The sequence below is a fragment of the Schistocerca cancellata genome, chromosome 1 (genome assembly GCF_023864275.1).
Source record: "Schistocerca cancellata isolate TAMUIC-IGC-003103 chromosome 1, iqSchCanc2.1, whole genome shotgun sequence".
Classification (NCBI taxonomy): Eukaryota; Metazoa; Arthropoda; class Insecta; order Orthoptera; family Acrididae; genus Schistocerca; species Schistocerca cancellata.
The window spans coordinates 175,261,417-175,405,595 of record NC_064626.1 but is presented as its reverse complement, the minus strand read 5'-3'; the positions used below and the strand labels follow the sequence as shown (position 1 = coordinate 175,405,595).

Genomic DNA, 144,179 nt, shown 5'->3' with positions numbered 1-144,179 from the left:
TATAGTTCTCCTCTAGAGCCTTTAAAATGACGTAAGGACGAAACGCTTAATGCAGTATAAAATTAACAAAGAGAGTGCTCAAGATTAAATCAGTTTTTGAATCGTATTTCAATATTTTATATTAAATAAAAGTGCATTTGCGTTGACCTAATCAGCCTATGATACGTTTCGTGCTAAACATTGCATTCAAAATCGTAAACACTAAGTCAAAAAAACCTCAAGGAACGGAACAGTTTTCCATTAAGGTCAGGAAGATAAAATAAAAAATAACGCAACATAATATTATATTTTCGTCAAGAGCAGAATAAACAGTTCTTTTCTGTATCAAAAATATTGTTGATTTCGCTGATTGCTCTTATATTCTTTACCTTTACAGCTAACACATACAGCGCTGCAACTTTTATAATAACTCTAATCATAAGTATGGATGTAAGTCAGGCCTCCTTTGGGGATGGATAATAATTTGGCCTGTGCAGAATAATGATGTGTGCACATCGACCTAGCGGTTATCGATCCCGTCTGGCGTTAAGTCTCCCTATATAGCGCGCGCCTGAGTCGAGGCACGAAAAGAAAGAGTGAACACGGAGTCGCGACTCGTGCCTGCACTGTGTTTGGAAGCACGCTGAGCGGCAGCATAAGCTGGCAACGCGTAGAACTGAGGCTGTTGGTACTGGTGTTGGTGATTCTAACGTTAATTGGTTGACAGGACTCTGAGTGGACAGCCTTGTTTCTGCTCACGACAGCGTTAGAACCATGGATACGTTTTTTTTTTTTGGGTGAGTAAAATTTCAGCCCATGAACTGTAATAAAAACGTGATTTACGAGTAATGTATTGCTGCCTCTTGTTACCTCATTCGAAATTCTGGTCAGCGACTTCAGTCTGTGCTGTGGGTGTTGCTAACTGCCAGTCCTGAACGATTTCCTTAGTAGGGAAGTGCCCGTGTTTTGATGGTTTATCAAGTGTGGTTAAATTTTTGTATTTTATTTACTGGACCAATTGGTTGCTTTAAGTTTTCCAGGCAATAGTTTAAATTGTCATTATTGTCTGGCCCGTATTCCCTGAAGCACGTATGAACATGTTTTTGAGGCTTGTTGAATTATGTGTTTCAGAAGCTCGTCTTGTTACTTTGTGTCCTCTCCCGCGTGTAAAACGACCTGCCTGAGGAGACGCGCGAGCTGGGCCTGTTGATTGTTGGAGAGTAAAAGGGCTCGTACCAAGAGTGGCAGTTCATGTGTAAGGAAGGGAAAGTTGTGTAATCCTGCTTTGAGTATACGCCTCCAATTATAATCATTATCTCTTGATGCATTTGTAGCTGCGTGAGTGGTGGTTTAATTTTAAAACCACGAGTTTGTTTAATGATCCTGTATTGAACTATTGCAGATGTTAACTCTAAAGTCATCTACTTGTCAGCGTGAATTTGTTTTAGAGATTTCTATATTTAATTAGAGTAATGTTTTTATGAGAAACTCTGTCTTAAAATTTTATGCTCTGTGTTATCCTTTTTTTTTAATCGTGAGCTCATTGGTAGATGCCAGCTTAGAGTAAGACCAAAGGTTATATTCTGGCCTAGTTATTTTTCTAGTTGAAGTACCAGGCTTATTGGATTCTGATTGCTTTGGTAGTGGTTGTTTAAATATTACTGCTTGGTAAAATATATTTCAGTCTTTTGATATTTTAATAGCTTACTTAAAAGCGTAATGCTAAATGAGAAGATGCTTTTTTTTAATGCTAAATGAGAAGGTGCTTTTTTTAATAAGTACCAAGGAATGAAACTTGCTCGGAGAGTTATATTGTAATAAAGTCAATCATTGTTGGATGTGAGGTCCGCCACGGCCAACACAAAGAGCTGCAAATCAAGCCGCGCGGGATTAGCCCAGCGGTCGTGGGCGCTGCAGTCATGGACTGTGTGGATGGCCCCGGCGGAGGCTCGAGTCCTCCCTCGGGCATGGGTGTGTATGTTCGTCCTTAGGATAATTTAGGTTAAGTAGTGTGTAAGCTTATGGACTGATGACCTTAGCAGTTAAGTCCCATAAGATTTCACACACATTTTTTTGCAAATCAAAATGATGAAAGTCAATCAGGTTTGAGAATTGTAGCCTAGTCCTTTCATTAACTGAACCTTTCCTGTGCTAGCGTATTGTTGGCCTACAAATAAGAAGAGCGGGAAATAGCTAGGTTAGGACTGTGGTACATGAAGAACACATGAAGAACACTCCACCGTACCGTGGTTTGCAAAGTACAGATATTGTTGTTGATGTGATCATCAGTCCGGAGAATGGTTTGATGCAACTCTCCATGCTACTCTATCCTGTGCAAGCTTCTTCATCTCCGAGTAACTACTGCAACATACATCCTTATGAATCTGTTTAGTGTATTCATCTCTTGGTCTCCCTCTACGATTTTTACCCTCCACGCTGCCCTCCGATACTAAACTAGTGATCCCTTGATGCCTCAGAAGTGTCCTACCAACCGATCCCTTCTTCTACTCAAGGTGTGCCACAAATTCTTCTTCTCCCCATTTCTATTCAGTACTCATCAATTATGTGATCTACCCATCTAATCTTCAACATTCTTCTTTAGCACCACATTTCGAAAGGTTCTATGCTCTTCTTGTCTAAATTATTTATCGTCCATGTTTCCCTTCCATGCATGGCTACACTCCATACAAATACTTTCAGAAAAGACTTCATGAAACTTAAATCTATACTCGATGTTAACAAATTTCTCTTCTTCAGAAACGCTTTTCTTGACATTGCCAGTCTACATTTTATATCCTCTCTACTTCGACCACTATCAGTTATTTTGCTTCCCAAACAGCAAAACCCATCTATTACTTTAAGTGTCTCATTTCCTAATCCAATTTCCTCAGCGTCACCTGATTTAATTTGACTGCAATCCATTATCCTCGTTTTGCTGTTGTTGATGTTCACCTTATGTACTTCTTTCAAGATAGTGTCCATTCCGTTCAACTGCTCTTCCAGATCCTTTGCTGTCTCTGACAGAATTACAATGTCGTCGGCAAACTTCAAACCCTGTCTCACTCCCTTCCTAACCACTGCCTCCCTTTCATGCCTCTCGACTCATAACTACCATCTGGTTCCTGTAGAAATTGTAAATAACCTTTCGCTTCCTGTATTTGACCCCTGCCACCTTCAAAGTGTGAAAGAGTGTATTCCACTCAACATTGTCAAAAGTCTACAAATGCTAGAAACGTAGGTTTACCTTTCCTTAATCTATCTTCTAAGATAAGTCGTAGGGTCAGTATTGTCTCACGTGTCCCAAAATTTCTATGGAATCCAAACTGACCTTCCCAGAGGTCGGCTTCTACCAGTCTTTCCATTCGTCTGTAAAGAATTCGTGTTAGTATTTTGCAGCCGTGACATATTAAATTGATAGTTCGGTAATTTTCACACCTGTTAACACTTGCTTTCTTTGGGATTGGCATTAATATATTATTCTTAAAGTCTGAGGGTATTTCGCCTGTCTTATACAACTTGCTCACCAGATGGTAGAGTTTTATCAGGGCTGGCTCTCCCAAGGTTATCAGTAGTTCTAATGGAATGTTGTCTACTCCCGGGGCCTTGTTTTGATTTAGGTCTTTCAGTGCTCTGTCAAATTCTTCACGCAGTATCGTATCTCACATTTCATCTTCACCTACGTCCTCTTCCATTTCAATAATATTGCCCTCAAGTACATCGCTCTAGTATAGACCTCCTATATTCTCCTTCCACCTTTCTGCCTTCCCTTCTTCGCTTAGAACTGTTTTCCCATATGAGCTTTTGATATTCATATAAGTGGTTGTCTTTTCTCTAAACGTCTCTTTAATGTAGATGTAGATGAAATAAATTTAATGTGCAACGGGGACGCTGGGACCAAGCATTTTGAGACAAGTACTGTAACGTAGTTCTAACAGAACTTTGAAGTACAGCTGAGGACATTTCAGTCTTCTGATTTACATATGTTGAAAATCTGAAGAACATTTTATAATCTTGCACCACAAGCAACCACGCTGCAAATAAGAGACATTGAGAAGCTACTTCCAGCAGCCTGGGGAGAAATACCGGCATCCGAAATTTCGAACCAGAAAGAATGAATTAATAAATGCTTTCAAAGAGTACTGACCCCGCAAAACCTGATATCTGTTTACAATAGAGCTTAGTATGTAACAGCATACGCTACCTCTTTTTCAATCTTTCTACACCTATTTTTATAATTAAAAGTCAAACTTCCGTGATATTGTACTTTATTTTTCTCCAGTGAAGAAAATGGTTTGCGTACCATCACAAGTTTCATTAGGTAATCTCCTTTATTTATTGATAGTGACTAGTTTTGGACTTGCGTCGATTCTAAAACCATCCGTCTTTGTAAGCGACTGAACATCATCAATAATTAAAGGAGACTTCCAAATGCAACTTAAGACGGTACTCCAACGATTTATTCCATTATGAAATTTATGACAATCTTACTCGATTTCCTATTTGTTGCAAAAATTTGTATCTATGCTATGATATTTTTGCAGAAACGTAAACTAGATCTTCTGAAGGAGACATATATGTCAAAACATGCATGCACATATTATTGTGGGCTTCAGTTTGAACACTGGTTTAATGCAGCTCTCCATGCTAGTCTATCCTGTGCAAGCTTCTTCATCCCTGCACAATTACTGCGAACTACGTCCGTTAGAACTTCCTTACTGCAGTCAAGCCTTCGTCTCCGCCTACAGCTTTTACCCACACTCTTCCTTCCATTACTAAACTGACAATTTCTTGATGCCTCAGGATGTGTCCTCTCAGCAGATCCCTTCTAAAAGTCAAGTTGTACCATACATTGCGGTACTCTTTGCAAATTAATTAATTTTTTTCCTAACGCGATTCAGGACCTCCTCATTTGTTATTTTATCTAACCATCTTATCTTCAGTATTGATTAGCTTGTGTTCTCCTCTCGTCTGAAACGCTTATCGTTCACGTTTTACTTCTATACGAGGCTACACTCCAGCCAGATATCTTCACAAAGGAGTTTCCTAATACTTAAATTGATATTAGATGTCAAAAAAATTCCTCATTTTCAGAAATTCTTTCTTTGCTGTTCCATTTTATATTCTCTCTACGTCGGCCGTTTTCAATTATTTTGCTGCCAAAATACTAAAACTCATATGCTGCTATTAGTACATCATATCTTAACCTAAATTCCTCAGCATCACCTGCATTAAATCGACATTTCATTTCGGTTGTTTTATTTTTACTAATGTTCGTTTTATAATCTCGTTTAAAGACACTATCCATTCCATTCAACTGCTCTTACAGGTCCTTCGACGTCTCTGACAGAAATGCAATGTCACTGGAAAAGAATGAAGTTTTTATTTCTTCTCCCTGAACTTTAATTATCTTGGCAAATTCTTCCTCGGTTTCCTCTACAGTTTCCTCAAAACGTGCAGGTTGAATAACATGCAGGACAGGCTACAACCCTTTCCCATTCCCTTCTCAACCACTTCTTCCCATTTATATCTTTCGATTCATAACTGCAGCCTGTTATCTATAAAAGTTCTAAATAACCATTCGCTCTCTGCAACCTTCAAAACTTAAAGAATATATACTAGTCAACAGTGTCAAAAGCTTTCTCTAAATCTACAAATGCTATAAACGCAAGTTTGTTTTTCTTTAATCTATTTTGTAAGGAAAGTCGAAGGATCAGTATCCCCTTGTGTGTTCCAACATTTCTTTGGAACCCAAACTGATCTTGCCCGAGGTCGGCTTCTACCAGTTTTCCCATTCTTTTGTAAATAATACGCATCACATTTTACAAGAATGACTTTTTAAACTGATAGATCAGAGTATTCACACTGGTCAGCACCTACGTTCTTTAGAAATGGAAATATTACATTCTCAATGAGGGTACTTCACATGTCTCATACCTTGCGCACCAGGTGGAATAATTTTGTCATGGCTGGCTCTCCCAATCATCTCAATAATTCTGAAGGAAAGTCGTCTACTACAGGGACCTTGTTTCCACTTCGGCCTTCCAGTGGCCTGCTAAATTCTTCTCACAGTATCACATCTCCGAAAATCTTTACCTACTTCCTCTGTCTATCGTATTGACCTCAAGTTTGTCTCCATTGCACAGACCCTCTATATATCGCTTCCACCTCTATACAGGGTGAAAAGTATTTAAAACGACAAATTCTCGGAGGTTGTAAGGGACATCAAAACTAATATTTTCCCTAATGTCATTTTTTCCTATGAGGATTATTTAAACCGGTGGAGACCGTATTACGCTCTTCAGTTGTTAGAGGCCGTATTATGATCTTCAGTTGTAGGCAACTGCTGTCCACCAGTGTAGTAGTGCATTGTCTCTGTTTACTAATGGAGCGACACACCTGGAGTGAGTACACTCATATGGTTGGTGCGTACTACGTAGCGCACCACAACGGACGAGCTGCACAGCGGGTTTATCAACAGCAATATCCTAATCGCCGTATCCCGCATCGTACGACCTTTGCTGCTGTGTACCAACGTCTGCGTGAGACCGGGTCACTTAGCAGATTACCTGGACAGGGACGCCGTCGCACGGTAAGAACGCTGCAATTTGAGGAAGCTGTCTTGCAGCATGTGGAGCGGAATCCTTCAATCAGCACTCGTGAAATTGCATGTAACATGGGGACGAATCAGACGAATGTAAGAACAGTCCTTCGAGAGCATTGTTACGTCCATTTCACTTACAGCGTGTCCACAACCTGGAACCAGTTGATTATCCACTCAGAGCACAGTTTTCGCAGTGGTACCTGGAACAGTGTGAAATGCATCCTACATTTCCATTCTCTGCGTTGTTTACCGATGAAGCAACGTTCGGGCGTGATGGAGTCATCAACATGCACAATTCGCATGTTTGGAGTGAGGATAACCAACATGCCACAGTTACCAGCGCTCATCAAGTGCGGTTCTTCGTTATTGTGTGGGTCGGTGTTGTTGGGGACTGTTTAATTGGGCCGTATCTGCTACCTAGGCAATTAAATGGCTGGCACTATTACAATTTTCTAGCCAGAGCGTTGCCAGAATTGCTGGAAGACGTCCCGCTCCCTACAAGGCAACGCATGTGGTTCCAACATGACGGAGCGCCGGCACATTTCAGTCTTCGTGTGCGTCGATTCCTGGACCGATAGTTCCCAGAAACGTGGATTGGCAGAGATGGTCCTGTACCATGGCCTGCTCGATCCCCAGATATGTCCCCTCTGGACTTTTTTGTGTGGGGAGAGATGCGCAACCTTCTTTACGCAACTCCTGTTGCATCAGAAGAGGATCTGGTTGCCTGGATAGTAGCAGCAGCAGGAACAATTCAGGATACTCCTGGGGTTTTTGCCCGTGTCAGACAGAACATGATCCGACGGTGTAACCTTTGTTTACGTGTCAATGGAGGCATTTTTGAAAATCTACTGTAATTGAAATTGAGTTGTATTGAGGTGTTGTCTCTTGGTCATAAGAAAATGTAAAAGTGTGTGTTGGTTTAGTTAATTTGCCGCAAGAGAAATCTTCCTCTACCGGTTTAAATACTCCTCATAGGAAAAAAAGACATTAGGGAAAAATATTTGGTTTGACGTCCCCTGTAGGTTGTAACCTCCCAGAGTTTGTCGGTTTAAATACTTTTCACCCTGTATATTCCTTAATACTGGCTTGTAATCTAAGCTCTAGATATTCACGCAGCCGCTTCTCTTTTCTCTGAATGTGTCCTTAATTTTGCTATAGGCTGCGTTTATCTTGAACGTATTTCTACAGCCTTGCATGTTTCCTCTAATTCCGGCTTATTCATTTATCGTTTTCTGTCGGCCTCATTTTTTAAACATCTGTATTCCTTTCGCCTGCTGTATTGGATACAGTTTTACACTTTTCTCCTTTCGTCAATTAAATTCAATATCCCCTGTGCTCATACAGAAATTTCTACTAGGCTTTGACTTTCTATTTTTGTGATCCCTGCAGCCTTCACTATTTCATCTCTCAAATCTACCCATCTGTCTTCTTCTGTAATCCCTTATCGTGTCTCTGTCAATCGTTCCCTAGTGCTTCCTTTGAATTCGTCTACTTCCTCTAACTCTTTCATTGTATCCATATCTCATCTTCTTAATTTCCCACAGCTGCAGTTCATAATGAATAAATTATAGTCAGAGTCCACAATTGCCCGTGGAAACGACTTACATTTTAAAATCTGGTTTCGAAGTCTGTGTCTTACCATTACATAACCAATCTGAAATCTTCCAATCTCCTCAGGTCTCTTCCGCGTATACCACCTCCTCCCATGATTCTTAAGACAAGTATTAGCTGACTAAATTACGCTCTGAACAAAATTCTACCCGGCAGTACCCTCTTTCATTCCATGCCCCCAGTCCACGTTCTCGCATACTTTTCCTTCTCTTCGTTTTCCTAGTATCAGATTCCAGTCATAAACCACAATTCCATTTCTATCTCCCTTAACTATCTCAATTATTTCCTTTATCGTATCAAATTCCTTTTCAGACTCTTCTCAGACTCTTCATCATCTGTGGAGCTAGATGGCATATAATGATGTACTACTGTGGTTCGTTTAGTATTTTATCCATCCTCGGCAACTGTCGTTGTATGTAACGAAATAACAAACAACCAGTTGCATTACAGAAAGTTAATTTCCTTGCGATAGATATAACCTTCTGAAGAACAGGTAAGGAAATTAAATTTCTTTTATGCAATTGGTTGCTTATCATTTCGTTACATACTGTGGTTCGTGTTGGTTTTGTGTCTATCTTGGCAACAGTACTGCGTTCATTATGCTATTCATCGCAGCTTACCCGTGCTTCTATTTTCTTATTCATTATCATACCTACTCCTGGATTACTGTTATTTTATTTTGTTTTATTAATCCTGTACTGACCTGATCAGAAGCCCTGTTCTTCGCTAATTCCTGCAGTGTCTAACTTCAACCAATCTGTTTCCGTTTTCAAATTCTGTAGCCCACCTACCCCATTAAGTGATCTAACATTCCTCACTCTGACCAGTAGAATGCCAGCTTTGTTTTCCCTGATGACGACGTCCACCAGATTAGTCCGCCTGTAGATCCGACTAGGGAACTAGGGAATATTTCATTCAAGAGGATGCCATCATCATTAAACCATACAGCAAAGCTGTATGACCTCGGAAGGAATAACTATCAGCCGTTCGCAGTAGCAGCGCAGCTGGGACATGTTGGTTAATATTACAGAGCCAGAACAGTCCATTATCCAGACTGTTGCCCCTGCAACTACTGACGAGGCCACTGCTCCTCTTCAAGAACCTCGTGTTAGTCTGGCCATTTCACGGATAGCCCTCAGTTATGGTTGCACCTACGATATGGCTGTTGAGGCACGGTATCAACCCAACCTCGGCAAGATCCGTAGTTCGCGAGGGGATGTGTTTTGCAGGAGAATTTTTAAAGCAAAAAGTCTGATGTTTCGTGGCTTCCCTAAATCACCCGAGGTCCTTAGTTTCCGATAATTTGTGTTACGATATTCTTGCCGCTGACGTCCTCTTCTAGGGATTCGATACGGTCCAACACAAAGGTCAAATTTTCGATACCATTGCACTCACGAAGCACCATCGGCAATTTCTGCATAAATATTTTCATCAGTTTCTTGTCTGATAAGGGATCGTTCAAATATTCTTTCATATCATAGTGCTTCATAACGTAATCTTTAATAGTTTCAGTTTTGCACGTATTTGGAGATAGTGTTAGCAAAGATCATTCAACATTCCTCTGTTTGTTCTCTGACTACTACTTGCATAGGAACATGTCTTCGAACTGAGGATAACTTTCGTTTTAGTCGATCATTTTGCTGCTCCAAGTATGCGTTTCTACCTCCATATATCCTGTATCTTCTCCTTGTCGTCCCAGCTAGTTGTGAATACAACTCGGTACTGTTTGATGAACGCTATTGCATGGGTATCAACGGGAGATGTGAAAGATAGCAAATGTCTGACACCCAAGTAATTATCGTTTACAGCATTTACAGATGTAATGATGAATTCTTGCTTCCTTCGACTACGACCTCTCGGACGATTTTTCGAAACTTTTCTTCGTTCAAGTCTCGCTGTGAATTTCACTGTTTTTGACTTGCAGACCTTCCTGTTGCTTGATTTAGCAGAGCTTTATATTGTTGTTACACGCCTCCAATAACCTCAAATACGTTTTCCGTGGTAGCTTGACACTTATTTACGGTAGATGCGATGACGCTAGTTAATTTTATCATTTAAACCAGTCAAGATTTACCGATTTTACTGCTTTTCCAACCTGATATTCTCTATTTTCCTTCCGATCGTTTTCTGAAATTTTTAGCGCACATGCTCGACTGTTTTCGTTATCGAATCAGTTAACTCTGTTCTATGTTTGGCTATCGTTTAGCGCGTTTCCTGCATACTTTCTTTCTGCTCACGGTTGTTTCTTTCAGTTAATTCTTTCTGTTGGCGACTATTTCTGTCTGTGCTAGACTGTCAGTAATAAGTTATTACTATCCATCTGCATGACAACGTCGTTTTCTATGTCTCTGACATATTCCCTCATCGTAACGTCATTACTTTAATGCTACTACTATCACTGCCTACCAGCGATTCTTACCCATTATCAGAGAACCAACTTGAAACATTTACATTTATTGTGTCCTTATAACTTTTTACCAATTGACTTTCTCCGCGATCGGGCATCAGTAATACTGAATGCCACTAGTTTAGGTAGAAATAAGTTCTCATTTAGCATCTGTTTCGTTCAATATGTTCGAAGCTCGTCGTCTCGCGGTAGCGTTCTCACTTCCCGAGAAAGAGGTCCCGGGTCGATTCCCGGCAGGGTCAGAGATTTTCACCTGCCCCGAGATGAGTGGGTGTTGTTGTGTCGTCTTCATCATCATCATCATCATCATCATCATTCGTCCCCATTACGGTCGGAGGCAAACCACCTCCATTAGGACCTTACCTAGTACGACGGTGCGGTCCTCCCGCATCGTTCCCCTGCGCGCTGTCAAGAAGCATGGTACTTCATTTCCATTTTCGCTCAGTATTTTTTTTATTTATCTACTGATTAATTTAACCGGGCAAGATTAGGACTATCAGGCCCTCTCTTACACGTAACCAGGCGTTCTACATGTTTTGCAGTGTATATATTACAGTAATCATGTTATACTAAATTTAGAAAATAAACATCACAATAGTGCAGATGAGAAACATACATACCATTTATATTTGTAAGTGATAAGAACAATAATAATTAGAGGTTACGGTAAGTTGGGTTCTTAATTGTGGACGTTAGCAACAATAGGCATGAAGAAAGAGATGGAAGAGGGAGTGAAAGAGGAGGGTGATAATAAACAGTTAGTGAATATAAGAGAAGAGAAGGTACCGCAGCTCTTAAAGAAAACAAAAGAGAAAAAGTATAACTGGGAGAAGATAGCAGCATTGGTTTTGTTATTTGACAGAGGGGAAGTAGGCCATATACGTTAATTTTTGGGAAACGCTCTGAGGGCGACAGAAGTTTGTACTTCAACTTTTCTTAAAAGTAGCACAACACTGAATCGTGCGAACAGTGTAAGGCAGCTTGTTCCAGAGGCGGACAGCAGCGACAGTGTAGGACTTCGCAAAAGTTTTTCTTTCATCATTGGGCACAGCTAACATACTTGATAAGTAAGACCTTGTATTTATATTATGATGGCACGACAGGTGTTTAATCTCTGAAGCTCTGAGTAGTAGGTGAAGTAAACATAGCGTGTGCTGAACTGATGGCAAATGTGGTACTGGCTACATTATTTCAGGTAACACCTAAAACTTGACGCTATTATTCGACAAAGACAATTATCAGCAACCAGAAAGCAGAAATGAAGTGTGCAGATTGCAGGCCTGGAAAGATGTCAGATCTGAGTGAATACTTAAAGAAGGGGTAGACGAAGTAACAAACCGAATTAACAATTGCGTGGAAATGAAAGTCCGGAAGCACGCTGCCGTGCACAAAAAGCTGGATGACACGTGGCATGACGTCAGCGTGATAGTAGCACCAAACTTGTCTGGCCCCGCAACACGAGGCTGGTGGAGGAACGGGAAACGACAGGGCGTGCCAATCAGCGAGCAGTTATGGTGCACCGTCCTGTTGTTCATCAATACAATATGACCCGAAGACAACATTTCGATGACTTCGCACGGGGAAGAATCATCGGGGAGCTGGAACAAGGACAAAATGTGACGACTGTGACCCCGGAGTTTGGTATTGCTCACGGCATTGTTTCGCGTGCATGACGAGTGTACCACATCACAGGCACTGCCGCCCAACGGTGAGGAGGTGGTCAACCACAGTCAACGAGAAGGTGATGGACGCAGGGAGAAGGGGCCCACGTCAAATAGCACGCGCAGTAGCAAACACATTTAACAGGACTCCGAGGCATAAAATCTTACGCTTCACAGTAACGCACAATACGTTGTTGTTACAACCTCCCGACCTCAGGGGTTGTAATATGTCAGAACGACCGAAAGGTATGGTTTGGCAGAGAGGGATGACTCACACCGAAGCGTGCAGAGATACACAGGCAAGTGTGTCATCGACTTTATTACATCGAAGGTACGCAGCAGGCCTTCTGCTGAACTCGGTGAAGGCGCCGAACAGCGTGCGTGGGTCAGCGCCAACGCAAGTGCCAGAATCTGCAACCTCGGTGTCCGGTTGTCCAGCCTTGCGGACGTAGCGATGCTACTCGCGCCACAGCTAAGCGGCCGCCGCGTGCGTCACCTGCGCCCAATAGCCCGGAACACGGCCCACTGCTCCCTCATATACGACTCATGGACTCCGTGTAGTGCGCCGAAGGGAAGCAGCCGACCGCCGTCGTTGCAGTGAACCATAACAAAATGGCTCTAATCACTATGGAACTTAACATCTGAGGTCATCAGCCCCCTAGACTTAGGACTACTTAAACCTAACTACCCTAAGGACATCACACACATCCATGCCCGGGGCAGGATTCGAACCTGCGACCGTAGCAGCCGCGTGGTTCCGTACTGAAGCGCCTAGAACCGCTCGGCCACAGCGGCCGGCGTGAACCTTAACAGCTCCGGCCGTCCGACCAGTGCCCGCAGACTGCTCTGCACCCCGGAGGTAGTGAGTTCGCGCCCTGGCGCCGCCCCTGCGGACGGCAACTAGCAGTCCGCCGGACGATGCCACCCGAGAGTGGAGGCTAGCATCCCTCTCGGTCCTCGCGCCGCTGTAGCTCCAAGGTGCGTCACGCCTCACCGCAGTATGGCGCGTCCATGTAGCGGAGGCTGGAGGTAGCTTCAGCGGCCCGGTTGGCTGCAGAGATCCATCACCAAAAGGTCGTCGTGGTTGGCCTGCAACTTACAGTAGGCATTCTCTCTGGTTCTAGACGCGGACAAAATGGCGACACGACATCTTGATTTGAGCCTCCGGGCTCGCTTATTTATACATCTTTTCCCTACGCCTCTGACGTAGCTCCTCTGAAGGAGACAAGTGGAGTGCTCTTTAGTAATTACTAAGTCAGCTTTCCTCGGCCCGATTCGGCCCCACACACAGGTCACTGCAACGTATGAATTCTTCACAGCTCATCGGTGCCCCGTGCTGCCCTGATTACTTCACATTTGTATGCAGTGCCCGCCGTGCCGTGCCTTGTAGCCTGCGAGCGGTTTCGTAACCTGCCTCGCAGAATCGTTTGCAAAATATCAATATTGCCTGCTCGTGCTACCCGATGTGCCAGTCTGTCCCTTACTACTACCTTCCAGCCATAGCTGCGTGTGACTTACAGGAATTCTTCGAATCCACGCCTGTACTTATTCGTGGCTTAACTTTGTGTTCAGTTGATACATGCTCACCGGAAGCAACGTTTGCGATGGTGCCCAGAGCAATGGGACTGGGCCAAAGAGAAATGGGATCACGTGCTCTGCTCGGATGAGAGAAAATTCAGTGTGCGTAGTGATTCTGGACGTGAAACGCACCCAGGTACATTATCAAACAATCATTTTGGTGGTCCAGGTGTAATGGCGTGGGGGATCATAATGTTGAATGGGCGTACTGATCTCCAAATCTTTAAACACGCTACACTTACCCATAAATTTTATTATGTTAGTGTGCTATGTACGTCTTTTCAGGGATGCATTCTGCCCTGGAGTCACTTCTATGGAAGACAATGTGCGCAGGTGGAACAGTTCTTGGAACGAGAGGTCATTGCAAGAACGGACTGGCATACTTGTTCCACCGATTTAAATCCCATAGAATCGTGTGAGAAGGGTCGGGAAGGCGTACTGCAGCAAGTCCGCATGCACCAACGGCCATGCATTGGTTGTCATCGGCTGTGGTGGAGGAATAGTACGCCTTACCACAAGAACTCGTTACCTACCTAGTGGTCGGAGTGAGAGCACCCTGCAAGAGATGCATTGCCGTCCTTCGTGATCACGCACCCTATTAAGAACCATGTCCAGCCTTTTGTCATATCCGGGGAACCATCATAAATCTCAATGACTACAGTGTTATTATTGTCTTTGAAGAAAAGTATCATTCATGTTCGTCTCATTGTGTTTTTCTTTCAGTTACCTTCTCTACTGTAATGTTGTAGCTCTTTCTATGAATGGTCCAAGTTTCATCGAGCTACGTTACTTAGCAGTGATACATCATGCAGAAGTTACTTTCGTCCCTTAAGTTTTGAGTGGCAGTGTATTATACTGCTCAATGACCAAATCAAGTGTCCTTGTGGCTGGCCACATCCGAACTTGTCCGATTCTCCCGACCGTCAGGAGTCATGGAGTCACTGGAGTCATGTTGAGACGTTACACTGTTGTTTATGGCTATTCCAGAAGTCACGTGCGAGGGATTAATTAACTATTCCTCCGGGGTCCAGACGTAAATTATCAAATGATGCTCACTGGCAGTTATTTGTCAGCTGCAGTGAACATAAGGAAAACATAGTCCCTACATGACATTAAACTTCAATGAAATAATTATTAATTCATGTCACAGCGTTTGACATTTAACTGTAGCTCTATAAAAGCGACAAACGATCATGTAATACACAACGCGCGAGCGCACATTGCGGCTACGGCCTACCACGCCAGCGCGCTGTCGTAGACAAACCGTGGGTGACAGTTACATTATTACAGCGAGACCTAACTTGTGGCGTCGTTCATTTAAAATCGTGCAACCACAAAAGCGTATTACAGCAATGCGGAGATAAGGGAACCTCACAACATGTATGTAAGAAATACTTCACGGTAAATGACAGCCAAAACAGTTGCAGGATAAAGATTTATTAAAATTCTTGACCACGCGTCGGTTTATCTAAATATATCTTCATCAGAAGTAAAATACACTAAAATCACACGACGCCTTTGGCACAATTGCTTTATAAATATCCATTGCCTGCCAATGGTTCAAAAAAAAAATGTTCAAATGTGTGTGAAATCTTATGGGACTTAACTGCTAAGGTCATCAGTCCCTAAGCTTACACACTACTTAACCTAAATTATCCTAAGGACAAACACACACACACACACACACACACACACACACACACACACACACACATACACACACACGCCCGAGGGAGCACTCGAACCTTCGCCGGGACCAGCCGCACAGTCCATGACCCTGCCAATCTCCTACCAAGCAGACGAGGCTCTGGCGACAGAGTATTGGCGCTATAACCATAACATCGAGTACAGAGGAAATGCTGTAACATGCTCGCTTTCGTGAGTTACGAGCTGTGGCTGGTAAAACTTAGAGATGGCGGCCTCATCACCAGTCTTACCTATCTGTATTCATGGTCTCAATAAACGTACTTGCAGTATCCAGTCTAGCGTTGGAAACAGGACTGATTACCGACATATGACATGGGAAAGAAATAGGAACAAGAGAAAATGGTTTAATGGAGCTTATAAAGTTACCGCCTGGAACGTTAGAGGAACTGCTCTTAATGAAGTCGATTTAGCTAATCATTTGAAGGAAAAAGAAATAGATTTTGCAGCGATTACAAAAACAATGAAGAAAACATCTGGAACGAAATATGTAGACAATCATAAAGCGACTTAAAGCAGGAACAAAGAGCAAGTAAAATTGTTGCTGTCTACATTCATAGAAAATGAGAAGATGAAATACTGGACTATGATTATGTAAATGAACGCATTGTACTAGTAGGAATTAAAGATCCGAGAGTAATCCTAAGATTATGAGCAACTTACGTCCCGGAGGAAATGAAAAAATGACGAGTCCAAGGCCTTTTACGAACAGTTACAACTGATCTTAAACAGACACAATAAAAATCAAATTTTACTTATGGGAGATATCAATCCTAGAATTGGAAATCTACCAGTTCCAAAAATAATAGGTACATTTGGAAAAACGTATGTAACGAAAACGGAAACACCCTCAGAGATTTTGTTACCTTTAACCGTTTAAAAACTACAGATATTTTCTTTAGGAAGAAGGTCATACACAAATTTACCTGGTCAGCAAGAGGATACAGATCTATTATAGATTATATAATAATAAATGAAGGATTTCCTGGACAGTTTAGAGATACCACAGTTTATCGAGGAATGGACATTGGAGCACATCACTTCTTATTGTTGACAATAATTGATATGTATGTAAAATAGAGAAGACCGAAGAAAACAATTAAGGATCGAAAGGAAGAACAAGTTCTTAAAGTTCACCTTTTAGAAGACACCAGCATAAGAGATTTCTACCAAAATCAGAAGACAAAAACATCAGCGAATTTAGAAACGGTAGAAGACTTGTAAGAAGAAAGGAACAACGTAAAGACAGCCGTATCGAAAATAGCTAATGAGGTTCTGGGATAGAAAAGGAAATACAGGAAACGTAGAGGAGTGAGGATTTGGACGCCAGAGATGGAAAAAGGTATTAAAGAAAAACACTCAACTTTCAACACCTACATAAATAATCCCACTAATGAAAAGTACAATGAATATAAAGGGAAGAAAAATAGTGTGAAATGCAGAGCTCGCAAAGCGCAAGCAGAATCATGGGAACCCTTTATTAGGAATATAGAGCATAATTTACAATGTCAGACAAACTATCGCTTATAAAGTGATGAAATCACTCATCAGACAAGACAATTATCTTATACGTGTTAATAATACTGGAGAAAACGAGTGGATAGCTCATTATAAAAAATTGTGGTATGATTATACTTTAATTCAGACATTATCTGAACTAAATGACACAAAGGCCTGGACGATACTGACACGAGAGAAATAACGGAAGATCTAAAAGCTACAAAAAGGTACGAAAGCCACTGCTTTAGATGGTATTAATACGCAACAGTGGTAATAGAAGATTTCTTCATGCATTTAATCAACCTTGGAGAAGTAAGAAGGTACCAAAAGACTGGCTGAGAATCAAAATAATAGCTAACTTTAAAAAGGACGATAAAAATAAATGTAGTAGCTATCGAGATAGAAGCCTCCTGGATTCAGTCAACAATTTATGTGCCAAAATTCTGAATCCAAGACTTAAAAATATCACGGAAAAGTTAATATCTGAAGAACAATCAGGTTTTAGAAAAGGACGATCAACAACTGACAACGTTTTTACACTGCAACAAGTTACAGAGAAAACGAGTTCAGTAGGGAAATTAATCTCACTCTTGCAGATCTTTAGAAAGAATTCGATAAATTCGGTAGATGTGGATAGATAAATGCTACGGAATATCATGGCTGAACGAGGTTATCCATGTCACCTCGTAACTGCTATTAAGAGTCTATACACAAACACTGGAATTGTTACAGATGCGGGAAATATAACCACAAAGCCAATGAACACAAACTAAGGGATACGACAAGGATGCTGTGTTTCTCCAACACTCTTCAGTATATACATACTCGAAGTTATCAGCAAATGGAAAATGTTGATCATAAATGGAGTTTTTTAGATCTTAACACTAGGCTAAATGAAATTTATATGCAGATGACTTAACTCTCATTACAGAGAATGAAGGTGACGTTCAAATGGGAGTCTATAAGATGCAGTAGATAGCCTCAAACTACAATCTAACATCGGCCGTAGATAAAACGAAGGTGATAGCATTTCAGGGCAGACAACAAGTAAGATCTAAAAAAAGTGGTGAATAATAAAATTTTGGAGCAAGTAAAACATGTTAAATATCTAGCGCGCGACATCAATTCCGGAATAATAAATTTACCCAGCTGAAGTTTTATAAAACAATACCGCTATCAACCCCTACTTACGGAATTGAAGCGTGGGCAGCAATAAGACACCAAGAGAATAGAATACAGGCACAAAAACAGAGATTTCTAAGAGGAGTGGAAGGATGAACGAGATAAGATCGAAAAAGAATTGAAGATATAAGGGAAGATTTAGGAATGTATAATGTAAACGAGAAAATAATGGAAAACAGGAGAAATTGGAAGGAACATGTAGACCATATGGGTGAAGAAAGGTTTCCGATAAAGACTCTAAATTGTAAATGCTCTGTAAGAAGAAATGTAGATAGAGCAACCAAGATATAGGTACCGTAATAAGCAATGTGACTAATACATGAAGTGAAGAAGAAGAAGAACGTTAGAGTGGAAAAAATATTACAGAAGTGGTTCGAACACGTGCAAAAGTGCATAAATTTTAAGGATTTTAAAAATCATACGGTTTCTAACAAACTTCTTCTTTCATTATTTTGTAAAAGGTTAAAAGGCCACCCTCATTGCATACTTAACATCAAATTAGAGTTGCCTGCATATGGAGGAGCCCAGTTTAAAACTATATCTTAAAGAACTGCATTTTCAACCATCAGCTGTATAAATTCGGCCGGTCAGACTACCAGCAGTGGAACAAAAGATATATACAATAATTAGAAAGCAATTCATCTTTCTCTCAGATGTGTCGGAAATCCCCAACGTTACACTGATTTTACACATGCTCATCTACCAATGTAATCCCATAATATATAATAAATTGGTCTTATACGGCTAAATGTAAAGGAAATATCAGGCAGTCTTCATGATACTTACGACTCGTGGGACCATGTAACTGAGGCGCGACTTGGGTACCAGCCCGATTGCACTCATTCGGATGTGGGAAACCGCATAAAAGCTACATCTAGGTTGGCCGGCATACCGGCCCTCGGCGTTAATCCGCCGGGCGGCTTCGATCCAAGGCCGGCGCGTCACCCCGAATCCCGGAAGCAGCGTACTAATGCGTGCGGCTATCGGGTAGCTTATTAATAAGCACGATTCTGGGATTGTGACATGGACAGATACCCTGCGAAAAGACGCCTTCGGCGTTGGGAAAGACATCAAGCGTGTTCCCCATAGCATAATACTGATTCCATGCGCCTCCATCGGCAGGGCATGTTTCGAGTAGCCGTTTGGCTGGATGATGGCCGTCCGGACACGACCTCCCTAAAGTCTATCGTGCTGCAGCCACCTTGACCTCCGACAGATTCTTATAGTCCCTGCCAGCACATCAAACGCCCAGATGGGAGAGCAGAAATGAAATGAAATGAAATGATCGTGTGGCCGGCAGGTCCCGTCTGAGGAAGTTCGGCCGCCGGTTGCAAGTCTTATTTCAGATGACGCCACAATGGGCGACTTGCCAGTCGATGATGATGAGATGCTGATGACAATACAACACCCAGACCAAGCGCGGAGAAAATGTCTAACCCGGCAGAGAATAGAACCCTGGCCAGCTGCATGGTAGGCAAGCACGTTACGACTCAGCTAAGCAGGCGGCCAGGAGAGGATAATGCCATCGTGCCAACAGGGAGAATTACTCCCCAGCACTCCATAGCGGTCGTTGCACAGCCGCACCATTTCTTCACTGTACATATTGAAATTTATCTTAATAAATAAAATTATATCTGAAGTACTGTGTTTCTGATTGTAATCTCTGAGCTGTAATAATAAATGAACAGTCTGAATGTGAAAGCAAAGCTGCACTGTAATAGTAATTAATTGTCGTAGATGTGGTGATCAGTTTACCCTAATCAGCCAATTGCTGTTGAGCGGGAGGGCCGGGCCACATAAGCAACATTCACAGTTTATAACAACACTTTTCTTTGGCAAAATAAAATTTTATCTTTAAAATTTTTGTGTTAAGGTAAGTTAGTAAAAATTCCTTACAAGCACCGGCAACCGCCCTATTCAAACAACAACATTAATCTTTAAACAAGCTTTAAGTGACTCGCAGGTTAATTAAATTCTGTACACAGTAAAGCTCCCAAAAGGAGACTACAATAATGAGATAAAGTTTAACCAATAATGGATATCACAAAATTTTTTTAACACAAAGTAAAATATAAACAGATACGCCCCTTCGTGACATCCTCAAAACAGGTGATGTCACATAGGCACGGGCTACTTCAAGTAACAGAAGGGGGGCACACTGGACCCAGACCAGAAGAAGCTACACCCAGAACCCACAGCAGGCGGGCGAGCTGGACAGGGTGCCGCACACAGTACACTATAACACACAAATCTTTTATGAAATCCTTTACAGATCCAAATCAGGGCCGCACGACTCGATTCGGGCAATGCGGCCGAGTCCAGTTCCCACACTACAAGCCAGGTTCGGTCTTGCAAACATGTCAAACACACCACAACCTCTGCGTCGCGTCCCGGCCTGCTCAACCACGCTCGCCTCCGATTCTCACGCGCCGCGCGGCTCTCCGGCTGACCCTCTCTAGCGCTACACGCCCGTCGCGGCCAAAAGCCACGTCAAGCGGCCGAGCCCAAAGATCACACCATGCCGACCCGATCGATCAATCGATACGAGCCGGCACGGCTCAACCTCCCCCACTAAAACCCAAAAATTAGGTACTCACGGCTAGGCAGCATTTTTAACTTGGTATACATGGACCCTTGACACTTTACCCGAAACGAGATCTCAGACCAAGGGGCTGACTGGATTCAAAACTTGGATGACCTCACATGGTCCCAGAAATCGAAGGGTTAACTTACTAGAGATGGCTGCGTCGCCGCGACCCCGGCCGCGAAAATTCATCACAAAAACGCGGTCGCCAACCTTGACTCGGAATTCGCGACGACCTTTATTATAACGCTGGACCTGTCTCCGGTGTTCGAGTTGGATATTCCTCCTAGCCCTATGCCAATTCCGTCGAATGACTTCCGGTGTAACCTTGTCCGGCAAAAGGTCATTGACAGACCATAAATTGGAAAGTGGGGAATTAAGGGGGTAATCCAACATCAAGGAGGCAGGTGTCGCCTTTAGAACTTCATGGTGGGTGGAACTGAATGCTAAATTTAGCCACGGAATGGACTCTTCCCACCTACGCTGAGAATCCGCGTGGTAAATTATCAAGGTCGCTTTCAAATTACGATTCACTCTTTCTGCAAAGGAGGGCTGAGGGTAATACGGTATGATGGTGAGATGTAGAATAGCGTTATTAAAGCAGAAACGCTTAAATTGCCCCGATAGGAAAGCGGTCGCATTATCACTAACCAGCGACGGAGGACGACCAAAGGTAGCGAAATGTCTGATGGTTAAGGTCGTAGTGACGCCACTACTCGGGATTAACCATGAGAACCTAGTAAAGGCGTCCACTACTGCCAGCACATAACGGTTCCCCTGCTTTGTGCGTGCCAGTGGGCCAATGCAGTCAATAAAAATTTTATCCATAGGATTATTCTCCCGGCTAGAATGCAGTAACCCCTGTTTAGAATTACAACCGGGCTTGGCACGCTTACATTCCTCGCACTCCCCCACAAGTCTGCGCACTTCCTCGCGCATCGTCGGCCATGTGAGATGCTGTTTAATCTTCATGCCCAAATTCCCCCCCACCAGGGAACCATGGAAATATTTTAAAATGGCGGGGACCAATTCCTCGGACAAACAGATTTCAAAAGACTTACCACCTCTGGCCTGATTACACACCACGCCTTTACTTAACTGATACCCGGGCACCTGCCCGCCCGAAACAAGCCTTTGCTTCACCGCCTGAATTCGCGGGTCCTGACTTTGCTTGTCCTTCAGATTCCCAAAGAGCTCAGGTACCTCAGTCAACACGACGGAAACCCTTTCGAATTCCGGAAACCCTGGACATGGTTCCCGCTCAACCTGCTGTTTCTGAAACATCCGACTGAGGGCATCAGCGACTTGATTGTCCACTCCGCAATATGCTTCACCGAAAAGCGAAGGGCAGAAATTCTCACCGCCCACATATCGATACGTCCCGTCTTCCTGGGGCTAGCGAGCACCCAACTCTAGGCCTGATTGTCGGTCTCGAGTTGAAAATGTCGGTGCTCCAACTAAAATTTAAAACTTTCGAAAGCGAACATTACCGCAAGAGCCTCCCATTCGTAAACAGAGTATTTAAGTTCTGCAGGGGCAAGACTCTTGAAGCATAGGCCACTGGACGACGTTCGCCATTATGTTCTTGTAAAAGTATGGCCGATACCCCTGAATAAAGGCTTGTTCAAAATCAGAAATAGCCAATACAGGTGGATTACTTAACGCTCTCTTAATGGCGTCAAAGGAGGCCTGCTGTGTTTCACCCCACTGAAAACTCTCCCCTTTCTTCCTCAACTGATTCAAGGGGGCTGCCAACTGGGCGAAATTGGGCACATATTTTCTAAAAAAAATGGCCATTACAATAAAACGGGCTACTCCCTTTTTATTCTTCGGAGGAGGAAAATTTTAGAGATCACAGGTCCTTTCCTGTTCAATCTTAACCCCGTTTTTGGAAACTAAATGTCCCAAAAACGAGATTTCACTTTGGGCCAAGGTTATCTTTGACGGCTTCACCGTCAAACCGGCCTCGCGCAAAAGGAACGAGGACCATCTCGATGTGTCTAAGATGTTCGGAAAAGGTAGCACTATAGATAACCACACCGTCTAAGTAATTATACACTGATTTAAACTTAAGATCCCCTAGAACGGAATCTAAAAGACGCGATAACACGGCGGCGCCGGTGGATAAACCGAAAGGAACGCGTTTAAATTCATATAAATTCCAATCAGTACAGAACGCAGTAACGGGCCTCGAGTCCTCGGCAAGGGGTATCTGGTGGTAGGCCTGATTCAAGTCCAACACGGTGAAATAGAGCGCATTAACAAACCAGGTGAAACAGTTATGCAAGTCGGGGAGTGGTACAGATTGTAAGATGACCTTCTGATTGAGTATTCTGTAATCTACCACTGGACGATAACTGCCTGTCTGACCCTACGGTACTAGGAACATGGGAGAGGCATACGCTGAGGTAGAAGGTTGAATAACACCAACTCGAAGCATACCGTCAATTAGTTCCCGCAAAATTTTCATTTTGGGAGGTGACAGGCGATACGGAGGCTGGCGCACCGGGATGTCAGCCGCCAATCTGATTTTATATTGGATTGTCCTCGTCACCCCGAGTCTGTCTGCCAAAACGTCAGGAAAACGACCTAATACCTCTGACTATGCTTTAACTTCGTCCTCCCCAAATGACTAAGATGAAACTGAGAACTATGCTCCACAACACTATTAACGCCCTGAAGGATCCGGCAAGTACACAATCTGGTGTCTTTACCCGGACAAAATTTAAAAGATAAACTCCTATCGACAAAATTGAGAAGCAAACCGGTTCGCTCCATAAAATTTCAGCCCAAGAGGATATTAACAGACAAGCCTTTCACTACTAAAAATTTTACTGGCCATGGAAATCCCTGGATCGCCACACTCCCCGCAAGGAACCGACCAGAGGTAACACCTGCCCATTGGCAGTACCACATCTCTCCCCAGCCTCTTGCAAGGGGGCGAATTTACAAACAGCTTGCCTATTGACATACTAGTCGCAATCCATGACACACACACTACTCCCCGAATCTGTCAAGGCACAAACAGGTTCATGGTTGACGCAGGCGCAAACGAATGGTAAAAAGGGGTTAGTCACCGCCCTAATACGATTACACTGCTTGGAACGAGAGGGGGCCGTAAGACGCCCACGCTTCTGGCATCAGCTCTTCGGACGCTCCCTGCGTTGCAGGGGACACTGACCCACGAAATGGTTAACGTCACCACAACGAAAACAACCCCTCCCCTTGGGGCGAACCAGTCGCTTAACCTCCACTGGAAGAGTTCTCTCAGTACGCTCACGCATGGCACCTTTACAATCCCACTTCTCATCAGCAAAAAGTACCCTCTCAATAGTAAACACGGGCTCGTCCAATTCGGAAAAGGTAGTGGGTCTCCGCGCAAACATTAATCTTGACCTATCTTCAGGTTTAACGCCTTCTAAAATATTGTCAATAACTTCGCATTCAGTTAACGATAATCCCAAGGCAGCAACTGCCATGCCGACCTCCTCAATATACCTCTGGTCCTGAACGCGAAAAAAATATTTATTCATTAGATAGCCTTTAACTCGCGGTCTTATCTTGTCCCGGATGATTTTTTTCCCTTAAATCACGTAATACTCCTTGGTCTGCAAGCACCTCGCTCACTCGGTGGCTCAACCAACCTCTGGTAAGAGGATACATTAACCGAAGGATCACCTGATGCGAGACGCCCAACACGTCCGCATGTTTTCAAAATTTACCAACAACCACTTCGACGACCTGTTCTAATCCATCGATAGACAATACTCAAATACTATGAAACAAATAAGAAATCGGATTTGGTAACCTTGCAAAGGCTCCAGACATACCTTGAGAGTGTGCTACGCTCGCCCTAGCACAGCCCAATTCATCGAGATTATTCAACACCTGACTACCTTGTTCGGGCATTGCCTCCACTTCATTCCACCCCAACCTACTCAGCATAGTCTCTAACTGCATAACTTGAGTAATCAATTGATCTCTATGGATTACTTGTTCAGGAGAAGCCCTGAGCCGACGTAAATCACCCGACCTATCCATCCAATGATTAATTTGTGCCTGCAGACGGAAAACCTGGGCTCGGATGGGATTACTGTTTTCCAGCAATTCGATATTCCCACATACAACCGAGAGGGCCAGCGTGCAATTAGATAAGGTTAAACCTACCTCGCCGATTGTTTCCGCGATGAGGTGCAATAGGCAATGTAACACAGCGCGAAGGTGCGTGGCCAGGTAGGCAACGCTTCCGTCTCTGGACTCTCCACGAATTCGGAGTTCGTACATAAGATTTTCCTTCCTTAACCAATTCAAACCCAGGCACCCTCTTGGCTCCATATCATCAGTGCTATTACCCTGAAACATCAAGCTACTATTAACTTCAGATCTAGAAGAAATCAAATAAAACTTAGAATATTCAACTGTGAATGGTGCTACATAACTGGCCACCGCTTGAAACAGAACCACGCTCTGCTACCATTTTGTGGTGGTCAGTTCACCGTAATCAGCCAATTGCTGATGAGCGGGAGGGCCGGACCACATAAGCAAAATTCACAGTTTATAATAACACTTTTCTTTGGCAAAATAAAATTTTATCTTTAAAATTTTTGTGATAAGGTAAGTTAGCAAAAAGTCCTTACATGCACTGGCAATCGCCCTATTCAAACAACAACATTAATCTTTAAACAAGCATTAAGTAACTCGCAAGTTAATTAAATTCTGTACACAGTAAAGCTCCCAAAAGGAGACTAATGAGATGAACTTTAACCAATAATGGATATCACAAAATTTTTTGTGAAAATGGGAGTCTTTCATACTGTGAAAGGTTTCAGTCTGACTGCAAGATTTTGAACAGTATTAACTGTCTGAATAATGAACTTTGACATGAAACCTAGAGTAATTGGTTTTGCAAAATTGATCACAAAAACTGTATCTTAATAACATAAGTTGGCCCTCATTGAATAAATAAAAAAAAATCAAAATATTTTCTCCTTACCTCTATTCTGCACAAATCTGGATAACGCTTTGCAGTATTGCTCTGTCTTGCGTGCAGCTATGCTAAAACTGCCAATTACTGTATCTGCACACAGACAGTAGACAGGTGCAATGAGTTCTCTGTTAATTGCAAATCAAACTGTTTTCCGAACACACTTGGTTGCATGACCCATTAAAAATTGTAAGAGAAGCTGTGGTGTGCGTACTGTAAGACCTTCGGCACACACACCATCAGATTATTTGACTTGTCGCTCTAGCGAAGTAGGCGAGTGTCAGCAATATGTCTTGTGGTCTTATCGTGGCGTGTTTATCTTCTGCCATTAGGTCAGACGATAGAAAAGCCACTTGCACACTTAGAGTAGCAGATTGACGGTGACCAATTTTAAACAGAACTTGATTAATTTTCACACACATTTATTAAAATAATAAAAAATATAGACATTACGTAACTTGATTCTGGATGCTGTTTACAATTGACAATCTGAAGTTCCTTTGGTCTTTGTACGTCAATCTTATTCTCACATATCTCTGATACTTGACTAAGTGTCTATACATTTCTCTTCATGGCTATGTACAGGAATATGATAGTCTTACTAGGCACAGACTGAAACTTGACTACAGACTAATGCAGACTGACTAATCGGAGGTCTGTACACGCGTTATAATACCTCGCGCGTTCATGTATCACTGCGCGAGTGTGATCTGCGAGGAGAAAAGGTTCTATGTTAGCAGCAATCTCAATCTTATTGGCTGCGTTACATATTAATACGCGGATCGGCGGAAGCAGAATTTGGTCCATCTCTAAGACAGCGCCATCTCGTAGTGCGGAGACGGACGAGCGCTGCGCCTGCGCTGTTGTGCTTAGCGGGGCGCGCTCTAGTGGGAAAGTGGTGTACGCGCTGACTACGCAGAACTATGTACACAACAGAAGGGTTGGTAATAAAATGAAATATGCACATAAATGACATCACTAAGTTTTTTGTATACTGTGAAAAAGTGTTCAGGGCAAATTTTATATTTAATGAACTTCTTAACATCCAAACAATACACTTTCCTATCTCTCAAATCTAGCAACTTTCGGTACAATAACTAAGTCAGTCCGATGACGCAGCAATAGTGACAAAAGTAACATCATTATAACATTACCTGACATTCCATTAGACTTCCTCCTTCACAAAAAATTCATTGATAAATTGAGACTTTAAAATTCAAATATATTGCCATTCCTTCTTCAGTCTAACACAGGTTAACAATCTCAGCTTCCTCACTCTAACATTACTTAATATTATCTGCATTACTCTAACACAGCTAAACTTTGTCTGCTCTCGCTACCAACGCCTCGTGGGATAGCCGCGTGATCTGAGGCTCCGTGTCACGGTGCCCCCCCCCCCCCCCCCCGCCCCGTCGGAGGTTCGAGTCCTCCCTCAGGCATGGGTGTGTGTGTTGTCCTTAGCGTAAGTTAGTTTAAGTTAGATTAAGAAGTGTGTAAGCTTAGGGACTGATGACCTGAGCAGTTTGGTTCCATAAGATCTTCCATTGCACCCTCGCGCAGCTCAGAGATACTAGCTTAACTTCTGTGATACAGCTTACATCACTGCTCGGTCACAAGCCATTCAGATACCAAAATTATATATGACACCTATCAATGTACATGCACAAATTTCATAAGATCATACCAGATTTTTGGGTGGATTAAACATACTGATACCGAACTTCAGCACTGAGTCGGCTATGAATCAAGATGCAAATATGTTGTATTGCGTGACATCACACAAGCTCAAGTAGATGTAGAAGAGAACACTCGAAATATTTATTTTGCTTCTATATTATTTTTTTGGAATCTAAATTGCAGTGACACTCTTATCTGTACTGTATGTCAAGGCATAGGATAAATACAGTGTAACCCAAATTGAGGGGTAAGATGGAAGGTAATAACTGGGTTGTGAGTTGACGATACCAGCAAACGTGAATACGAAATCTTAATCATCACAAACTGATCTGTAGTGTAGCCTGAGGTCTAGATGAGGGTTCAAGGTGTCAGTTTGGTTATGAACTGGTGAAACCAACGAATGTGATGTCTGTAAGATATCAGTAATTCTTATTATGGTGTGTGTTTTACGTGCATTGGATTTTGGTGAGTGGTTTAGGTCCATTCTTTTGAAGATGACACGAGTCAGAGCGGACGAGTAGTATCAGCAAGTTCAGTATTTTTACCCATTTTTATGTTAGTATTATTTGGATAGGAGAAACCGCGAACAACATTAGGAAGCCCGATGACAGACACTAAATTCCTAAGTAGTGTTGAAAGATGTACTGCATGACACTGCACCAGAAACAACACAAATTAACACGAACTGCAGACTTTTGCAGTGAATGACAACACTTAGAACTACTGACAACGATTGTATCAAAACATGTTACAAACAGAAGACGGCAGCCGCGCCAGCCGCCTCCCGTGTACCAATTAGAGTTTAAGAAGCGTGGAGCATTGAAATTAACGAAGAAATGTGGCGCAAATGAGAGTCTAAATGTTTATTACGATGATGATGAAAATGATGATGACAGCGATGACGAATACTATAAGATCTGGCAGCACTCTTAACGACTCTTTTCTTCTTTCCTTGAGAAAACTGTAAAGTAGTTGCTTTTATTCGATGCAACGCACTAAATCCACGCATTTGACGAAAAGTTGAAAGTTACTGACGGATTTTAATGCTGTAGCCGGACCAACAGTGAAATACGAACATCTGGCATTTGATGACAATTATTTTACCATTACTTATCTATTCACGCTCGTTTCGCAGCCTGACACACCTACACTGTGCTAGTGCTTCGCATGACTGTTCAAACGCTATAAGGGTTCTCTAGTATGCCTTATGGCGCTGATGACCTCGCCGTTGAACTCCCGTAATCTTCAAACACAGACACTCCGGTCTGCCTTGCTGGACTAGTGACCGTGACAGATAGGGTATTGCACAGGATCGCTTATTGCGAGGGTAGTTCCGAAAGTAATGCCTCCTTTTTTTTATGGTGACTTTGAATGTCCGCGCCGGATGTCGTTGGTGTAGTGCTAATGCTTGACCCTTCCTCTTTTTTTGCAGCTGGTTCCGTTGTTCTGTGGTAGCTGGCGCCAACAGAAGAATGTTCCAAAACTGAGTCTGATATGGACGCGCGTATAAAACAGCGACGTGTGATTGAACTCCTCACTGCTGAAGAAATTGTGCCGATTGAAATCCATCGACGCTTGCTAAAGTTGTATGTAATAGACGTGATCAATGTGAGGCGATGGGTACGCCATTTTCAAAGTGGTGAAAAGGGTGTGATGACAAGCCACGGCCCGGTCCACCCTACACAGATGTCATCCCTCGCAATGAAGAGCGTCTTGATCAACATCCATGCTGATCCGCGGATAGCGACCAGAGAATTGTGTGCAAAGCTGAATGCCGGGTGCAGTATCTTGGAAACGATGTTGGAACAGCTTGGTTATCGCAAAGTCTGTGCGAGATAGGTCCCTTACAGAAGAACAAAAAAACTCATCGAATTTGTCATGACCTACTGGACTAATAAGAAGCTGAAAGTGACAATTTTCTGAATATCCTCGTCACAAGAAATGAGTCGTGGTTTAACCACTACGAGCTGGAATACAAAAGACAGTCCATGGAAGAGCGACATTCGAATTCTCCGTCAAAGAAGAAATTCAAGACACAGCCGTCTGCAGGCAAAGTGACTTGCACAGTCTTCTGGGATGGTCTGGGCGTGGTTCTTTTGAATTTCCTGGAGCCTGGAGAAACTTCCAGTCTAGGATGATACAAGACGACACTGATTAAGCTGAAAGCACGAAATTCCAGGGTAAAGCCAGAGAAGAAGACCAACTTTCACCTGCAGCATGATAACGCCAGACGCCACATCAGTTTTGCAACCACGCAACTCATTGCAAAATGCCGGTGGACTGTCTTACCACATCCACCTCATAGTCCCGATTTACCGCCTTCAGACTTCCGTCTCATTGGGCCTCTGGAAGATGGACTACATGGCGAGCATTTTCAAGACCTGGATGCCGTTGTTAAAGTTGTAAGGAAGTGATTAGAATCAGCTGGTACTGATTTTCACAAGCGCGGCATGCAGACTCTGGTTCATCGTTGGCTAAAGTGCATAAAGAATGGTAATGACTATGTGGAAAAATGACAGCCTGCAGCTGAAATATTGCTCTATTTAGCTGTGCTGTTGTGATTTATGTATCCCCTATAGCTCCCATGAATAAAAATGGAAGGCGTTACTTTGCCGGCCGCTGTGACCGAGCAATTCTAGGCGCTTCAGTCCGGAACCACGCTGCTGCTACGGTCGCAGGTTCGAATCCTGCCTCGGGCATGGATGTGTGTGATGTCCTTAGTTAGGTTTAAGCAGTTCTAAGTCTAGGGGACTGATGACCTCAGATGTTAAGTCCCATGGTGCTTAGAGCCACTTGAACCAACCGTTACTTTCGGAACGACCCTCGTAGCGCACTTTCGGTTGTTTCCAGAATGAGTATTCTGGCAGATTGAAGTTTTAAGTCAGGCTGAGGCAATAGTAGAGAAAAGTAAGGGTTCGAGTTCGAATCCAAGTGAAAAATGCATTGTCAATCAGGCAGGACCTTTCATTAGAGAGTACACTCAGCAACAGAGTAGAAGATTCTTTCTGGTAACGAATTTTTGCAGTTGCAGCACAATTACATAATTGGCGAACAATCACTGGAATCAGGCATAACCTCCAGTTATCTAGGACTTCCTATCCTATTTAATGTGCAACAGCCACATAAATTAAACCATGGAGAAGAGAGATGTCAAATTAAGATAAATTAGAGGAATGATAAGAAACTGTCATGCGGTAATCAAACCGGGAGACAGAAAAGATACAAAAAAAAAGTGCCACATGTTTGGTATGCGCTTGTATATTCAGCGTGAGAATGTCATAGAATAGCCCAACAATCTGTTTCGAGAGAAACTTCCTGGCAGATTAAAACTGTGTGCCGGACCGAGACTCGAACTCGGGACCTTTGCCTTTCGCGGGCAAGTGCTCTACCGACTGAGCTACCCAAGCACGACTCACGCCCTGTCCTCACAGCTTTACTTCTGCCAGTACCTCGTCTCCTACCTTCCAAACTTTACAGAAGCTCTCCTGCAAAGGTCCCGAGTTCGAGTCTCGGCCCGGCACACAGTTTTAATCTGCCAGGAAGTTTCATATCAGCGCATACTCCGCTGTAGAGTGAAAATTTCATTCTGTTTCGAGAGAGTTTATTATGGAAGTACGATCGTAAGGGTGGTCAAGCAAACTCTGTGACTGGATTATTTCTCATTAATAGACACAGACTTAAAATTTCAGACGTGACAGGGAAGTGTGTCCGAACTCTTGCTGTTCATGTTGAATATTGATGATCTGGCATACAATATTAAAAATAACCTAAGGACTTTTGCTGATGATGTGGTTATGTACAATGAAGTACTCTCTGAATAAAGTTGAACAAATGTATAGACAGATGTTGATAAGATTTCAACGTCATGGAAAGACTGGCAATTTGCTTTAAATGTTCAGGAATGTGAAACTGTGCACGTCACAAAACAAAAAATTGTTGTGAGGTAAACTAGTCACAACTGGAATGAGCTTATAAAAATACGTGGGTGTGACAGTATGCAAGACTATGAAATGGAACAATCGCAGGGGCCCATTTTACATTGATGGACGTAGTCAGCACAATTTTCGGTTTTTGGTTAAATGAAGCAGGTGGCAGACTTCAATACATTGATGGGATACTTAGTAAATTCGATCTATCTACAAAAGAAATTATAACTTAAAAAACTCTTGATACCAATTCTAGAGCACTACTCAAATGTGTGGGAACTGTTCCAGACAGAACTAATGCGGATACTGAATGCAAGAGCGAGTGTTGTACCTTGGAACACTTTCGCCTTTAGTCCGTCCTATGATCGAAGTTTATTATACATTTTTATTTTATATCAGAATAATAGCATTCTCTTTATGTATGCTCCCTTGCTGAAATTACAAAAATCACACCGAAAAAGTAAAGATTTTGTACAGTGTGCCTACAACGGTTACATTACGTACATTACATTGCAGTAAACTATTAGTTCTTTTTAATTAGGCACATATTAATTGGGTTAATACAGTGTTATAGAAAAGCACTTTTAAGTATCTTTTATTTTCTCATTATAAATATGACTACTTTAAGTTCTTCGGTTACATCAGTTACAGTAACAACGTTTATGACTATTTGCAGCTAACATTTTCTCCTTCATTACCATTTAAAATCAAAAGTCACGGGTGGCATACATATACAATAACATGCTTAAGTTTGTACAGTAGTGCTAGTTACATTAACCGCAATAACATGTGAACAAAGCAAGGCCATGCAGAAATCTATCGCGAAAGGAACGAAACACATAGCATTATTTTATAATTTAGTGAGATCATTATTTCCAGTTAATCGAGCAGCCATTTGCGAAATAGTCTTAAATGTACCGCGGCTACGTCCCGTATGATAAGGAGCCGGGAGATGAGCCGAAAGAGCTAGGCAAGATTCAGCATAGCGCTTGGGAACTTTTATAATCAAACTTCGTATCAGCTTTGAAATTACTACGGGAGGAGATGAAGGCTGGGGCCATGGCAAGCGGAACAGATTTAGAAATTATGAGAGAGCTGTATCAGCACCACCGGTAATGCGGAATGTTCTTAAACGAAGATTGCGAAAGACTAGATCTACACTAAATGCTCGAAAGGTCCTAGTTTTCTTCCACTTGATGTGGTAAGTGTACCATTGCACGAGGATCCCTATTTTTAAATGTTGTCTGCCTTCTGTAGGCATGACATTACTTCATAATTACGAAAGGAAGTTTAGGGCTTAACATCCATCCGACGCCGAGTTTATGAAGGCGGACCACTTGTTCTTACTGAAGGAGGATAGCGAAAGAAGTGACAGAGACCTTATCGAAGTAAACCATCCTGACATACCGCTGAAATGATCTACAGAAACCAAATGCAGAGTGTTTCCCTCCCAATTATTCTCCTTGAGTTGACACGGATTCTAATACAGGATGTCTTAAGACTATATTTTATACATGAATGAAGACAGAAACTTGTGAATTTTCTTATGCATGGACCACAGAGTTTTGATTTTCTACAATTATTTTTATGAACAATGTTTTCATTTACGTTTCACAGATGTCAAGTGTGCCCTTCTGCACGACAGTCATACCATTCCAAATCTTTGCTTACAAACGCCTTATGCTGCACTGTTAGTCGCCACCTCTACTCGACGCACATAGGACTCAGTCACGCATAACTGTGCTGTACTACATAATCCAAGAGCTGACGATTGTTATTACTCAAAACTGGCTGTGCTGTAACAGAACCGGACTGAAAGCATGAAGAGGGTGAGTACCATCATCGAATATATATGGGACGGTAAAAAAATTTCCGTTTGAGGCGATGCTGCAGCGTATGTGCAACGTAGCGCGACTCCGATCCGGATATACACTGAAGCGCCAAAGAAATTGGCATAGGCATGCGTATTAAAATACAGGCAGAATACGACGCTGCAGTCGGCAACGCGTATATAAGACAAGTGTTGGGCGCAGTTGTTAGGTCGGTTACTGCTGCTACAATGGCAGGTTATCAAGATTTAAGTGAGTTTGAACGTGGTGTTATAGTCGGCGCAGTAGCGATGGGACACAGCATCTCCTAGGTAACAATGAAGTGGGGATTTTCCCGTACAACCATTTCACGAGTGTGCCGCGAATGTCAGGAATCCGGTAAAACATATCTCCGACATCGCTGCGGACGGAAACAGATCCTGCAAGAACAGGACCAAAGACGACTGAAAATAACTGCTGCAGATTTCAATGCCGGGTCATCAACAAGTGTCAGCATGCGAACCATTCAACGAAACATCACTCGTGTACCCTTGATGACTGCACGACACAAAGCTTTACGCCTCGCCTGGGCCCGTCAACACCGACTTTGGACTGTTGGTGACTGGAAACACGTTTCACGTTTCAAATTGTATCGAGCGGATGGACACTGCATGTCAGCAGGGGACTGTTCAAGCTGGTGGAGGCTCTGTACTGGTGTGGGGCGTGTGCAGTTGGAGTGATATGGGACCCCTCATACGTCTAGATACAGCTCTGACAGGTGACACGTATGTAAGTATCCTGTCTGATCACCTGTATCCATTCATGTCCATTGTGCATTCCGACAGACTTGGGAAATTCCAGTAGGACAACGAAACACCTCAAACATCCAGAACTGCTACACAGTGGCTCCAAGAACACTCTTCTGAGATGAAACACTTCCGCTGGCCTCCAGAATCTCCAGGCATGAACATATTGAGCATATCTGGTATGCCTTGCAACGTGCTGTTCAGAATGGATTTCCACCCGCTCTTACGGATTTATGGACAGCCTTGCAGGATTCATGGTGTTAATTCCTTCCAGCACTACTTCAGACATTAGTCAAGTCCGTGCCACGTCGTGTTGCGGCACTTCTGCATCCTCGTGGGGGCCCTACACCATATTAGGCAGGTGTACCAATTTCTTAGAGTCTTCAGTGTATTAAAGAGCGCAGTGACACAGAATTCTTCCTTGACGAGATGTTAAATGCTGTTAAAGTTCAACATTCCACCGAAAAAACTTTTGTTGCTTCTCTATCTCGGTAGATAAAAACGTTTCGAGTATTAACCACGTGACAAAAGAAACACCTCGTTGTGGGCAAGCTAGTTTCGATATTTTGAATCATTTATGAAATACAACGGGTGTACGACCACATGATTCACATTGCACGTGTGACCTTCCTGTAAACATAAAAATCAATATCTCGTGAAAAGATATAGATACCATAATTTTCTCATCATTAAATACAATTTCGATATGTCAGCTATATTTTATATAAAGCAATATGTGACCTAAAATTAATAGTCTACACACTCTATAAACTCTTAAAATTTCCTGCAATTATTTACTTAATTCCAGTATGGAACAGTACCTATGGCGAATAAAGAAAAGAAGTTCAGTGCTGTAGCAAGTGAACATATCATGCTGTAAGATGTGAAGGAATCAAACTTTTTCATTGGATAGTTTTCTTAAAATCGGATGATAAGAATTTCATAGTGGTCAGCACATCCGCTTAAGTTCTTCGCCAACAATTCGCATAGGACAGAGTAACCATATCGCACCGCTTCATGCTGGACCTCTCGAATATTCGCGCAGTCCTGCGGCGTACTACGTTCGCATCAGATAGCTCACGTAGAACGATGTGTTAGCGATGCGGGGCGTGCGAGACAAATTATACGACGCACTACTGTCTAGATTGCTTGGAAACGTTTATTGCACTGCTAACTGACAAATCAGTCTGCAGACTGGTCCCCAGCATCACTTTCATCCAAGAGATAAGGCTAAGTGGCCCACCACTCTAAGGTCAATAATGAATACCCTGTAGCAATCTTGCTACTTTCGGAACGATTCCCAGACCTGCCGCTGGATTTGAAAAATCTACTCCGTTAACACTTCATATATCACACCCAGCTGCCTCCCAGCAACTTTTACCGAATCTCCACAAAGACGAAACAGGACTAGAATCCAAAGTCAGTAGGTAAAAGTCACACAAAACACCACACTTCATGTTGCCCTGGAAACATGTAATTTATGGTTTCTGTTAGACCTCGCCATGTCTGTCAATTTTCTCAAACACCAACACCAGCTATCTAGTGGCTCCACACTCTGCTTTAAGTCAATCTTTTACCAAGCATGTGCCCGCCCACTAAACCCCAGCAACCAGTGGGAAAGCAGAATCTCCAAACTCTTCTTCCACATGGAAAATGTAACTTTGTGGATGATGAAAGATCACTCACTCCCGACTTCAGGGATGTTAAACATTTAAATCATTACCTCCAGCCTAGATGTCGAAAGACTCCCTCCCCCAGCGATGGCTGATAGCTGACTCCCCCGGATTTCGTAAAATTCAAGCAGCTCCACGAAATTATTTTTTCACGCCCTGTCTGCTAATTAGCGTCAGGAGCCAAATATAGTATTTTCATTGGTCATTTCCTGTTTCCTCTCATAGCACTACCCTGCAAATTTCTGCCTCAGGAGGAGACCATCAATGCACAATGATATAATGAGACTCTAAAAAGTTCAAAATGAGCATTCAAAACAAAAGGAGGGGAATGGTGATGAGAAGAGTGTACTTGTTGCACAACAGCACCTGTCCTCACACAGCTTTAAGCCATCAATGCGCTCTTGGACTCATTTTATTGGGATGTTATGAATAACCCTCCATATTTCCAACTTTGCAACTCCAGATTATCATCTTTTCACTCCCTCCCCCCCCCCCACCCCCCCTGGGGAGGCAAACGCAAGTGAAATTAAATTTGCAACTGATGAGCTGGTGCATAAGTTCTGAAGTGGGAGAAAGAAATGGTGGACCAAGTTCTTCAAGGAGGACATCAGAAAGCTTGTGCCATGGCTCATCACATGCATTGAATAGTCAGTACCCTGTAAGTAATTTTAAATACACTTTTTCTAAAAAATATATATACATATAAAAATCAAGTACACTTACTTTCTGAACATGCCTTGTAAGATGTGGTAATGCTGCACAGCAAAATAGTATTAGAGGGAACAATACAATTTTTGAGCTGTTTGGAATGATGTCAAGGTGTAGAGTGCCTGCCTGGTACACAATGGTTGGGTAACGAGTATAAACACTCAGGGCACCGGATTACAAAACAAGCAAGGATCACATTCCCAAAGACAGTATGTCAAGAACGCTTGATTCAGCATGACGACCTCACAGCAAAGGAGGTGTAACAAATTCTGTTAATGGGGCAGTGTGGAGTAACTACACCTAAAGACTACGTAAGATTGCCTTTCAGCCTGCAAACCTTGCAGAAAAGAATACTCTGAAACTAAACATTAGTCTAGCAGAGAACACCGACAAGCTCAAGAAACTGGAGCTCATTCAGTCATAAATACAGTGGTATCACTTCATCGACCACTTCATAAGCCTCCCCTTCCTTCCTATCTTGGTCGGAGTCTGACAATTCTGTCTGCATCACTGTCATTGACAGAAGGCAAGGTCTGTTGTCTGCTAGATGACTTGCTGACATACAACAAAGTGTTGTCAGGCACTGCTAGTTTGTCACCTACTTCTACAAGTGTGCAGTCATCCAGTTGTGGGAGTGGGGAAGAAGGGGCTGGAGCCGGAGCTCAATATTGTGAGCTGCCACTCCCTCCTCCCAGTCACAACTATGTCTGGCTGAAAATGAGGGCTGGGCAGATCTCTTGTGTATGAAGAACTAATCTGTCCGACTGCAAGCCGTTTGACTTAGGAGCAGGGCACCACTCCTGTGTACTGTTCCTTGAGCTGTACTCCTTGTAACTGTATAGACTTCAGACTCCTTGCCATAACGAAATAGGGGCAAAACAGAGTGCTGAAGCTTTGACAGATTACCACATGTGGGGACACTTCTGCTGCTCCTCTGCCTGGCAAGAGGCAAACTGACCACAGGCAACATCAGGGGCTACACCTGCAGATTCCATGTTAAGTGATGACTCACCACTCAGAGCGTTCTTCCAAAGTGGATGCAGTGCTGCTGCTACCAGGCCATTTGGAAGAGGGTACTGAATCACAGTAAAACACTCAATAATATGGATGTTAATTTAATGAGGTCTCCTTGACACTTTAGGCGACACAGGTCCTCGTGCCCCACCTCTTCACATGACCATCCCGAACCCTCGTAGGGGGTCACTTCTTGTGAAACCATACAGTAGCGAAGATGAACAAGTGCTCACACCTTTTAGGGTATGCATTTCAGAGCTCATGTTTACAAGACTTTTTTCTTCAAATTGTTGTTTCTGTCATATTCCTGGATATTGACCATTCCTCCTAGGATACTGCACGTAAGTGACATGGCACACGAGATTAATTGTAACTTCAGTCTTTCTGCAGATGATGATGTTATCTGTAATGAAGTATTACCTGAAAAAAGATGCACAAATATCGAGTCGGATCTTGATACATCTTCAACGGTGGTGCAAAAATTAGCAACCTGCTTTCAATGCTTGGAAATGTAAAATTGTGCAATTTACAAATGCAGTAACATAGTATCCTTTGAGATACATTTGGAGTCGGTCAAATCATACAAATGTGTGTGTATAAGAACTCATAGGTGTATGAAATGGAATGCTTACAAAGGGTCAGCCATAAGTAAGGCAGGAAGCAAACTTTTCATTTGTTGGGAGGATACAGGGAAAATCCAGGCACTCTACAAAGAGACTGCTTACAAATAACTTGTGTGTTGCACATGAACATATCGCTCAGGTGTGTGGGGCCCGTGCCTTGTAGGACATGGTCACAGGTTTGTTTAGCTAACAGGAGTGTGTCACAGGAGTGTGTCACAGGAGTGTGTCACAGGAATAGTGAAAACCTGAATAGATAGAATCTTGAAGATTTACACCATTTATCTCTCAAAAGTCTACATATAAAGTTTCAGTTTAAGTGAAGAATCTACAAACACTGTTCAGTCCCCTACATATCACTTCCGTAGGGACTGTGAAGACAAGATTAGACTTGTTTAAACATGCATAGGAGTATTTAAGCAGTCATTCTTCCCATAGTTCATGTGCAATTGGCACAAGAAGAAAATTAAAAATGTGGTGCTATAGTAAATACCCTCTAGCATGTACATGACAGAGGTCTGCAGAGTACTGTATGTAGATGTCAGACCTAATACCTGCATTACCTATTTCAAATGGTACATTCAAGTGTGACTATTTGATAACCAAGCCTCACAATATTAATCCTCCAAACTTGGGCCTTGAACAAATCTATCATCACAAAACAATATACCTATTAGTAATGTACAAGATATACACTAAAGTTATTGCCATTTGAAGAAAAAAAAAAGTAGATATTAATCAGGCAAAGAGTCAAACTGGCTATCGAAGTGATCGAAGTGGATATCAAACAATGGATCATAAACAAAAACAAAATATTACAGTTGAGCAATGAATAGGAATTACCACTTTGCCTATGATTCATTTCACATAGCTTCAACAAAATATATACTGATTAGTCACTGGAAAACAATGCATTGATTCAACCTACAGGGTGTTTAAAAAATGACCGGTATATTCGAAACGGCAATACAAACTAAACGAGCAGCGATAGAAATACACCGTTTGTTGCAATATGCTTGGGACAACAGTACATTTTCAGGCAGACAAACTTTCAAAATTACAGTAGTTACAATTGTCAACAACAGATGGCGCTGCGGTCTGGGAAACTCTATAGTACGATATTTTCCACATATCCACCATGCGTAGCAATAATATGGCGTAGTCTCTGAATGAAATTACCCGAAACCTTTGACAACGTGTCTGGCGGAATGGCTTCACATGCAGATGAGATGTACTGCTTCAGCTGTTCAATGTTTCTGGATTCTGGCGGTACACCTGGTCTTTCAAGTGTCCCCACAGAAAGAAGTCACAGGGGTTCATGTCTGGCGAATAGGGAGGCCAATCCACGCTGCCTCCTGTATGTTTCGGATAGCCCAAAGCAATCACACGATCATCGAAATATTCATTCAGGAAATTAAAGACGTCGGCCGTGCGATGTGGCCGGGCACCATCTTGCATAAACCACGAGGCGTTCGCAGTGTCGTCTAAGGCAGTTTGTACCGCCACAAATTCACGAAGGATGTCCAGATAGCGTGATGCAGTAATCGTTTCGGATCTGAAAAATGGGCCAATGATTCCTTTGGAAGAAATGGCGGCCCAGACCAGTACTTTTTGAGGATGCAGGAACGATGGGACTGCAACATGGGGCTTTTCGGTTCCCCATATGTGCCAGTTCTCTTTTATTGACGAAGCCGTCCAGGTAAAAATAAGCTTCGTCAGTAAACCAAATGCTGCCCATATGCATATCGCCGTCGTCAATGCTGTACACTATATCGTTAGCGAATGTCTCTCGTGCAGCAATGGTAGCGGCGCTGAGGGGTTGCCGCATTTGAATTTTGTATGGATAGAGGTGTAAACTCTGGCGCATGAGACGATACGTGGACGTTGGCGTCATTTGGACCGCAGCTGCAACACAGCGAACGGAAACCCGAGACCGCTGTTGGATCACCTGCTGCACTAGCTGCATGTTGCCCTCACGTTCCCAGTCCGTTGAAATTTTTCAAACAGATCCTTTATTGTATCGCTTTTCGGTCCTTTGGTTACATTAAACCTCTGTTGAAAACTTCGTCTTGTTGCAACAACACTGTGTTCTAGGCGGTGGAATTCCAACAACAGAAAAATCCTCTGTTCTAAGGAATAAACCATGTTGTCCACAGCGCACTTGCACGTTGTGAACAGCACACGCTTACAGCAGAAAGACGACGTACAGAATGGCGCACCCACAGACTGCGTTGTCTTCTATATCTTTCACATCACTTGCAGCGCCATCTGTTGTTGAAAATTGTAACTACTGTAATTTCGAAAGTTTGTCCGCCTGAAAATGTACTGTTGTCCCAAGCATATTTCAACAAACGGTGTATTTCTATCGCTGCTCGTTTAGTTTTTATTGCCGTTTCAAATATACCGGTCATTTTTGAAATACCCTGTACATTAGTATACAGATAAACATCTACATCAAATTTGAAAACTGAAAGAGTAATTGGACACGGAGATTCCATATCACCAAAAAATATTCTCAGTAATCTTAGAGGATGTTGTCATACCTTTGAACTGGGATTAAGAAAAAGGAATGTGTGCGGTGTTTTATTTTGGGTGCAAAAACAACTAGGGTCATACGCATCCATGTCAAAACTGTAGAACACGAAGACAGAGAGAGGAGTTAAAAACGACTACACATCAATCACAGTCAACGAAAGAGAAGACAGCTAAAAAGAGGGATATGGCAAATGGACTATACAATATGCCACAGAGAAACGGATGTCCAGAACTAAAAATTAAATGGCCTTCACAATATTGCTATGGCAGATAAAAAGTATAACAACATGGTCGACAGCCCGTGCATCATTTCGCTAAAACAACTGATAATCCACACAGCAAACACAAACAGGAACATAAGCAGTAATAAATAAATAAATAAATAAATTTTAAAAAATAAAAAAATGGCATTCCGTCAGGAAAGTTGGGCGCAATGTGCACAAAGTGGTGGGGGAGCACCACTTAACAAATGGCAATGGCTAAAAAGACAGCGCTCAATGTGAAGCCTAGTTAAATGATCTCCTTGCAGTGAGAGGTCATCCAAGCCGCTGGGAGAGGCTTAATACGCCAGAGCTTGTTCCTATGAAGGGAGGACCACTGGAAATGCTGAAGTGATGCCAGCTGCTGACAGACAGCAGCACAGACACCATCAGAGGGAATGTAAGAACTAGGGGACTGAGGTACAAGGACTGCAGTGTTGGCAGCAATGTCAGCAGCCTTATTTTCTGTCAGAACGGTGTGACCAGGAACCCACATAAAAATCACAGTACCTCCATCAAGAGTGAGCAAGTGACAGCTTTCCTAGACCCGTTCCACTAAGGGATGGATGGTGTACAGCACACAGAGACTTTGAAGGGCCCTGAGAGAGTCAGAGCAGATGACACAATTGAAAAGCCTGTGTCACAAGATGTACTGCTGTAAATACCAAGCAGTGTTCCAGAAGCCAATACCGAAAAACGTTGGCGCCAATGACAAAGGCACCACAGTCAGTCTAAGCGCCATCAGTGTACACAAAGGTACTATCGCGAAGTACCATGCGAAGGTTGTGAAACTTGAGCCAATAGAGCAAAGCTGGAGTAGTGTCCTTAGGAAGCGAATGGACGTGAAGGTGAACACAGACTGCCACATGAAACCAAGGTAGTGAAGGGTTCACACCCACCGGGAAACCTGCAGGTAGTGTGAATTTAAGCTGCCAGAGCAAGAGCCGACAGTGAACTACGGGAGATAACAGAGGACCAACGAGCCCCATACTGGTGATCAAATGAGTCATCAAGGAAGAAAGCATCAGATGGGTGGCCAAACACAGCAGACAAACAGCATGCATATCTACTGAAGAGAAAGTCACGGTATTAGGACAGTGGTAGTCCGGCAGCACTCTCAACCAGGCTAGTGTAAAAGGTGCCAGTGGCCAAATGGATGCCACAATGGTGGACAGTATTGAGATGGCGTAAGAGGGACACACATGCAGATGCTGAAATGAAACACCCATAGTCTAGTTTCGAACAGACAAGGGACCGGTACAAACAGAGGAGGGTGGTTCAATCTGCTCCCCAGTAAGTACCATTGGCGACACATAGGACATGAGGGACGACATACAGTGAGCTGCCAGTTTAAGACACATGGGAGGACCAAGTTTCCTATCGAACATGTTTCAATGAATGGAAGAGCAACAACCCAAGATGCAAAGACGCTGGATGAAACCAACTGTGCTGTCAGAAATTCATATAAACGGTTTTGTCAGCGGAAAAACAAAAGCCATTGTCGATGCTCCATGAGTAAAGATGATCGAGACATTGCTGAAGACACCACTCAATTAGACAAGTCCTTGGAAAACTGCAATGGATGGCAAAATCATCAACGAAAAGAAAGCTGGAGATGCCCAGTGGGAGACAGGCCATTATAGGATTAATGTCGATAGCAAAGAGGGCAACACTCAGGATGGAACCCTGAGGCACACCATTTTCCTGAATAAAGGTGTCCGACAAGGCAGAACCCACATGACCTCGAAAACTCGGTCTTTTAAAAATACCTGAAGAAAATGGGGCATGCAGCCTTGGAAACCCCATGTGTAGAGAGTTTGGAGGATACCAGTCCTGCAGCAGGTGTCGTAGGCTTTCTCCAAATCGAAAAACACTACCACAGTCTGGGATTTCAGCAGAAAACCATTCATGACATGGGTGGACAAAGTGACGAGATGGTCAATTGTAGAACATCGTGTTCAAAAGTCACACTGTGCTGGGTCAGTAAATTGCAAGACTTGCCCACCACACCAGCTGGGCATAAATCATACATTTCATCACCATCCAAATACAGCTGGTGAGAGAAATGGGGATTAGCTAAAAGGAAGGATTTTGTCTATACCATGCTTAGGTATGGGTATGACAAAGGCTTCACACCAGCCTCTGGAAAATGTACCCTCCATCCAGATGTGGTTGTACATATGAAACAGAAAGCGCTTGCTCACAAGAGAAAGGTGCTGCAACATCTGAATGTGAACACATCTGGTCCCAGACCAGAGGATTGGGATGAAGTGAGAGCGTAATCTAGCTCCCTCATAGAAAGGCAGCACTGTAGCACTCACAATTTGGAGATGAGAAGGGAAACGCCCAAGGAGTCTCCGCTAGTTTCTGAAGGAGGAAGGCAGGGTGATAGTGGGAGGAGCTCAAAATGTCTGCAAAATGGCGGCCCAAGGTGTTGGAGATAGCAGTAGGGTCCACTATGACATTGTCTGCTAATGTCAGGCCAGAAATTGGGAAATGAATCTCGGTCCCAGGAGAGCCAACTAAGGTTGTTTCACATGACACTGGAGGGAGTGAAACTGTTAAAGGAACGAGAGAATGAAATCCAGCTAGCTCGTTTGCTATCCCGAAGAATGCGACAACACTGTGTGTGCAACTGTTTACAATGAATGTCATTTTCCATCGTAAGATGACAGTTAAAAACACAAAGAGCATGTGCCTGCACACATATTGCATCACAGCTTGCCTCAGTCGACCTATAGACTTTGACACAGCGTGGTAAAAAGGAGGCACGAGGAATGGAATGTTCTGCAGCGGTAAGGATAATGGTTGTAAGATATTCTACCTGGTCATCATCACAAATGGGGAAATGTTTTTTGTCAAAGGTCACCAGAGAGGAGTAAAGCCTCCACTTGGTATTAGAAAGCTGACATTTGGGTGTGCACTCAGGTGGGGTACGAGTCAGCAAATGGATAGCACACGGGAAATAGTCGCTTGAGTATGTGTCAGACAGAATGGACCACTCGAGACGATGGGCAGGCTAGGCAGTGCAGAAGGATAGAGCCAGATGGGAATATGAAAGGAACATGGGTGCACCTGCGTTAAGGCAGAGGAGGTTAAGTTGATTTAGGTCAGCCAAGAGGGCACCTCTCCGACAGGTCCTGAGAGAACCCCAATGGGGATGGTGTGCATTGAAAGTCACCAAGCAGCAGAAAGAGGTGAGGTAGCTGCCTGATGAGCTGGAGGAAGTCTGCCCTAGTGACATCAAATTGCAGAGGGATGTAAACAGTACGAAGGGAAAAGGTCAAGTGAGGAAGGAAAAGGTAAAATGCAACAGCTTGAAGATGGTAGTCAGGGACATAGGTTGACTATAAATGTAATCACATATGAGCAGCACGACTTCCCCACGAGATGGAATGCCATCCTCAGGGCAGAAGGTCAAAACGGACCAGGAAGAAATACGGGAGCTCAAATTGGCCATGAGGACACAATTTTGTTTCCTGGTGGCAGGGAAGAAGCACACTGTTATTCTATGAGCAGCCATACATCCCCTTTGTTGGATTGAAGGCAAGAATTGTTCCATTGGAGGAGAGTCATAACGAGGAAAGGAAACAACAGAAAAAATAAGGGGTGTCACCTCAGCGGTTGCCAAGTGTCGTCCTTCACAGACTCTCTGCTACAGGGCGCTGAGGCTGGAGGATCCTGTTCCATTAGATCTACAGATGCATTTGCATTCTCCCTGTTTTGATCTGCGGAGTCCAAGGTAGAAAAATGGTTGGTGATGCTCAACAGCGACATGGAGGTCAGCCAGGTGAAGGTATCACGTGGCAACACCGTCAAAGAAGATCTCTAAGTTAGCAAAGGAGAAGACCATTTGCCTTTGTTCGACTTCTTGAAGCCTCTCTGGTTGGCAGAGGAAGACTCAGATGTTTGATGGCTGGAGGGACGTAGGAAGTTTTCGCAGGAGTATTCCTTCTGTCCTTTCTGGCCTGCTGGTTGTGTAGCGAATTCACCCCAGGATCGAATGTATGGTGGCTTGTTGCACAGTTGGAGACAGCAATGCTACCATGACCTGGGCGTTTTCACAACGGCAGTGCTGTGTTTGAGGTCACGTCTGCATGGCCATGTCCTTCAAGGAGCGAGATGTAGCAATAACAGTACTGTAAAAATAAGTGCTGGATGGGAGAACACAGGGTTTCCGACTAGCAAACAACTAGCAAGCAACCAGGTAAGGCAATTTTTCCTTTACCCAGATCTCTTGGATGTCGCACTCATCGAGATACATGTGACAATCTCAAGAGGCGGCGGCATGGTCACCATTGCAGTTGATACAGCGGGTAGGAGGAGGCGAACAATCGTCCTCATGCGCATCTCTACCACAGTTTACTCATTTGGCCAGGTGTCGACAAGACATTCGAGTGTGGTTTAAATGATGGCACTGGTAGCAGGGCATCAGGTTCAGAATGTAGGGTTGGACTACGTTAACTTCGAAGCCTACTATGATCTTGGATGGAAGCACCACTCTATCAAATGTGAGAAAAAGAGTGAGTGTGGGCACTAAGGGAGCATCTACCTTCTTCATCACCCGATGGACAGCCATGATACCCTAATCAGAGAGGTACAATTGGATTTCGGCCTCAGTCAAACCATTGAGCAGCCTAGTGCAAATAACACCATATGAAGAATTCAGCATTCGATGGGCCTCAACATGAACAGGATAGCCATGGAGGAGCGAAGCTGCAAGCAATTGTTGTGCTTAAGAATCAGCAGTAGTCTCCAAAAGCACAGTGTCATTGTGTAAACAAGAGCAGGATTTTGCAGGACTAGCAACTTCATCAACACCTTTCTGAATAATAATCGAACTTAGCTTAGTCAATGACAGACCGTCTTCAATATGTAAAACCACGAGGAACCGTGGTGCAGCTGGGAGGGTCTTTGAATCATTAGCCTCATTCCATTTACATTCTGTAGCCACTGACTGTGAAGATGATTGGCTCATTGCGAGAAAATACCCATGATTGCCAGCATCTCCAATGGCACACTTCTTCCAACTGGGGGCCTCCTTCAGGAGGGGGCGCAATCCACCTTAGGTGATTATTCACACCGCCTGAACACCTGAGAGAGGGATCAATAGGCAATCAGCCCTCCCCGGGCCTGGGCTATACCAGCGGTACGTGCAAACCCTATCTGCCGACTGGGACTAGGAACTCCATGTTACCCAGTCACCTGTTACACATCAGAGGCATGTGTCGGCCTTCACGAACATACAGGGAGGAAGAAGAAAATGAGGAACCTCAAACGCCAAAGCAGAAGAAGGGTAGGAGGTGGTGAACGAAGAAAGAAAAAAGGAACAAAAACAATGGAGAGTATTCTGATATTGACCAACACAAATGCACAATACATTTCTAAAAACAGCGCAGACACGTCCCCCCAATACCCCCCCCCCCCCCCCCCCGCAAAAAAAAAAAAAAAAAAAAAAAAATAGAAAAAAAAACAGCAAGATGATAGACATGCAGCGTAGAAGGGAAAAGATGCTGCAAAGGCTGGGACCCCATGGTAGCCGAGCCCGAACCCGCTGAAGAGCAGCGAGCCCTCTGGGGGAGGAATCCACTTAATGTTTTATAGGAAGGATCAATTGCTACTCACCACGTAGATATGTTGAGCTGTAGATAGACACAGCAAAAAGACTGCCAAATGTGAGCTTTTGGCCAAAAGGCCTTCTTTTAACACACACACACACACACACACACACACACACACACACACACAAATGCAACTCTGTATAGTGAATAGCAATCAGTACTTTTCATAATATTGTCATTATTCCCTCCTGAATCTTCAACTTTATGCTTCTACTTAATGCTTTGCTGGTGAAATCTACTATTTACTTGCTTGATGACTATAAACATCAATAAGAAACGGAATATTTTAACAATGAGGCAGAACTAGTAACCACATTGAAAAGAAAACAACATAAATTAAAAATGAAGCAACTGAGCTATTGTGAACATCCAGAGGGCATTTTCTCAGCAATGGTCAGCATTACCACAAAACATGGACCATGCTGCACTATCTGGGGAGCCACTGTGCAGGCTGTATGGTCATGTGTGGAGGATCACTACCTGTCCTGACATTCTATTGTATCCAGCAGAGTGATGCCAGTCAGATCAAGAGAGTAAGGATAACTCGGATACATATATTGTACCTATATAACTGTATCACAAGTCCAGTGTCACCAGAGCATCTCAGTACACCATACCTCATGTTTTTTTCCAGTGTTTTTAAGACCTCTAGCTTTATGGACACAAGTATTTTAAGAAAAGACAACTGGAGAGTGAAAAATAACTGTATTCGACAGCATGAGCATTGTCAATAATATAGGAAAATTATTTTGTTTCTTTCAACTGCTGGTAAAAATAACAACTACTTATGCATTTCTAATGATTAAAACTTCAAGATAAAGAAATTGTGTATCTGAAGGAATTGGTGGGCTAAACAAGAATTCATACAAAACACATAACATTAACAACAACATTTAATTTATTGCTTGTGTTCTCGTGCACCTTGTTCCAGTAACACAAAGCAAAACTCCAAGACCTTCTCATAAGTGCCAAAATGAATACATCTAAGGACACAGCAGACAATGGTAGACCCAGTTTCACAGCCTTACCACATGGAATACATACAAAAGAATATTATTGTCATTTTGGTAAAGTTTACTAAGTACAATGAAGAAAGGTGCTGAGATGTACAGATTTCTTATTACTCTAAAAACCATCAACAGAGTCACAACACCGATATAGCAATGGTAATATCAAATTACTAAGTAACAGTTGACATGTTACTTGGCTACAAGACCACAATTCACAGTTATATAAAAATCCTCTTTAACAATTTGTACATCCAAAGATCAGAAAATGAGGGTAGAAAACAGCAATTACTTCACCGTTCCTCCCAACAGCAACAGAAAACTGAATCTACATACATTCACACAATGAACCTTTACACACAAATAATATGCCTACAATTTTTTTAATTTTTTTGTTTACAAATGACTGCACTGGAACACTGCTTTATGTTAGTCCTTCTATTACTGAATACAGCTCCTCAGAGAAAAAAAAACTGAAAGAAGATTTCAAATGAAGAGGAACTTCATTGCATTTTGACATCCAGTCAGTAAAGAGAATTTTCTTGTAAGAAAACAGCAATCACAATGTATTTACTTTTAGAAATATAAAGTCATAAAGCAGTTTCACAGCCTTCTTGGCTTTTTTTCACACTTCATGTTATGATTTAATTCACAGCCTTACGTATTGTTACAATATTTACACAAATTCTGATAATCGTATAAGGACATTTGAAGTGTTGTTGTAACATCGGGAGAGTGCATTACCAAAACAACCATTCAAAACCATTTCATTTCTAATTGTGCAGTATGCCACGTCTGTTACATATAATTGTTATTACAATTGCTAGACTAGATGGTACTGTCAGCCTGAGTGTTTTGTTGACAGAGCATGGTTTACGCATTGCATGGATACATTTTTGGAAAAATATCAGAGACCCACTTTAGTGAAAGTGATTTACTTGCCACACCTTACTATTCTACTGCAACCATGGAGCGACTACTTGAACAAAAAATATCTGGTAATTTGTTTTAAAATAGTGACCTACAATTCAATTCTGAAAATACAACAACTAAGGTTTATGGTATGTATGAGATAAAACTCTCTCTACATCATAAGAACTATTCAACATCAATAAAAACTGCTCCAAACTTTATCCCCATTTTAAAAAATCTTTCAAAATCAAAAGTAAAAAATATACAAAGCATTAAGCAGACTACAAAGTAGTGAGCAAGCAGCCCATCCTTGTATACATCAAACCCCTTCCTCCACCTCACTTGTTTCAGTTACCTGAAGGACTTACAAGCTTACAAGTTATTCAGTCTAAAAGGACACACCATAAAAACTGAGCAGTTACAACCCCTACAGACTACAGAGGCATACCACGCAACTTCTGAGAGACGTTTCTATCCCCTTTGACAAAAAGTAGAGAACACTAACAGAATATAGAATTTCACAGTTTTTCCACATTATACCAAGTTTTCTTCTGTAATGTGACATAAAAAAGTAGCTTACACAATATTAAAATAATATTTCATCTTTTCAAGAATACAAAAGAACTGTAAATCTACTAATCATAGATATCACTATATTTCTAAAACAAATTTCATGGAAGAAAATGTACATGTACAAAAAATAAAAGTGGCAAAACTATCACTTGCAAAACCTTGTGATTTTGAACTACGAAAAATGTATAATGGCTGTTTCAATCTGCAATAAGTACCAACCATGCAATGACAACAGGTCTAAAAACAAGAATCCTCTACTGTAACAGACAGTCCTATGATACGTTTCTTAAGTGTACTACAACACCTAACAGAACAATCCGCCACATAATTACTACAGGATATATCTCATAGTTTAACAAAGATATCCTACATGTAAAAATCATAATTATACCAAAAGCAACAACATATCAACGTACCCAAGTATTAACACCGTAAGTCGAAAAATGGTAAAAGTGAGTTATGATGTTTGCCAGAATTGTTACTTCACCATTTTCCTCCTGTATAAAAATCGTATTTCTATCACTGCAAATTAAGCAGCAACAGCAATCTTCAGAATATTGTAAGTCATGTGTGAACTCTTTCACCAATCAAAAGAATTGCAATTTACGTTCTGATGTTTTTCCTAGTAGAATGGTAGCATAATTAAACTTTTAACTGTAGTTATGAAATTTGTAGAGGGAAAGTGCATGATGTTCCTTGTCCTTGCTACTAAGGTCAAGTAATGTTGTGTAGCTAATAATGTACATGATGATTGTAGATTTGATCATGCATACAAGTACAACCAGTGATTTTGTATAGAATAATAATTGATATGCAGCTGTGTGAATGGGTTTCAAGTTTGCTACTTTTAATAACCAGTATCGGTAATTAAGTTTTGACTAATTATGTTCTGAAGTCAAATGTTGAAAATAAAGAGCATGGTCCTCAACCCAATGAATGCTGTTGAATGTACGTACTCCTTTTCTCTTGTATGAACAATGGATAAACAACAGATTGTCATATAAAGAATTGAAAACCTGGAAAGAGCTCTAAAATTCTGTACATAGCAGTATATACTCATATACAAATTACGAATATTTTTCAAAATTTGTTGACTGCTTAATTCTATTTAGCACCAAAAATAATAACGTGTTCTTGCAGCAATAATTATTATTTGAAGCTGTCCATTTAACTCTGACACAGCCGGTTCCAAGACCAGGGCCCCATCTCACAAGTGATGGGGAAGGAGGAGGGGGAGGAGTAACAACCTCGTAAAAAAACCTGGGTCCATCTGGCTCCGGATGGTAGCACCCAGTTAGGGGCTCCTACCTAGGGTTACAGGCAAAGCGTGGCCAAGAGACTGTTGGCGGAAGTGGAACGTCACTCCCCAACAGCAGAGAGAGAGCAGAAGAGCCACTGAAACATATCAGGTAGTGGCTGTACTCCATGTTAGGGGTGGCTACCAAAGGCATCTGTGTTGCTATGTCAGGGGCAGCCCGAACTCATCTTCTGGGGCTAACAACTTCAGTCATGTAACTGGACGGACACGAGCTGTCCCAACGAAAAATTTTTTTAGCTCATGGAATGGATTGCACTATTGAATCGAGATTACTCCAGGGGACAATCCCTCGTTAACCAAGGTTGACATAAGCAGGCATTCAGATTCTGGGGGGATCTGCCAAAAAGTGCGTAAGGGAAGAGTCGGAGTTCCCAAAAATCCCAAAGAAGATTAAGACTAAAAAGACTTTCAGAATTGGAACCATAAATGTACAGACAATGATTAAGACTGGTAAACTTAAACAGGTAACAGATGAGATGGAAGAGAGAAGCATTGAAATACTAGCGAGGCAAGAAACAAGATACACTGACGAAAATACAGTGGAGTCAGAAGGCTTCATAATACTGAAAGGGAAACCAGGAGTTAGAGTGGGAAAGGAAAGACATGCACCAAGATGCTTTGGTACGGGGTTCACAGTAGACAACAGATACGAGGATGGCATAACTGAAATGAAGAGTGGGTCAGAAACGATATCAACACTGACATTTCAAGCAGGGAACAAAACGTATACAATAGTAAATGGACATGCACTTACAAATGACAAGAACAGGAAAGACAAGAAAGTTGCAGACAGTTTCTGGGAGGAGCTAGATGATACACTGAAAAACACATCATATAGACATGTAAAGATACTTGCTGGAAATTATAATTGGAAGAGAGAAGCAACATAAAGGAGTACTGGGCGAGTACGCTGCACGCAAAGGGACAACCAAAAATGGAGAAAGACTAACTGAACTGTGTCGAGAACACATAAAATGAGATTGATGACAACATACTTCAGGGCCAAACCAAGTACAGAAAAGACATGGGCAAACACCCATGGATCCGCCTTGGGGAATTCCAAATTGACCACATAGCAATTAGCTGGACAATCACTAAAGAACACAGTGGTCAGGAAGAACATAAGAATAGAATCGGATCATTATCTTATCTTGCCTTTGGATTCCAAACAGGGACAGACTGCCACAGACGAACAGAAGAACCAGAAACAGGAAGATAGACAGAGACAAATTAAGACATAATCAATCCAGATATGAGGAAGGAATTGATTCATTCAATGAGTGGGGCAACATGAAGCAAAAGATGGCGAAACAGGCTGAACTATAGGGAAAGGAAGAAAAGAAATGGAAGCACTGGTGGTGGAACAAGGAATGTGAGTAAGCGGTAGAAACTCTTAGGAAAGCCTGTAGAGACTGGAGCAGCAAGAAGGACCCAGAAAAAATGGGAAGTGTTCTTAGGAGCAAGAAAGGAAGCAGCCAAAACAATAAGATGGTCCAGATGATGAAGCAGGAACTGGACAAAATTGAGACCAACTTCAGGAAAAACAACAGCAGACACTTTTTTGGGAAATTCAAAGAGAGTCTGATTGGATACATGAGTAGAGAACTGTTTATAAGAGGTAAGAAAGGGGAGCTGGTAGGTAGTGTGAAGGAGAACTGTATGATTTTTTGCAGACTACTTTCACGACCTGCTGAACTGCGAATCACCTGAAGATGAGCTAGAATTGGGGACTGACACAGAAGTGGGAGAGAGCCACGCCCCCCAACCAGGGATGAAGTCGCACATGCCATAAGCGATCTAAAGAATAATAAGGGAAGTGGAGAAGACGGTATATCAGCCAAGATGATAATGTGGGGAGGCAACAAAGCAATAGACAACATGACCAACATAATCCACCAGATTTGGAGGACAAAGAAATTGCCAGAAGGATGGAAGAACACATCTGTAGTACCAATACATAAGAAGGGGGACAAGAGATGCAAACAACTACAGAGGAGTATCGCTACTAGATGTAGGATACAAGGTACTGTCTAAACTCTTGCTCAAAACAGTAAAAGAACAGACAGAAAGTACAGCTGGCGACTATCAAGTGGGATTCATGATGAGAAGAGGATGTATAGAACAGATATTTATCCTGAAGCAATTGATAGAACATAGGGCCTTAAAAAACAAAAGATAGTAATAACCTTTGTGGACTTCACAAAGGCATATGACTCCATCGACAGACAGACTTTTGTTAGGATACTGAAGAACAAAGGACTACATGGAACTACACAAGAACTCATAAAAGAAATTCTGACAGACACAACAGCAAGGGTGAGATTCAGAGGAGCACTGTCAGAAGAATTGAGATCAAGACTGGTGTTAAACAGGGAGATGGATTGTCACCATTGTTGTTCAATATAGCACTGGACGAAGTGATCAGGCAGTGGAGAGCAATAAACGAGGAAATGGGAATACCGAAGACCCATATGAGGGACAAAAAGGACAACACGGCTCAAGTGGACTGCCTAGCCTTTGCAGATGACATAGCAATAGTAAGTGAGACGGAACAAGATGCAAACACACAACTCGACAACTTAAGTAAGGTAGCCAGAAAGGTGGGACTGAGGATTACCTATAACAAGACAAAGACATTAAATACCACTGCAGACTGGGAAACACCGGAAGGCACTGCGCATATGGTGGACAAATTTAAATACCTTGGAGAATTTATAACAGGAAGGAACAGGAGCAAGGAGGGAATAACAGAGAGGATAAATAAGATAATTTCAGCCTTCTGTATGATGAGAGAGATATACAATAAAAAGAATATATCCATAGAGGCAAAGATAAGCCACTACAGGGCAACGATGAGGAATGCAGTATTATATGCTGCTGAGACGATGACACTAGGAAGAAATGGGGCAGAACAACAAGAGAAAAATACTGAGAAAAATACTAGGTCCCAAAAGAGGTGGAGAGAGGTGGATGCGAAGATCTAGGGAAGAATTGTACCGGAACACGATAACAATATCCGGGGAAATCAGACTCAAAAGGGCAAGATTTGCTGGACATGTAGTTAGGATGAGTATGGACAGAATGACGAAGAGAGTGTGGTAAACAACAGGGAGGACAAGGGGAAAGACAGGAACCAAGTGGGTTGATGAACTTGGAAGGATTGGTTGGAATTGTGGATCAAGGGCGAAGGAAAGGAAAATTGGAGGAATAAATACACACCAACAAATATGCCGGAGATCAACGACAGAGAAGAATGTAGGAAAAGACTAAGAGTGACACCAGTGGAACTGAAGGAGAAAAGAACACTGAAGATCTCAGAAGAAGAATGGGAGAGAAGAAGAGAAAGAATGAAGAGGTTCTGGGAGAAGAGGAGGAAAATGCAGTTCACGAAGGGGCTGCCCGTGGTCGTAAAGAGGCCATAATGCATGAAGAAGAAGAAGAAGAAGAAGAAGAAGAAGAAGAAGCTGCCCATTTCTTTCTACGGGAGAGTGAACTGTAAATAAGAGGGAATTGTTTCCTAGTGATGCTGAGGCTGTAGTTCCTGGTTCCCAAATGTTCATCCCATAGATTTATTATCAAAAAGCAAGATTATTTACGTAATTTATCAGGTCTGAGATGCCATAGATGGCTGTCGTGTGTGTGAGATGTGCTTACATTTTGTTTTCTTTTTCTGACAAACGTGGCTGAAGACTAATGTGTAGGTGCCTCAGTAGTGCAGTTTGCAACTTAACATGTCATCTTTACGGTAAGTAGCAATCTCTCTCTTTCTCACATTGTTAAATTCACTTCACTCTCAGACAATACCATTATCAATGCACACTTCGATCTGCAGAAAGTGTTGGATACACCATAGTCAGATGTGAGCCTTTATTACTACAAACAGAAGTATTCTATTTTGAGTATGTGTCATCAGAAACAAGGAACAGCAGCGCTATGTTTGGCAGGAGGTCGCTGCCCGTCATGGTCCAAATAAAATAGTCAGGCACCCATACCATTTCTTATAGATGCAAGCTGGTAAAGATGACAAAACATTTAAACTCTATTCATACAGCTGTAGAGGACAAAATAGGGACAAATTGCTACTTTCTACGTTTGTCATTGCATCTATTAAATTTGGAATACCAGTCACATGTCACTTTCTAGAACAGGGGCACTCCCAGAATGAAGATGAGTCAATGGATGCTCTGACTGAAAGAACTCTCCATGTTCTGGATCAGTGTGTCACCTTAAATAGAATGAGTAAGGCCACCGGCAAGCCATACACAGCTAATGAAAAGAGTCAGTATTTAATATATGACTTCAAGAAAGTGGTGCAGAAGCAACAGTGGATGTGCATACCAATAAAAATAAGGTCTATGGAGTAAAGTGCCCCAGGAAATTCCTGTCTTAAAAGGATGACCATACACAGTGTACTTCAAGTACACTTACCAGGAAGAAGCAAAGAATGTGTGTGTCCAGAAGCAATCTAGAGGAAGGCCACTACCACCCTGTTACGTCCTCAAACTGACTTATCACAGGTTCCTGCCAATCAGAGAACAGAAGTTTAAGAATGTCTTGTCCTTACGCAATGGCAAGCACATCCCAACTGCTTATCATCAGTTTTATCCAAACCAGTTTAAACACAAACCGGTACACCAGAACATACTGATGGTGCTGTATCAAGTGCTGATGAATGAGGATCACTAATGGAAAGTGTATAAGAACGTCTTAATACATTCCTTTCTCAGCTTTTGTTGTCATAAAACTATGTAGCGCAACTTATCATAGAAATATGATTTAGATTTTTCCAGAGAAAAGCATCATAAGCCCTCAAAGTCCATTTTTGAAAACAGGTAGAACTAATAGAACATTTAAATCCCTTCATTTGTATCTGTCAAGTTTCAAAAAAATTGAAATAAACTTGGATTTATGCTGTTCACGTTAAACTTCTTTTGCTTTTCCTGTAAAATAAACAATTTGGAGTGAAATTTACCTCTTGCAGACTCCTTCGCACTGATTGACAATAAGTTTCAGGTGGGAATCACTGCATTGTTTCGCCATGCTCTCTCCTCAACATATTTTATGTTCAACCAAGAATATTTTGAACAGATTGACGGCGACGCCATGGGTAGCTCCTTGTCTCCCTTGGTGGCCAACTTTTTTATGGAGGATTTTGAGGAGAGAGCACTTGAATCAACAGCCCTCAAACCAACTGTTTCTTGGAGGTACATGGATGACACTTTCGTAGTGTGGCCTCATGTAGAAGAAAAATTAAGAGTGTTTTTAAATCATCTCAACTCCATTCATGGGAACATTCGTTTTACCATGGAATTAGAGAAAAATGGTTGCTTCCCTTTCTTGGATGTGCTAGATAGACGGGAGAGTGATGGCTCTCTGGGGCATTCGGTTTATCAAACGCCCGCACATACTGATTTGTATTTAAATTTGTCCAGCTGCCATCACCCATCGTAAACAATGGTGTACTTAAAACACTTGTACACAGAGCTCATGTAGTGTCAGATGCAGATAGTTTGCCTGAAGATCTTGCCCATCTGAAGAGAGTTTTTAAAGAGAATGGATATTCTACCCAGCTAATTAGTAAGCCACTTGCAATTAAGCGAAAGGAACAGGGAGTGGAGAAAGAAGAGAGCACGCCTGTTAAATCTTTAGCTTTTCTTCCCTTTGTTGGCAACATTTCCTTCAAAATTGCCAGAATCCTCCACGGTTTCGAAGTGAAAGTAATTTTCCGTCCACCATCGAAGATTTCCGACTTGCTGGGATCAGTGAAAGACAATCTGGTATTGCGGAAGGCGGGAATTTATAAAATACCTTGTCAGTGTGGCATGTCATATATAGGACAAACATTGCGAACAGTAGAAGAACGTTGCACTGAACATCAACGCTGTACTCGCCTTTTGCAACCTAGAAAGTCTGCAATTGCTGAGCATTGCATTTCCACTGGACACTCAATGGAGTATGACAAGACAACAATTTTGGGCACAGAAACACCCTTTTGGGACTCCGTCATAAAAGAATCAGTGGAAATTCGCATGACAGACAATCTTATCAACAGTGACAATGGCTACCAGCTTGATAATGCGTGGTACCCCGTCATCTCCAAGATCTGCTCCAGACGAAGACGTCAGAGTACTCCGATGGCTGCGGCAATTGACAACGCCGAAGACAGCTGAGTTTTGCAGTTCCACCAGCGAGGGCGCTGCTGGCAGGCAGTATGGTTCGTCTGTCCATACGATTTTGATGCATGCGCAGAATACTCGCTGTACGCTATATATTACGGAACGGAGGGCCTCTTCGTCAGTCTTCAATGGCTCATCTGAGGATGGCTGGCAGGTGTCCAGTCGAAATATTGTCGACAGAAGCTAACAACAACCAGCTGCAAGCCCGAAATCTTTTTGAATAAACAATTTGGAGTTACAATGTTAATACTTGGAGCCATTAATATAACAACAAAAAATTAAAAATTAGATAGCTCTGACCAAAAATTCAAAAAATATCATAAGTATTTGAGCGTGATACTGAGCACACACAGGTTCATCATGTTTAGCTGTACAAAAAACTGTGCATCTGCTGAAGGTAGCAATGTACTGAGGATACAACATACACATATATTCTATTCTAGGTTTTGATTAATTTAATTGAAACCTAAACAATGAACACTTTTTTCTTACAGAAATACACCCTGAAAATGCAGTCAGCAGATTACACTGTTCAACCAAGAGGTGCCAATGTTATATTAAAGCATACACAATCACATCAGATGAAAAAAAGGAACCACAATATTTACCGTCATTCTCAAAAATGAAGACGTGGTTATCCTTAATTACTACAGGTAATGACAGCAAAATCTGTATCATGAAACCAAGTCTGATACAAAGAACAAGTTTAAAACAATGTGTCTTCCAGCTACCGCTAAATGTTTAGCATTTAAATTAATTTAACAACATGGTACACAACATTTTACAACAGCTACTCAACATTACCAAAACAAGGTTACAGATGGCCAAATGGTGACATGGTCTGCGCAGGTAACAGGTAAGTTTATCTTCTTCCCCTACAGGACATAATGCCAAACAAACAGTTCTTGTCAGTGATGTAAGATATCACTTTGTTGGTGGAAAAAGCACACAGCAAACACAAACAAATATGCTCAAAAATGGTTCAAATGGCTCTAAGCACTGTGGGACTTAACATCAGTCCCCTAGACTTAGAGCTACATAAGCCTAACTAACCTAAGGACATCACACACATCCATGCTCGAGGCACGATTCGAAACTGCGACCGTAGCAGCCGCGTGGTTCCGGACTGAAGCACCTACAACCACTCAGCCACAGCGGTCAGCACAAATATGCTGTTCTGGAATCTGAATGATGAGTATTTTCAAGGAAAATAATGTCTTATCCTGTTCTGGACAGAGTTCTTGCCCATATCAAAAAGAAGTATTTTTGTACATTCACTTTGCATTTGAATCGCCCTGTAATTTATCACTGAGAATGTGAGGAGATACTACTTGCAGTGTTAATACCTTATCCATAATGCACAATTACAAAGAGAAATCATGATCTCAGCCTGCACATTGCTACAGAAGTATTAAGGTGAAGGGAAAATTTGAATGTAGCAAGCAACCATCACCAGACCCCATGAAAAATCAAATAATAGTCATCTCTGTCAACAAATAACAGTGATGTTGCAAAACAGTTTAATATCTAGCATCATGATTGCCATAGTCATTTATGTGCAGTACCAATTAATTTTGCTCAAAAACCTCATTAGTATGAAAGCCTACCAACAGAATATTCTAAGCATGAATTCAAAGGAGAACTGACCATTGGATACTCCTTTTCCTGTCCACACCAATCAGGTAAACTCATTTCAATACTTTATTAATGAAGTTCAATTTCTGTGGTGTAGATTGAAGGGAATGCAAGGACTTATTGTTGCACTGACATTATAATCAGTGATTAAGGAAAAGCATACCCCTGTATGAATATATTAGATATTACCAAATGTATAATTGTATTTCTTATTTTATGTAATTTAATAAATGAAGGAAACAGGTGTGGGACTTTTTTTTATCAGTGAAACTGTAAGTATCTGCAGACATGCAGTAGGTGTACACCGGAATAACACTCACTCACCAGATACGATTGCTCATCTGCACTCTTGAATATGGAAAAACAAAAAGAAAACAGAAAACACAGTGCTTCAATGACTAATCTCCTGGAATGTGTTCTGAGGTTTTTCTAAATCAAGGATACTAAAGCATGGAAAAATGTTGTGCCAAGATAACTGTAATGTACACATGAAATTCAACTAGCATGACAAAAATTTCAATAACTGAAGCATTACTGGGTCACAACATTATGACTCCAGCATGCAGCATGACCATTTGGTATTCATCTCTTGTTATTAAGAAAAAGGTTTTTGAGAACAACATACATGTCATAAACAATAATGCATTACAGAATTACGTGTCTTAATACAGTACAACATCAAAACTCAAATATAATTCCAAACAGTAAAAGTATTGTATCTTGTTGCATAACAATATGACACACTTTATCGTACTGTACATCTACATGGTCAGAAGGTGAAGGCACCACAATACACTCCCAAATGTCATGCTGATAGAGAAACAGCTCATGTTAGATCAATTCCTGCATGGCTATTGCAAGAGATAGCATAGAGAAAATATTTCAGCTCTGTAGTATCAGTGCCAGCGCTGTAGAATAGTTATATTGAGTTGTGTATTATTGTAGCTACAGAAAATAACCATAACGCAAGTGATGCATTTAAAAAGGTACAAGTTGGAAAAAATTGCGTTTTTCACCATCTTTACTGTCGAGAACTTCAGTCAATCTTTAGACAGTCATACTTCACTGAACTCAAATATAAAATGTATTTTCCAATCTTTGGGAAAGTGAACAACAACAACAACAACAACATGTCCTTTATTGTTGTTTTCTCAATAAATATTGCACAAAAACCAAAAGCATCTACACTGCACATATTATGCATGGAATGCTAATATTTTCAACTTTGAAACTCCCTGGCAGATTAAAACTGTGTGGCAGACCGAGACTTGAACTCGGGACCTTTGCCTTTCGCAGGCAAGTGCTCAACTGACTGAGCTACCCAAGCACAACTCACGCCCCGTCCTCACAGCTTTACTTCTGCCAGTACCTCGTCTCATAACAGCGCACACTCTGCTGCAGAGTGAAAATCTCATTCTGGATTTTCAACTTTTATTACACACACACACACACACACACACACACACACACACACACACACACACACACACACCGCAGCTTGGCTACACTAAGCACAAAACCAACTTCAATAATGGGATTAAAATGAACCTTAGAAATTTACCACTAGTATATCAGACAAATATAATTGGTATAATACACCACAAACATAACAGCTACTAGACAAGGGATATACCATCACCTTTTTTTTTATTTCCCAGATTCACTGTAAAAGTTTACTTAGGATGAAACTGTGAGTCCAGATACGAAAAATTGACTACGTGTGACACATAAGGTCTTATACGACGAAATTTGGAGACCATTTGGTTCCCATTTCATTATAGAGGCACATGAAGATGATATAAAAGTTATTAAATCCACTAACCTGGAGTCACACAAATCATTACAGTCCTCTGTACATTAATTTTGAATTGAATCCAGTAAATATGTACTGTAGCAACAAACCAAACGAAAAGATTTGTGTTCTTAGCTTAACAGAATTTCTGTACCTAAGATAAAGCAGCCAGGGAACTGATATAATATACAAGAAATTACTAGTGGCCTTAGTTACTGCTTTAGGCTTGTACAGAAAACCAGTGTGAAACAAAATCATCACATAGATACTCAGTTGTTATTTCAACAAATAAAATTTCTTAAAAGTATATACATTAAAGTAATAACATACATAAAAGTAATAAAACTTGCATACATTAACGCACAAAAATAAAAATTCTAAAATTCTCCAGTCTGATTTCATAATACACACATTATGAATGTGCAGATCATTCTGTTGAAAATGCAGATTTATGCACATTTCCACATGGAGCCGTGGAAATATGCCCTTTTAGCTCAAGGCGCACACAGGAACAATAACTGTAGAAATTTTATTCTTTTGGATTTTGAACTATTATGTCTACCAGGGAGTAAACAACTTTGAGCACTATCAGTCATTTTTGTTATGACTGAGGAAACATTATCTCGTAAATCTGATGGTAACATTAAATACCGCACGTAAATATATATGCACATACAATACAAAATTAACAACCTGACACTTCAAGTGTCTTGGATGGTACATCTGAGCAGCAATACCACTTGGCTGGAAGGTCAATTTCAGTACTAATAGTAGAACTTTATTGGGGTACTGGAGATGCCACTCTCATACCCACAGTGAAGTCCTTATACTGTGAGAATACACCAATCTGAAAAAGAGAAGCATTAATTAAGCCAGAAACATAAATAACAGTAATTGTTTGCAGTGACAGCAAACATTATTTTCTTCATAGTTTACCTAAAAGAAATAAAATACAATGCCTTAGATTTCAAATGTTCTGATATGCACCTTGATAAAAGGGTGAGTAAATGAAAGAAAAATTAAAGACTTTAGGAATATAAAAAACTTACTCAGGCGGAATAACGATAATATGAAAGGGTCTAGACAGACGTAGAAAGCATCACAAATGCCATAATTTACAAGGTGTTTCTGTTCCAAAAGGAAATGTGATCAGCAACAAAAAACTATACAGAGGGAAAACAGGTAGAGCAGGCTTGTGCTTCTGAATGCAATACAGAGAAGAAAGGGCAAAGTGTAATCTCTCCACACACACACACACACACACACACACACACACACACACTTGTATGTCTAATTCTACATTCTGAGTGGGGTCAAAGTGTACCAATTTAGTTTCCTTCTTGAGCTTCAAACATGCTGCTGCAACTTGCTTGGTCCATCTGAATTACATATTTTTCTTTGAAAACTGATTCAGTGATCCAGCAATTTCAGTGAATCAGTTGGTGACTTCGTTTTAGTAATGTTTCTTTAGACGAGGCAGCGATCAGCAAATCACTGGTATACTGCAGGGACATTTGGTATGCCAAATTGTAGCCTCTGGTAATTGAACAGTAAAAGTGGAGTATCCTTACTGATTTGGCTTTGGTACAGCCACAATTGTGTAGCCCAATGACTGGTCTTCACTGGCTTCCAGAATGATTCTCTGGTCAGTCTTCCAATTTATTCTTTAATTTTATTCAGCATAGCAAATTGAAATTTGATGTGACTACTATCTTCAATTTCAGGACTGTTTTGTTGGTGCCTAAGTCAAGCTGGAAAAGAGATTCATGAAGTTCATATATTGTTTTATCAGCTTCTTTAAATCAATTTTGATCCACCATTTTTTTGCAATCAGTGACTCATTATTATTGAATACTGACTTTTTTCTGTGAGTTTAGAAAGAGTAATGGAAGCTTTCTGGTGGTTCTGCTGTCTTTGACCACTGTCATCATTTTTCCCCTTAAGTTAATCTGAGCTCCAATGAATGCTTTCAATGTTGAATTTCAATTGAAGTATTTTGGTCAGTCCAGAAATTCATAAATGTTCAGGTTTATTAGAGGGCAATTTGCACCAGTATCCTGCAAGAATTTCATTATGAAGCCAATGATTTGTGGTGGCATGTGTATATTTCCAGTGTCTTCACTACTGAAGATTTTATCACTGCCAGTTTCTTCAGGCACTGCAACCTCATTTGCTTCATTCTGTGTTTTCCTAACCCTAGCAGAATTCAAATCAAGAACTGCTGCCAACATAAGTAACTTGGAAGAACATGTCCTCAGAACAGTTAAGCAACTTAAATCACTTAACCCTTTAACTGCTCTGGACATGTTAACGCACACGCCTTTGCACCTATCCCTGTGTGCTCTGAACGTGTTTACTCGCACCACTAGTCCTCCTATCTACGCATAGACATGTTCAGAGTAGCAGGCAGAAGGACTGGTGGCGCACGCAAAGACGTTCAGAGCACACTGGGACAGGTAAAAAGGCACACGCATTAACATGTCCAGAGCAGCTAAAGGGTTAGGGTTAATAAAGGCAAATAATCTGGTTCAGACTGTATACCAATTAGGTTCCTTTCCGAGGATGCTGACGCAGTAGCTCCACACTTAATCACACGCAAACGCTCACTTGATGAAAGACACATATCCAAAGATTGAAAAAGTTGCACATATTACACCAATATTTAATAAAGGCAACAGGAGTAGTCCACTAAATGTCGATATACAGCAGGATTTTGGAACATATATTGTGTTCAAACATTATGGATTATCTATATTGTCTATTGACACACAGTCACTGCAGGATTTAGAAAACACCTTTATTGTGAAACACAACTACCTCTTTACTCACATGACGTGCTGAATGCTACTGACAAGGGATTTCAAACTGATTCTGTATTTCTAGGTTTCCAGAAAGCTTTTAACACCATGCCTCCCAAGCAGCTTGTAATCAAATTGCGTGCTCATGGAATATTGTCTCAGTTATGCCACTGGATTTGCGATTTCCTGTCAGAGGGGTCACCACAGTTCATAGTAAGTAACTGACAAAAAGTCATAGAGTAAAACAGAAGTGATTTCCGGTGTTCTGTATCTATTTAAACAGTTTAGGAGACAATCTGAGCACCCATCTTAGGTTGTGCAGATGATGCTGTTGTTCACTGTCTAGTAAAGTCATCAGAAATCAAAACAAATTTCAAAACAATTTAGGAAAGATATCTGCATGGTGCAAAAATTGGTAATTAAGCCCAAATAATGAAAAATGTAAGGTCATTCACATGAGTGCTAAAAGGAACCTATTAAATTTCAGTTACATGATAAATCAATCAACTCTAAAAGGCCGTAAACTCAATGAAATACCTAATAATTACAATTACGAATGACTTAAATTGGAAAAAACAAAGAGAAAATAGGGAAAGATGAACCAAAGACTGTGTTTTATTGGCAGAACACTTAAAAGATGATTTTTCTTCTATAGTTATCCTCCTGTCTGTTACATAAAAATGAACAGTATTTATAGCAAAACTGTTATTTTCAATGTTTAATTCAGGTTTTACTCGAAAATTGTTGATTTGTAATGTGAAATGTAGGGATGTAGTAAAAATGAAGAAAACAATAAAGATTTATCATAAAACACTAGAAAATGCAATTTCCTCAACAAAAAGGTAAAATAAAAAGCCATGAAATAAAAAATGTCAAACCATTTCAATACTTTGTCAAACTTATATAAAACATTTTTCTGTTACTCATAAACAACTTTCGGATTTATCAATAATAACAGGAAACTCTTGCCTTTGATCGCAATGAAAAACATTCTACTGGGTACAGAATAACAACAATTACATATATTTTTTTTATATTTTTAAATGTAAACTGTACTTGCATCAAAAGTAATTGCTATAGTTGCACAAAAGTGCAAAAGATATGTGATCAACTAATTTTTATTACTTATAAAATTACTGTAAGGATATAAAATATACAATGGACTAACACTGAATGATTTGCAGTTCTAATTATGTGCAAAACAACCAACCAAATAAACAAAAAGACAAAGAGAAGTCGACTCCCATTTTTTCTCTTAGACATTCATGGATGAGGTATGTGAGATAAGTAACGAGACTGATTTTTTATTTACCAAAGTTTTTATTTTTTTCAAACAACAATGTTGTTCCCTTCAAAGTAGTTCCCTTTGGCATCTATACACCAGAGGAGTTGTAAAATGGCCTTTAAAACTTCAGTCACATTCTTTTGAATCACATCAAAATTTCCATGACGGAAGTGGCTGTGTGATACGGTGCTACATCATTGTAGTATCGACTAGTCTGCAAAGTCTGGACTCACTTGATTCACCCTTGCCTTGCTCATTCGAGCCTTTTTCAGTGGAGGAGATGCCTCAGTGTGCCACTTCTCACTTTGGAATTTTGCCTCAGGCTCGTACCCAAAAATCCAGTATTCATCACCTGTGATCACACAACTGAACCATTCGCGGTCAGCAGCAATCCTGAATGTTCACATTTCTTTGATTGTCCTTCTGCTCTGTTGTAAGGTTTCCTGGCACTATTTTGATACAATTCTTTGCATGTCCAAAACTTCAGTCAAAATTTGATGTAGGGCGAAGTTCAACATCTCACACATGATCCTTATTGTTAAACGTCAGTCTGATCTCACAAGAGCGCACACACACACACACACACACACACACACACACACACACACATTTGACACTTTCATCAGTTTTTTTTAAGTTTAAGGTCTCCCTGGGTTAGGTTCATCTTCATCTTAACATGTTTTTGCCTTTCTGAAAACGATTAGCGACAACAAAAAACTTGTGCTCTTGACAAGGAATGTTTGCCATACCCGAGTTTCATCTTTTCTAAGGTCACCCTTATGCATTCCCCAAATTTAACACAAAACTTGATGGCAACACATTGCTCTAAATTCCACTGTTCCATTTTTGTGACACACAACAAAAACACAACTTCAACAAGGCCTCTCAAAAATCACTTGATGACTGTAAGGAGCTGGAGAAGATGGTATAGCAGCCGAGATGATAAAGTGGGGAGGCAACAAAGCAATAGACTACATGACTAACATAATTCCATCAGCTATGGAGAACAAAGAAGTTGCCAGAAGGATGGAAGAATGCAATTGTAGTACCAATACATAAGGAGGGGGACAAGGGAGAAACAAACAACTATAGAGGAATATCGCTGCTAGAGGTCGGATACAAGGTGCTGTCAAAACTCTTGCTCAAGAGAGTAGAAGAACAGGTAGAAAGTACAGTTGGCGACTACCAAGTGGGTATCAGGAAGGGAAGAGGTTGTATAGAACAGATATTTATCCTAAAGCAATTGATAGAACATAGGGCCTTAAAAAACAAAAGACAGTAATAACCTTCGTGGACTTCACAAAGGCATATGACTCCATCGACAGACAGACTTTTGTTAGGATACTGAAGAACAAAGGACTACATGGAACTACACAAGAACTCATAAAAGAAATTCTGACAGACACAACAGCAAGGGTGAGATTCAGAGGAGCACTGTCAGAAGAATTGAGATCAAGACTGGTGTTAAACAGGGAGATGGATTGTCACCATTGTTGTTCAATATAGCACTGGACGAAGTGAGCAGGCAGTGGAGAGCAATAAACGAAGAAATGGGAATACCGAAGACCCATGTGGGGGACAAAAAGGACAACACGGCTCAAGTAGACTGCCTAACCTTTGCAGATGACATAGCAATAGTAAGTGAGACGGAAGAAGACGCAAACACACAACTCGACAACTTAGGTAAGGTAACCAGAAAGGTGGGACCGAGGATCACCTATAACAAGACAAGGACATTAAATACCACTGCAGACTGGGAAACACCAGAAGGCACTGCACAAATGGTGGACAAATTTAAATACCTGGGAGAATTTATAACAGGAAGGAACAGAAGCAAGGAGGGAATAACAGAGAGGCTAAAGAAGATGAGGTCAGCCTTCTGCATGACGAGAGACATGTACAATAAAAAGAATATATCCATAGTGGCAAAAATAAGCCACTACATGGCAACGGTGAGGAATGCAGTATTATATGCTGCTGAGACGATGACACTAGGAAGAAATGGGGCAGAACAACTAGAGAAAAATACTAGGTCCCAAGAGAGGTGGAGAGAGGTGGATGCGAAGATCGAGGGAAGAACTGTACCGGAACATGAGAACAATATCCAGGGAAATCAGACTCAAAAGGGCAAGGTTTGCCGGACATGTAGTTAGGATGAGTATGGACAGAATGAGAAAGAGTGTGTGGTAAACAACAGGGAGGACAAGGGGAAAGACAGGAACCAAGTGGGTTGTTGAACTTCAGAAGGACTGGTTGGAATTGGGGATCAAGGTCGAAGGAAAGGAAAATTGGAGGAACAAATATACACCGACCAATATGCTAGAGATCAATGACAGAGAGGAATACAGGAAAAGATTAGAGTGTCACCAGTGGAGCTGACTGGAGAAATGGAAACTGAAGATCTCGGAAGAAGAGCGCGAGAGAAGAAGAGAAAGAATGAAGAGGTTCTGGGAGAAGAAGAGGAAAATTCAGTCCACAAAGGGGCTACCCGTGGTCCTACAGAGGCCGTAACAGAAGAAGAAGAAGAAGAAGAAGAAGAAGAAGAAGACAACACAGTGTAGCCAGATTGTTTGTAGTGTTGTCAGTCTCATTCCTTTTCTCATACATCTCTTATGTTTCTTTCCCTATCAATGCTACCTATAGTATCAGTAATCCTACCATTTACTACATCATTTATGTACTGTACCAAAACTATCAAACTGTGGTTTTGGTTGAGCATAACTCTAGGTCTACCATTTAAGCTCGAACCATTATGGTGCCAAGCTGTCTGTCAACATGTATGGCCACCACCAAACTGTCACCAAGAAACAGCTGGACCACCTAGTTACTGAAAATGCCACCTGTCATAGTGTGCTTCACTTTAATGACTACTTCACAGCCTGTGTTATATAGATTGCTTCCACCACCACCAGTTTTTCTAAATATTGCAGTTGGTAACTCTCCCTACAACATATCCTTTAGTCTCTGTCCTCCACTTACCTATCCCCTTCCCTGCTCCCATTCAAGTGCCATACACACCTTTTATCCCACCAATGCACTCATAATACCATTTCCTTTTCTTTACTTCTCTCCTCTCCTTTAACCCCCCCCCCCCCCCCATGCCAAACACAGCCCTGCAATGCTGCACCTAGCAGCCTATCCTGTTCCCACCATGTCCCTGCATGCTCCCAAAGGCAACACTAACATCTTTCCCCACCTCTTGCCTTCTATCCCTCCCCTCCTCACTCTATGCCTCTTCCTTACCCAATCCAACCAAATTTCTGTTCATGACAAACACAATCAGTCAAGTTTCATCACCCAGAGACAGCGAGCATATTTCTAAAGTTTTGTGTGTGTGTGTTTTCTGATTCAGAAGGACTTTTGGCCAACAGCTTAAAGGTACAGCAGTTTTTCCATTGTACCTGTCTGCTGTTTTATGTCTCCTCTGTATAGTATCAATTTATCATTTGCATAATATTATTGTTATTCCATCCTGCACTTTCAATTGTTTGATTTTGACTATTGACTTAAATATTCAGCATTTTTTTCATTGTGCCTGTGTGCGACTCAGCACCTACTCGGTGTGTTGAGTTGTAATCATTTGCGAAATGTCTTTTTCTTGAGCTATTTTTTTACAATCACTAAGTGGGGTGCTAGAGTTTTCTCAGCAGGTTTTACCGATGTTGATGTTTTGTTTGTAATGTAATTCTGTATTGGGCCCTACACCCAAAGTTCTTCCCATCTGACCAATTATTCTGTTTGCTGCTCACATACGGTAGTTGCTGAGTCTGTCACAAGTTCTAGAGACTTTTGTTGCATCTACCTATTCCCAGGGGCTTTGGAAGACCCAGGTACTACACTAGTGGACAATCTATTATTTAGTTTACATGATATTTCCTTCCATGTGAGGCTTTCAAACGCCATAAGTAGTGCAGATGTTTTCTGTTTAGTAGACTACTGGAATTTTCTACAGTTGGAAATGTGGAGCTCTGAGCAGAACACACAGGTCGATACTGTTTGTTTGTTTGTTGTCATTTAGAGTGCAAAAACAATGAGGGTCATACATGCCCATGTCAGAACCGTAGAACATGAAGACAAAAAAGGAGCTGAAAATGACTGCATGTTAATTCCAGTCAACGAAAGTAAAGACAGCTAAAAACAGAGACTTGAAGAAAGGTACATAAAATACATCATACAGAAACGGAGGTCCTGAACTAAAAATTAGATGTCCTTTGCCATATTGCTACGACAGACAAAAAGTAAAATGCGGTCGACAGCCTGCACGTTGCTCACTGAAACGGCTGATAACTCTGATGCCAAACAAATAAGAATGTTAAGTGGTTAAAAAAAGGGCATTTCATCAGCAAATAGTGAACCGTCAAAGGTTGAGGACAATGAGCACAAAGTGATGTGGGAGTATCACTTAACAAATGGCAATAGCTAAAAAGACAGTGCCCAATATGCAACCTAGCTAAAATGATCTACTCACAGTGAGAGAGCCGAGAGGAGGTCGTCCAAGCCACCAGGACAGGTTTCATTACCCGGAAGTTGTTCCCATGAAGGGAAGACCAGTAGTGATGCCAAAGTGACACCACCTGCTGACAGACAGCAACACTGAGATCACTGGTGGGCTGAGGAACGAGGACTGCAGCCTTGGCAGCTTCGTCGGCAACCTTGTTTCAGATCAGACCAGTGTGACCAGAGACCCACATAAATATCACAGTGGCACCATCAAGAGTGAAGAAGTGATAGTTTTCCTGGACCCATTGCACTAAGGGATGGACGGTGTACAGGACACACAGACACTATGAAAAGCCAGTGTCACCGGATGTACTGCATGGCCTGATACAGGGTGAAGAGCTCCACTGTAAATACTGAGCAGTGTTCTGGAAGCCGATACCGAGAAATGTCGGTGCAAATGACGAAGGAACATCCGACACCACGGTCAGTCTGAGAGCCATCAGTGTACACAAGGGTACTATCACAAATTTCTGTACAGAGGTTGAGAACTTTACAGTGATAGAACGAGGTTGGAATAGTGACTTTAGGAAGCGAATGAAGGCCAAGGTGAACTAACACTGCTCGCCATACAAAGCCAAGGTAGTGAAGGGTTCACACCCACTGTGAAACTGGCAGGTAGCATGAAGCTAAGCTACCAAAGCAATAGCCAAAAGTGAACTCCATGAGATAACAGAAAAGAGGGACGCACCCCATACTGGTAATCAAAGGAGTCATCGAAGGAGGTGGCACATAATGGGTAGCCAGACATGCCAGACAAACAGCATGCATACCTGCTGAGGAGAGAGTCACGGCAGTACGACAGAGATAGTTCGGCAGCTTCTGCATACAGACTCTCAACTGGGCTAGTGTAAAAGGTGCCAGTGGCCAACCGGATGCCATGGTGGTGGATAGTACTGAAAAAGCATTAGAGGGATGGATGGGCAGATGCATAAACGAAATACCCATAGTCTAGTTTTGGAGAGACAAGGGACCAGTACAAACAGAGGAGGGTGGTCAGATCCGCGACCAAGGAAGTACTGCTGAGGACACGTAGGACATTGACGGATCATGTACAGTGGGTGGCCAAGTAAAGCATTTGGAAGGACCAAGAAAGTTTTCTATCGAGCAAGAGCCCCGGGAGGTTGGCCCACACAATGGAAGAGGGAGTGCAACTGTTAAAAAAAACTAGTAAATGGAATCCAGCCAGCTTTTTTGCTATCCTGAAGAACACGATGACATTGTGTATGCAACTGTTTGTAAAGATGCAGTTTGCCATTGTAGGATGACAGGTAACGATGCAGAGGCATGTCCCCATGGATGAATCGCGTCACAGCACACCTCAGTCCACCAAGGGTCCGGGACAGGCTGCAGTAAACAGAAATTGTGAGGAATGGAGCATTCTGTGGTAACGTTTGTAATATATTCTAGCTGGTCATCACAACTGGAGAAATGTTGTTCGTCGAAGGTCACCAGGGAGGAGTAAAGCCTCCAGTCAGTCTTAGAAAGCTGCCATGTGGGTGTGCACGTAGATGAGGTAGGAGTCAACAAATGGATAGTGGATGGGAAATGGTCGCTTGAGTATGTGTCAGAGAGAACAGACCACTCAGGACAATGGACAAGATGGGCAGTGCAGAAGCAGAGGTCCAAATGAGAATAGGTGTGCGTGGTGGAGTCTGAAGGGAACGCGGGTGCTCACGTGTTAAGGCAGATGAGGTTAAGTTGATTGAGGTCAGCCAAGAGGGCACCTCTCTGACAAGTTCTGGGAGAGCGCCAAAGGGGATGGTGCACATTTAAGTCACCGAGCAGCAGAAAGAGGTGAAGTAGCTAAGTAGCTGCCCAAGAATCTGGAGACCACCTGCCCCAGTGACATCGAATGACCGAGGGGTGTAAACAGTAGAAAGGGAAAAGGTTAAGTGAGGAAGGAACATGGAGAATGCAACAGCTTGAAGTTGGGTAGTCAGGGAGATTTCTGACAAACTTGGTTGTGCAGCATGACTCCTCCATGAAATGGAATGCCATTCTTGGAGGGGGGGGGGGGGGGGGGGGGGGGAATCAAAGTGGACCAAAAAGAAATGCAAAAGCTCAAAACGGTCATGAGTGCACAATTTTATTTTCTGAAGGCCGAGAACAAGTGGATGCTGTGATTTCAGGAGCAGCCATAATTCCTCCTTGTTGGATCTAAGACCAAGAACATTCCATTGAAGAATCATGATGAGGAAAGGGGACCAGGGAAAAAAATGAAGGGGTGTCACCTCGGTGGCTGCCAAGTGCCAGCTCGAAGGCTCACTGCTACAGGGCACAGGGGTTGGAGGATCCTGTTCCATGAGCGGCTTCAGCATTCTCCTTCTGTCAGTTCGCAGAGTCCAGGGCTGAAAAACGGTTGGCGGTGGTGCACTTGCGACACAGAAGTAACCCAGGTAAGGGTATCATATGGCGACATCATTGAAGAGGATCTCCGAGTCAGTGAAGGAGAAGACTGTTTGCCTTTGTTTGATTTCTTGGAGCTTTTCTAGTTGGCACAGGAAGACTCAGATGTTTGTTGGCTGGAGGGACGTAAGAAGTCTTCACAGGAGAATTGCTTCTATCCTTTCTGGCCTGGTGGTGGTGTAGCAGGTGACTTCACCCCGTGAGGCAAAAGTCTGGTGGCTTGTTGCACAGCTGGTGGAGGAGACGGGGATGTTACCATGACATTGGGCAATTTTACAACTGTGGTGTTGAATTTGAGGTCACTTGTCTGCGTGGCCATGTCCTTCATGGAGCGAGATGTAACAAGAACAGTACTGTAAGTGCCGGATGGTAGAACGCAGGGTTTCCAACTAGCAAACAACTCGCACGTGACCAGGTAAGGCACTTTTTCCTTCACTGAGATCTCCTGGATGGCCCCCTCATTTCGAGATACATGGGACAATTTCGAGAGGGGGCTGCGTCATCACCACTGCAATTGATACAGTGGGGAGAAGGAGGTGGTCCACTCGGGAGGGTACAGGTCAATATTCATTGCCTATCATGGTCAATTATATCATTCAGACCAATATGATGGGGAAAATGAGTTTAGCTATGGCACTGCTTAATGGTGTGAGCACACCAAAGTTGTTTAGCACAGAAGGATCAGCTGAAAATCTACTCGATAGCAGAGACAAAGAATGTAGACAGCCTGTAGCTGCTGCTGTTCCTTGTAGGTAACATAACATGTAGGGGTTAAACGAAGTAGTTTTCCATTATTTTTTGCATGTAGCATTTTACATTCACTATTTTTCAGTCACATTTACTCACTCTTACATAGTTTTTGATGAAACTTTGTTACTTTTGTGAAAAATGGGATGTAGGAGTCAAATCTTACTGCAACCATCAACTGTAGCCCTAAACTTGAATTGTGTTCCTTTGGAAATTTTAAACGACTGTAAGTCTATCTTCATTCAGAGACAATAGTTCCCTAATTTCACTGTGCAATTACACGAGAAATAGGGTCGTTTTTGAGAATTTCCAGATGTTTACAAAAGAATATTTTAAAAATTTTGTGCAAGTTATGGCTCTTGTGGATAATTCATTTAGTAGCAAATTAATGTCTGTGATTTACTGTAACTGTCAAAGAATAATTCCCACCAAATTTCAGTATATATTAATGTGAATAAACTTAAATTTTTACCAATTTTCAGAAGTTACCATTGTCATGTGCATTAACTATTTCACAGCAGACTGAAGTTTGTGATGTAGTTACTGTAGCACATTTCATAACTAACATATCATGTTACATCTAGTTATCCCTTTCCAGAGAAGTGTATATTGTCTACATTCATCATAAGTGAACGCTGTTTTTGAATTTGTTAGTGACTATAAGCTCAAAAAGTTGGGAAACCATGAATTTTTGCCACAGACTATTCTGTTGCTTAAATAGAAATCTCATTGTGTGTACTAACTGTTTCAGCTCTTAAAGAGAATTAGTCATAGTTTTAGCTCAACAGATTAAAAGATAATGAGCAGGCTTAGTTTAAAATCATTTGTTTACTGTCCTGTAAAATGGTGCACCAAACACAATGCAGCCCCACTGTGAATGCTATTCTCAAATATGGGATGAGTTAGTTGACATTCACACCCAGCTGAAAATCATCGTAACTACTGTCAAATGAATCTTCCTGTCTGATTAAAACTGTGTGTCAGACCGAGACTCGAACTCGGGAACTTTGCCTTTCACGCGCAAGTGCTCTACTGGCAGAATTAAAGCTGTGAGGACGAGTCGTTAGTTGTGCTTGGGTAGCTCAGTTGGTAGAGAACTTGCCCGCGAAAGGCAAAGGTCATGAATTTGAGTCTCGGTCCGGCACACAGTTTTAATCTGCCAGGAAGTTTCATATCAGTGCACACTCCACTGCAAAGTGAAAATCCCATTCTACCGTCAAATGATTGGCAGCAGCTGCAAACTGGTGTGTTGAGAGAGCTCCCAAGAGTCATGTACCGAAGTTACTAAAAGTATCTAAAGTATGATCCTCTCCTGCAAATCCTGTCTCCTCTGCAGAAAGTATGGAAACTGTCATTACTCATCCACTTGACTGGGAGTGGTGTGTCAGTGGTAAGTATACGCATTCTGCATAGAGTAGACAGGGACTAGGGAGGATTCAATGTGTCTCCTAACCAACAGATTCAAGATGCTATCTTCCACTGACACTGAGCCACTAGGACTGTCTTCACCTGTTGGGAAACCTATATTTTCCTGTGTCCAAAGGATGCAAACACAAAACGGTAAGAGGTCTATTAATCACTGGGAATTCAAATGTATGACATGGTATCAGTTAGGGAAATGACAGCAAGGGACAGAAACGAATGCCGGGTTCACTCAGTGTGTATGCCTGGTGGCCTCATTCAATATGTTAAAGAGGGTATTCCAGCAACCAATGAGGGAAAATGGTGCAACCAACTAAAGATTGCGGGGCATGTTGGAACAAATGATACATGTCATCTTGGCTCTGAGGTCATAATTGATCATTCCGTTGAGTGGCAGAGAAGGTTGAGAAGGCCAGTCTTGCACACAGTTTCAATGAAGCTCACAATCTGCAGCATTGTTCCTAGAACTGATCATGGCCTCCTGGTTCTGAGTGGATTGGAGAGACTTAACCAGATACTTTGAAAGTTCTGTGGCAAGCTAGGCTGTGACTTCCTGGACTTGCAACATAGGCTTGAGAACTGTAGGATCCCCCTAAAGGGGTCATTTGTGCACTACACATGAGATGGTGCTACCCAGGTAGTGTATTGTGGGTGAGGTGCACACAAAGGTTTTTTAGATTAGGCTATTCTCCATCCAGCCCAGATAACGATGGCATTTGGAGACCCAGAAGTATTATATCCAAAAAGAATGTCTCCACAGGCGAGAGCATTAAAACCCTAGTAGTTAACTTTTGAAGCATTCACAGCACAGTTCAGAGTTTTAAGCACTCTTGAAAAGCAGCAAGCTCCCACAATAACAGGCACAGAAAACTGGTTAAAACCTGAAGTGATAGCAGTGAGATTTTTGAGGAAAAATTAAGGATATAAAAAAGGGCTGGCTAATGGGAAATTCAGGCATATTTGTCACAGCACACATGAAACTCAAATTCACTGAGATAGAAACTGAAGCTGCATATGAGACTGTTTGGGCAAGACTCAGCATCAGGGCTGAGCACAAAATGATAATTGGATCCTTCTATCTCTCATCAGACTTGTCTCCTGATGTAACTGAAAACTTTAGAGAAAATCTCATTCACTTGTATGTAAGTTCACCAATTATACTGTAATCATTGGTGGAGAGTTTAATCATTCAGCAATTAATTGGGAAAATTACAGTTTTGCTAGTGATGGGCATGATTAGACACCCTGTGAATAAATGTCTTCTCGGAACACTACTTAAAACAGTTAGTTTAGAACCCCCAATCATGATGGGAACATGTTAGATATAACAGCAACAAACAGACCTGACCTCTCTAGGGGCGTCCACATCAAAACTGGTATCTGTGAGCATGAGGCATTTGTGGCAGCAATGATTACCGAAATACAAAGTACAGTTAAACAAGTAGAAAGATATACATGTTCAATAAACTAGACAAAACAGCAGAAGTGTCATATCTCAATGAGGAACTTGAAATTTAGCACATGACAGGAGCACATCAAGGAACTACGGATCAAATTTAAAAGAATAGTTGACCAAGCAATGGATACATATGTACCAAATAGAACAGTTCATATTGTCAATGGTATACAGTCCCTGAAACTTTTAAAGAAAAAGATAGTACCGCAAAACAGTGTAAAACAAAGCAAAGAGCTATAGGTATAGGCAGATGCTAAATGAAATGCGTTTGGCTGTCAAGATAGCAATGTGTGAAGCCTTCAAATACTACCGCAGCACAATATTGTCAAATCATCTTTCACAAAATCCAAACAAATTTTGCTTGTATGTATACTGTATTAGTGGCACCAAAGTTGGCATCCAGTCGCTCTCAGATGAACAGGAACTGAAATTGAGGGTAGCAAAGCAAAAGCAGAAGCAGAAGAACTGAACTCCACTTTCAAATATTGCTTTACAAAGGAAGATCCAGGACAACAGCTCCAGTTTAATCCTTGAATCACTGAAAAGATGAGAGAAATAAGTGTTCTCAGTGGCACTGAGAAACAGTTGAAATCACTAAAATTGAACCAAGCTCCAGGGTCTGTCAGAATCAGGATCAGATTCTATACTGAATTTGCCCTCTGTTAACTATAATCTCTCTTAGATCCCTTGTACAAAAAATTGTGCCCAGTAATTGGAAGAAATCAAACGTCACACTCACTTACAGGAAGGGTAGTAGAAGTTATCCACAAAACTACCATACAATATCCTTGACATCAATTTGTTGTAGAATCTTAGAATATATTCTGGCCTCAAACATAATGAGGCATCTTAAACAGAATGACCTCTTCCATGCCAATGAACAAGAGTTCCAAAAACATCAATCTTGTGAAATCCAACTCGCTTTTCTCATGACATACTGGAAACTGTGCATCAGAGCAGTCGAGGAAATGCATGGCCTCTCAGTTTCTGAAAAGAATTTGACTCAGTATCACAACTACACTTATAATCAAACATTCAATCATAAGTGTTATCAAGCAAAATTTGTGATTGAATTCCAGTCCAAGATACTGGAGATGGCAGGCACACGTGTGTGTGTGTGTGTGTGTGTGTGTGTGTGTGTGTGTGTGTGTGTGTGTTTACTGATGAAGGCTATAGCTGGAAGCTGTATGTGAGTGTCTTAATTGTGTGTGTCTGCAACTTGATGTGTGTTCTTTATGGTAAGTAGAAATCTCTTTTCTTACACTGTTGACTGGATTGAGGATTTTTTGGTAGGGAGGATGCAGCAAGTTATCTAGGATGGAGTCATAAACAGATGAAATCTTTTTGGCTGTGCCCCACGGAAATGTTCTGGGGCCCTTGTTGATCATGTTGCACATTAATGATCTTGTGGACAATATTAATAGTAACCTAGTTTTTTGCAGATGATGCAGTTACCTATAATGATATACTATCTGAAAGAAGCCGTATAAATATTCTGTCAGATCTTGATAAGATTACAAAGTGCCGCAAAGATTGACAACTTGCTTTAAATGTTCAGAAATATAAAATCATCCACTTCACAAAACGATAAAACTTGAGTATCCTAAGACTATAATACCAATGAATCACAGCTGTAATTGGCCAACTTAGACAAATACCATGGTGTACCAGTCCGTAGAGACTGAAATGGAATGATCAGATACACTCAGTCATGGGTAAAGCACGTGGTAGACTTTGGTTTATTATTAGATCACTGGCGTAATACTGTCAGTCTACAAGTAGATTGCTTCCAAATCATTCATGGAACCCAACCTAGGATGCTGTGCAAGTATATGAGACCTGTACCAATAGGGCAAATGGGGGATATTGAATGCATACAGGGAACAACAGCACGAATGGGCACAGGATTGTTTGATCACTGGAAGAGTGTCACAGGAACGCTGAAGAAACTGAACTGTATAATCTTGAAGACAGACTTGAACTATCTCAAGAAAGCCTACTTACAAAGTTGTAACACCTAGCTTTAAATCACAACTCTACAAATATACTACGACCATCAACAAACCGCGTAATTCTTTGCATGCTCCATATATGAATGGAACAAGAAAAAAAACTAATAACTGGTACAACGGGATGATCCATTTTCCATGCACTTCACAGTGCTTTGTAGAGTGTAGAGTACATGTATATGCAGAATCTCTACCATGTTAATGTAAAAGCCTTCACTTTCTACCAAAGTAACATAATGGGCTATGTCACACTGGTCATATCTATTTCTGGCATTGCATTTTACTTGTTATGGGCTGATATGCAGTATGTGCACCTTGCTGCAGTTGTGTTGTATATGAATATTGTTCCTGTCCCTTGAAACTCTTCATTAACTTACCGTATTTACTCGAATCTAAGCCGCACTTTATTTCCGGTTTTTGTAATCCAAAAAGCCGCCTGCGGCTTAGAATCGAGTGCAAAGCAAGTGGAAGTTCTGAAAAATGTTGGTAGGTGCCGCCACAACTAACTTCTGCCGTCGAATATATGTAGCGCAACACAGGCACGACGCCAAAACCTCCGCGTCAGTAAATAAATTTAAAAAAAAGAGAAAAGAAAGAAAGAAAGGTGGAAGACGAGCTTTTTTTTCTCCGCCCCGAGTTTCGACCACTGCACTTTCATACATTATCCAAGAAAGTAAATACAAATTCCGTATTCTTCATCTTCGAATGTAGCAGAATTTCGATGTACTACGAAAATCCGACATGCAAGACTGTTTGGGATGTTTGTCAATATGGCCAACTCTACTTTCTGAATTTTTTCCTACCTGTGACAAGATATGGTTGCTAATAGGAACCTGATGAAATGTGAATCACATGCAGTATTCTCTTCACCATAAGAATAATACGAATATCAACATTTTGTCATGTATTCTTTCATGTTTGCTGCTATCTCATTTAAATCCTGCCTGCCTAATAAACTACGTAACTAGAGTGAGACAACAGCAAACGCGGAAGAATATGCGTATCGTGTCATGTTTATATTCGTATTATTCTTATGCCTAATAGTGATACTGTCAGAAATGAAGCATGGCAACTGACTAGATTTTTAATTCTAAGATGACTAATTTCTGTGCAGAATTTGATGCACTAAAGAAGCGGCCGCAAAGATTTTCAAACGGAGAAACATTTTCGCCTAACTCTCGTTCAGAACATATTCTATCATACGCAGTCTATTATTTGGTTCTTGTTGATCATTATCAAAGAAAGCAACAGTGTAAGTAACAACAAATAGCAGTCTCTTGCCATTGTTTCGCTAATGAGACGATTACTCTCTCTTTTTTTTTTTTAACTGTAAGCGGCGGTAGCGCGCACAAAAGCAAGCCATGCCGCGAGCGGCGACAGGCCGTAAACACGCACTATCAGAATGCGACAAACAATGCGTGACACAGTACAGTAATGCATTTTCAGCTTAGAGTGACGCAAACACCTATAACAAAGAAAACAGTACTTATCAGATCAAAGCAAAATAAGCAATCGATTCAAACCAGACGAAGCATGTGGAAAAGGAAGGGTACCCGTATAAATACGGACGGAACGCCTGACGCGTAGCAATGGCTACCTGGTAAAGCTTAACTGCTAAGCTTACGACTCGAACCAAATTACTGTAGCTGTATCGTCATTCATTCGACCTAAATTGTGTCTCATATTACAATGGACCAACTTTGTTTCGATTTGGAGGTGCGGCCTAAAACTTTACTCTCCCCTTGAATTTCGAGTCTCAAATTTCCGGTGCGGCTTAGATTCGAGTGCAGCTTAGATTCGAGTAAATACGGTAGACATAGTGTCTTGGAATTTATGTCAACTGCTTTCCATTTAAGAAGTTTTACATTACTGGGAGTGGACTTGATGATTCTTAAGCAACTTGAATTTCTGTGTCCTCACTTGACAGTGGAGGCTTAGGTGTTAACAACATTATTTATGGTGGTAAATGTTCCACCAATAGCTGGACTAATGCCGTCTGTGTTGCTCAAAGTGACTGACGGCGAACATAACTGCAATGGAACACTCCATCTTTCTGTATTTTATCTCTGTTGCACCTCTTTGATAACTGGGTGGGTGAGCCAGTTCTATTATCAGAATAATGCACCGATGGAATACAACAGCCTGACCTGTGTACCTTGAAAACCACTGTGTGTTCAAATAACGAGGGATTTTATTTTTAATGAAATTAAATTTACTTTCTCATTGTACTGCCTAACTTTTCCGTTTTAGTGAAAAGTAATAAGTGTCACAACTCTTTGATCTATTTCCTGTATTAGTTTCCACAGTCCATCGGAGTAAAACTACAATGCTTTGCCAAGAAAAATTACATAAAATGTACAATTTAATGTGTGCCTCATAAAGATCTTATTTTGAATAAAAAATTCTTGAGCAATAGGAGGAAGAAGAAAAAAAAATAGTATGAGGCATCCTTGTATACAACACTTTGTCAATCAGATAAAGGAATATCAATGAAACTGTTTCGCTAACTCAAACTGATAGTCCTTTCCTAACTAACAACCATAAGCTTTTACTCACAAAATGATTTCACCATTAAGTGCTCCCCATCCTCGTATACATCACACACACTATGATCCAAATTCCAGACAAGTCACTCAAACAATGTCATGAAAATACAGACCTTGTCCTTGAGTTGCTGGCAGAGTTGTAGTGCCACTGTAAGAAGTACTAGAGCTTCATTTAGCCATGGAATTGAGCACTCTGCCTGATGGGTGTCAAACTTCATTGTGCCTTGCACATTTGTCAGCTGATATACAGCAAACACCAGTTTGTGGCTCTGCACATAGAAACTGATTGCAAGATCTTCAGGAAGGTTGGGCACCAAAGATTTCTGAAATATGGATGTGGCATTATTATTAATGCTGTTGATAGAAAATGACACTAACACATAAATAAACCACCCAGCACTAATATAAAATTTCAGATTGAGAGAACTTCCCAGTTAGAAAATTTGGAAAGCATGATGTGTAGGTCAGAAACAGTTACAAGAAATTTCCACCAATACACAGCACAAAATAATCAGTACAGAGAATTACAAAGTATTGCTTAAATATTACACTATTACTATTATTATCTTTTTTGACTTTTTTTTCTCAGACTTAAGTCTGGTTAAAAATGGAACGTGACGCGGACCTCGGTCAAGCGTGACTTCCTTGTAACTGTATGGTATATGTTATATTGCATTTAGGAACTTTCGGGTAATTGAACATGTATCAATAATTACAGATTTTTGTAGTTGTATATATATGTTTGGATGTAGCTGTATTGCATTGATGTACTGGTGAATATTGTGAGGTATGACTCCTGTAGTTGATAGTATAATTGGGATAATGTCAACTTTATCCTGATGCCACATGTCCTTCACTTCCTCAGCCAGTTGGATGTATTTTTCAATTTTTTCTCCTGTTTTCTTCTGTATATTTGTTGTGTTGGGTATGGATATTTCAATTAGTTGTGTTAATTTCTTCTTTTTATTGGTGAGTATGATGTCAGGTTTGTTATGTGGTGTTGTTTTATCTGTTATAATCGTTCTGTTCCAGTATAATTTGTATTCATCATTCTCCAGTACATTTTGTGGTGTGTACTTGTATGTGGGAACGTGTTGTTTTATTAGTTTATGTTTTATGGCAAGTAGTTGATGTATTATTTTTGCTACATTGTCATGTCTTCTGGGGTATTCTGTATTTGCTAGTATTGTACATCCGCTTGTGATGTGATCTACTGTTTCTATTTGTTGTTTGCAAAGTCTGCATTTATCTGTTGTGGTATTGGGATCTTTAATAATATGCTGCTGTAATATCTGGCATTTATTGTTTGATCCTGTATTGCGATCATGAATCCTTCCGTCTCACTGTATATATTGCCGTTTCTTAGCCATGTGTTGGATGCGTCTTGATCTATGTGTGGCTGTGTTAGATGATACGGGTGCTTGCCGTGTAGTGTTTTCTTTTTCCAATTTACTTTCTTTGTATCTGTTGATGTTATGTGATCTAAAGGGTTGTAGAAGTGGTTATGAAATTGCAATGGTGTAGCTGATGTATTTATATGAGTGAGTGCTTTGTGTATTTTGCTAGTTTCTGCTCGTTCAGGAAAGAATTTTCTTAAATTGTCTACCTGTCCATAATGTAGGTTTTTTATATCTATAAATCCCCTTCCACCTTCCTTTCTGCTTAATGTGAATCTTTCTGTTGCTGAATGTATGTGATGTATTCTATATTTGTGGCATTGTGATCGTGTAAGTGTATTGAGTGCTTCTAGGTCTGTGTCACTCCATTTCACTACTCCAAATGAGTAGGTCAATACCGGTATAGCATAAGTATTTATAGCTTTTGTCTTGTTTCTTGCTGTCAATTCTGTTTTCAGTATTTTTGTTAGTCTTTGTCTATATTTTTCTTTTAGTTCTTCTTTAATATTTGTATTATCTATTCCTATTTTTTGTCTGTATCCTAGGTATTTATAGGCATTTGTTTCTCCATCGCTTCTATGCAGTCGCTGTGGTTATCCAATATGTAATCTTCTTGTTTAGTGTGTTTGCCCTTGACTATGCTATTTTTCTTACATTTGCCTGTTCCAAAAGCCATATTTATATCATTGCTGAATACTTCTGTCATCTTTAGTAATTGGTTGAGTTGTTGATTTGTTGCTGCCAGTAGTTTTAGATCATCCATGTATAGCAAATGTGTGATTTTGTGTGGGTATGTTCCAGTAATATTGTATCCATAATTTGTATTATTTAGTATGTTGGATAGTGGGTTCAGAGCAAGACAGAACCAGAAAGGACTTAATGAGTCTCCTTGGTATATTCCACGCTTAATCTGTATTGGCTGTGATGTGATGTTATCTGAATTTGTTTGGATATTAAGTGTGGTTTTCCAGTTTTTCATTACTGTGTTTAGAAACTGTATCAATTTAGGATCTACTTTGTATATTTCCAAAATCTGTAGTAACCATGAGTGGGGTACACTATCAAAGGCTTTTTGGTAATCAATGAATGCGTAGTGTAGGGACCTTTGTTTAGTTTTCGCTTGATATGTCACCTCTGTATCTATTATCAGTTGCTCTTTACATCCTCGTGCTCCTTTGCAGCAGCCTTTTTGTTCTTCGTTTATAATTTTGTTCTGTGTTGTATGTGTCATTAATTTCTGTGTGATGACTGAAGTTAATATTTTGTATGTTGGTAGGCATGTTATGGGGCGATATTTAGCTGGGTTTGCTGTGTCTGCTTGATCTTTAGGTTTCAGATAGGTTATTCCATGTGCAAGTGTATCAGGGAATGTGTATGGGTCTGCAATGTAACTGTTAAATAATTTAGTTAGATGTGAATGTGTTGAGGTGAACTTCTTTAGCCAGTAATTTGCTATTTTATCATTTCCAGGGGCTTTCCAATTGTGTGTAGAATTAATTGCTCGGGTGACTTCATGTTGCAAAATTATCACTTCAGGCATTTGTGGTATCATCTTGTATGTGTCTGTTTCTGCTTGTATCCACCGTGCATGCCTGTTATGTTGTACCGGGTTTGACCATATGCTGCTCCAGAAGTGTTCCATGTCTGTTATGTTCGGTGGATTGTCTATTTTAATGTGTGTGTTATCCATTGTTTGGTAAAATCTCTTTTGGTTTGTGTTGAATGTTTGGTTTTGTTTCCTTCTATTTACACTTTTTTTGTATCTTCTAAGTCGTTTGGCCAATGCTTGTAATTTCTGCTTTTTTTCATCTAATTGCTCTATTGCTTCTTGTTGTGAGATTTTACCTAACCTTTTTCGTTTTTTGCCTGATATTTCATTTCTTATTATTATTATTATTATTATTATTATCATTATCATCATTATCATCATTCCCACTTATATTGTGAGAAATGTGACTTATTTTAATTACAACTCAGTAATTGCTCATCAATTTAAAAGTTGTGTCCTGAAAATAAGAACTTTGAATCTATTATACTTCTTTCCACACACAGTAATCTTCTTGAAACAGCAAATTAATCACAGCTCAGCTGAAAGCTTTTATGTATTAGTATCTCTCTCTCCTGTTCTGCAAGCTCCAGGTATTTCTGTATTTCTAGTTGGACTAGCACCCTTCGGTTGACGGATACTGTAGGGAATGGCACTCCAACACCCTCACCCTCCCTCTTTTTTTGCAATGAAACTTCTTCGCTGATTAAAAATATGTGTCAGAGGTGAACAAAAGGTCTGTCTTTGAATTTTGCAGGCAACACTTGTGTCACATAGGGCACTTCATGGTCTGATAAACCGGTACACAACTCCCATCTTCCAAACTCCACAAAAGCTTTCCTGCATTCCTGTTAGAACATTTGGGTGAAAGCATGTGACACAGCACAGCGTAATGGATAGGGCTGTCTTTCACTCTGCAGCAGATGGTTTGCTGCAATGTTTATGGCTTAGGATACATACTACACTTTGGCATGCACACACTTCACACTTACCATATTCCTGCTTCTCATGAGGTCATCAATAGTCTTCTTACGAGGCACTATGAGACTGGTACGGGCACGTTGCAAGGCTCCCAGTATGTTGCCCAATATATAAAGTACTTCTTCTGATGACCTGTTGAGCATTTTAAATGGCTATTACAGACATGTTAAACTACATACTAGTGGGAGAAACCATAACTGATTGGTAGAGGAAGATATGTTGCAGTTTGGTTTAAGAAAAGAGGTTTCCTAGTAAACATCTCAACCATGAATGTCAGTTACAGATTTAAAGAAAACACCGAATGTATTAACTTAATTATTTAATGCTTTCAACTGCAATTTATTAACACAGTGACCCAGTAGCTCTGAATCATTCTTGGTCTTGAAAACCTATTTATGATAGCCTCTTTATTTATTTATTTATTTTTAAGTGTGAGCAACAAAGTTGAATTTGACACTGTGTTTAAAAAAATCTAACGTGCACTTTTTTTACCATATGCAATATTCAAAATTGCAGCACACATACGATTCGATGGTGCATTACATTTAAGTATAAACTTGAATCCATCATTCATTGGCAATATTACTGAAATTTAGGTAGTGTTCCTTATGTCACAATGCACTGCTTAGTTCTCAACTTCGTTACATTATTTTTGACCAACAACTATGTAGTGTGTTTGCACAAGGTAATTGCGAAATGGAAGGCACGCAGGAAAGAATATTGTATGATTCTTCTTTCCAAATGTAAAATAATTCCTTGTGCTGAAAAATATGGTAACAGGAGGGCAGGCCAAGGGTTCGAAGTAATTAACAGTAATATTCGCTTATGGAGAAACAGAAATTTGGATTATTTGTAACTATCCCTACTAGACAGAAATTCACTGGCCCTTGCAAAAGAAGATATCCTGTTGAAATAAAAGTTTTGGAATACATCCCTGAAAGGAGGAAGAATGGGCAATCTGTGATTAGCGACACCATACAAAACAAAGCAAAAGAGGTGGCTGCAGTTCTTAATATTCTGACGCAAGAGATTAAGGCTAGCTGTGGATGGGTTGATTGCTTAATGAAACAGGTGGGCTTATTTCTATAAAACCAGACAACAATATGCCAGAAACTTCCACAGGATTTTAAGAAAAAACTTCATGAATTGCATCATTATGTCATCACACTTCAGAAATAGAATAACTTTTCAATGAGCCAAACAGTCAATGCTGTTGAGAAGTCAGTTTGGTTTGATATGCCACTTAATTACACAATTGACAAGAAGGGAGCAGCAAAAGAAGTCACCATCAAAATATCAGGGAGTGAAAAACAGTGCATACCTGTAATGATGACAATCACAACAGATGGGTGCAAGCTTTCCCCTTTCTTAATCTTCAAGCAAAAAAAGAGCCCCGAGATCCCTAAAAATGCAAAACTCTTCCCTTATGACGCCATTGTTCAAAACCTACAAAAGGTCTGTGGGCTATCAAAACTACCGCTAATGTTTTGTCTTGACGCAATTCATAGTCATCTCAGTTACAATGACAAAAAGAAGATCCATGGCCTAGCCAGTACCTTGTAATTATTCCTGAAGGAATAACTTCTGTGTTATAGCCCCCAGATGTAAGTATAAATAAACGTTTCAAAGGTTATGTTCATGAACAGTACGAAAAATGGTTTTGTGAAGCAAACTGTGAACTAACTACAACATGAAAAACTAAGTGTGCTGCACTCCGTATTACTGCTCACTGGCTTTCAGTTGCCTCAAAAATCATCGAAGCACCAATGATTGTAAAACCACTCAAGAAGTGCTGTATTTAAAATACTCTAAAAGTTAGTGAACAACATCGAGCATGACGGGGAAAGAGGAAATGAATTTGTTGCCAATGTTGATACCTCCAAGGATACCAGTAATGATGACATTAGTGAATAACAATGAATTTTACAGAATCACTAGATTTTTGCTCAAGAGCTTTCAAACTTTCACTCTCTTACAATAAATTCAACAAAGACAAAATATTTACAATAAGAATTACAAAGAGTGGTGAGAACTCCCAAGTACATCATAAAATTTGATGATTATATAAGAATACAATGTTGGCTTAAGACTTTACAGCTGTTTCTTTTCATGTAATTCTCAAAACTTGACTCAAAAGGCAATGGTCAGGTACTCGGATGTTCATATATAACTGTAATATGAATACTTTCTGGTTTTCGATCAATTGGTAGTTGATATTTAGTGCAAGGTAATGGTCTGAGTCATAGTCTCATATAATCATTTAAGAACATTGTCATAGCTGCCACTACATGCAAGCTGATCATCAAGGTGAGCATTCTATAAACCAAAGTCAAGAGTATTTAAATAAAATATGTATATAGTGAATACAGTATTGGCACACTCCAATTATGCACATTTATAAATATTAGTACTCATGAACATCAAACACAACACTATTCAAATTTTAGATGTGCCCATCACCATACAAATAAGGTTTTGTTATGAAGCATGGTTCTATACACACTGATCAACCAGAATTAATAGAAATCTCCTCTCAAATCAAATATGGAAGGTGTGGTACAGTAGGTACCTATGTAAAAGGTGTCAGGGATGCAGAAAAGTAGTTTTATTGCATCCATATGTAGATAAAGACAGCAAAGTTTGTCAGCACTGAATCTGAGGCTCCAGGAACCCCAATGAATCACCAGATTTTAAACTTTTAGAAGTCATCCTTATAACCCACATACATGAAAGGTGGTTGAGCATATTTTGCATCTAATGTAATACCATAGCTCTTCTCTAGGTACAAGAAGATAACAATTAAAAAGTGCTTGCACAGAAAAGTGTGCTGTATAGCTGTGTCCAGCAGACCCAGGTTATCAAAGGTAGAGTGATATCTCTTAAGCCCACACTAAACAGTAACCTTGATTCTAACATCCAGATGAGGTAGTTGGCCTTGTACTAAATGTCTTCCATATACAGCTGGTGAGGACAACACTATTGTACATACTGGGGTATGTACAATACTTCCTTATTTTTATGAGAGGAATTAATTCAGCTTTTCTCCAGAAGCTGGGGTACTGCTGTTTCAAAAATGAAATTAAAAATATTGGAAGATGTTGAATTTGATACTAGAATAAAAATGTATGAAAACTATGCTTGTCAAATCATAGAAAGCAACCTCCCCCTCCCTCCCCCCCACCACCTACCCCTACCCCTACCACATCCACCACCACCACCACCACCACCACCACCACCACGAATGTAATTTACAATTAATTTTTCATGCCACACACAACTCACATACTTACGGCCACTGTCTCCAGGTGCTGGAACACACACACACACACACACACACACACACACACACACACACAGAGCCACTGTCTCTGGGCACTAGAGCTTAGACTCCAGTGCCCACACACACAGAGAGAGAGAGAGAGAGAGAGAGAGAGAGAGTGTGTGTGTGTGTGTGTGTGTGTGTGTTTCTATTTCTGGAGAAGGACCTTGCCTAAAACCTTAGATTTTAGTAGTCATTTTCACTACTGTGCCTGTCTGCAAGTCAGTACATCCTCTAAGTGGTGAGTTATCTACCCTTTCCAAACTGTTGTAATTCATGCCACCGTACACAACACAAAATGGTTATTTCAGATCCATGTTAAGCTTTGTACATAAGATTTCCCTTACTTCATCTTCCAAGGAGAAATAAATCAATATTATCCAAACAGCAGTGGAAAATAATGGCTGCAATCCACAAATAATTCACCACCTATACAATAAAATTAAAATAGAAAATTACCTGCAGTAAATTCACAACCACCAGAAAAAAATATATATTGCACACATTCCATTCCTAGGTATAATATCATGCCAAGTAGCAAATCTTTTCAAAGGGACACATGTTCAAGTAAACTTCGACATAAATAACATGGTGCAACATTAACATGATCCATAGCACCAAAACTACCAGCCCACGCCTTGAAAAATCAGGAATTTACAATATTGTGACAATTGATTAAGCTTTTATTCTGACCAGACATGCAGAAGCTTTAATGTAAGATACCTTGAACACATGGATGCCTTTTAGCCTAGTAAGTTAGAATAAATCTGCAATAGCCACTCAATAGCCACACTGTTCCTAACATTGAAGTTAATATGTACATATTACGCAGCACTAACAAATGCAATTACATGGACATCATAGAAGAACCAGAAATATATTTCACACCTTCAGTTCACCTGAATACATTCTAAATGAGCAACTGGAGATTGCTAACACACAATTTTTATATAACTTTCTTGGGCTGTGCACACAAAAACACAACATGGATATCCAACAAACAGAAACCTGTACAAGAATTCCCACACTGCAATAGAAGAACACCTGTGCTATGTAACATCCTAACAACTCCTGTAGATGAAGAGTTACAGGCACCAAAGTCAACACTCACCATAGCTTAACAAAAATCTTTAATTTTTAACACTTTCAAAAACTTAACACAATGTAATTTGCATATATTTATATTCCAAATAAACCTGTTAATGATGGCAGTATAAAGTTACATAACTCTAATGTTGAGCAAATGTGTATCCTCAATCCCAAGCTTCATCTTTTTAATTCTGTACTGTTATCGAGTAACTTATAAACTGTTAACACCATCAAAAGTTCTGTACATATAAATTTGTGTACATGTATGTCTAATTTACCTACACTACAAGGTGTACAACTCTGCTTCCGCTGTTTTTTCCCCAATATTTGAGGCTTTAATGAAACAAATTGGTTACACATGTATCATTCAAAGTATTTTCTATTGCTGGCTACCACCTTCTCCCATCTTTCAGGCAGTGTACAAAGCCTGCGTCAAAAAAATTACTGTTCTTTTGAAGCAATCCACGAATTGATCCAATCTGTGACTACTTCATGATGTCGGAAGTGTTGGTAAGCCAGGCCATGTGCCATTGATCTAAACAGGTGATAGTCAGAAAGAGCAATGTCTGCAGAATATGGCAGGTGTTGAGGGACTTCTGGTTTTAATGTTTGCAAGTGTGTTTTGGTCTCTTTTGCAACATAGGGTCGAGCGTTGTCATGCTGCAAAACCACTTTATCGTGCCTCTCGCTGTATGGCGTCCGTTAGTCTTTTAATGCTCTGCTCAAACACATTAATTGGGTTCGATAACAAGCACCTGTGATTGTTTCACTTGGTTTTAACATGCCATAGTACACGACACCAAGCTGGTCCCACCAAATGTAGAGCACAATCTTGGAGGCGTGAATATTCGTTGGCCATTGACGTGGAAGCATGACCGGGATATCCCCACGTTTTTTTTCCATTTAGAGCTATCGTAATGAACCCATTTTTTGTCCCCGGTCACAATGCGATGCAGAAATCCCATCCGTTTTTGCCTCTGAAGCAGCTGTTCACAAACACCGTTCAATGTCTCTTGGATTCAGCTTACACAGGACCCAAGTTCTTTCTTTCTGAATAATGCCCATAGCCTTGAGACATTTTGAAATGGCTTGCTGTGTCACTCCCACTAATCATGCCAATTCTTCTTGAGTTTGACATGAGTCTTCACTCAGCAATGTCTCCAATTCTACATCTTCGAACACATTCTCCCTTCCACCACCATGCCGGTCTATGACATTACAATCACCATTCTTGAAGCGTTGAAACCACTTGCGACACATTCTTTCACTAATAGCGTTCTTACCACACGTACTTGAGAGCATTTAATGAGACTTAGCTGCTGTTTTCTTCATACTGAAACAAAACAGTAACACCTCCCGCAAAAGACGAGAATTAGGCTCATAAACTGACATTTTCAATCAAGAACAACTTTATGATGCAGACAAAAATTGACTAATGTTTGAATGAGGTTATGTTGACCAAGGACCAAGCTAACTGCCTGACATCTGCGTTCTGTTTCTTTCAATCGATTCTTACCGTTGTCGCCACCTATCAGCAAATAGTGGAAGCGAAGTTGTACACCTGGTACTATATAAAAGCAAGTTGAGGTTCAACATTGTTACCAAAAGGCTCAACAAGCACTTGACCGATTTATTTCAAATTTTCACATGACACACTAATAAAATTTAGTCAGCAGCAGATTGCATATTTTTTAATAAATGTAACATACTACTATATGTAAGCTATATTAGACAAATGGTGTTAACAAAAAACTAAAAAAGTTACTGATTAATTTTCATCAAATTTTTGCACGACACACTAGTAAATATTCACATACATGTACAAAGCCCATATATCTTTTAAAACAACAATTACAGGTTTTCCATTGTAGCTGACTGTGAGAAAGAAAATGTGCTGTGAAAATAGTGTGGTTTAGTTTTATTTCTTGTAGTCAATTTGAACTACGACATCAGGGCATTAAAACCATTAGACAAATTGTTTCTCCTACATATATTCTTCCTCCTTATATATAAATTTTAAACAAAATATGCATACACAACAATGTGCTTTTTCATTTTATTCCTTGCAGTCAGTTTTAACAGAAAACAGGGAAGCTGTATTTATGACTTATCGGCTTATGATTAGAATACTACTGTGGAATCTAAAACATACAAAACATTGTAATCCTATGCATTCACAGATTGAAACCATGCGAAGTACTGTCACTGAAGATACTATCCTCACAGATCCAGCAATCGGAGAGGTCTCTCTCGCACCCCATATACCAATGATCCCAACCAATTACCCCATTCATTCTAAGTAACTTCAACTCCCAATCAAGGTTTTGTTTGCTATACCAATAAACTACGCTCAAAGTAGTCAGAGAAAAAGAGAGACAGGGATGGGAGAGGGGGAAGGATGAGATGGGTGGAGAAAGGAGGAAGGAGAACCACAGAGAGAGGGGGAGGGAGATAAACAGAGAGATTGGGGAGGAAGAGAGTGACAGAGAGAGTGAGGAGACAGATATTTAACAATTAGGAACCATTTCCAGGTTTCCTAGCATTATGCAATCTGATGGCTTTATAATATCTCATTAAAATATCTGCTGCTAGTTGTTAAAAAAACACTTACTGAAAACAACTTGACATATAGTCCTGTAATAATAAGATCATTCTTAGAGTTCAAGCATTTTTCTGTTGCTAATATGTTGCACATCCCATACATGTACTTTGCTTAGTTTACATTTATATCCAATAGGAACTGAATTATATCTCCATGTCTTTGCTTAAAGGATACTCTTTACGTTGCAAATACACTCCTGGAAATGGAAAAAAAGAACACATTAACACCGGTGTGTCAGACCCACCATACTTGCTCCGGACACTGCGAGAGGGCTGTACAAGCAATGATCACACGCACGGCACAGCAGACACACCAGGAACCGCGGTGTTGGCCGTCGAATGGCGCTAGCTGCGCAGCATTTGTGCACCGCCGCCGTCAGTGTCAGCCAGTTTGCCGTGGCATACGGAGCTCCATCGCAGTCTTTAACACTGGTAGCATGCCGTGACAGCGTGGACGTGAACCGTATGTGCAGTTGACGGACTTTGAGCGAGGGCGTATAGTGGGCATGCGGGAGGCCGGGTGGACGTACCGCCGAATTGCTCAACACGTGGGGCGTGAGGTCTCCACAGTACATCGATGTTGTCGCCAGTGGTCGGCGGAAGGTGCACGTGCCCGTTGACCTGGGACCGGACCGCAGCGACGCACGGATGCACGCCAAGACCGTAGGATCCTACGCAGTGCCATAGGGGACCGCACCGCCACTTCCCAGCAAATTAGGGACACTGTTGCTCCTGGGGTATCGGCGAGGACCATTCGCAACCGTCTCCATGAAGCTGGGCTACGGTCCCGCACACCGTTAGGCCGTCTTCCGCTCATGCCCCAACATCGTGCAGCCCGCCTCCAGTGGTGTTGCGACAGGCGTGAATGGAGGGACGAATGGAGACGTGTCGTCTTCAGCGATGAGAGTCGCTTCTGCCTTGGTGCCAATGATGGTCGTATGCGTGTTTGGCGCTGTGCAGGTGAGCGCCACAATCAGGACTGCATACGGCCGAGGCACACAGGGCCAACACCCGGCATCATGGTGTGGGGAGCGATCTCCTACACTGGCCGTACACCACTGGTGATCGTCGAGGGGACACTGAATAGTGCACGGTACATCCAAACCGTCATCGAACCCATCGTTCTACCATTCCTACGCCGGCAAAGGAACTTGCTGTTCCAACAGGACAATGCACGTCCGCATGTATCCCATGCCACCCAACGTGCTCTAGAAGGTGTAAGTCAACTACCCTGGCCAGCAAGATCTCCGGATCTGTCCCCCATTGAGCATGTTTGGGACTGGATGAAGCGTCGTCTCACGCGGTCTGCACGTCCAGCACGAACGCTGGTCCAACTGAGGCGCCAGGTGGAAATGGCATGGCAAGCCGTTCCACAGGACTACATCCAGCATCTCTACGATCGTCTCCATGGGAGAATAGCAGCCTGCATTGCTGCGAAAGGTGGATATACACTGTACTAGTGCCGACATTGTGCATGCTCTGTTGCCTGTGTCTATGTGCCTGTGGTTCTGTCAGTGTGATCATGTGATGTATCTGACCCCAGGAATGTGTCAATAAAGTTTCCCCTTCCTGGGACAATGAATTCACGGTGTTCTTATTTCAATTTCCAGGAGTGTAAAAGCATTGAGTATAAAGTACATGTGTGAAGTGCAACACTATCATTAAGAATATTATGAAGAGTGCCATTGCTATTTATTTACTTTGTGTGCACTATTCACAGCACAGCTTCTACCTGAACCTGGAAAACCTGACAAACCAAAACAAAACAAATCATCATCCACTGGAACAAACGAAAATGTATACAACTGTTTCACCTTATATCTAAATAAATGCAGTGGCATTATCATGTTTTTATTACTGAAACTACATATAAAGTGGCACTAAATATTCAAATGTTCTTGCACACTGTATAAGCAGAAGACATGCTGCTGTCCAAAACATCAATTTAATTGGAAATGTTAGCCATCTGAAGATGATCACGGTAGCCCAAAACCAGTCATGGTATTGGAAAAAAGCATTTTGAATATATTCGTGGCTGGTTGAATTATTCATCAACAATATTGACTGAGTATTCTTGCAATGTTTCTTTAAGGTAATGCCAGATATTGCAATGAATGCTGTCATGACCTGGTAATATACAAAGTGCAAACGGACAGTGTTTATTCCTACTTGATAAAGGACAGCTGTAAACATTACTGGTAGAATCAAAGTGAAAACAAACTCTCTTTGTAAGAGCTCAATACTGATAGAAAACTGGACCGTGGCTTGGGGTAATCCTTAGGCATGTTAAATGCTCTATCATACACTGGGCAAGTCTGCTTTGCTGATCTAGACAATACAATTCATCGTACAGCAGTAAATAGGTCCCTTGCACATCTGCTTGAAATCCTCCTCATGGACACCCATATAACTGGCATATTTCGGCATTCTCATCACAGCAAGCTGGCTTTACAGCATCCAGTTTGTCATTCTGAAACCTCGTCTTTCGGAGATTGCTCTCTGGTAGATGTATCCAGATCAATAAGTGGTCACTGTAATGTAGATCATCGAGCACTTCACACTGAACAATGTGCAGGAGGGATGGTGAGCACGATGAAATAACGATGGATGGAGAATGATCATATGTCAATGCTGCAATGTTTCCATGCTCAGAAGACGTAATCTTCTGCTAATAAGAGGCTGTCAATAACGTGATCCCTTAAACGGTCTTAGCAAAGTTTGACAATACACAGCATCCACTTAGACAGTTGCTATCCCTGCCATCTTAAACACTCCCTTCCCAAGATATCCGTGATAAACACATCAATTCTTCCATCACGTCCCCCCTCCAACACCTTTACCAACAACCTCTCCAAAGCTTTCCTCTATATAAATACACCACAAATCTTGACAACAAACAAAACTCAATGGCACGGTACTGCTCTCCTCTCACCTCCCAATAAATACAGCTCCCATCTACATCTACATAGATACTCCACAAGCTACTGTATGGGGCGTGGCAGAGGGTACCATGTATCACTAATAGTCATTCTCTTCCCTGTTCCACTCGCAAATAGAGCAAGGGAAAAATGACTGTCTATATGCCTCCACATGAGCCCTAATTTATCATATCTTATTTTCGCAGTCCTTACGCGCAATGTTTGTTGGCAGCAGTAGAATAGTTCGGCAGTCAGCTATCTAAATTTTCTCAAAAGTGTTCCTTGAAAAGAACATTGCCTTCCCTCCGGGATTCTCATTTGAGTTCTCGGAGCATCTCCATAACACTTATGTGTTGTTCAAACAACATCATCATTATCATCGTCATCAACAACAGTTTCCAACCTCTGGCCAGGTCTGTTTGGAACATAAGCCTCTCCATCATCTTCTGTCTTGCCACCATCTCTCTGTCTTCACCTTAGTCCAGTCTTCTCCTTTCTTCTGGATGCATTCCTCCACTCCTTTCAGCCACCTGTCTCTCGGTCGTCCTCTTGGTCTCTTTCCTTCCAGTTTCATCTCGTGTATCCTGCTGGGTATCATGTTCTCCTCCATTTGTTTAACATGCCCATACCATCTCAGCCTTGATTTCTCTATCTCCTTCTGTAATGGTTCCACCTTCAGTAACTCTCTGATCCTCTCATTTCTTAACCTGTCTATCTTTGTTACTCCAATATTGTTCCCCCAAGAATTTCATCTCACTAGCTGGCACTTGGCTTTTCCCCTCTTCCTTTCATAACCCAGGTTTCAGATGCACATGTCAGGATCAGGACATAGCATATATAACCTTTTTACTGATTTGTGTTAGATCTTTGCTCCATATCAGGCTTCTAACACTCTTCCGATATGCTTTTGCTTTTTCCCCCGTTCGTTTATTTCTCTGTTATTTTTTCCATCTTCCTGTATCAAGCTTCCTATGTACTCGAAACTCTCCACTTTCCTCAACTCTTCCCCACCAATTGTTATTCCAGTTGTTCCTCTCTCCTTCGTTATTGTTGTGATAATCATCTCACTCTTATTTATATTACATTTCATCCTATATTCTTGTACTGTTTGTTCCTATATGTCTAACTGCTCTTTTACTTCCTCCTCCTCATTCCCCCAAATCATCAGATCATCTGTAAACACCATAGCTTTCATCTTTCCTTCACCAATTACTTGTGCTATTGACCTCATTATGTTGTACAAACATACCAGTAACAAATTTAGCAGACCACCTCTGAAGTGGTTCAATGTCTTCCTTCAATCCAACCTGGCACGGATTCCATACACTTGTGTAGTACTCAAGAATAGGATATGGGGTCTCCTTTACATGTGAAATTCTCCAAATAAACCAAAATTGACCATTCACTTCTGCTACCACAGTTTTCACACGTTCGTTCCATTTCATATCACTTTGCAACATTATGCCCAGATATTTAAATGAGTTCACTGTGTCAAGCAGGACACTACGAATACTGTATGCGAACATTACAGGATCATTCTTCCTACACATTCACATTAAATTACATTTTTCCACATTTAAAGGTAGCTGCCATTCGTCAACCCAACTAGAAATTTTGTCTCAGTTGTCTTGTATCTTCCTACAGTCACTCAACTTCGACACCTTACTGTACATCACAGCATCAACAACAAACATATGCAGATTGCTGCGCACATTGTCCACCAAATCATTTATGTATACAGAGAACAGCAGCAATCCGGGGCACGCCTGACGACACCCTCGTCTCTGATGAACGTTCGCCATTGAGGACACCATACTGGGTTCTATTACATAAGAAGTCTTCGAGCCACTCACATATCTATGAACTTACTCCACATGCGCATACCTTCGTCAAGAGCCTGCAACAGGGCACCATGTCAAATGCTTTCCGAAAATTTAGAAATATGGAACCAGCCTGTTGCCCTTCATCCATAGTTCACAGTATATCACATGAGAAAAGGGCAAGCTGAATTTTGCAAGCTAAAACTATGCTGATTCATGGACATAAGCTTCTCAGTCTCAAGAAAGTTTATTATTATCAAACTGAGAATATGTTCACGGATTTTGCAGCAAACTGAAGTTAAGGATATTGGTCTGTAATTTTTTGGATCCATTCTTTTACCCTTCTTACATACAGGAGTCAACTGTGCTTTTTTCCAGTCACTTAGAACTTTGTGCTGGGTGATAAGATTCACAAAAAATGCAAGCTAAGTAAGGGGCCAATGCCATAAAAGACTCTTTGTAAATCCGATTTGGGATTCCATCCAGAACTAATGATTTATTTGCTTTCAAGTCTTTCAGCTGTTTCTCTACACCAGGGATGCTTATTAATATGTTGTCCATATGGGAGTCTGTCCAGTGGTCAAATGATGGTATGTTTGTACGATTCTCCTGTGAGAATGATTTCTTGAACATGAAATTTAAAACTTTGGCTTTTGTTTTGTTATCTTCAACAGCCACACCCGATTGATCAACAAGGGACCGAATGGAAGCCTTAGGCCCGCTTAGCAATTTTACATATGACCAGATTTTTCTCAGGTTACCTGCCAGATCTTTTGCTAAGGTATGACGGTGGTAGTAGTTGTACACTTTGCGCATAGACTTTTTCATGGCCACATGAAGCTCTACTAACCTTTGCTTGTCATTATTTGTGTGTTCTTTTTCGAACAATGAGTGCAACAGCCTCTGCTATCTCAGCATCTTACGAACTTTGTTATTAAACCATGGAGGGTCTTTTCTATCCCTTACCCACTTACTAGACACACAAATCTCAAGACCACAATCTGCTTAAACTTTGCCCATAATTCCTCTCTACATCCATCTTACTGTGCCCTTAATTGCTCTGTATGTCCATCTTACTGGCACTAAGTGATGTCAGTTAATGGCCTAAGTGAGATGCTAACAACTGCTTATCTGCTCTATCTAGCACAAACACTCTCCTAGCCTTCTGGACTGATTTATTAACTTTTGTAACCATAGTTGCTATAGTGACGTAATGATTGCTAATCCCCGTTCCTATGCTGACACTGTCGATAAGATCCAGCGTACTCGTAGCTATAAGGCCTAAAATATTTCCATTGTGTGTGGGCTGCTTAGCTAGCTGTTCAATACAGCTACCAGAAAATGTGTTCAAAAGTATTTTGCATGAATGTCTTTCTGTACCTCCCACAACGAATCCATAAGCATGCCAGTCTATACTCGGGAGGTTAAAGTTGCCTCCAACTAATACTGCACCCTCTCCAACTGACCCAAAGAAGGGACTAGTAGTTTTAAAAGTTAGAACATTTTCTTTGTGATTACATACATATTTATCTGCAGTACTTAAAGTTCTGCCTCCTGAAGGTATGCACTGACAAAGCAGCATACTGTTATCTCCTTGTAATTTTTAAAGTGAATTTTCCTTTTGATCACATTTAATATATACTGTGATATAAAAAGACTTCTGGCTCTTCTCCTTTTCCCTGATTTTCCCCCTGCAGTTTCAATATTTTGTTTCTCCAAGCTTGTGAAGCTTACACCTCTCATCAGCAACATGTCTAATGCAATGTGCCAGATAGAAAACAAAAATATGCAGGTTGTTGATAAGCTCACCCCTAAATTGCAGTTTATGTATGAGTTTGTCAGTCTCAGATTTTCAGCTGCACAAAATAAAATCATTTATTAACTCCACATTCCCATAATGAGAGCATCAATGTCTCCATGCTGGTCCTTTCCATTCTTTTTCCTCTAAAAATGACTATCTATTCCAGAACCCCTCAATGATATAAAATGAATTGTTAAGGAGAAACATCTGTAATCTGCATTTGAAATCACTTTTTCTGCACGGAGGGTTTATATGTGGACAAAGAAAAAGAATTCCTGGATTTTTTGCAGATTTCTTGGATAAAAATATACTTTCTCTATGTTAAGTGACAGTACACTTCCCCTCTGAACTGTAAAACTTATCAGTCCTTTGAATGGTTAAGGTTTTATGTTTTATACACTGGTGTAGAACTTCTGAGCACTTGAAGAAACAAATAATAAAAAAAAAAGAAAAGAAAAAAAAATGCTGTTTGGAAAGATCTTTGATATGCAGAAACATGTATGCTGCATATTTTCATATTACAAAAGTATAAATTCAAATTGCACCAAACACGGTACACTAGTTTTCAAAGCACTGAAATCAAGATTGTGACATGTTTTTGTAAGTCAATCATAGGTTAACGTCAGAGGATCTAGGCAGTTGCTGACAGCAGATATTCAGAGCATAAGACGCGATGTAGTCAGCCTATAGCAACATCACTGTTTCGTAGTGCAAACACACAAAAAGTTAATGGTATAAATTAATATACATACAGTACAGCTACACCAAAAGCTAAGCTTTCACATATAATACTGGTCTTTTAACTTTTAAGACATGTCACACAAATGTGCCAGAAACATTTTGAATAAAGACATAAATGTGTGGTCTTCTGCAACTAAAGGGTTTCTAAGTGGGTGGTCCTCAAAGTTTTGAGGTTTAAATGAGAGTCAAATGCTCTGTGTTTAAGAAATTAATTGCATATTCTCACATGTAACATAATTCATCTTGCGTAAAAGGAAATTTACTTTGAAAGTAATGCTTTTCAAACCACAATTCACAATATTTTTCTGAGACCTATTCGAAATAGGTTTGTTTGAAGATTTGCCAGAGAGTGCCAGAAAACAAGTGTTACCATGCATGCACTCCTGTGATGATGTAGAAAGCCCATGTTTTGTGTATGCTCTGCTCGTATTCCTTTTGTTGCAATTCTGTTTTGGAATTTCATGTGTAATGGGGTATCATGTGACCATGTGTGGCACTGAGGCATGTTGTTCAGAGGGGAAATATGGAGTTATTATACTTGATGCAATTGTTTTATCATATCCTATCCAGATAAGGAATGCAAAATAAGAAAGCAGGCCTTGTCATAATATTCATTTCAAAACTAAATACTATAACTCAAAGTACCCTAATATTTTACTACTTTGTGATTTTAACATAGATATTTTTTTTAATTTGTACTCTGCAGTACTGTGATGTTGCATCAATACAGCACTGCAACAAGTTAGTAATAAGAAACACAAATTTCTTAAAAAAATAAATTTTTCTATGACCAGAACTAAGAACATATTTTAGTCTTCCATAATTATGCGCACATACTTTAATTCACTTGATAGCTCCCAGGACCAGAAATTAGGCTTTTTTTCATGTGGCATGAGAGCTATAAAAGGAAACAGCAAAATCAATAACATAAACACGGGTCACATAGAGACTACCCTCTCTACTACAACACAGACTACTCCTGGGCATACATGAATCTGCCAGCTTGGGTACGCCAGAAAATTTATTCCATGTAGCATCTGGCTACTTGCTGCTACTGCTTCTACAGCTAACAGCCACATGCCACGTAGCCAGACGTGGGAGAAGGCACTACTCATATCCAACTGAACTGCACATGTGCATGAGCTCGCTGGCAACTGCTCAAAACAACCTAATGTAAACAGCTGTGACATTACGCTCATCGAAAACAGTTTGTTGTTATGAAGTATTGCATAATCTTCATCCTAAAGCCTTTGACACATTTTGCTATTGGCTGACACTCATGGGTGCACTGCATTTTAATGTTACAATGGTGCATTCCCTTTGCAACTTAAAGTTTTATTTTGGTGTTTTTCTCTCGTTTACATTTTATTGCTGTAATATTACTCTGCAGTAGCAGGATAAAGTAAAATTATTTGTTAGAGTATCAATTCTTACTAGTCAAAATTACAAAAATTTAACTGGAAATTAAAACAATGAAAACTTCCTGGAATTAAAAAAAATTCTCATGTTTATCCCAGTTTCCTCCAGATGAAAATACGCCCAGAGTTTTCCTTGATTTTCCGAGGCACATACATCCTGTGTATGTCGCAGACATTTTATTTGTGTGGGTTGATTACGAAAAGTTTTATAGCTGCATATTTCACACCTTTCTGTGTTGTACATGTGAATATCTTGTTACTCTGAACAATGATTGTTGGTAAAAAATTTCATCATCATCATCATCATCATCATCATCAACATCATCATTTAAGACTGATTATGCCTTTCAGCGTTCAGTCTGGAGCATAGCCCCCCTTATACAGTTCCTCCATGATCCCTTATTCAGTGCTAACTTTGGTGCCTCTTCTGATGTTAAACCTATTACTTCAAAATCATTCTTAACCGAATCCGGGTACCTTCTCCTCGGTCTGCCCCGACTCCTCCTACCCTCTACTGCTGAATCCATGAGTCTCTTGGGTAACCTTGCTTCTCCCATGCGTGTAACATGACCCCACCATCTAAGCCTGTTCGCCCTGACTGCTACATCTATAGAGTTCATTCCCAGTTTTTCTTTGATTTCCTCATTGTGGACACCCTCCTGCCATTGTTCCCATCTACTAGTACCTGCAATCATCCTAGCTACTTTCACATCCGTAACCTCAACCTTGTTAAGGTAGCCTGAATCCACCCAGCTTTCGCTCCCATACAACAAAGTTGGTCGAAAGATTGAACGGTGCACAGATAACTTAGTCTTGGTACTGACTTCCTTCTTGCAGAAGAGAGTAGATCGTAGCTGAGCGCTCACTGCATTAGCTTTGCTACACCTCGCTTCCAGTTCTTTCACTATGTTGCCATCCTGTGAGAATATGCATCCTAAGTACTTGAAACCGTCCACCTGTTCTAACTTTGTTTCTCCTATTTGGCACTCAATCCGTTTATATTTCTTTCCCACTGACATTACTTTCGTTTTGGAGATGATAATCTTCATACCATAGTCCTTACATTTCTGATCTAGCTCTGAAATATTACTTTGCAAACTTTCAATCGAATCTGCCATCACAACTAAGTCATCGGCATATGCAAGACTGCTTATTTTGTGTTCACATATCTTAATCTCACCCAGCCGGTCTATTGTTTTCAACATATGATCCATAAATAATATGAACAACAGTGGAGATAAGTTGCAGCCTTGTCTTACCCCTGAAACTACTCTGAACCATGAACTCAATTTACCGTCAACTCTAACTGCTGCCTGACTATCTATGTAAAGACCTTTAATTGCTTGCAAAAGTTTGCCTCCTATTCCATAATCTTGTAGAACAGACAATAACTTCCTCCTAGGGACCCGGTCATATGCGTTTTCTAGATCTATAAAGCATAGATACAATTCCCTGTTCCACTCATAACACTTCACCATTATTTGCCGTAAGCTAAAGATCTGGTCCTGACACCCTCTAAGGGGCCTAAACCCACACTGATTTTCATCCAATTGGTCCTCAACTAATACTCGCACTTTCCTTTCAACAATACCTGAGAAGATTTTACCCACAACGCTGATTAAAGAGATACCTCTGTAGTTGTTACAATCTTTTCTGTTTCCATGTTTAAAGATTGGTGTGATTACTGCTTTTGTCCAGTCTGATGGAACCTGTCCCGACTCCCAGGCCATTTCAATTATCCTGTGTAGCCATTTAAGACCTGACATTCCACTGTATTTGATGAGTTCTGACTTAATTTCATCCACCCCAGCCGCTTTATTGCACTGCAATCTGTTGACCATTTTTTCCACTTCCTCAAATGTGATCCTATTTCCATCATCATTCCTATCCCATTCTACCTCGAAATCTGAAACATTACTGATCGCATTTTCACCTACATTGAGCAACTCTTCAAAATATTCCCTCCATCTGCCCAAGGCATCCACAGGATTCACCAGCAGTTTTCCTGACCTGTCCAAAATACTTGTCATTTCCTTCTTACCTCCCTTTCGAAGACTGCTAATTACACTCCAGAATGGTTTTCCAGCAGCTTGACCCATAGTCTCCAACCTGTTTCCAAAGTCTTCCCACGATTTCTTCTTGGATGCTGCAATTATCTGTTTGGCTTTGTTTCTTTCTTCAACATAACTTTCTCTGTCTACCTGGGTTCTGGTATGTAGCCATTTTTGATACGCCTTCTTTTTCCTTTTACAGGCTGCCTTGACTGTATCATTCCACCAAGCTGTTTGCTTCATCCTACTTTTACACATTACTGTTCCAAGACATTCTTTAGCCACTTCTAGTACTGTGTCCCTGTACCTTGTCCATTCCTTTTCCAATGACTGTAATTGACTACATTCAACTAACTGGTACCTTTCTGAGATCGCTGTTATGTACTTGTGCCTGATTTCCTTATCCTGAAGTTTCTCCACTCTTATCCTCCTACATATGGAACTGACCTCCTGCACTTTCGGCCTCACAATCCAGATTTCACTGCAGATTAAATAATGATCAGTGTCATCAAAGAATCCCCTGAATACACGTGTGTCCCTCACAGCCTTCCTGAATTCCTGATCTGTTATTATATAGTCAATGACAGATCTGGTTCCCCGCCTTCCCAAGTATACCGGTGAATGTTCTTATGTTTAAAAAACGAGTTGTGATTACTAAGCCCATACTGGCACAGAAATCCAAGAGTTGTTTCCCGTTCCTGTTGGCCTCCATATCCTCTCCAAATTTACCCATAACCTCTTCATACCCTTCTGTTCGATTTCCAATCCTGGCGTTAAAATCACCCATGAGCAGAACACTGTCCTTGTCCTTTACTCTAACAACTACATCACTGAGTGCCTCATAAAAACTATCCATCTTATCTTGATCTGTCCCTTCACAATGCGAATATACCGACACAATCCTAATTTTCTTGCTAGCCACTGTCAAATCTATCCACATCAGTCGTTCGTTTACATACCTTATTGCAACTATGCTGGGTTCCATTTCTTTCCTGATGTAAAGCCCTACACCCCATTGTGCTATTCCTGCTTTGACTCCTGACTGGTAGACCTTGTATTCTCCCACTTCCTCTTCTTTCTCACCCCTTACCCGAATGTCACTAACAGCTAAAACATCCAGCCCCATCTTACTTGCAGCCTCTGCCAGCTCTATCTTCTTCCCATAGTAGCCCCCATTGATATTAATAGCTCCCCATCTCATTACCATTTGTTTGCCAAGTCGTATCTTAGGAGTCCCTGGTTTGTCAGTTAGAGGTGGGACTCCGTCACCTCCAAAGGTCCGAGGCATTTTGCTCTGATTGTTGCCAGCATCATATTTAAAGTACCAGGGAAGCAGGTTGCTAGCCTTACTTGCCCCGAGTCCCTTTGGGTTTTACCCCTAACGGCTGAGGGACTAACCGGTGGATTTGGTAGTCTTTGCCGTATAAGCACAAAGGTGACCACGACTCAGAATATGTACGAGATGCCCAGCCTTATTCCGAAGTAACTGGTATCCCGACTGTCGGGACCACTTACTTGGCCACTCATACGTTGCCCGTGGTTCTCGAACTAGGACATGACTACAGGAACCCACACCATGAACCACAAAAAATTTCATAAGTGAATAAATTTACTTTGAGACTGTATCAGTCACTTCAACTTTGTTAGATGTTCTGTTTACTCAAGTATGTCCATTTTCTATATGTGCTGTAATTTTTGTGGAGTTTTCTTCTAAAGATGACACATATCAGTGATAGAGCACCTTGCCAAGTTTCTATTCATAATACACAGCATAGCATAGTTGATCTAGCGGCCCTGTAGATCATGAAACTGCAACGATTTAAATTGCAAGATCACATTTAGTCATACCAATCACTCCAACAAATCAGTGATCTGCTGTAGCAATAAAATCCAATTATAATGGAACTAGTGTGTACTGCAGTAATAGAATCAGCACTGACATCTATACCTAATCTGCAAGTAAGATGGAATATTATATAATCATTCTCAATAGTCAGTTTCCTTTCATTTTGATTTGTAAGACATTTATCACTACCAGAAATATGTACTTGCAAGATCAGAACATTCAAACTCTAACTTGGCAGTTAAATGTTACTATGCCTGCACTATTCATCAGGGAAACGAATTTGGAAGTATTTCATACACAAGCAACTTATTTGCTTCTCCAAACAAGTAGTAAATAATATAATACATTTTTTCAAAAAATTTCCATGTCAAAAATATGATCTGAAAGGGCTGAAAGAATCACTTTAAAAAATAAATTTATGAAGTTTTTACATTCTGCTTACTTGAACATGTAATCCTTATCAATAGCTTCAGTATGAACTATGGCCTGCTGCAGATGGTTGCCAGCATCTTGGATCTGCTGCAATCGCCATGGACTTTCAGCTTGAATTGTCGTCCGGTATGTCACTACCTGCTGTCGTTGAACTCTGAGATTGATTTCCTAATGAAAAAATGACATATTATACAGGAAAATGTATTAGGAAATATTAATGTTAAATAGGATGAGTATTTCCAAACAGCATAAAACAGACCTTTTTTAGTTTCAGAAAATGTTGTTAGTTCTTATTGCCAAAGAATTGGTCTGTAGAAGATAAACCTTCTTAATATCTGTCTACATTGTCTAACGAGTGGAGCACTAACTTGAAGGACAAAGGAGTTGAGGCTGTAATCAAATCCCACTCACCACTAGCTGTTTGTGTACATCACTTTCCTCATTGACTCAAGTAAAACTGACAGTCCATCAATAGGAATTGTGTGCAGCCACAGACGTAAATAAAAAAAAGGAAAAGGAACACTCAGATCAAAGGCAAAAGGCAAATATTTGAGTTTCTAATTGAGAATAGTGAAATAAATTAAAATGACGAATAAAAAGTGTTTTAATAGGTGACATGTTGAAAGGCACCTCTGTGCAGCACGAGAGTGATAGGGTGAGGCTTGCTCATGCACAACAGCACAGAAGTAGTAAATATCTAGCTTGTTGCTAAGCCTTATGAAGTCTTGCTGTGGATAAAAATGAATAAAGTTACACTGTCACTTAAGCATGACCGGTTCACAGTTGTAAGAAGAGCATTTATTGTTAAGTGCTTTTTGCTGCAACATGTCTGGAGAAGGCTAAAACTGATTGAACCCAATGGTTAGTAAAGGATACTGCTCAAAACTGGTCTAAACTGTGCTGCCTTTTGATGTGACATGCACTACTGTATAACTCTGAATTAAACTGTTGGTGATCAATTGACAGAATGTGGGAAGGATTTTAAACATTAGATGTTTTTCAAATGAAACCAATAGTCAGAATTTTTTCCATGACATATTTCAGATGCTTTTTATTATGGATTTATGGGGGTAGCCTGTACTTTGTGGAGGTCTTCGAATGAAGGATAAATGAAAACACAAATGTGAAAGAAAAACTACTACCAGTGGTCTCAAACAATTTTTCTCATTGTTACATCTTTCATTAGTAAATACTTAACATCCATTGGAGCAACAAATCTGGTGTCTTTAGAGCAGATTAGATTTACTTTCATTCCAATTGATCTGTAGTGAGGAGGTCCTCCATGATGTAAAACATGTCAGAAAAACAATAATACATGACAAATAGTTACAAATGAAACAAATAAGCTAATGTACCTTCCACAGGTCCAAAGTGGAAAGATCATCTTTTTTTTTTAAATGAACACTATATGAAAGAATCATTTTACAAACACTATTGCACTGAAATGGTGCAGAAGTTAGACTGTACTTACACACACACACACACACACACACACACACACACAACCTTATTTACAATGAACACATTACTGCACGGAAACAGTGCAGAAATAAATATATATACACAAATCAGTTGGTTCTACTGAGAAATTCATCAATGGAGTAGAAGGAGTTCACCACCAATAAATCCTTTAGGCTTCTCTTAAACTGAATTTCATTGGTTGTTAAGCTTTTTATGGTTGCTGGCAAGTTATTGAAAATGAGTGTTTCGGAATAATGCACACATTTTTGTGCAAGAGTAAGTGACTTTAAATCCTTGTAAAGATTATTCTTATTCTAATATTGACTCCATGAATTGAGCTGTTGGTTTGAAACAGTGATATATTTTTAATGACAAATTTCATTAAGGAATAAATATATTGGGAAGCAGCAGTTAGTATTCCTAGTTCCCTAAACAGGCTTCTGCAGGATGTTCTTGAGTTCACACCACATATAACTCTTACTGCACATTTTTGTGCCCAGGAAACTTTAGCTTGGCTTGATGAATTAGCCCAAAAAATAATCCCATATGACATTATGGAATGAAAGTAAGCATAGTACGCCAGCTTTTTCATTTTTATATCCCCTATGTCTGACACAATTCGAACTGCAAATAGAGATATGTTAAGAAGCTTTAGCAGTTCTGTGGTGTGCTCCTCCCAGTTGAATTTATTATCAAGCTGTAATCCCAAGAATTTAACACTGTCCACTTCTTCTATCTGCTTGTCATTGTATGTTAGGCACATACTCGTGGGACACCCCTTACAAGTTCTGAACTGCAAGTAGTGTGTTTTTTCAAAGTTTATTGACAAAGAATTAGCTAGGAACCAGTGATTAATGTCCACAAAAATTTTATTAGCCGATCTTTCTAAGACTACACTTGATTTGCTATTTATTGCAATGTTTGTATCATCAGCAAACAAAACAATCTTGGCATCTGGTAATGTTACTGATGAAAGGTCATTGATATACACAAGAAAAAGGGCCCTAAAATGGAACCTTGTGGGACCTCACATGTAATTAGTTCCCAGTTGGATGATGCCTGATAGCTTAATACATGTCTCTTTCCTAATAACACCCTTTGTTTCCTGCCAGAGATATAAGGTTTGAACCATTTTGCAGTATTTACTGTTACGCCATAATATTCTAATTTACTTAAAAGGATATTGTGATTTACACGTCAAATGCCTTTGACAAATCACAAAATATACCAGTTGCCTGCAATTTTTTGTCTAATGAATTAAGCACATTTTCACTGTAAGTGTAGATAGCCTTCTCAATATCAGAACCCTTGAGAAATCCGAACTGTGACTTTGACAGTATGTTTTTTGAGATAAGATGGTTATAAAGCCGATTGTACATTACTTTTTCTAAAATTTTTGAGAATGCTGGCAAAAGTGAAATTGGACGGAAATTTGATGCTGTTTGTTTATCTCCCTTTTTAAACAGTGGCTTAACTTCAGCATATTTCAACCATTCAGGAAATATTCCACTGATAAACGACTGGTTACACAGATAGCTTAATATGTTACTTAACTCAGAATCACATTCTTTAACTTTGTTGATATTTCATCATACCCACTAGATGTTTTTGATTTTAAAGGTTTTATGATGGACATTATTTCTGCTGGGGTAGTGAGGGTCAAATTCATATTATGGAAGACACTTGAAATGTCTTGTCTGAGGTAATCCACAGCACCATCTACAGAATCTGACAACCCCATCTTTTCAGTAACAGTTATAAAATGTTTGTTAAAAAGTTCTGCAGCAGTATACACATCTGTCACCAATGTATCATTTACTCTTAATGTTATTTGTCCCTCTTCATGTCTGGTTCTACCAGTCTCCTCCTTCACTATATTCCATACTGTCTTTATTTTGTCTAAAAGTGCAAAGAATGTATAGTAAAGCAAACACTATTTTGGAACAAGTCCCAAAGCATAGTGGACATCTTTGGTTGCATAAATGAACAGAAACATAAGTGTACATATCTCCACTGATGACAAACTCTTTTCTGTCAAGTTTACATAACTTAATACTTTAGTTACATTTAAGTAATCAGGATGACACACTATAAACATTAATTGTAATAATTAAGTTGCCATATCAACATACCGCTTTTGGTAAAGTGATGTGTTACCCAACATCTACCTGGTCAACGAATGATGATCACTTTAGTGAAAGTATTTGTTATAATTTGTTTAGAATTGTAAACTGTTGGGAAGTTGTATCATTTGTGCATTTATACGGCCTGTTCAGAAAGTACGTATACTAGATTTTCATATTTGTTTAGAAAAAGTGTAATGGAAAAAAATTACAGGATATTGATGACACTTGTTCACTATTTTTACACATAATCACCATGCCATTCCATGCAGGTGGTGAGCCATAGTACAAGCTTTTTTATACTCTTCTTGAAGAACTATCCTGCTAACTCATCCCCCACTTCAGAACCTCTTTCTGCACCCGCTCATGAGCTGGGTGGTGGTTTGAGTTCCACCCTAGTCAAAAGAGGGGGGTCATAAAAACACTAGTGGATAGGGCCAATAATATTTGTGAACCAGGCTACTTACAAGAAGAACTAAATCATTTACGAATGGCCTTTGCAAAAAATGATTATACGAAAAACGAGATTAACCGAGCACTTCACCCAAATAGAAAAATGCCTAAAAACAGGAGACAGCAACAACCATCAGCTGGAAAAGTATTTCTTCCGTTCATCCATAATATCACGGATCGCATTGGGAAAGTACTAGCCAAGTTTCAGGTAGAGACCATTTTTAGACCTACTAAGAAAATTAGTGAATGCCTAAGATCAACAAAAGATGCTCGTCACCCCCTAGCCACCCCAGGGGTATATAAAATTCCGTGTAGTTGTGGCAGGGTTTACATAGGAACTACAAAAAGAAGCATCAATACACGGTTGACGGACCACAAAAGAAACTGTCGCTTGGGACATATCGACAAATCGGCAGTAGCGGAACATGTTTTGAAGGATGGAGATCACGAAATAAAATTTGCTGAAACAAGTGTGCTAGCGAGGACGTCGCATTATTATACACGTATGTATAGAGAGGCAATTGAAATCCACAAACATCAATACAATTTTAATCGTAAAGAAGAAGGATTAAAATTTGATAAGATATGACGGTCGACGTTGCATCAATCACGTGACAATCGATTGCCTGCAATCGAGAGAACAGACGATAGCCAGAGATAGCTGCACATCGACGCCATGTGACGTGCGGTGTGTGCCCCCTACGATACCCATATAAGCAGCGGCCCCAGCTCCTAGCAGTCAGTCGTTGACTCACCTCGGAAGATGTTCTCCGTAGTTGAGAACGAAACGTCAGGGAGAAGAAGTTCTACAGATCGACCACGGCAGCTTAGCCCGGAAGTGTTTACTGATGAAGACACCGGCCATGAAAGCCTACATGGAATGAATAAGGACATGATTATTTTGCCTAAAATTGTGGTTCTGAATTTTTTGACAGACTGAGAATTGGCGTGACACCACTGTGATGACTGTCTTTTCATCTCAGGTGTATAATGAGCCAGTTACATTTCATCTCCAGTCACAATAGAGCTCAGAAAATCCTCACCTTCCAGTTCAAGTCGCTAAAGAAACTGGCAGGTGCTACTGACCAAATTTTTCTTGTGCCACTCCGTCAGCAGTTTTGGGGCATATATCAGCACAGTTTCCGGCACCCCAGCATTTCCGTGAGTGTATTGTATAAGAGTTCCGGAGAGTTGTGAAAACCACAGAAATAACACCAACTGTCAATCGTGGTCTTCACAGTTTCCTTGATTTTTTGCACCAATTCATCAGTCAAAATGGATGTGTTCCACTCCTCTGTTCATCACGAACATCTGTTCTGCCTCCACCAAACTCCCTACACCCCTTAATCACGCTCGTTCTATTTGTAACACCTTTGCCATAAACTCTTCTGATGCACAAAATAATTTCGATAGGTGCTATTCTTTCCATGAGTAGGAAGCAGAAAACAGCATGTGGCTCACACCTGGTAGGATTTCTTACAATCATCTCTGCATGCAACTGGACTCAACAACATGATTTTACATACTACAATGTTCCTGTGATGCTTGCTTTAGTCATGAGATCCACCACACAGTGCTGCCAACCCTCAAAACACAAAACACCACAGTCGATTACAGTTACAGTACACTTACTTCCTGAACATGCCTCGTGCACTGGTCCCGATGGACACTACACATTTCAAAGTGACGACAACAACGGCTGTTTTGCTTCATGTTCCAATACTTCCTGGATGGGTTGTTATTCCAGGCTAAGGTGTCCCAGCTTGGAGAAACAGGATGTGCTGTTGAGAAAATGGGCATGTCGTGACAATCATGCTTACACCAGGCTCATTCTACTGTGGTGATTGTGCAGAACTGTCGTTCATGAAATGATACAGGGTTCATGTCAGATGAATGTATGCTCGTGGATTGTAAATGGAAACTCTGAAGACGCAATATAATTGTATTAAACGGAAAAGCTTACTATTACTTAGGTACAGATAGTTGAGAATTTATTAGATCTTCCAGTTTCCAGCGAAGGAGCAGTTGCAACGGTGAAGAGGTCCACATCAAAAATACTATACAGTTCATCAGCACAATTTTGAAAGAGGCAGCAGTCCATGTTTTACAAATAACAGCACACACACTATTTCGGACATACACTTCAAATGGCAATATAACAATCCCCCTCTGTTTATTATGTTACATGATGGGCGTGTATGTGGATCCAAATTGAGAGCTAGTGGATGAAAGGAATTACAGGTTACTCTATATCATTATCAACAGAAACCAAGAAACTTTAACTCTGGCAAAATGCCTTATTAAATGTGTTAAATCTAGCTTCAATTTGAATGTGAATCTCTATTATTTACATTTTTGTGATCAAACCATCACAGTTTTATGTTGACTTGTTTGTATAAATACCCAATTGCTAAAATAAAAGCCTTTTTGATTATTATTTATTCCTTTATTGTTAAAAAACAACAGTAAGTGTGTCAATAAAAAGAGAGACCAATAGGTAAGGGTTTTAATTAACAGCTGTGTTTACTTGGCTTCTTGGCACATCGTACCCCCACCAAAAGTAACAATGAGTACCCAAGCCAAAATGCTTTCCTTATTGTTTTAAATTTCTCTTCCTTTCAGTTTTCCTTGCAGTAATACTATACAAGGCAGCTAATAAACGCCGAACTTCAGCTTTCATTACACAGTAAATTGCAAAGTTACATTAATAATTTCATGCCTGATGTATTTTCTACTGCCTATAAAATACTTCCGTGCAAAATATGTGAGCAGTCAGTGAACTATGAAAATAAATATTTCATTTATCAACGTATGCGTATAACTAAACACAAAAACATACTTTCTGAGACCACTGGGAAGATTTCTCTGCTTGCATTGACAATATTGAGCCAAATTCGCAATCTGCATTCAACTTACGTAAAGGAACCCCTTTGTGGAAACTAAGCCAGAACTGTTTTTGGAAATGTATGGGGCTAAATCTGTGCCCAAAGGGCCAACTTAGTGAAGTTCTATGGGACCAAACTGCTGAGGTCATTTGTCCCCCTAGGCTTACACACTACTTAATCTAACTTACGCTAAGGACAAAACACACACCCATGCCCGAGGGAGGAGTCTAACCTCCAACAGGCGGGGGGAGGGTGATTCACGCAGATCCATCTAGTACAGTACAATCAGTGTTTTGTTTAAAACTTTAAATTTACTTTAAGAACATAGTTTAAAATGATGTTAACATAAATATGCTGATTGTGTCACTGCCTGAATAGTGCAATCTAGTCAATAAAGGGGCATAATGTAAAGTTTTGCTTTACTGCCTTTTATTGTCTATTTTAGCTATTTATAATGACTTCTGCCTATCTATTTTAATTATTTGCATTGCCTAAACTTCTGGTCTTTGGTTATCACAGAGCTGTGAGTTGTTAATATTACATGCTATATCTAAGCAATGGCGATGTAACACATGGACTATGATACAAGAAGATAAGATATACTCCTAATAATATAAACAGATATAAATACTCTACAGCTGACAGGGGATATGGATCTTTGCAAAATCACTACACTGATCCACAGTTCGTAGAGTACTATCGCCGGTGCATTCAATGACTAAATAATATATAATGCAGAAAAAAAATTAAAGTAATGTGGAATGTTATCCTCAGGGAGTCACACCTAGTGATTACGTGGCTGGCGACCACGGGGCCCCGAGCTGAGTCCTGGCATTGCTTCCACTTACTTATGCCAGGCTCCTCACTTTTATCTTTCCTATTGGCCACCCTCAGCCAGCTCTTGTTCTTTTCCGACCCTAACGCTATTAGGTTTCGAGGGCTAAGGGTCTTTCATTTTCCAACCTATACTTCTCATGCAGCGTCTGACCCAGAGTGGGCAGCTGCAAAAGGCGTCTGTATCCCATGTTAGGGGCGGCCTCCAGAACTGCAGAAGGTAACGGAGTACCACCGCAGATTCTCTTCTCTGCATAATGCAGTCTCCATTTTATGCACAAAAATGGCTTCTTCTCATGTTAAATCAGTGTCCAAAGAGAAAATAGTCCCCCATTCGGATCTCCGAGGGGGGGGGGGGGGGGGCAACTTGAAAGGAGGCAAAAATCAAAACGAGAATTGGTACCTGGAATGTTAGAACTCTGCTTCAAGCAGGGAAACTAGAAAACCTTAAAAGAGAGATGGAAAAGAATCATATGGACCTCGTAGGAGTTGCTGAGGTAAGATGGAATGGACATGGAGAGTTGCAGTCCGATGAATATGTGTTGTACTACTCAGGAGAAGAAGTAAAAGGAATGAATGGAGTAAGAATGATTATGACAAAGGAATTGGCTAAATGTGTGGAATATGTAGCCTATGCAAATGACCGGGTTATTGGTGTAAGGCTGAAAGGAGCACAAAAAGATTTACTGATTGTCTAGGTGTATACGCCACCTTCAGAACATGATGACCAAATTCTAGAGGAAACGTACAATGTAATAGAGAGAATAATGGACGAAAATAAAAAATGCTGCAAAATAGTAATGGAAGACTGGAACGCCATTGTGGGAAAAGGGAACGAGGGAAATACAGTAGGCAGTAATGGTCTTGGAAAGAGAAATGATAGAGGTGAATGGCTAATTGACTTCTGCAGGGAAAGGCAGCTGATAGTGGCAAACACATGGTTCAAGAACCACAGGAGGAGGCTCTACACTTGGAAATCACCAGGGGATAAATACAGAAACCAAATCAATTTTATACTGGTAGAAGAAAGATACAGGAATGGAATCAAGAAGATGCACACATTATCAGGTGCAGATATTAATAGTGACCACAACTTACTTATGGCAGAAATAGAAATAAGAATGAAAAAACTGAAGAAGGCGACCATGGTGAAGAAGTGGGATCTAGAGAAGATAAGATCCAACAAAGAACAAATTACGGAAATGCTGTCTCGGGAGTTTCTAAACACATTACAAGCCAAATAATAATACACTCCTGGAAATGGAAAAAAAGAACACATTGACACCGGTGTGTCAGACCCACCATACTTGCTCCGGACACTGCGAGAGAGCTGTACAAGCAGTGATCACACGCACGGCACAGCGGACACACCAGGAACCGCGGTGTTGGCCGTCGAATGGCGCTAGCTGCGCAGCATTTGTGCACCGCCGCCGTCAGTGTCAGCCAGTTTGCCGTGGCATACGGAGCTCCATCGCAGTCTTTAACACTGGTAGCATGCCGCGACAGCGTGGACGTGAACCGTATGTGCAGTTGACGGACTTTGAGCGAGGGCGTATAGTGGGCATGCGGGAGGCCGGGTGGACGTACCGCCGAATTGCTCAACACGTGGGGCGTGAGGTCTCCACAGTACATCGATGTTGTCACCAGTGGTCGGCGGAAGGTGCACGTGCCCGTCGACCTGGGACCGGACCGCAGTGATGCACGGATGCACACCAAGACCGTAGGATCCTACGCAGTGCCATAGGGGACCGCACCACCACTTCCCAGCAAATTAGGGACACTGTTGCTCCTGGGGTATCGGCGAGGACCATTCACAACCGTCTCCATGAAGCTGGGCTACGGTCCCGCACACCGTTAGGCAGTCTTCCGCTCACGCCCCAACATCGTGCAGCCCGCCTCCAGTGGTGTCGCGACAGGCGTGAATGGAAGGACGAATGGAGACGTGTTGTCTTCAGCGATGAGAGTCACTTCTGCCTTGGTGCTAATGATGGTCATATGCGTGTTTGGCGCCGTGCAGGTGAGCGCCACAATCAGGACTGCATACGACCGAGGCACACAGGGCCAACACCCGGCATCATGGTGTGGGGAGCGATCTCCTACACTGGCCGTACACCACTGGTGATCGTCGAGGGGACACTGAATAGTGCACGGTACATCCAAACCGTCATCGAACCCATCGTTCTACCATTCCTACGCCGGCAAAGGAACTTGCTGTTCCAACAGGACAATGCATGTCCGCATGTATCCCGTGCCACCCAACGTGCTCTAGAAGGTGTAAGTCAACTACCCTGGCCAGCAAGATCTCCGGATCTGTCCCCCATTGAGCATGTTTGGGACTGGACGAAGCGTCGTCTCACGCGGTCTGCACGTCCAGCACGAACGCTGGTCCAACTGAGGCGCCAGGTGGAAATGGCATGGCAAGCCGTTCCACAGGACTACATCCAGCATCTCTACGATCGTCTCCATGGGAGAATAGCAGCCTGCATTACTGCAAAAGGTGGATATACACTGTACTAGTGCCAACATTGTGCATGCTCTGTTGCCTGTGTCTATGTGCCTGTGGTTCTGTCAGTGTGATCATGTGATGTATCTGACCCCAGGAATGTGTCAATAAAGTTTCCCCTTCCCGGGACAATGAATTCACGGTGTTCTTATTTCAATTTCCAGGAGTGTAATAATAATAATAATAATAATAATAATAAGTAATGATAATGCCAACAAGTACTGGAATATGCTAAAAGAAGGTATCATTAAAGCAGGACAGCAAAACATAGGATATGTAAAACGGAAAAGGTAAAAAAAAAAAAAAAAATCATGGGTCACACAAGAAATGATTTCCAAGATGGAGGAGAGAAGAAAATTGAAAAACAAGAGCACTGAAGATGCGAGAAAGACATAGCGAAGGTTAAATAATGAAGTGCAAAGAGAAACAGAGCAGGCTAGGAAAAAATGGCTAAAAGAGGAATGTGATGAAATTGAAGAACTGGACAGGAAGGGAAGATATGGCTTAATATACAACAGAGTAAAGACTATGACGTGGGAACAAAACAGAGCACGAAGTGCTACTATGGAAATTTTGAGTAAAGACGAAGACGTAGTGCACAAAGATCATGACGATGTCCTCCAGAGATGGGAAGAATATCTAAAAAGACTATATGACACAAACAGCAAACCAGAAACTCTGGAACTTGAATCACACAACAGAGTAAGTGATGAGGAGAAAGGACCAACCATCATAATGGAAAAAGTAAAGTCTGCCATAGCTGCAATGAAAAATGGTAAAGCGGTAGGTACAGATACGATACAGGGAGAAATATTAAAATGCTTGAACCAAGATGGAATAAGAGAAATATTGAGATTATGTAATAAAATATATGACGGTGGTGAATGGCCTGAGGACTTTCTGACAACAGTAATGATTCCATTACCAAAAAATCAAGGAAGCAAGAAATACAGCGAGCACAGGACAATCGGCCTCATTTCACATGCAGCCAAAGTGATGTTAAGAGTAATTAATAAAAGACTTAAAAAAGTAATGGAGGAGATACTTGGCGAGGAGCAGTTTCGCTTTAGACGGAATATGGGCACCAGAGATGCAATAGGGCTCCTACGAATCGTGGGAGAAAGGTTTATTGAAAAAGGAAGAGACCTATATATGTGCTTCATCGATCTAGAAAAGGCATTGGACAATGTGGTTTGGGACAATCTGGCGACTATAATAAGGGAAAAGAGAGTGGACTGGAAAACCAGAAGACTTGTAAACTCATTATATCTTAATCAAAAAGTTTCAATTAAAGTGAGAGGAGAAAGTACGAACTGGATCGGACTAGTAAAAGGAGTAAGACAAAGATGCTGTCTATCACCTACTCTTTTCAACCTCTACTTGGAAAATATGATTGACCAAAGCTCATTAGATGACAAAGGCATAGAAATTGGAGGAAGAAGAGTAGGGTGTTTGAGGTCTGCTGATGACATGGTCCTTCTAGCCACAGCGGAAAAAGAATTACAGGATTTGGTGGACACCATTGAAACTAACGGAAAAAAATATGGAATGAAAATTAACACAAATAAAACAGAAGTATTGGCACTAGGAGGAAATAAGGAAATAAAAATTATGCTGAATGGAGAAATACTAGAACAGGTGCAAAATTTTAAGTATCTTGGAAGCAGGATAGACATTGAATGGAAGTGCACAACAGAAATTACAACAAGGATAGCAATGGCAAAAAGAGGCGTTTTATAAGAAAAGGAGAATTTTCTGCAGCAGACTGGACAGAGAACTCAGGAAGAGATTCATAAAATGTCTTGTATGGAGTGTTATTTCATATGGCACTGAAACATGGACTATGAGGAAGAAAGACACAGAAAGGCTGGAGGCTTTTGAGATCTGGACGTGGCGGAGGATGGAAAGAACTAGTTGGATGGACAGAGTAAAAAATGAAGAGGTACTGAGAAGAGTGGGAGAGAAAAGACAATTACTAAATGTAATAAAGAGAAGAAAAAGAAATTAGATTGGGCATATATTAAGAAAGAATGACAGACTGATAAAAACAGTTTTAGAAGGTTATGTAGAAGGGAAAACGAAGTGAGGAAGGAAGGGATTCCAGATACTGGATGACATGATGGACGGTACAACATACAACAGCCTTAAGAAGGAAGCAATTGATGGCAGAAAATGGAGAGGCAAAGGACTTGCTAATATAGCAGATAACTGATGATGATGATGATGAATGTGGAATGTTATAAAACAAGAAACTGGAAAACACAAACAAGTATAACATCAAACAAATCAAAGATGGGACTAGAATAATAGGAACTCCTCTGGAAGTAGTAAATTTTGTAGGTGACTTTCGTTGGCACTGTGGAGAAGCTGCAGCAAAATCTTCCTACAACACATGTAACACCCACAATGACTTACACAGCAAGCATAATGATGTTTTCCACAACAGAGTCAGCAGGCATAGATGAGGTTTCGGTCTTCATTCTCAAGGCGTGCATACATAGTCCATACACCCTTTACCAAACATAATAAATGAATCCTTCAGTTCAGATATTTTGCTAGATTACCTAAAGCATGCCTGAGTGGTGCCCTTACTAGAGAAAGATAATGCAGAACACATGGAAAACTACAGGCCAGTTTCACTGCTGACTTCATACTGAACAATAATTGAATCATTAATGAGAGAAGAGAGAGAGAGAGAGAGAGAGAGAGAGAGAGAGAGAGAGAGAGAGATGGACTAATACTTTGCATGAGTATATACAACCTTTTTAATGAAGCACAGTTTGGTTTCTGAATGGGAGAAATACCATATTGGCCATTAAAGTGTTCACAAAAGTTGTACTTGAAGCTCCTGATACAGATGACTTGAGTTACAGGCATTTTCTTACGCTTGTCCCAGGCTTTTGACACTGCAAACCATAAAATATTCCACGACAAGCTAGAAGCACTAGGTGTAAAAGGAACAGCAAATGAAGTCGTACTTGGTAAATAGGATGCAAAGTGTAGAGATAGTTCGCACATTGGGTCAATGAATGTGTCCCATTCCACCCGTCTGCTTTGACCCGTGACATAAGGGTGTTGTGGTGTGTGACATCACTACAGTGCCAAGTTTAGTTTATGAGCTGGTTGTGTTTGGAGATGTCAAGATGTCATCTTGTTGCATTTGTCGGTGCCCTCTGTGTGTGTGTGTGTGTGTGTGTGTGTGTGTGTGTGTGTGTGTGTGTGTGTGTGAGAGAGAGAGAGAGAGAGAGAGAGAGAGAGAGAGAGAGAGCGCTTGTGGGCACGCTCACTGTATTTGGTTTATTTGAGCTTTCGTGTTGGAAGAGTGAAGTTGTTGGCAGTGTTCATGACGTAAGGACTGGAATTTTTTTCAGTGAGTTATCAATCTTTTTTTGTTTATGTGTTCATGTTTTCTTTAGGTGTTATTGGTTTGCTGTTTGAGGTGTGGTGAGACATTTAATTTATTGTGTGACTTTTCTTGTTAGGTATGGATATGACAATCAAGTACAATAGTGTTATGTTGGGGTTGGAGATGGGGGAGGACATGTTGTCCCTGATTAAATTCCTCCAGGTATTTGGACTAATTGCTGATATTGTGAGGTGCAGTATATGCCACAAGAATATGAGGTTGGTCAGAGTTTCAGCGTCTCAGACCAGAGATGGGTCCATGTGGCAGTGGCGGCGGGATAATGTTTGCCGTTCTATTAGATGCAGTACCTGGTTTGACAAATCTAGGCTGGCCATGAGAGAGATTGTTTTGAAGGCATACTACATCTGTTATAGGTCCTTGATTAGTTTTTGTGTGCATCAGACTGGAGCGAGAGAGAGAATGTTTTTTTTTTTTTTTTTTTTTAGGGAAGTGTGTCCTGAGTATGTGAAGTATAGGGGTAAGTTGGGTGGGTCGGGATTTGTGGTTGAGATAGACGAGTCGCAGTTTGGGAAGAGGAAATATGGGAGGGACAAGTCCTCAACTGGTTTGTGGGTGTGGGGGGAGGCTGTTATTTGGGGAAAGGGGGGGGGGGGGGGCGTGGATATGCTGATTGTGTTTTCACAGTTTTTGAGGGCCTTACTACGGGAATTGGTGTGGTTAATTGAAGAGTATATTGAGGAAGGGAGTACTGAAGTTTCAGATTCTTTTTCATCTTACATGGGTTTGGGGAAGACAGGTTTTGATCATTTAGCTGTGAACCACAGTTTAGAGTTTAAAAATTATGAAACTGGGGCATGTACTAATACAATAGAGGGGTTTGGGGGCCAGTTAAATCAGTCATAGGGAGGGGGGAGAGGCACTTTTCTAACCTGCAATCTCATTTGGATGAGTATTGCTGGCAGAAGAGCATCCCTGGGGATTATTGTATTTTTCTTGTTTTACTGAGGCCTGTGGGTAGGATGTACAGGCTGAGGGCGATTAGCTGAGGGGGTTTGCTATGTGCGGGTGGGGGAGGGGCGGGTTGTAGGTAATTGTTGTGGATTTAGATGGGTGGGTTGTGGATGGGGATTGTTTTACGATTATGTTGTAGAGGACCTTTTTTGTTCCAGCTGCTGCTTATTTGTAAGGTGTGATTGAGTTTTTTGTGGTTTTTATTTGTTGACAATTTTTTGTATTTGGGGGGGGGGGGGGGTGACATGAGGGATTGGGTTTGGTTTTTTTCATTCTATTAGGCTCGACTTGTGATGTTTTGTGTATTTATGGTGTATTGTTTGTTTTTTAATTTCTATAGGGAGGTTTGATTTCTGGTTTTAATTTTTCATAGTTGTAGGTGTTGGTGTTTTGGTTTTGTCAGCTGTGGCTGACCTATATAGGTCAAGGGAAATGTCAATTATTGTACCTGTAGGTGTTGGTTTTTGATAGATTAGCTGTGGCCGACCTATATAGGTCAAGGGAAGCGCCTGATTCCAATTTTTGTAGTTGTAGTTTTTGTGGTATCGATGGTTGTGGTTGAGCTATACACGTCAAGGGAAGTGTCTAACACCTGTGGATTTTGTTGGTGTGGCAGAATGTGGTAATTATTGTTGTTGCTGTCATTTTGTGTTTTTTTGTGATTGTAGTATGTTTTTTATTTTTATATTTAGGTTGTCCCCACCCTAAAAATCCCCATTTCCCGCAGTTGTCCCGTTAGTTTCATTATATTTTTGGAGGGATATGTTATTGTCTTATTTATATGCATTTTCACGTTTGTCGCCATGTGTAGTAGCGACATTATGGGTGCCACATTGGAGACAATGTGAATGACCATTTCCACCATATTGATGACGTCATGGGTCAAAGCAGACATGTGGAATCGGATGTTTCTGTTTTGTCGAACAACTATCAGACCACAAACATATATAAGGGGTGTTCAAAAAGAAATGAGCCGGAGGCATAATCACAGAAACCAATACCTGTATGTTAGAAGTATTGACCTGGCTGTTGAGACACTTGTCCTACTGTGACACAAGGTGGTGAATGGCTGTATCATAAAATTCCCGGGGCTGCAATGTTAACCAGTTCCGCATGTATAGCTGGACGTCATCATCCGAGGTGAATCGTTTGCCACTCAGAGTCTTTTTAAGGGGACCAAAAATGGCATAATTACAGGGAGAGGGTTCATGTTTATATGGACTGTGGCCGAGAACCTCCCATTTGAATTTCTGCAGGAGTACTATGACTATGTTGGCCATATGAGATTTTGCATTGTCATGGAACAGAATGACCCAACAAGTGAGATTGCCTGGTCGTTTTGATTTGATCGCTTGGCAACGGGTGGTCAAGGTTTGCGAGTAACGCTGGGCATTCCTGCTGTCCCGTGCTGCAGAAACTGAATCAGAAGGGGGCCATATTAGTCAAAGAAGAATGTCAGTGTAACGTTTCCTGCACTCGTGTAGATGGCCTTGGATTTTTTTGGTGGTGGTGACCCTGGATGCTTCCACTGGAGACTGTCATTTTGATTCTGGTTCGAAGTCATGACACCACGACTTCTCCAGGTACCACTTGTGCCAGGACGCATACCCTTCCCGAGCATAGCGCTGCAGATTAGCAAGACATTCGGCCATTCGACATGCTTCCTGGTGTGGCTGAAGACTGCGGGGCACCCATTGGGCACACACTTTGCGCATAAGCAGTCATTCCTTCATGATGGTGTGAACACTTCCGATGCTAAATCCGACCATGGCGGCTATGGCTTTCACTGTCACTTGGTGGTCCTGGGTAATGAAAGCAGCCAGCATCTGGACAATGTCATCAGTAATGCAGTGTGGTGCTCCAGACCATCCATCATCAGCTAACGACACCCGTCTTTCCCTGAAGCACTTGTGCCCTGCCTTGACCCTAGCAAGGGACATGCAGTGTTAGCCGTACACTTGTGACATTCGCCAATGAAGGTCTGTTCCTCCTACTCCTTCTGCTGTCAGAAAACAAAAAACACTCTTTGCTCTTCTTCTGATGCCTTCATGTCACTGTTCGCAATGCGACTGGCAGTGTTGAACGATTGATGCGTGCTGCTGCTAGCTCTGTACAGTCAGATGATGTGCACGAGTGTCCTCTAGCGACGGGCTGTGAACTTCCACGCTTTGATCAGAACCACACCTGTTACACATGCCATGATATTACTCTCCTGTCACCAATTTTCGCATTCCAGACTCTGGCTCGTTTCTTTTTGAATGACCCTTATAATTGTAGGTATTCCTCATGGTACTGTAATGGGTCCAATTCTATTCTCAATATATATCAATTAAATTGCAGACCATGTATGCAATGGAGAAAAAAAATCTATTTGCTAATGATAGCAGCATCAAGTCACTGATTAAACACCTGAGTTCGTACTAGGGGGGAAATAAACTCAAATATGTTTGCAATTGGGCAGTATGTAATTAATTAATGCTGACCATAAAGGAAACAAAATACTATACACTTTAGCATATGGAGGAGAAACAACTTCGTCACATTTGCATACATGATAAATATGTAAATTTTGTTGCAAACACACAGTTTTTAGGGATGAACATTTATTGTCAGCTAATGTGGAGTGAACAAACAATGACATTAGCAAAAAGAGCGCCATCAGCATGCTATGCTCTTATGGTGTTAGTATCTGTCTATAACGGCCAGTGTCTTGTGGTGACATATTATGCCTACATACACTCAATTATTAGCTATAGGATACTCTTTGGGGATCAAAGGCACAAAACATAGATATGACTGAAACTGCAGAAAAAGACCATAAGAAAAACTTGAAGTAGCAACCGGGCTAATTACAAAGAGCTATTTAAGGAACTGAGCACCTTTACTGCACCCAGTGAGTATGTATACCACACTGTGGTACAAACCACAGAAGGTTAATAAAACAGCACTAATAGTTGTGTACATAACCACCATGGGACAAGAGCCATGTTGTCATTTAGGATGGACCCAGGCTGTTTACTCTGGTGTTTGTATGTTTGGAGTGTTTCAATGCTATCTAATTTTTTTGCCTTTAGGTTGGATATGAAGAATGCAGATATTTGCAATTAATAACATGGTGTTTAGTTTCATGCACACAGGCAGCTACTGCTGACATGTATTTTTTGTTTCTTAATGCTGCCATGTGTTCCTTGAATCTGATCTCAAATAATCCACCTGCCTGACCCACATAGAAACAGCCACAGTCCAAACAGCAATGAAAACAATCTGCTTTCATTCTAAATGGCAAAAATAACAATATTTACTACGGTACCATCTTTGTTTTTAGCAAGAGCTCATGTTAATAAATTGGTGTGCGCGCACACACACAAACACACATACAAAATCAAAGAAACGTACACTGAAGAGCCAAATAAACTGGTACACCTGCTTAATATTGTGTAGGGCCCCCGTGAGCAAGCAAAAGTACTATACATGACTTAGCATGGGCTCAACTAATGTCTGAAGTAGTGCTGGATGGAACTGACACCATGGATTCTGCAGAGCTGTCCATAAATTCATAAGAGTATGAGGGAGTGGAGATCTCTTGTGAACAGCATGTTGCATGGCATCCCAGATATGCTCAAGAATTTTCAAATGGATGTAGGTGATCAGGCAGGATGCTTACGTACGTATCACCTGTGAGAGTCATATCTAGACATATCAGGAATCCCAAATCACTCCAACTGCACATGCCCCACACCATTACAGAGCCTCCACCAGCTTGAACAGTCCCCTGCTGATATGAGGGGTCCATGGATTCATGAGGTTGTCTCCATACCCCTAAACGTTGTTCCGATCGATCCAATTTGAAACAAGACTAGCCCGAGTAGATATCATGTTTTCAGTCATCAACAGTACAATGTCGGTGTTGACGGGTCCAGACGAGGGATAAAGCTTTGTGTCATGCAGTAACCAAGGGTACATGAGTGGGCCTTCAACTCTGAAAGCCCATACAATGTTTCGTTGAATGGTTCGCAAGCTGACACTTGCTGGTGGCCCACCATTGAAATCTGCAGCAATTTGTGGAAAGGTTGAACTCCTGTCACATTGAACGATTCTCTTCAGTTGTCATTGGTTCTGATCTTGCAGGATCTTTTTCTGGCCGCAGCGATGTCAGAGATTTGATGTTTTACCAGATTCCTGACATTCATGGTACACTCTTAGAATGGTCATACAGAAAAATCCCCACTTCATCGCTACCTCGGAGATGCTGTGTCCCACTGCTAGAGTGCCCATTATGACACCACATTCAAACTCACTTAAATATTGGTAACTGCCATTGTAGCAGCAGTAACCGACCTAACAACTGCGCTAGACATTTGTCTTACACAGGCATTGCTGAATGCAGAGCCGTACTCTGCCTGTTTACATATCTCTTTATTTGAATACTCATGCCTATACCAGTTCCTTTGGCTCTTCAGTGTAATAATTAAATTGTTATATATAGCCCTGTTGGCTACATAATTATTATACTTATTGTTTCTAGCATATCATCCTGATTACTTAAATGTGCATGAATTATTAAGTTATGTACACTTGAAAGGAAAGAATCTGTGCCCACAGGAGATACATACACTTATATTCCTGTTTCTATATGCAACCGTAATCTATACAATATTTGGGGCTTGCTCCAAAGTGGTCAGTATTGCCGTATGTTCTTTGTGCTTATTAGACTTAAGATGCCATCTTTGCTGCCTTCAATGTTAACAAAGTGTCTTGGTATATGTGCTGTACATGACAGGAAAAGGAACTTATGGATGTATTTGTATTTTTACTTTCATATTCATTTTTCATTAATCTTTTTGATGAAAGACCTGTACAAAACTCTGGGTCATTTACCAAACAGCTTTTTGTTTTTCTCTACTAGACATTGCCACAGGTTTCCACATACCGTAACACAACACAAACATGCCATATTAATCCAACTGATGAGGGAAGTTTAAACCTTGAAAATGAGTAATGGAAATAAAAAATTAGCGGCTGATAAAGGTAAACTTGTTCTTACATTCAATATCAGTACGTCATGGTGAAGCCTTAACAACAAAGTCTGCAATTAAAGTTAAGATGTCTGATCACTTTTAACTGCCCAGAACTTCATTTTTCCAAGAGATGTTCCTTCATTAAATGAAAGATGACAAATAACTTGCACTAGGGAAAGATGAGAGTTAATCATACAATGAAGGCTCTCATGATCTGAAATCTGAACTCATAGTTGCCGGTGAGCATTCTAAGTTTATGGTCGTTGACCTAGAAACTTTGATTACTGACGTTTCATTCAGAGCTGCACTGGACATTTTTATAGGTGCTCCTGGAGCTGCTGAGCCTTGCCAAGTCGTCAAGGAACACTTCGAAATATGCCCAACACAGCTCTGGCCAGAACCAAAAAGTTGAATGGCCACTTCAGCATGAAGAAGGAAAATAATTCTGTTGCATCAAGCATGAGTGAAAAACTAGAAGACTGTACAGTAAACACAAAGTTTTTTGTGAAGAAAATTGATTTTTAATTACCATAAAATAAATTCACAAAGATACAGGCAAAAAAAATGTCTTCACCATGTCATGGTCTTAGATTTCTATCATCAGAGTGTAACAGCCAACATTTTGTGGTGACATACTATTTCTATGTATATTTAAATCTTCCCTCCATCCCCCATGAACCATGGACCTTGCCGCTGGTGGGAAGGCTTGTGTGCCTCTGCGATACAAATAACTGTACCATAGGTGCAACCATAACAAAGGGGTATTTGTTGAGAGGCCAGAAAAACGTGTGGTTCCTGAAGAGAGGCGGCAGCCTTTTCAGTAGTTGCAGGGGCAAGAGTCTGGACGATTGACTGATCTGGCCTTATAACAGTAACCAAAACGGCCCTGCTGTGCTGGTACTGCGAACAGCTGAAAGCAAGGGGAAACTACAGCCATAATTTTTCCCGAGGGCACATAGCTTTACTGTATGGTTAAACGATGATGGATTCCTAAGAGGAAACATTCTGGAGGTAAAATGGTCCCCCATTCGGATCTCCAGACGGGGACTACTCAGGGGTACGTTGTCATCAGGAGAAAGAAACCTGGTGTTCTACATACTGGAGCGTGAAGTGCCAGATCCCTTAATTGGACAGATAGGTCAGAAAATTTAAAAAGAGAAATGGATAGGTTGCAGTTTGATATAATGGGTATTAGTGAAGTTCGGTGGCAGGAGGAACAAGACTTTTGGTCAGGTGAATAGTTATAATCACAAAATCAAATAGGGGCAATGCAGGAGTAGGTTTAATAATGAATAAAGAAATAGGAGTGTGGCTAAGCTACAACGAACAGCATAGTGAAAGCATTATTTTGGCCAAGATAGACACAAAGCCCATGTCTACCACAGAACTACAAGTTTACATAGTAACTAGCTTCACAGGTGACAAAGACATTGATGAAATGTATGATGAGATAAAAGAAATTATTCAGATAGTGAAGGGAGACGAAAATTTAATAGTCATGGATGACAGGAATTCGACAGTAGGAAAAGGAAGAGAAGGAAAAGTAGTAGGTGAATATGGAATGAGGATATGGAATGAAAAAGGAAGCTGCCTGGTAGAATTTTGTACAGAGCATAACTTAATCATAGCTAACACTTGGCTCAAGACTCTTAGTTATGAACTGTGGATTAAAATTGAAGAAACTGCAAAAAAGTGGGGATTTAAGGATGTGGGATCTGGATCAATTGAACGAACCAGAGGCTGTAGAGAGTTTCAGAGAGAGCATTAGGGAACTTCCTGGCAGATTAAAACTGTGCCGAATCGAGACGCGAACTCGGAACCTTTGCCTTCGCGGGCAAGTGGTAGAGCAGTCTTGGTCCAGCACACAGTTTTAATCTACCAGGAAGTTTCATATCAGCATACACACTGCTGCAGAGTGAAAATCTCATTCTAGCATTAGGGAGCAATCGACAACAATGGGGGAAAGAAATACAGTAGAAGAAGAATGGGTAGCCTTGAGAGATGAAATAGTGAAGGCAGCACAGGATCAAGTAGGTACGAAGACGAGGGCTAGTAGAAATCCTTGGGCAACAGAATAAATATTGAATTTAATTGACGAAAGGAGAAAATATGAAAATGCAGTAAATGAAGCAGGCAAAAAGGAATACAAACGTCTCAAAACTCGACAGCAAGTGCAAAATGGCTAAGCAGGGATGGCTAGAGGACAAATGTAAGGATATAGAGGCATATATCACTAGTGGTAAGATAGATACTGCCTACAGGAAAATTAAAGTGACCTTTGGAGAAAAGAGGACCACTTGCATGAATATCACGAGCTCAGATGGAAACCCAGTTCTAAGTAAAGAAGGGAAAGCAGAAAGGTGGAAGGAGTATATAGATGGTCTATACAAGGGCGATGTTCTTGAGGACAATATTATGGAAATGGAAGAGGATGTAGATGAAGATGAAATGGGAGATATGATACTGCGTGAAGAGTTTGACAGAGCACTGAAAGACCTGAGACGCAACAAAGCTCCGGGCGTAGACAACATTCCATTAGAACTACTGACAGCCTTGGGAGAGCCAGTCCTGACAAAACTCTACCATCTGGTGAGCAAGATGTATGAGACACACAAAATACCTTCAGACGTCAAGAAGAATATAATAATTCCAATCCCAAAGAAAGCAGGTGTTGACAGATGTGAAAATTATCAAACTATCAGTTTAATGAGTCACGGCTGCAAAATACTAACACAAATTCTTTACAGACACTTGGAAAAACTGGTAGATACTGAATCTACAGCTTATCTTAGAAGACAGATTAAGGAAAGGCAAAGCTACATTTCTAGCATCTGTACACTTAGAGAAAGCTTTTGACAATATTGACTGGAATACTCTCAAATTCTGAAGGTGGCAGGGGTCAAATACAATGAGTGAAAGGCTATTTACAATTTGTACAGAGCAGTGGTTGGGAAGGGAGTGAGACAGGGCTGTAGCATATCCCTGATGTTGTTCAATCTGTATATTGAGCAAGCAGTAAAGGAAACAATAGAAAAATTCGGAGTAGGTATTAAAATCCGTGGAGAAGAAATAAAAACTTTGAGGTTCACCGATGACATTGTAATTCTGTCAGAGACAGCAAAGGACCTGGAATAGCAGTTGAACGGGATGGACAGTGTCTTGAAAGGAGGATATAAGATGAACATCAACAAAAGCAAAACAAGGATAGTGAAATGGAGTCGAATTAAATCGGTTGATGCTGAGGGGATTAGATTGGGAAATGAGATACTTATAGTAGTAGATGAGTTTTGCTGCTCGAGGAGCAAAATAATTGATGATGGTCAAAGTAGAGAGGATACAAAATGTAGACTGCAATAGCAAGGAAAGCATTTCTGAAGAAGAGAAATATGTTAACACAGAGTATAGATTTAAGTGTCAGGAAGTAGTTTCTGAAAGTATTTGTATGGAGTGTAGCCATGTATGGATGTGAAACATGGACGATAAATAGTTTAGACAAGGCTAGTAGAAATCCTTGGGCAACAGAATAAATATTGAATTTAATTGATTTCAAAATGTGGTGCTACAGAAGAATGCTGAAAATTAGATGGGTAGATCACATAAGTAGGCTAATGAGGAGGTATTGAACAGAATTGGGGGGAAGAGAAATTTTTTGCCGCAACTTGACTAGAAGAAGGGATCAGTTGATATGACATGTTCTGTGGCATCAAGGGATCACCAATTTAGTATTGGAGGGCAACATGGAGGGTAAAAATCATAGAGGGAGACCAAGATATGAATACACTAAACAGATTCAGAAGGATGAATGTTGCAGTATGTACTTGGAGATGAAGAAGCTTGCACAGGATAGAGCAGCATGGAGACCTGCATCAAACCAGTCTCTCAACAGAAGACGGGACATTATAATAACAAGAAGAAGCAGTAGTCAGACTCGCTGCAAAGAACTGTATAAAAACTGGATATCCTTACTGAACCAATTAAGTACATCTATCAATCTATTGTGCCTATCAGAGAAAAGATTACTAAGTATTTCACAAATAAGAATACATATAATTGTGGAATAAAAGCAAATTTGGACATGCATTTACCAAGGGAAGAACTAAAAATAAAATTCGAAGCAGAATCTTCTATCGGGGAATAAAACTGCACAATAAATTATTTAAGTAAATCAAAGAGCTTATTAAAATAAATGCATATTACTCAAAGATTACTTAGAGACCTCAGTACATGATAATAATGAAACAGGACAACTACAATACCATGTCACATTACAAAATACATAATGACAGCATAATGCTTTTACAAGCAAATGTGCAAAGTTCTATAGTGCATGATAGTAATGTCTCATCATTGTCCTGAGCACATCATCTCACTGGTTGGGGGGAGCGGAGTAGGGGTGTGGGATGACGACTCAGTTTTCTAGACAAAATGAATGAAGGACAGAGACACTTGCAGATTTGTGTTCCTGAAGACACCATTGGGCAAACTGTGTATGATCAACAGAACAGTGTACAGTGGAACCAACCAAAGAGCAATGCTGCTGTTACGGCACTGACTAGAGGATGGAATATGCTCTTTTCAGCCATCCTGATTTAGTTTTTCGGGAATCATTCAGGCAAATGCCAGAAATGGTTCCTGAGCCATGGCCAACCACCTGTCCTATCATCATAAACCTACTTATATATCCTGAGTGTATGTATATTGGTGCTGTTTATTTTCACTGTATTATGATGATAAGTCCTATATCACTGTAAATGGATGGATGAATGAATAAATAAATAAATAAAAGCTCTTTCTTTGGAAAGTTAATCTGATTTATATTACATGAATTCAAAATAAATGAAGCTACTGCTGGAAATTAAACATAAGCTTGAAACAGTTATAGTTTCCATACTCAGACAATTTACTAACTGTAGTAAAATGAAATAATTCAAATAGCACAACAGATTTAATTTCACTGGGAGTAACTACGAGTTCAGCAGAGGCTTTTGTGTTGCTAACTCCATGACAGCATAAGAAATTAGTCTATTGTAAAAGATTACTGCAAGACAAACACATTAAAGAAACCAAATGTAACAAGAAATGAGAACAGAAATTTATGAGCAAAATGTATCAGCTGAAGTTATGTATGAAAGCATTACAATACTGTCACAACTTGATCTGTGCCTGAATTCAAAACTGAGGCAAGGAGGCACATTGGGGAATATTTTGGGTAAATTCTATCAATGAAGAAGCAGTGATTACCACAGAGAAAACAACACATATAGGGCAGTGCCAAAAGTTACATAAAGCTCTCCAAAACATGGTAACACATTATATTTTTCTTCGTTCTAATGATATAGGTCATACACTAACCGCATGAGTGATGCTATCCCCTGCCAATGTGATGACGCATTTTGGCTGCTCTGGCAGTGCTGACAGCATAAATTTTTCTTGTCTGTGTGATGCATCATTGCTACAGGCAGGAAATCTCCGACCACACTCCTGAAAGAAAGTTATCCTTCATGCCACTGCAATAGTTGCACGATTTGACAGCCACAACAGAGCAAAGACGATTCGTATCTCGTCGATCTCAGCCTGGTAGACAGCCTAATCAAGACTTTTACTGATACCACTACTGTGTGATTGTTGTAAACAAATCATATTTTGTAATTTATTAAAACCGAACTTACGACCAGGATTGCATGTAGCTGACTGACAACAGCATGTACTTCTTTTCGGAGAACCCATTCGAACTCCAATTGCTGAAAAGAATAATAAAATTTTAATGTTTTTCCTCTCTGCTCCTCTGCCATAAACATGAAACGTGAATTTACAGAAACACACCAAATTTTGCGCTTCTTCCTTTTCGCAATCTGCCATTTTTAGCAGTAAGGTATATTGACACTAACATCTCTGCCAAGTTTACACAGACGAAGCGGTAATTTCAAATTCAGGGTAACTTCTCTCATTGTGTTATGTATTGAGTCCATATGTTCTTTACCCGTTTTCGCCACCATTACTGTCTTAAACAAAGCAAACCTTTTCCTAAAGTGCTCCACAGACACTCAGTATTTATTGCGCAATGCCAATAATATTGAACGTCTTAGGGCACTATTGATGGTTTCCGCAATATACTGAAAGAAGCTGCCGAGCTACGAAAATAATCACGGTTGATCAATACATTGCACAATATATTGTACCATGTAAGGGTGGTACTGCGCGAATACACGGCAGTTCCAATTGAGATTTCGTGTTTTGCGGGCGTGATAAATGGTGATGCAGCGACGAAAACTAGCATGAATACTACAGGAAAGACATCTGAAAGGAGTCATCTCTCTCTCTCTCTCTCTTCTTTTTTTTTTTGTGCTCGTCTGTTCGTTTCAGAACCTTGACTTATTTGTTCCAGAAATGCATAATAGCACTAACTATCTATCTACCTACCTCTTCTCTACAATAACATATTTTACTCTTTTCAGATTTATAGATCACTTCCAACATCATGTAAGTAAAATCAGATGAATATATGAAACGTGATGTGAAAGATAAGGCCTTCAATTCTCTCCTGAAAGTGTATCAAGGAAGATACCTTTCGGCGACGAAAGAGATATGAAAAAAACATTTAATCCGCTATGTACAAATTACAGGAAAGAGCTGAAAGTAATCAAAGAGAGAAAATCAGGGAGTGGACTTGACAATGTATACGAAATCTACACAGTACAAAAGCACTATATGGTACTTCTAAGAAACGAAGTTTCTTATAGATCCGGAAACGCCCGATTCCTCGTTGTCAACAGTTGCAGAGGAAAGGGAAGAACTTCGCGTCTTGACGACAAGCAGAAATGTTTATTTCTCTTGTATCAGTTCTCAGAATTGACAAGTGAGATAAAGTGGTATGTCCAGTGGACACACAGGACATGTTTATTTTTCTTGCAGTATATGTTTATTTTTCTTGTAACAGCTGTCGTCAGTGGCGCTGGTGCTCAATTTTTGTTGGTGGGGTCCACACAAAAACGCCAATATACTTTACAATGCCATTTTTCCCAGTTGTTATATAATCATTTATACTACAATGCTTATAAATGCTAGAAAAACAGTAATTGTGATAGTTATACATTTACAGATGTAGGCCTAATCCACGAAAAACTGTAGCTAATAATAAAGTACATACAGAAGTAAACTTAACAATTTTTTTGTGTGTGCAGTATTATAGTTAGTTGATGTGCACCTAACCGCTTGATTTCTAGCTTCTCTTCGATATTTAACAAATTAAAGGGCGTTTTCAACAAACAATCTGCTTCATTCATTTTAAATTCACTGTAGTGAGAGGTGACTCACTGTTCACGACGTTTTCCATTAACGAATGGCAAAAGGATTGAAAGAGGAGGCGAGAAATGCAGTAAGGCACGTACAGTGACTATAGGTAGTTTCGTATGACAATGCGAGTAAAAATTTGGGCTACAGGCAGGGAGCATGGCGAGACAGGCACCTGCCAATGTCGCAAAAACTGATCAGGTAAAAAATATGTAGAAGGTGATTTTTTCCATTGCATACAAACTCTAGGGATTGATCGATGAGACGATACAGAACAACAAAGGTCTAATGAACTTCCATCTGGAAATGCACGGTTTCCATGCCAAAGACCATTTATTCAGTCATACATTGTTACAGAGACTGCAGTCTAACACGCTCTGTACCACGTAGACACAGTTACAGTACATTTTGAAAATGGTTTCCATGTGGCATGTTCTGTCACACATATTCATATCGGCCAGACTGCATCCAAACAATATCAAAAGCAGCATGAATATACTGCTCCAGTGTCTCCACATCTGGATGAGCTCTGCATACACGATACTTTTGGGATGGCCTCATGAGGAGAAATTGCATGGGTTGAAATCTAGTGAACAATAGGCCATGCAACTGGACCCCCTCGTCCAATCCATCAACCAGGAAGACATCACTGAGATGCGTTCGGATGTTAATGGCGAAATGAGCTGGAGCACCATCATGTAGCAGCTACATAACCCTTCGAATCATCAATGATGGTACTTCTTCCAGCAGAGGAGGCAAAGTCACCTGCAAGAAACGCCAATAGTTCCAGTCTGTTAGGTGACGTGGATGGAAGACTGGTCCCAAAATATGGTCACCAATTATCCTGGCCCTCACATTCCCATTGCACCAATGCTGATGATTCACTGTCATCATAATGTGGGGTGTATGCATACTGTACCAAAGATCACTGTTATGAGAGTTGAAGATACCACTCAACATAAAGGTGGTCTCATCTGTGAATAGGATGGACGACATAAATCCCTGAATCATGGCTGCCTGGCGAAGAAACCAGTGACAGCTCTGGATGTGGAAAGTCTGTTGTTAGTAAGTCCAGCGCACGTTTTAAGTGATAAACGTAGTAACAATTGCCATGGAGAATGTGCCATACAGCCGTCTGGCTTACCCTGTGCTGGCAGGCCAACTGCCTGGTTATTGACATGGCAGTCGCATTCCACAGTGTTAATCACATTTTCCTGCAAGTGTGGTGTCTCAATATTTCAGGTACGTCCTTCAGAATATCCTGCTTTCTGAAACGACCGTCTCAGACAAACTGTGAAACACTATTGCAAACACTGAATGCTGTGGTTGATGTCGGCGGGGATGGGTCTCCTGGTAAAAGCTTGCTGCCCACTTCTCGTTGCCATTTGGCTTTCCATAAGTAAACACCATGTTGGCAAGCTCGAATACAGAACCATTGTGTACAACCCTGTATCACATCCAATACAAGGTGAGTCGGCAAGAGAAGTGAATTGGACACAGCATACCAATTACTATGGCAGAAAAGACCGCTAGAGCATGATAGATGAGGAACAGTACCACCCTCTAGGAGAAAATCATGCTTACTGTAACTGTGGGTGCATGGTAAAGTGGGTATTAGACTGCAATCTCTGTAATAAAGTATGCTTGAGTAAATAGTCTCTAGCATGGAAACCGCGCATTTCAGGACATAAGTTCGTTTGTCCTTTTTTGTTCCATATCCTCTCATCCATCAATCCCTAGAGTTTGTACACAGTGGAAAAAATACACTGTATAAAAAAACGAGAAAGACGATTTAAGAATTGACTGGAAGAGGCATATGAGTTCTCCTACACCAAGTATTCCTATCTTCTACCTGCGAGAAGACACAACAATGAAAAGGCATAGTGTTGTCAAAATTTCATTTCGTGCAAGTAGCGTCATTAAGAAACGACTGCTACTGAACATGCGACACTTGGATTACGTGTCAATACTGCACTGGATTCGCTGGGTTCATACAGTTTCTGCCTCTGCACAGCTAGCTGACGTCCAGCAACGGAGGCTTTGCTGCTACTTTGCTACAGTATTGTAGAATCTCAAAGGTTGTCCAGGGTCTTTAAGCAAATAATATGCTGTTTAAACGAAGACTTCGCATTTTTGCCGATTTCTGGCAACTGAGAACTATTTAACTCAAACTGCATCAAAATATTTGATAGATCTATAAGTCAAACGGGAAACAGGTTTAACACATAAAACACCTTTTCATATCACTTAAGCCAGCCGCGGTGGCCGAGCTGTTCTAGGCACTTCAGTCCGGAACCGCGCAACTGCTATGGTCGCAGGTTCGAATCCTACCTCGGGCATGGATGTGTGTGATGTCCTTAGGTTAGTTAGGTTTAAGTAGTTCTAAGTTCTAGGGGACTGATGACCTCAGATGTTCAGTCCCATAGTGCACGGAGCCATTTGAACCATATCACTTAATTTCCTGTCAGGAAAGCATTAAATTTGAGCTGTGTGTATTATTTTGAAAAATATGCAACAGATTTTGGTGCCAAATATAACAGGAATATCGATACAGCAAAGCTTTCAAATTCCAGGAGAAGAGCTGGTGAAGAGCACTGACACAGATTCCCATTTGGACACTTTTTTTTTTTTTTTTTAGAGTATGGCTTACAAGATAATTATTCAAACACAAAAATAGATCTGTGGATATTTTTGAAAATTCCAACACAGTTTCAGCAAATTAAAGATAAAAAACAGCTCAAGGGCGAATATACATGAAGCAGATTGTCAAATTCAGCTATCTTGTCGACAGAATACGACACAACTGCTAAATTTGACTTAAGTGACGTTATCAATGAGTTTTCTGCCTGAAAGCAAGGAAATGGAAAGTAAAATTATGAGAAGAACACGATTCTTGTCAAGAAATGTGTTCTCAACACTTAATTACAGCACTTTTTCTTTTATTTCTTATTGGTGAATCAAACGCTGTTAATGATTTAATAGGAGCAAGTAAAATCTGTTCTTTGTTATATATCATGATAAAGCCAATGTACAATAGTTGCCAAACATAATAAGATGTAGATTTTGCTTTACTTTTATGTTTTGTAATTATTTACTACAATGACACATTTAATTTGTTGTGAGCAATATTTTTAGTCTATATAGCTCATTTACGTAATTTTTCAAGAATGCTTCGTTTTTATTTAATATGTCTCAAAAGTACAAAATTTCCTTTATCTGTGTAGAAAAAATGCAGAAAGGTAGTTTTCCCAAGGGGAGGGGGGTCAGCTTGGTCATTTCTGCCAGGGATGCAGTATCACCTCAGCATGGCTCCAGCTACGGGCCCAAGCCAGCTGGCCTCAAACATTGTGCAGATGTTCAGGCAGATGGGCAAGGAGAAGAGAGAGACAGCAGGTTTGGCTGGGGTATGAGGAAAGGGGAGGTATGCATGAGCTGGTTCGTCCACTGGTTCTTCCTGTAGTGGCCCCAAGCCATGCTATGGCAAGGGGCAAGGTGGAGAATCCAAAACAGCTTTGTCCCATCACTGTGGTCGCAGTTTCTGGGTCTGGGTGTGTGAAGGGAGTACAGGCCACCTGACACTGGCGTTCCACATTGAGTGTGTGAGGTAGGGAAAGATATACAGGTTTGTCACTGAGGATGGATAGACTTAGAGGAGAGGTAAAACTGGGACAGTGGCAAAGCCTGGTCCAGCTACTGGCAGCTCAGAAAACACCATGTCTCTCTAATAAACTAATGGAAATTGGGATAATTACCTAATAGTAGTTGAACTAGACCAGAATCATGCCATATGCAAACTGTCTGATATACTGAAAAAATACACCGAATAATATTATATAACAACATTTCAGGTGGAGCTGCTAGGCCACTCTGGCCTTTAAGAATGTGCTGCCTCTGATTGTCACTGGACTCACATAAGCCCGCATCTCGTGGTCGTGCGGAAGCGTTCACGCTTCCCACGCCCGGGTTCCCAGGTTCGATTCCCGGCGGGGTCAGGGATTTTCTCTGCCTCGTGATGGCTGGGTGTTGTGTGCTGTCCTTAGGTTAGTTAGGTTTAAGTAGTTGTAAGTTCTAGGGGACTGATGACCATAGCTGTTAAGTCCCATAGTGCTCAGAGCCATTTGAACCATTTTTGACTCACATAAGGCCACGTAAGCATAATTATTTTATTTAGTTTGCAAGAATAGATACAGTAAAGCCCAGTCATCACATATTTATTTCTCTTGCAATAGTTTTCACTGTACACACATAAGGTGATATAAGCGTAATTGTGTTATTTACTTTGTAACAGTAGTTGCAGTAAAAACATAGATAAAAAACAGTGCATATACACAATAAATTATACGGTTCTCATATTTAATTTTTATTTTTATTTTATTTTATTTTTTATTTTTTTACTATTTTTTAAATTTTTAATTAGTTATTGTTGTGTTTCACGAATCAGTGCTGTCATGAAAGAGCCCCTAGCCCATTGAAATATTCACAGAAAGCTTATTGGACTTGTTTTGCTTGTTGTGTATAATTTCTGCTTGTGTTTTGTAAGGCAAGAAACTCAGCACATTCGTTTCTCCACGACGCTGCAAGTTGTCACCTGTCTCTCCAAGTTCCATGTCCACTGATCCTCTTGCCATGTATTCATATGATGTTTTTGAACTCATCAAGCCAGGACAATTTTCTTACATTTATCTAGGAAATGGAGAAAGGTTTTTGAAAAACTCTATAGCTTGAGGCCAAAATTCCAAATAAATTTTCTGAAATGCATTATATTCTGCTGAAATGATAATTGAATACTCACTGACAACTGTTCAGGTACTTTCGAGACTAAGGCTTCATTAGATTCTTGGGCACAGTAAATGCATTATTCCAAACAAAAACATAAGACAGTTTAGTTATTTAGTTGGAGACTGCTTCTTCTTTTGGAATGTTCAATCAGTTTTCAGCCAGTATCTGTTCAAATCCTAGTATTCCTCTATCAGATATATGGCGATTTATCCAAATATCGACCATAATGAATTCATAATTATTATTTACAGCTGCCAGCAACATTATACTGGAAATGTCTTTGTAGTTGTAATAATGTGATCCAGAATGAGCTGCTTTCACAATCTGTACATATGTCCCATCTACTGCTTCAAGGCAGTGAGTGAAATTCTACATCTACATCTACATCCATACTCCGCAAGCCACCTGACGGTGTGTGGCGGAGGGTACCTTCAGTACCTCTATCGGTTCTCCCTTCTATTCCAGTCTCGTATTGTTCGTGGAAAGAAGGATTGTCGGTATGCCTCTGTGTGGGCTCTAATCTCTCTGATTTTATCCTCATGGTCTCTTCGCGAGATATACGTAGGAGGGAGCAATATACTGCTTGACTCTTCGGTGAAGGTATGTTCTCGAAACTTTGACAAAAGCCCGTACCGAGCTACTGAGCGTCTCTCCTGCAGAGTCTTCCACTGGAGTTTATCTATCATCTCCGTAACGCTTTCGCGATTACTAAATGATCCTGTAACGAAGCGCGCTGCTCTCCGTTGGATCTTCTCTATGTCTTGTATCAACCCTATCTGGTACGGATCCCACACTGCTGAGCAGTATTCAAGCAGTGGGCGAACAAGCGTACTGTAACCTACTTCCTTTGTTTTCGGATTGCATTTCCTTAGGATTCTTCCAATGAATCTCAGTCTGGCATCTGCTTTACCGACAATCAACATTATATGATCATTCCATTTTAAATCACTCCTAATGCGTACTCCCAGATAATTTATGGTATTAACTGCTTCCAGTTGCTGACCTGCTATTTTGTAGCTAAATGATAAAGGATCTATCTTTCTGTGTATCCGCAGCACATTACACTTGTCTACATTGAGATTCAGTTGCCATTCCCTGCACCATGCGTCAATTTGCTGCAGATCCTCCTGCATTTCAGTACAATTTTCCATTGTTACAACCTCTCGATACACCACAGCATCATCTGCAAAAAGCCTCAGTGAACTTCCGATGTCATCCACCAGGTCATTTATGTATATTGTGAACAGCAACGGTCCTATGACACTCCCCTGCGGCACACCTGACATCACTCTTACTTCGGAAGACTTCTCTCCATTGAGAATAACATGCTGCGTCCTGTTATCTAGGAACTCCTCAATCCAATCACACAATTGGTCTGATAGTCCATATGCTCTTACTTTGTTCATTAAACGACTGTGGGGAACTGTATCGAACGCCTTGCGGAAGTCAAGAAACACGGCATCTACCTGTGAACCCGTCTCTATGGCCCTCTGAGTCTCGTGGACGAATAGCGCGAGCTGGGTTTCACATGACCGTCTTTTTCGAAACCCATGCTGATTCCTACAGAGTAGATTTCTAGTCTCCAGAAAAGTCATTATACTCGAACACAATACGTGTTCCAAAATTCTACAACTTGACAGTTGTGCCACACACTTTCATTCAGTGACAGTTGTAGGCATCTTAAAAGAAAAATTACAACTAGCATTTTCAGTGTTGCTGGGTAATAATGAGTATTTATGGGGTAAATTGATAAGATTTTGAAGTTTACTGTGATGTCAGTTTAACAGAGCATTGGTAGTTCTTGTATTGGGCCTTTGAATGACAGAGAAATAGGCTAACGTGTTCAGTACTTTTAGTTAGCTGTACTGTGATATATATCAAATGGTCTACTACATTAGTGTTATTCTTCCAGGACTCGGAAATTTCTGAAGCCGAGCTGCAATTGAAGAAACCTATCAAAAAAAGAAGAAGAAAAACGAGGGGCAACACAAGCTACAAATGAAGATTTATTGGAGCTTGCATGTCAGCAACTGCAGGGAAGGGTGTCTGATGATAACGTAGGAGTAAAATGGACCCATGAACTACAGAAAATGGACTAAAGGCAGCAAACATTATCAAAGTAATTTATAAATGACATTTTGTTAGAGGGAGTAATGAGCAATTTGTGCAGGGATTCTGTGATAATAAATAGTTCCTCTTCAGCTTTGTCACATATGTCTCCATAGTCCAATTTTTAAACTTCATCGAGTGTTCTGTGAGATGCTACCTTGTATTTTACATATGTTTGCTGACGTCTGTTCTTCCTAAGTGTAACACTTAATTGGTACATTTTGTCTCCTGTTGTGTATATTCATCACATTTTACAATTCACCTTAATGTAAGCATTAAATAATGTTTGTAACCCCCACAGTCATAATTACAACTAAATTAAATTCGCTATCTTACTATTACCACAAAACAACCTTTGTGACATTATTTACTTTCCCTCTGCATTCCACTTACTTGATCTATTTTTTAAAATAGTTGCAAATAGCTCCATTGGTTTCCACTACAACTAGCTGATAGTAAGGGGAGTGAGAGGAGAACTTAATAGAACTTTATCTACAGAGACATAGCAGAACTTATAGTTTATATATATATATATATATATATTCATTCTTAAGAATATCGACAACTAGAGGAAAGAGAATTTGCTAGTGTGAAAAACACAATATTTCTTATCTTGTTTTACTGCAAAATTACAGAAAGAGTTTTTCCGTTAGCTATTGACTCTGTGGTCACTAATTGCTTGTTTAATAACACATTCTGTCCTAGAATTCTGTCGCAATATCTACTGCAAGGCGAGTTTGTTCAAATTATACTGTGTTTTCGCAAAAGAAGGGAAATTAAACCTGTCAGCACAAGAAATGTAGCTGTTTCTATGACTGACGATGCTTCTTCAAATGAGAACAGGTTAATATTCCAGACAAAAGTAAATCACCAACTCTGTTGTATTTTTGGCGGAAATGTGTAAGCCATCGTATTTATAGTGAACAGTTGGGACTGAAACTTCCAAAAGATTTTTTTCCTCTTCTTCATCTGAGGTATGTGAAATTAATTTGCAGCAGTGTAGTCTTTTCATCCCTAACCCATTCAGGGTGAAGTGGTGAGCATGTCCATCTTAATTATCTTTTGGTGTATTAAAGATAAATTATATATACAGTATTTATAATCTGTTTTTACTATAATGAATTTTCTCAAGCAGCTAATAAATTAATGACTATTATGTTTTCGCAACCTTGTCAGCCACAGATAAACAAGGATCAAATTTGCTAATTCTAATCGAATAATTCTGCATTTTTGGTGCAGACTAGAACTGACCCAATGAAATTCTCTCGTAACTCTGAAGCTATGATCAAACTCACGACTTGCAGAACCATGCCAACTGTTCATCAAAGTCACTTTCATTGACGAATTACGAGATATTTGTAGTAAGAAGATTCACTCCCTCGCTCTGTACAGGGGTAGGAACGGAAAGATAGTAAGCTTTTTGCTGTAGTTTTTCACAGATCAAATACGACTGAATAGTAGAAAAAAACTTAACTGGAATGTTTCATTGTGTCGGTTTAAGGTGGATTCACACATGTCTGAACGCCCCCATCACGTAACCATAACCGTTTTGAGCGTCGATGGTCAGAGGAATTCCTGAGCATTTACGTCATGGAGGTAAGAATAGAGGGAGACGCCGTGACGTCACAGCTGCAAAGCTATGTGGAACCGAGGGTAGCCATCTCAATCCGACCAAAACATTGCTGCTGTAAGCTTGTGTGCATAGGCTTGTCGCTCGCTATTGGAAGGATTTTGCGCTATTATGGTGACTTGTGTGGTGTTCGGATGTACGAATCGTTCTGATTGTGATGCGAAATCGAAGGGAATAACATTTCATGTGTAAGTTGTCTCGTTAAGTGTGATTTTACAACTTCATTGTGAATGAACGTGTGCTACATCGGTACTTGTACTATAGCGTGTTTTTCTCCTGTATGATTTTAGATTTCCTAAAAATGAAAGTCCGAAAGCTCTGTGGGAGAATGCCGTGAGGAGGAAGAATTGGCGTGCGTCTAAATGGAGCACTATATGTTCTCAGCATTTCCGAGAAGAGGACATAGACCGAACTTCCCTTTCAACAGTAAGGCTTCGAGAAAATGCTGTACCATCAGTTTTCCCTACACACTCAAAACATTTGCAAAATGTATGTTAATTCAAAGAATTAAATTCTTTCAAGTTCACGTTTCAGTATAATACGTATGTATCGTCGATAATCGAAGTGTTGAGTAACTCACTTTGTCTTCATCATGTACCAAATTAAAAGCTAACACTACATTAACTCCGTAAAGTATAGGCCTAAACAGGGCACTGTGTAGATTTGCCATTCTATGTACCGTATTTCAATAAATATTGGTGGTAATGAACAGTGTTTCCCAGTAGTGTAACATAACTGAAATGTTCCAGTACGTATTACAAACAAGATGTATTTATGGGGCTTTGGAGGGAGGGTATAGCTAACTTAGTTTTCAGTTTCTATTATTTAGTTTGTGATACACGTTTATTACTGAATTAACAAAATTATATCGTTTACATTGAAGACTAGCTATTCGTAATATTACATTAAAAACTATTTTTAATCAGAAGAAACGCGGAATTTCGCCTTTACGAGATTTTATTTTAAACAAAAACTTTGAAACAACCAATCTGCTAACGTTACATGCGTATATGGTGCAATTAGCGACTGTAATACATGCAGCGCTATAACACAGTGGCAATGTTTTGGTCAGAGTGTCATGGCAGCGAGCCACGCCCCCATGGCTTCAAAACGTAGTACGGCTGGGATACGTAGTGCCATCTCCCCTTATTCTTACCTCCATGATTTACGTTACACGGTACGTCGACGTCGAAAGAACGTTGTGCTGTTACAGCTGGTTGATAAAATACCCACTAGAAGCGCTATTTCATAGTTCATGATAGATCATCATAAAATTCCGAAATTTAGTTTAAAGCAGCTTGCAATGATTGCTGTTGTATCTGACGATGAGCAATAGGAACAACTAACAGAAAGCATCTCTGTTAGAAAAGAAATGTTAAAAAACCGAGACTATGGAGGAGAGTTCCACACTCTTTACAAGAAGCTAGAAGAGGAGGAGTCATCATACTATAAATATCTGAGAATTTCTAAACAACATTTTTTTACCTGTTAAGCAAGAAAAAATAAAAATTACGAAGAGAAATTCAAGATTTAGGCGTCCAGTATCCCAACGGCAGATGCTGATGGATTGCCTAAGGTTTGTCTACATGGGCCGTTTTGCTGAACTAAACAAAACAAATATGGAAGTGCTATTTGCCAGCAGCAATGAGGAAATGTAACATGACTCTGTCAATGGCCCATCGAAACATTCTGCTCAAGAAACTTTGATGTGACACTGATATGACTTGACATGTGATGATGTTCTGTTGACGGCATGTGTGAATCCCATCTGAAGTACACAGGAGAACCTTTTGATGTGATGGACGTGACAGTGACGTTCCGCCAAGTGTGAATCCACTTTTACAATAACACAAGGGAATAAATTTCGTGTTTTTCATACTAGAAAATTCTCTTTCCACTAGCTGCCGATGACGCTTATAAAATACGTTACTGGCTTGAAAAAAATAAATTAAAAACTATGGATTCTGCTACATCGCCATCGATAAAGTTCCATATCTTAATCATATGGCAAAATACTCTTCACTTTACTGCTGTCATTTACCAAACTCACGGATCGATATTTCTAATGGTTTACGAGATATGAGGGATGTTACGAATATTTTATTCCTTCGTGCATGCGATCAGATGTGAACGTACTACATAAAATCCATTTTCTCAAGACCATTGGTAGATATTGATCCCCACCCAAGTTACAAAAAATTCAAAATCTTAGCTAAATTTCATAAACAGAAAATTCATATCTACTCCTATTTCTCATTACAAAATTTTCGAATGTGTTACTTGTGTTGTGAAATGTTACAATAATTACGACCATTAATGAAATAATGGGCACTTCACCATGAAGCTGACATATTAAGCTACAAGTAACGTAGAAATAATTTTTTTACCTAATAGATTCTGTAGAATAGCGTGAGAAAGATTGCAGGCCTTGCGCTTCGATTCTGTTAGTGCAGTGACTCACCGAGCTTGACCTGCTCTGTCACACTGAAAGCGCCATGGTCTTCTCTTTCGGTGGTGGCCACACACGCCGTCAATGCCAAGGTTTCTTGGGAAGCATGTCTGACGATGTTATCCTCTGCTAACATCGGAAGTTAGCCTACATTCGTCACCCTCATCAGCGTTATAGTAGTCGATTTTGTGATTTTGTGTCTTCTTAATATTCATTTTTCTTATTATGCTTTGTTTTCAGGGCAGTTTGCAAATGTCCCATGACAACTTGGACATTTTTTACATTGTGTGTTCTTCCAAAAGCGATGTCAGCTATCTGAAAGCGAAAAATATGTAGGTTCTCCAATAACAAAACAGAGTTGACACTTGCATTATATGTAAATAAGAACACAAGTTCACGAAACATATTTCATTACATAAAATTTAAGTTACAAAATTACTTTTTATGAAGAGGAAAAAAACAGTTGTTTATGACTTTATTAGTTACGTAAGAAAAACATACCTCATGCATAAGGTAAACAGTCCCTATTTATTCCTTTATAAATATTGTTTAGTGCGTTTGTATGTACATATTTTCGCTAGCAAATGAATGTCGATCCTTTTAAATGTTCTTTCAGCTCTCAGCATTTTACCACACAAAACTGATCAAGAACATATGTTATGTTTACTTTGGCCATTAATACTCTTATCATTGTCAGTTCCCAGCGTCAGTACTATACTCCAACGTTTTGTACTGTGCCGGCCAGTGTGGTCGAGCAGTTCTAGACGCTTCAGTCTGGAACCGCGCGACCGCTACGATCGCAGGTTCGAATCCTGCCTCAGGCATGGATGTGTGTGATGTCCTTAGCTTAATTAGGTTTAAGTAGTTCTAAGTTCTAGGGGACTGATGACCTCAGATGTTAAGTCCCATAGCGCTCAGAGCCATATGAACCGTTTTTGTACTGCACATGTACACCTCACTTTCACCATTTGGTCCTCTGCTAAAGGGATTGGCGTGACGTAATGGACAGTATGAATACAATCAGATGAGATGATATCTCTCTCTCTCTCCCCCTCTTTTTTTATTTTTTTAAATTTAGTAACGAGACAGTTTCGCGACAGAATAGCATGTTGTTATAGTGAAAACTTATCACAGATGTGATGAATGTTGTGCATGGACTGTTCACAAATTCTGTAGAATGACCGCTTAACATAATGCACTGCATGAGCCGACTGTGATGAGGCTGATTGATAAATTTGAGAAAACTGATTCGATAACACTCAGGGCATATTCTTATTAGGTGTTGTTGTTTTGTGGAAGACATCACCATCCAGGGTCATAATATTACTGTAAGCTCATTCACAATAACTGAATATTCTCAAAACAAGCAAACAACGTTCCTGAAAGATCTGCACGCTAGGGCCTAGGAAACCCAAAAGAAAATGAGAGGACAACAGTTCCACCAAGAAAATAATGTTCACTGATGATGCATACTTTTCCTTGAAAGGCTTTGAGAAGAAATAAAATAGCACGATTTGGGGCACAGAAAACCCAGAAGTAACTATGGACAAGCTATCACATACACGAGTGTCTGTATGGCGTGATTTGTGGGCTGTGGGCGTGATTGGGCCACAGTCTAACATAACAGTCACGACACTTCGCCTCGACTTTGTTGCCTACCGCACCAGCAGCGCCCCAAGCGGCCAGTAACTTAAACTGTGAGTTTGGCGCGATCGTGAAAGCGAATAGTGGTTGTTCATTTTGATTTCTGCAATGGTTTTTACAAGCTGGAGCGTTTGTAGCACAATAAATTGCAGCAGCAACAGGAAGTAGACACTACAGCTATCTTTTTTACGTTTCCTAAGGATCCTGAGAGGTATATACCATCATGTTACTAAACTGTATCGTCAGGATTAACTTGCAAACCTACATGTGTATTAATGATTAATGTTTCGTTTTAGGAGCAGCAAATGGTTAGTTAGTAGCAGACGAGAAGACCTTATAAAAAAAACCAGATTACCTGTATAATAATATTAGGTTTTGTTCGCTACATTTCGAACAAAACCAGTTCATGAACGCAGACAATAATAAACTCGTGTAGAATGCAGTACCCACACTGTTTGACATCCCAAATAAGTCACCTCAACTGACGATGAAGAGGAACCTGCCACAAAGATTCGACAATCCATCTAAAGCCGTAAAACAGTCCTACAACAAAGAAGCAGCCAGTTCAACTCTCCATGTATCAGTGCCAAATTCGTGTGAATCGTCAACACAGACATGCTTTGACAATGAAGTGGTTAGATTAAGTGGAGTTATTCGTGTCTTACAAAAGCGTTTGGTATGTATTTCATTCACTTATGTTGTTAGTCACTTAATTTTCCTTGGTTCCTTCATGTGATGACATTATTTTGTTAGCACCTTGTTCACTGACAGATTGTTTCAAAATTATTCAAATATTTGGTTTTGCATGAAATGTAATGTAATCAGCTCATTATAATGTTTCAACATATTTCTCCCACTATTTGGCAGTTGCTTGCCCCACTTAGAATAATATAAAGATGAAGGTCATACTTGTGGCAATAGGCGACAACAATGACAAACACAGTAAGCCCACAGAACGATAAATGAGCTGTCGATCGCTTTTGCATGTAGAAGTACATGCCTGTGCTGCTTAAATGTGGATCTGTATGTTTATATTCTTTTGATATCAACGTGGTAAACTGCAGTTCTATCCAATGCCACAAGTGTTTCTTCACGAATGTGTCGTAACTTGCCACACGATTCACGGTTTTTGTCCATACTTCACTTATTTTAGAATCATTTTTAGAAACATATGTGCCTTCTGATACTACACAAACTTGTAGAGGAAAGAAAATAACTCAAATATTTCGTAAATTCCATAGGAAATGGATGCAAAACAAACATTATGGTTACGACACGTCTGACGTTCATCTTACTTGCCGCTTGGAGCGCTAGTGTCGCTCTATCTGTCAAACGGTAACAACTTTTACAGCAATGAGTGTCGCGACTGTTATGTTAGATTGTGATTTGGCTGTGTTCCTTCAAAGATGGCGCTGGAAATGCATTGAATGTGAATGGCGAAAGCTGCCACAAAATGTTAAGAGAGTATCTGTTGTCTGGATCGTGAGAACGCTGAAGAGGTTTAGTTTCAACAAGATGGCCCAACCTGTCACAATCGATTGAACAAAGGACTTGTAACAAGAGATGTTCTCTGACCGTGTGATCTCTCACAATGGTGATGTGTACTGGCTATCCAGATTTTGCGTTTTGGCCACCCAGATTT

The 144,179-nt window shown here is 40.7% G+C and overlaps 1 protein-coding gene across 1 annotated transcript; it reads right to left on the bottom strand.

Annotated features, from left to right (window-relative positions):
- Nucleotides 1–60,189: 60,189 nt before the first annotated feature.
- LOC126168235 (protein rogdi) lies at nucleotides 60,190–128,508 on the bottom strand. Its single transcript, XM_049920540.1, has 7 exons — nucleotides 128,460–128,508; nucleotides 128,306–128,377; nucleotides 127,989–128,117; nucleotides 102,992–103,149; nucleotides 82,957–83,077; nucleotides 79,135–79,344; nucleotides 60,190–60,699 (listed from the first exon to the last, which is right to left on the bottom strand). Exons 1-7 carry the CDS (start codon nucleotides 128,493–128,495, stop codon nucleotides 60,631–60,633), a joined length of 795 nt encoding a protein of 264 aa, XP_049776497.1. The 5' UTR covers nucleotides 128,496–128,508; the 3' UTR covers nucleotides 60,190–60,630.
- Nucleotides 128,509–144,179: the final 15,671 nt, after the last annotated feature.

Excerpts from the sequence above, each read along its gene's own strand:
- LOC126168235 (XM_049920540.1), bottom strand. The coding sequence starts at position 128,495 with ATGGCAGATTGCGAAAAGGAAGAAGCGCAAAATTTG. Across the intron at positions 128,378-128,459 it reads AGGAAGAAGCGCAAAATTTG|CAATTGGAGTTCGAATGGGT; the intron begins GTGTGTTTCTGT and ends TATTCTTTTCAG. Across the intron at positions 83,078-102,991 it reads GATAAGGATTACATGTTCAA|GTCATCAGAAGAAGTACTTT; the intron begins GTAAGCAGAATG and ends AATGCTCAACAG.